This window comes from Vipera berus, assembly GCF_964194415.1.
Source record: "Vipera berus genome assembly, chromosome: 3".
NCBI classification, from domain to species: domain Eukaryota; kingdom Metazoa; phylum Chordata; class Lepidosauria; order Squamata; family Viperidae; genus Vipera; species Vipera berus.
Window position 1 is genome coordinate 111,534,403 of NC_138204.1, and position 144,179 is coordinate 111,678,581.

Genomic DNA, 144,179 nt, shown 5'->3' on the forward strand with positions numbered 1-144,179 from the left:
AAATCATTTTGACAGCTTTCATATGTTCAAGTCATCATACATGAAATGCCAAACCAGTTCCTTTTTTAATCTTTTAGGTATGTAACTACATGTTTTTCTTTGTATTTCATTATTTGCTCAATCACTATGCCCTAAAAGAAAGTCCTGAAATTTAGTTGCCAATAAAATATTGCAATTTTTATTTAAAACAAAATGCAAATTGGCAAAAATCTCTGGAACAGGCAGAGGCAATGCCTCCAAGGGCCTTACTTACATCAAGTTAACACTGTTTGCAGTTCACAGTCAGGAAATAGTGAAAATTTAAATTAGAAAAAAACCAAATATATTACAAATAACAATAAAAAACAAAATAACATTTGACAACACTAGTAGTGTGGGTTTTTCTGTGTGAGTCACACATTTCAGTTTCACCCATTTTAATCCTCAATGAATTCAACTAATGAAGTGCTGGGTTGATTAAAATCCTTAACCATCCATTTCCCCCCCCCCCAACCCTGCCCTCTGGAAATCTACCCCTTACACATCACACAACATTGGCCATTTTTGCCCTAGGCAATTTCAGGGAAATTAGACATTCCTAATAATGCCACCCTTCTGAATTAGAAGCCATTTTCACATCATGAATTATACTTGAACTAATTGTGCTCAGCAATTCTTAATACAGTACTGTGAATGGTAAATAGAAAGTGGAGTCTGATCGTGCTCATTGCTTTAGTCATTTGAGCATTTCCTAAGTCTGTATTTTAAAACAAGCATGCCATCCATGAAGCAGAAAAGAGGGTTAGCTAGTAGCCTATTTGCTTAAAAGAAAAGTTAGGTGTATCCAAGGTAATTTTTTAACATAGGGGTCCATCGTATATCAATAAGAGCCTTAGCATAGAGTAAGAGAGAAGGGTTACTTCTGTTTAATTTTTTGTGGAGAGGGATCATCTGAAACTAAGGCTTACTTCAGTCAATACAAGCCTTTCCTAGATTGCACTGAGATGAGGGGAAAGGAGTTGCCCTTCCATTCAGATCAAAAGTAGAGGCAAAGAAATAAAGCATATCACAAAGGCTAGGTTCACCCATTTTTCCAAAATACAGGTTTTGTAAACTGAAGGCAAATTTTAAACAATACTTATACTCTGAAGTAATACAAAGATTTGACAAACTTTAATATTTAATTTTAAAGCATGTAAGAAATGTATCTTCTTAATTTAGCAATATTTTTTTCACATTAGATAGAAAACAAAAGCTGTTTTCCCTTGTTTTTGGCAAAAAAAAAATTGAACAAGGATTTGAGGGCATTATTTAGCCAGCTTCCAAACAATAACCTGTTTTTAGTGTTTTCCGTGTTTAGTGTTTTGATGATATATACTACGGAAAATAGAAATCTTAAGACTTCACATCTTAGGAAACAGGCCACTAATAAATAAGAGTCATAATATGTTATTAAGCAGAACCACCTCCTTAAGAGAACGAATGCTTTATCTTCAATCTTGCTTCAAGACCAGAGAATCAAGGAAAATGTTGCTAAAAGCCCTAATTCTAAATGCAGAGCCGGTAACCTACAATCCTTTTGGTTATTGACCCCTTAAAAACTGTCATGTGAAATTTCAGCAGCAAACCACTAAAAAAAAGCAATGAGAAAAACAATAAAAATCTGTAGGTTTATATTTTTGTAAGAAAAAAAAACCCTGCATGACACAACTACCATAGTAATTCTACCTCCGACAGCTTACAAATTGTTCCTGCAGCATCATTCCGTTACAGGAGCTCTTAGCTACTCCAAAATTAGAACTATTTGAATTTTTGGGCACCTCATATCCATGCCTTAATGGAAAGATAATTTTTCACTATTTTGCAAATCCATGGGCTCAGAATATTCCTATTTGCCCAAGACCTCCCACGGATTCTATTTTGAGATGAATTTACTGGAGAAGCCTGATAATTTCGTATAACTTTTTTGTACTATATTTTGAACTAGCTGGAGTTTGCCAATCAATTTTCAGTGCTACAAATAATTTTTTTATAAAAGCATGATAATACAGCACACTCTTCTAGAGTTTCTGCCATTAGGAGCGCAGCAATATTATTTATGTATGAATTGTATGTAATACCAAAAAGCTTTTTCACATTATGCAAGAGGACTGATTCATTCCTTACAGTTCCAAGGCAATCTGGGAACATTTTGAATTTAGTAAGGAACCAATCCATGTATAGAACGTAAACTGTTCCAACCAGCTAAAACCAAAGTTTTCTCGTAAGATTCCATTAACTATTAACATCATCCTTTTGTCCCCAGTATACTGTAGAAACTTCTATTAAAGGTGCAAATGAACAGAGAATGCATTCCTGTCATGTTTAGTCTGAAAGAAAACTATAGCAACTATTCTAGACTTACAGTGAATTCGTTTCTGAACAGGCACCAGTTTCAAGAACAGCATACATATAAGAAGACATTTATAAAATAACAAAGGCAAAGTTTAAGCATTATTGTCTGGGAAAAAATTACGGCATTCTTGAACAGAAGATAACATCTTCCTACCATTATCAAGGAAGGTCAAAGTGATAATCTGAAACTCATGCAAAAACACAAAAAACTCTCTGCACTTTTTTATATCTTTGGGGCAATAGCTTTAAAGCTTTGGGGCAATAAGCTTTCAATGCCTAGTAATTGTTATTATTCAGAGTCCACTAATGAACCCCGGGGGAAAAAAATGACTTCCTTTCCAGATATAGTAACTTTCAAATACTATTTTGCTCTATATTGAGAGGTATGTGAATTGTTTCTACATTTAATATGCAAAATGATCCAATAATTAAATTGTCAGGATTTTACTTTTAAACTAGGACGGGAAGCTAAAAACAGCAAAAAGTGACTGGGAAGCATCAGAAAAAGGGGATCAGAAAAAATATTAACAGAAATCTGCCTAGAGAGTTGGAACTCAATTATCTCTAGTTAAATGTTAATATTTAGCAAATATGGACTTAAACTACGTGACAATTAAAATGGAAAAGAAATAAAACTTTCACAATCACAACCATTTCATTGTAATTAGCTTCCTGTTTAAATGAGGTAAATTTCATTCTTGATTTCTTATATTTTTGAATAAAGATGTTACCAAATTTCTTGACTGTAGTGTGCTTATTTTCAATTATTTACTGTTAAACCTTCAGTTAATATACTGCAATACTGGAAATTTTTAGTCCTTCAGATGTTACTGGGATTCTAAATTTCATCAGCACTATGGCCAGGGATTATTGATTTAGGAAGATGACAATTCTAGTTGAGGAGAGCCACAGGTACTGCATGAGATTAGGCCACCCATATGTTAAACTTAGCATTCTATCCAAAGATGAGGAAAGTAGCTAATTTAGTTGTTTGGATTTAGCCAGATACTAAATTCTATTTAACCCATCCAAAGAAACTGCAAAAACTAATCTGAATTAATTTCAACTACAAAATGAGTTTTGCATTTTGAAGCCACACACACCAGACTCTGTGTGCGTAATTTTGGGAGGGAGTGTGACCTACAAAAAGGTAGAATGGGTCATAACAGGGAAATACAACTGCCCACTTTTCTCTTAATTGTCTCACTGCCATTTGCTTATGTTATCAAAAGGCAGCACCCAGCCATCAGAGGAAAGCAATAAAGAACTTGGTTTGAGAATTACATAAAACTAGGGGGGAAAACCTGAATGGGAATTCTGAAAACTATTCAAGGACCAAGCATGTTTATTTGACATGACATGCTAATGACTGTTGAAGGAAACATGAGAATCTAGTGTTTGGAATCTATTAACAAAGAACTCATAATTTTTTATTATTATTACACTTATCTCTGTTTAGGGGATGATTTCTTCTATTTGCTCTCCCAAATGTTGAAAATGTTTGCCATCATAGTAAAAATTCAACAGAGAAGCATGGGCCAAGAAACATGAGTTTTCTGAACTAATGCATATGATCTGTTTCAGCTTTCTTAGCCTTTCTCCCAAGCCACTACCAATAATCTCAAATTTCAGATTTAATTGATAGATTACATTTTTTTCCACACGATGAACTTAATGTGTAGTCTGGCTTATGAAGCAAAAGTGGTTTTTTCCCCCATTTTTCCATTAGCATATATTGTGTACAGATTCAGTGACAATTTCAGGTCAACACAATCATTAAAAGATTTGCCATAAAAATCAATAGGGCATATTAAATGTTTTAAACTTTCAATACTTAAACCTGACCAATCAAAAAAAATTAAAAGGTAGATTAAATTTGGCCCTAAATGAATTTAGATTAATGCTTCTAACTGATGAAAATAAGATATCAACAAAGGTGCAGTGGCTGGTAGAACTAACTGCTGGAAAAGCTAATGAGAAAATGTGCCCAAGGAAACCCTAACAGAACATTAATAAACAATTCCAACAAGGAGAAAAAAAGATAGCAAAAGCAGATGGAACTGCAAAAATAACTTAAGAAAGATCCAATGATAAAGGTGGTTTATCTGGGAGATTTAAAAAAGAGGAAGATCACCAAAGACGACTACCTACAGATTGCCTGGATGAGCCAAAATTAATCCTAACGAAAGGAGCTTCATATATGCCTACAGCAATGAAAATAGCAAAGGCTGCTTGATTCTTATTCAGTCTTGTCCAAGAAAAGGGCACGCATCCTACTGAACAATTATGAAGAGCCAGTTGGATGAACAGTTTAGATTTCATCTAGCTAAGAGTTGTTAAAGCAGCTCACACTCCTAGTTAACAGATGAGATGAAGCAAGGAAAACCTAGACTCAAGTCTATCTTTGGTCACAGCAGCTCATGGGTGGCTTTGGACCAGTTTTTTTTTATTAGCTCCCCTTTTCTCACAGAGCTGTTATGGAGAAAAGCAAAGCAGGGTGCTGTATATATTCTTTCTTGAGCATTTGTGATTTTCCAAATCACGGGACGTAATTGTTCCCATTCAATTCTGAACTGGGTCAGAACCCACTGAAGTATTATAACCAGTCCAGTTCCTGGCATTTTATTTATTTTATATCACATTTCTTAACCAAACATTTCCCTCAGAGCATTACTGTTACAAGAAAAATTTAGATGACTGTAACAAGTAGAAAGAGAAGCAATAGGTGATCAGGGGCTGGAAATCAAGTGCAACAAGAGAGATTAAGGAAACCAGTCTTGAGAAAAGAAGGGTCAGAAGAGAATAAATATCAGGTTACAGAAAAATGGTCTTAATTTTCAGCAAGCCGTATTCCTGCTGAATGTTAGAATAATTTTCAAATAAGAGGAGCGGTTCAACAGTCAAATCAGTTACTGTGAAATAATAGTTTCCCTTCACTGGAAAACTTCTAGCTGGATAGACATTTGTCAGAAATTGGACTCAATGGTCTAAATAAACTATATCAATGATATAATGTACAATTCTATGACAAATAGGCTGATTTTAACAGTCTGGTGCAAAAGGGGTCTGCAGACATGAACTGCAGTATATACGTGAAAGGGGTGTGTTTGTGTGTGTACATGTGCAATATCAGAGAAATAGATTTTTTCCATCCCATATTTTAAGCTACTTGTTATTTACCAGAACAAAGTCAATTTATTTTGAAACAGTAACTTCTTTGACAACAGAATTAGAACTTTGTGCAGGAAACATTTTTATAAACTGTCCCAGGCAAATATGAAGCTGCATGCCCTTGCATTTTTAAGACAGATTTTGTATTAAGAGCAGCATATGGCAAACGTAAACATACTATATAAACCATTGTCCAACATATAAATAATATACGAATAACTCAAACCCAGAATTCTCTCAGGAAAGTAACCGTAACTGGAGACACACTGGGCACCAGAGGCCAATTCCAAAAGCCAGCAAGAAAAAATAAGTCTGCATGATGAGAATGGGCATCCTCTATTCCCTTAAGTCAATATTGTAGGCACACATATAGATACTTGCTCAGAAATGGAAGAAATTGTGCACTGGACACCTGCAGCACATGCTGTTCTCTAAGGCTGTGCAGCAGTTTTAATTCAAAATGGGAAAAATGATTCCAGTTAGGGGGAGCACTACCACTGAACCTATGGAAAAGTACTTAAAACATCTGCATTGCTAGAGTGTTTGTTGCTGCACAATCCCAAGAAAAGGCAAACTGCAAATAAGCATTATGTGAGCAGCTCTGGATGCTCTTTAGCATTCCCCCCCCCCTTTGAATCCAAAGCATTGCAGAGCCTGCTTATTCTCTACCATGTGAAGACCTTATTATACTGAATCAGAAATGGAACCCAAATGTGCTTTCATTCTGTGAGTTTTCCCCATTTAATAATGCTGTGTGTTCATTGTAATTTCTATAAAATTTAATGGCAAGATTCTGGTTAGCATAAATGTGTTTTCAATCTCCTTCTCCAGACAGTATGGCTAAAAAACCCCTTCCATTTATGGTTTAAGGCTGAAATGAGTAACCCACTTGTGACTGAAGCCATACCATAACTAATTATTGATAGCTAACAGCCCCAGAGAACAAAATGGTATCAGGATTCAAGATATTTCAAACAGAGTCTCCATTATTTGTTTCTATTAAGCCTTTCAAACATCAAATATATTAACTTCCTTGTTTTGTTTCTTGACAAAAAAAATTGTAGGTAACCACAGCTCCATTTTTCAATAGTTTGTTGCTGAATTTCAATAAATAGAGTGAGTTCAGGGGTTCTGGGATAAACAACAAAGAGGCCTCATGGAAGCATATAGCCTGATTACTCTATCTTTCAGAAGCAAACATGTTGTGCAAATGCTAGTTTAAAGTCACATTAATCATAGAAAAACCCAATATCATTTACTTAACATCAGTGGATTTTTGAAATTAGTGGTCCCGTAGCAAGCTGACTTTCAAAGATGATGAGTTTTGCAACTGGACTACTTGAAGGGAAATAATAGCACGTTTGTACAGACCAATCACTTACAATGAATCCATGCGCAGGCAGTGTCTGGAAACTACAAATAAAGCAAAAATCTAAACAAAGAATCCATATCAGCAATGCCTGAACTGGTATTCCAAGAGCAAATTTATAGTTCTACTAGAAAATATGAAGGCCTCAGGTCTCTAGTTCCCTCCAAAAGAAATGACATTAAGGTAACCACAATTAAAATAGGAATGTAGAGAACACTAGCAGCATCCTGCAGTGTTTTAATCCAGAAGGGCTCCTCAAGTTATAGCAAAGCCACCACTGTACCAAAGTTCAACGCCAGAGATAAATTAACAAGGTTCTTGGGCATGCTATCCCACAAAGAACTGAAGTGATTGCCATTGGTTAGCTAACCATGCTATGCTACCCACATGGTGATGACTGCAGTTTGAGGGTTAAGGTGTGATTGTATGAAATCCAGTGGCAAGTCTGCTTAAATTGTCATTCAAGATGCTGTGAAAGAGTGAACGTGTGAGTAATATGAGATGGGGACGATAAAGGGGGATGCATTTCATATTTCAGCTCTTTTGTTTTTACTTTTTGCATCTACGATTACAGCAACCAATTGCACTGCAGAAGGTCTACCAGACAGGCTAGTCAGTGCATGCACTCCCTACAGTGCCAATCTGTTGTTGTTGTTGTTGTGTTTTTAAATATAAAAGACTTTCCCTCAAAATGATCCCCTCTTTCTTGGAAAGATCTAGTTGACTTCCAATGGCACCTCTAAGCTTTTCTGATATGACCTCAGAAAGTTAAAACAGAGTAGTGCAGAAAAAGGACCTTATCCCTCTTCCAGTAATTCTAATCAACTGGACAAGCATCAAAGAGAACAAAGCACCTTATCAAATCAAAGGTACCTTCATGGAATTTCCTTCCTCCCAGAAGTGAACACGAGCACAAGCTCTATTTTTGCAAATGCATTTTCTCACCAGGGCAAATTTTCAATATTTTGCCTGTCTCAGCTGCAACTATCTGACCTCTGTGAAACTTTGCTTCCCTCTTATCTGCCCCATGTACTGAGATGAACCTGTAAACACGTGAGCTCAGTGATCTGAGGTACTTCACATAAAACTTACTCAAGTATCAGTCTTTTCTTTCAAAACATTAACATAGGGGGGAAAAATGATTAGAAGAAGTCACTCTGACTCTTCTCTCAATTTTGTGTATTTTTTTCCTCCTAAGCAGGTGGTTTGACAGTAGCTACCTCTGAACAACATCACTGATTTCTTGAACACAAGACAATAAGTTATTAAGGACAGGATTTGCTCCAGGAAGATTAGCAGCCATCGAGGACACCTGCAGTTCCTGCAGGCTAAGTTCCAGTTTGCTTACAGCTTCCCGAAAGGCAAACTTGTTGCGCGTTTGGGGGATGCAATCCACGTAACCTGAACAGTAATCTAATAGTTGGTGCCCCGTATCCACCAGCTGGCTATTTGTGGTAGGCTCTGCAATGGCACTGGAGAGGAGATCTGCACATTCCAGAAGCGCCTCTTTGCTGATCTTGTCTGCTGAGATTCTCTCAGCTGTCTGTTTGGTCTTTCTCAGAGCAACTTTAGCAACTCCTGCTGTGCCATTTGCCATTTTAGCAGGTGACGAAGAAGACAACGGCAAAGGCACTTGAGGTGGAGGTATTACTGGCCTTCCAGCTTTTCCACCAGTAGGTGCCACTGTTACCTTTTTGCTGCCCTCACTATCTTGCCCATGCTGTACCAATGCTCCATTATCCAACTCTTCCACTGTATCTGAGGTACCTGGAGGCTGATGAAGGAGCCTCAGGACTGCTTGTGGGGGCGGGGGCGGTGGAGGTGGAGCACACTTTGGTTTTATCCGTCTGGGTCTATCCCTGTCACTAGAAGCAGTGCTCTGATGCTCAGATAAGAGCTTGAATCGATTCCCCTGAGAGTCTGTGCCAATGAGCTGCACCTCAGCTGGTGTATGCTTTAGAGTAGGTGAGATGAGAACGGGCACTTTGTGATTGTGAGTAGTTGGAAGTATTGCTGCAGCCTTGGCTGGAGAAGGCCAGCCTGGTTTTTCTTCCCCTTCTACCGAACCTTGTCGTATCCCACTGTTTTTTTCTTTGCTTTTCAGGCTTGCTGCTGCTGTTGGCCCTTGACAATCCTTCTCTAAAACAGATGTGTCCACAGAAGGAGTTCTGAGAGGCACGGCAGTAGCACCCCTCGGCAGCAGTTTAGCTTTTGGTCGGCTTCTGGTCAGCGTATGAATATCTTCACACCTTTTAGGGAGAAGATCATTGGACTTGTCTGTGTTCTCCTCGGGCTCGGAGGAAGTGGATACTGTCCTTTCCAGTTGAACTTTGGACCTGTGGCAGTTTCGGGGAAGAGTCATTGCCATTCTCTCCTGGTCGGGAAGACCTGCAGACATGGAAGATGTGGAGTTTGATCGGGGAAAAGGTTTTGAAGGTTCATCACCTCCAGTGGGCCTCCCAGCTCGTAAGCCAAATGTCTTTTTAATCAGGCGAGGTGTAAAGAAGCCTGTGAGGCCTGACCAACCACTACCAATGCTGGTGCCCCCACTGCTGCCGCCACCGCCGCCGCCATCTTCCCCGTAGATGTTCCGCTGTGCAAAGCTCCCAATGTAACACTTGGATAAGCAAAGATTTCCATCTTGCTGGGAGGGAGCAAATGAAAACCCATCAATATGCTGCAATGGACCAACTCCGGAAAAATTACCCGTTAATTCATACTTCTTGTGAGCCTGGTTTTCCATTTCACGGAAGGAACTGCTGCGTTTGGGAGGTGTGGGGGCGTTTTTCTTTTTCATGAACGAGCTAAAGAAACCACCTTTTCTGTCTCTGGTAAAGGTAGTTTCCCTAGTATCTTCTAACAGGCCACTAGGTGACTTGTCTCTCTGTTTACGAGGTAGTGCTGGGGATCCGCTGGTCTGCTGTGTGCTTCTGATAAAACCTAGACAAAAGAAAGAACAAACAAAAAAGTCTGCTGCTCATGGTGATGCAGTAACTTTGTGCCTCCTTCACAGTGAAAGGAGAGGAAACAGCCTTGCTGTTCCTTAAGAGAAATACTGATATTAACTTGTAAAAGAATTGAAGAATGGCATTTTGCCTGCAGAATTATCCCTTTTGCACAGCAAAAGCAGAATTGTTAAGTGGCACTGAAGGCTTAGAAATCTCGAGTCTCTGATCTTTGCTGTGGGGGGAAAGCATATTGAAAAGGCTTCTTTTTCCTCTCAGCAATCAGGTGAAAGGGAGAAGACGTCTGGTCATGGATACACCACTGATACCTGACACAGCCCTTTCTTAGTTTTAATTTCCTAGTCTTCTCTCCTTATCTTGACTACAGTGATACGTATTGATTTCAGATCTCTCTCTCTATAATGTTGCTTAAATTTTTTTCTATTTTATTATGGTCATTACTGCATTCTTAGCAAGAAAAGCAGTTAATCTATAATTGACTGATTGGGGGGGGGTTACTACATAATTACTTTTTATACATTACAGAAATCAGATGCAATTAAGAGCTTGCACATTTGATTAATTTATAATCTAAAACAGCTGACCAGATATTCTGCTTCCTCCACCATCCATAAGTATTCCACTTTTTATGTCTATTCACCAGCAGAACAAATGTAATTATTTATAGATTTTTAAACCTGTTCCAGAAGACTGGCGCATCCTTCACACTAAATTTCAAGGGAAGAATTTAGAGAGGATAAGAAATCATGTGCTGCAATGTTAGATGTAATCCGATTTTTCAGAATCTTTCTTTTGCTTTGAAACATTATTTCCCAGGAGCTGAGTCCCTGAGTCTGGACCACTCAAATAACATACCTGGAGCAGAACTGGATGCAGAGTGCTCTATGATCTCCTGAGCTCCTTCAATATTCTCTTTGTTTTCTGTTTGTTTTTTTAAAGTTCTAGTCTTGGAAGGAAGAATAGGTAATCGAGGCAAATATGGAACTACTGAAGAAGAGGATGAGGTCCTTCCAAGTTCTTCTGCCACTTCTGTAATAAGCATGCATGAAATAATTTGTATTCATTAATTACAGGATGTTTCAGTCAACCAAATCTAAGCAAGAGGAGAATCAACTGAGGTCAGTGCAACAATAAAATACAATGTGTGCAACAAGCCCAACATGGTACATGACTGCAATCAAAAGTTTACAATTAACCATGGAAATGATTAAATGTTCCTTGTGACAGAAATACCTTTTGAAACAGCCAAGGTTTTGGAATGTTATGTTGCCTCAGGGGGCAACCTATGCCAGAGATGTGGCGCTCCTATAAAGAATAATTATTCTGAGGACCATGGTCACCGTACCTTACCACAGTTTGGATCTTTTGCACATGTTCTCCATGCCCTCAGATTTGATGGGCAGATTTATATAGGATAAGTGGTCTTGAAGGTATGCAAGCTACATAGGGCTTTATATATAATGACTGCACACTGAAATGCATTTGAAAACATATTATTAGCCAGTGTATTTCCTACAGCAATGATATTATATGCCAGTATTGGAATTATCCAACTGAAATTTCCAGATGATGTTTTAACAACAGTCCTGAATGAAATTATAATAATCTATAAGGGAGATGGAAAGAACAAGAGCAACTATCTTCAGTTCCTCATCTAGGTAAGGCTACATTCAGTTCAATAACCAAAGGTGCATAAAGGCTTTCCTGTTTATAATGTCCACCTACCATTCTAAGACGACCTATGAATTCAGGAGGCCCATCGAAGTGCAGGTCTGCTCCCAATGGGGAAGGAATTTCACTGAGAGTCAAAAATGATACAATCAATGTATCATAACAGAATTGGTGGATTTCTAAATAAATATCCACTCTCTCTTGCTAGAGTTGAGTCTGAATCAGTTGTCCCACATCCAGGCCCTGACAGCCAGCAGGTGATGGATCAGGGCTTCTACTGCAACCCTCATATGGCCAGACAGGTATGCACAATTAGATTTCACACTGCGTACACGGCACAATTAGGTATAAGACCAAGCCCTGAAGCAGCATGTGATGGAGTGCATAAGAACCAGAACTCTCCACCCATTCTGTAACAACTAACTGGGCTCTCCCAGTCAGGAAAGAACACAACCACCAAAATATAGTTACTTCAACTGCCAATATTTGATTAAGGCAGAATATACATGTAATAAATAAATAAAGTAGGTGGTCCAGTAAGTATCACATAATACCAAATACTGCCAAAAGGTTTAGACAAGCGTAGTTAAGTGATCTAAAGTTGACCAGTAGGGTTTCAATTCTACACCCAGGTCTAAATCCTGATTGCAACAGGTCTAGGCAACAGCTTTTCTTAAGTCCTTTGTCACTGTTACCCTACTGAACCAGAGCAGCAGAGGAAAGGGAAAGAGAGAGCTGGTGCTTCTGAGAGATGACATGGTGAAGTTTCTATTCAGTTGCATCATGAAACAGTTTTAAGGTTTTCAAAATGCCAAAGCGGCAATATATTGGGCAATCTAATATCCTACCGACAGCTAAGCAGCAGCAGAATATTTTTCAGAGTCTAACAGTTCAGAAGCAAGGCTTCTAAAGAATCAAACAATAGAACTATACAGAATGCCTTGAATTCTACTTGAAAGAAATTTTTAGAATGGGCAGAAATAAGAACACGGCATCTAAGTGTGACTCGTTAGAGCAGCTGTTTCTCAGTGGGCTCAGTGGGTTAGGATGCTGAGCGCGTCGATCAGAAGGTCGGCAGTTTGGCGGGTCGAATCCCGAGTGCCGCGTAACAGAGTGAGCGCCTGTTACTCGTCCCAGCTTCTGCCCACCTAGCAGTTCGAAAGCACGTAAAAATGCAAGTAGAAAAATAGGGACCACTACGGTGGGAAGGTAACAGCGTTCCGTGCGCCTTTGGCGTCTAGTCATGCCGGCCACATGACCACGGAGACGTCCTCGGACAAGCGCTGGCTCTTCGGCTTTGAAACGGAGATGAACACCGGCCCCTAGAGTTGGAAAGGACTAGCATGCATGTGCGGGGGAACCTTTACCTTTACCTTCTCTTTCTAGAACCTCATATGGGAATGGGAACAGAGAAGGGCACCTGGTAAGTTACACTGGTTAAAAAATACGGTAGTTAACTTTATTTAAAATAAACCTAGGTTGAACAGGAGATGACTAAAAAGCCTTCTATCCAACTCTATGATTCTACAGATTATCCAAGGAAAACTATTATTCAGTTTGCATTCTGATCCACAATTTAAGGGAAAATGAGTTTGTAGTCCCAACAAATTCCTTCCAGCCAGTTTCAACTTGTCAAAAAAAATGACAAGTAATCTATCTGAAATTAAGTAAGATCATGATTGTAGCAAATCATACTTCATCAAGATATCTGATTCATGGGTAAGTTCATTGGTAAATCATGGTTTAAATGGAAATCTATAGCCTCTCAAGAGTTGTGAAGTACAACCTTGTGTGACTTAGTAAGAATGGCCAAGAGCAAAGAATGCTGCAGTTTTTAATTCAGCAACATTTAGCCATAGTTTCCTCACATTGAACTAGGGGGAAAGAATTTGATAAGACTAACTTAAGCCATTATTCTCGTATTAGTAAGCGGACCAGATCACAACTAGTTGTTTGTAATGAAAATGGATTGGATAATTTTGCGTCACTGTTGATTAAAAAAAATATAAGACACAAACTGCATGCTTTGGGAAGAAACACACACAAAAAGTGCATACTTATTAAAATAAATGAGTACATGCTTTTGGCTTGCATATTCTCCCCCCACAATTCACAGATGAGGAAAGACAATAAAGACAAGATTTAAAATCTCTTCCTTCACACATTAAAAGCAAAGTGAGAATGGGGATAATTCACAGTTTTAGGTTTGTGTGTAAATCTTCTACTTTAGCAGCCCCCAACCTTTTGGGCACCGGGGACCGGTTCTGTGGAGAGAAGTTTTTCCATGGACAGGAAAAAACTAGACCCCTGTTCTAGTTGCTCAACGTTGTAATTCTAACATTTAATATAGGTTTGAACTGGACAATTGTCCGGATTGTTTTATAGTAGAAATCCAGTAGCCTAACAAAACATATTGAAATGATTTTGATTACATTGGGGAAGCAAAAAACCCCGTTATTTCAAAAATATAATAGAAACTTCAGAATAAGTTAGCAAATAGGTCCTTACCTTCAGAAATGCTAGAGTCGTGAAACATGGTTTCAAAAGCTTGGTGAGTTTCAGCAAATGAAGGTCTGTCTAGGGGACTCCATTTCCAGCCTACAATAATAATAATAATAATAATAATAATAATAATAATAATAATAATAATAATAATAATAATAATAATAATAATAATAATAATAATAATAATACAGCAGGGGATTACTATCACCATTAGAATTTGTAATTCCCACTATTCTGGAGTGAGTGTTTTCCACTGTAACTTTGGCAACGTTTTTAAGGTTCTTATTGTGGTTTATTGCGTTCTATTTTCAAATATCTTAAAATTTCTGGCAGCACTTCTGAATGTAAGAAATACCTTGATGTAGCTGTGAAGTCTAGTATTCTCTTTCCAGTACTGATGAGCGAGATATTTTTGGGAGACCCAGATAAAGGGCCTCAAAGTAAAAAATCTTCTTTACCTCCAATGTGTGGTATTCATGATGCTGAAGATTCCATTTACTTAGGATGAATAACAGTTGCCCATTCTCCACATATTTGGCTAAACTCATTTAAAGTCATGTAAGCTAATGGTCAGAACAACACTGAACTGCTACACAACAAACAAATACTTTACTTTGACCCTTCATAGATTTCTTCTAATAGCAGTAAATGGCTAATTGAAATATTTTAGAACTCTCAAGCACCATTTGTAACTTAATTAAGTATAATGTCTTGGTCTTTTCTCTGACCAAAATAGTACAGATGCTTTAACTTTACCTTTTTTTCCATTTGTAGAGCAGGAATTTAACTGCCTGGCTAGTTTATAGCTGTTTTTAGTGCTTTTATTTTAACTAGTTAAGATAGAACAAAATGATATCCTACATCCTTGGGATTATCATTCTCTTCTACCTTAGAAGTTGTACTTATTCCACTTAATATCTTGAATAAATATTTCTGAAAATTTCAACTGGCACAGGTCATTGCCTGAAATACAGGTAGTCCTCGATTTGCGACAATTGAGCCCAATTGAGACATTTGTTAAGTGAGTTTTGTCCCCATTTTACGCTCTTTCTTGCCACAGTTAAGTGAATCACTGCTGTTGATAAGTTAGTAACCTGGTTGTTAAGTGCATCTGGCTTCTCCATTGACTTTGCTTGTCAAAGGTCGCAAAAGGTGATCACATGACCTTGGAACACAACAACTGTCATAAGTGTGAACCAGTTGCCAACCATCTGAATTTTGATCACACAGTCATGGGGACGCTTCAAAGTTTGCAACTGTGTAAAGTGGTCATAAGTCACTTTTTTCAGTGCTGTTGTAACTTTGAATGGTTAGTAAATGAACTATTGTAAGTCGAGGACTACCTGAAGATCTATAAAATTGATAATACTCATTTTTTTAACTCCCAGGTCTATTTCAAAGCATTGATTTTTAACAGTAAATTTCTAAATGGCTTTGCCTATTTAGAATGATATGTCTAAAGTTAGGTATTTCCAGCATCCAGAATTGCTTTAACAGTGAGATGGGTAGCGTATAAATCTAATAAATAAATAAAATGAAACATCTGTACTGTATTTTTCAGACCATAAGACACACTTTTCCCCAAAAAAAGTGAGGGGGAAAACGAGGGTGCGTCTTATGGTCCGAAGGTGATCCGTATGGCCAGCCCCAACCTCCGCAAGTGGAAAGCAAGGGAGATTGCCAGGAGCACAAATTGGCACTTGCTGAGAAATGCCGATCTCATGCTCCTGCAATCTCCCTCGCTTGGTTTCAGCTTCCCTTGCTACAAGAGAAAGCAGGCTGAAACGGAGCGAGGGAGATTGCCGGGAACGCAATCAGAATACGTTATGTTTCAGCCTGCTTTCTGTTGTAGCAAGGGAAAGCCGGGCTGCAGGGCCGCCTCCGTGGGTACTGCTCTAACACAGACAGGGAAGGACAAAGAGGGAGAGAAGGAAGGAAGGGACAATGGGAGAGGGAGGGAGAGAGAAATAGAGAGAGAGAGAGAGAGAGAGAAAGATAGGGAGAGAAGGAAAAAGAAATAGGGAGGGAGAGAAAGAGGGAGAGAGAGAGGAGAAAGAAAGGAGAGAGAAATAGAGGGAGAGAGAGAAAGACAGAAAAAGAGAGGGAGAGAAAGGGAGAGAGGGAGAAATAGAGGGAAAAATAGAGAGGGAGAGAAAGGGAGAGAGAAAGAAGGAGAAAGGGAGGGAAATAGAGGGAGAGAAAGAGGGAGAAAGAGGAAAAGAGAAAAATAGAAAGAAGGAGAGGGAGAGAAAGGGAGAAAGAAAGAGGGAGGGGGAGAGAGGGAGAAAAAGAGAAGGAGAGAGAGAAATTAAATTAGTAACATGATTGTTAAGTGAATCTGGTTTCCCCACTAACTTTGCTTGTCAGAAGGTTGCAAAAGGCGATCACATGACCCTGGAACAATGTGACCATCATAAATATGAATCGATTGCCAAGCATCCGAATGTAAATCACATGACCCTGGGGATGCTGCAACGGTCGTAAGTGTGAAAAATGGTCATAAGTCGCTTTTTTCAGTACCATTGTAACTTTGAATAGTCACTAAGCGAATTGTTGTAAGTCGAGGACTACTTGTACTTTATCATTTTTTTTCCTTTTTTGGGGGGGGTCAGGTTTTTGACACCTTGCTGGGCGACTGGTGGTACTCGGACATTGCCTTGTCCTAAAAGTGGTACAATGGATGAAAAAGTTGAAAAGCCCTGTTTTAGTATACTGATACTATTTGGTTCAGAATATTTTTTTTCTTGTTTTCCTGCTCTAAAAACTGGGTGCGTCTTATGGTCCGGTGCGTCTTATGGTCCGAAAAATACGGTATATTAATTCAGAGTAACCCAGATTCCTGTACCATTTAATGTATGGTTAAAAATTTGGCACCTGGATGCTGTGGAATATTTTCCCAATTCTAGGACCTTTTAAATACCAAATTAAAATCTGCTTTTGGTATAGGCTAAGGCTATTCCTCTGTTCCTGGAGGAAGCGGATTATCTGGACCCGTACCAATCGGGCTTTAGGCCCGGGTACAGCACGGAGACGGCATTAGTCGTGCTGGTAAATGATCTCTGGCGGGCTCGGGACAGGGGTTGTTCCTCTGTCCTAGTCCTATTAGACCTCTCAGTGGCTTTCGATACCATCAACCATGGTATCTTGCTGCGGCGTCTCAGGGGGTTGGGAGTGGGGGGCACTGTTCTCCAGTGGTTCTCCTCCTACCTCTTGGGACGTTCACAGTTGGTGCTGGCAGGAGGGCAGAGGTCGGCCTCGAGGCCTCTCGTTTGTGGAGTTCCTCAGGGGTCGGTCCTCTCGCCTCTCCTGTTCAACATCTATATGAAGCCACTGGGTGAGATCATTCGTGGTTTTGGGGTTGGGTATCATCAGTATGCTGATGATACCCAGCTCTTCATCTCTACCCCAAACCACCCCAGTGATGCCCTCGATGTGATGTCCCGCTGCCTGGAGGCGGTTCAGGTCTGGATGGGAAGGAACAGGCTTCAGCTCAATCCCAACAAGACTGAGTGGTTGTACGTGCCGGCATCTCGGGAAATTCAGGCTATTCCATCTTTAACCATGGGGGGTGAGTTATTACCCCCCGTACATAGGGCTCGCAACTTGGGTGTCCTCCTGGATTCACAGCTAAATTTGGAAGATCATATAGGAGCTGTGACCAGGGGGGGCTTTTGCCCAGGTTTGCCTGGTGCGCCAGTTGCGACCCTATCTGGACTGGGATGCCCTGCGTACAGTCACTCATATGCTTGTGACCTCTCGTATAGACTACTGCAATGCTCTGTACATGGGGCTGCCCTTGAGGACCACTCGGAGGCTTCAACTGGTGCAGAATGCGGCCGTGCGAGTTGTGATGGGGGTCTCCCGATACTCCCATGTAACACCTCTACTCCGCGAGCTGCATTGGCTTCCAGTTGCCCTCTGGGTGAGATTCAAGGTGCTGGAGATTACCTATAAAGCCCTAAATGTCATGGGTCCGGATTACTTACGGGAGCACCTGCTGCCGGCGTCTACTTCTTCGTCCTGTGCGCTCCCACAGAGAGGGCCTCCTCAGGGTGCCGCCGGTCAGAGAGTGCCGCCTGGTGGCCCCCAGGGGGAGAACATTCTCTGTGGGCGTGCCAGCCCTTTGGAATCAATTATCGGTTGAGCTCCGGATGGCTCCTGACCTTTGCTCTTTCCGCCATGATCTGAAAACGTACCTATTTGAACAAGCTGGCCTGGTCTAATGGGTTTGGGGTATTTTATTTAGTATTTTTAATTATTTATTGTAATGGGCTAGCTCTATTTAATCTTATTTTTAACTTTTGTATATTGTATTTTTATTGCCCTGTACACCGCCCTGAGTCCTTCGGGAGAAGGGCGGTATAGAAATAAAATAAAATAAATAAATAAATAAATATTTTCTTACATTTCTATTTTTTAAACTAGGTACAGTTTTAATTTTAATATATTCATGTTTGTTTGTGTTTTGCTATTTGTTTTTTAAATTTTGTAATTACATTTTGATATTCAAATAACACACTCTGTGCAAGTAAATTCAATGTACAGTCATGTAAACGTCACATGTTTAGGACCTGAGCACTTGGCAACCTGTTAGCAGCATCAGAGCAGAGGCAGCCGTAATGAGCCTGGGGTGCCTCAGAAAGGTGGACGATGCAGAGAGACACGTGCAGTGTCTCTCCACTCTGGCACTGAAAATCCTCACTGCAAGCAAGATTTTCAGTGCTAGAGTGGAAAGACATTCCCGAGAGACCTGTGCTGGGCTTCCCAAGGTCTCCACCACCCTGAGGCACCCCACACTCTTTACATGGGATTCCATTCACTTAACCCACAAGGTAAATTAATGATCGCAACTGTAGGAGTGCTGAGATTGCAGTCACTGATAAAAGGAGTCATGTGGGCAATCAAGTGACATCTCGCTTATTGACTGCTTTGCTCAATAACTGTCCCAATTGTGGTTGTAAGTTGAGGACTATCTGTACTTCTACTTCGTAATAAATATACGTGGTATTTGACCTCTGCCATTCTTTCTTAATAACTCCACACGAGTGTTAACCTTCACTATCCATGGAGCTTATATATATACTGATTTCTTCTACAATATCTATGTGTGTGCATATGTTCATATGTGTAAATGCATGCACACACACACATATATCCAACCGGGATCCCTTTTTTTTAACCTCAGAACCTCCTGGAGTGCAATATTTTTTTTACATATTATTTTTACTAAATTTTTGCACAAATTATTTTTACTAAATTTAAGAAGTTTCATATAACTTGGATGTCTATCGGATAATCCACAAGTCTAGATCCAGTGTTAACCTTAGAAACTTATTTTGCTGTTGTTATTGGGTCATTCACTGGTTTACAAATATTAAAAACAACAGTGGCACCTTAAAAGTAGACTTAAACCCATTTGCTCTAGTGAATTCAAATAAAAAATTGGGGGGGGGGGAATCTGCAAACCTGTTCCCAAACATATTCAGAAGGTCAGGGGATTCCAACCAATTTCCAGCAATTCCCCATTTTATTGCAAATACCATACCAGAGCCCATAGTGTTCAGGAGATTTCCTCATCTCTGTTAAACATACCGTATTTTTAAGTGGACATAGCACACTACAATAAGGAGGCAAGGGTAGTAAAATTCTCTTGACAGGCTATTGAATGAGTCCATATCTGTGTTTTACAAGGATCTTAAATGGTTTCCTCTCTATAATCATGAGTCATGAACTGTGATTTTCTATCAATTCTATTCCAGTCATATCCAGTCACATGAAGATTTATTCAACCTACTCAGCAGAAATCAAAGACCATTCAGTTTTACAGAAGCTGTCCACAAGTAACAGTTCTTCTGTTCACAAGAAACTGCCTGATATGTCAACAAACTTATTATCATAAATGCTAAATGAAAGGTACTAAGGCTTCCAGTTGCATGTTTTCAATTTGCATTTGCTTGTAAAATAAAAATGAGAGCATTATACTCACATGCTCTCATGAGTTCATAGACCTTTGGTGGGCAACCTTCAGGTTGTTCCATCCTGTAACCTTTCTCCAACAGATCATAAACTTGAGAAAGGTCAATGCCAGGATAGGGGGACATTCCATAAGTTGCAATCTCCCACAACAATACTCCAAAAGCTGCAAATTAAGCAAGAATGTTTAAAGCTGCATTTTTCAAACAACACTGAATCTTCTTTTCAAGGTATATTGAACTTAACTAAAAAAAACCCCTATCCTGAGAATATAAAAATAACCCAATATAACTTTATAATCCTGATTTACTTACATAAAAGAACTCTGTACTAAAGGACTTTTTCTCTCTTACCCCAAACATCTGATTTGATTGAGAATGTGTTGTAGGCCAGACTTTCTGGTGCTGTCCATTTGATAGGAAACTTTGCTCCAGCATGAGCTGTATACGTATCTCCTGTCATGAGTCTGCTTAATCCAAAGTCAGCTACTTTCACCACGTGATTTTCTCCCACCAAACAATTCCGAGCTGCTAGATCCCTATATAAGCAAAGATGCAAGAAAATTAGCATCTCTATTTTATTCATTTATTTGTATCTCGTCTTTATTATTTTTACAAATAACTCTAGGCGGCGAATGTATCCAACGTAACTTTCCTCTTCCTATATTCCCACAATAACTCTGAGAGTGTATGACTGGTCCAAGGTCACCCAGCCGGCATTCACAGTTAAGGCAGGATTAGAACTCACAGTCTCCCGTTTTCTGGTGTGTTACCTTAATCACTGACTATACCAACTGGCCAGCAAGGTTATCTTAAACTCCCCATCTAAGACAGAGCTGCCTAATCACACTATGTAGTATCAAACTAGGACGCTAGAGTTGGCATACACACATTTTAAGATTGGATTCATGGAGATACTCTGGAAACACACAATGGCTGAATGATGACTTCTGAGAATCCACAACAAATTTCTTTAATAAAACATTCATTTAGGCATTCTAAGCAAGTAACAGTAATAGCAGATATAGTAGTGGAGGGCATAGCCGATGGTTGCAACAGAAAAGTTCAGCTCCCCAAACTCCTCACCAGATCAAGGGGAGATCACCCACACGCAAAGTGGTCCTTACAGAGACTCCCCGCGCGACCATAAAACAGCAGTCTTTGGTAGGTTTCAGAGACCTGGAAGCCTAAAGAAGCTCAGCTTTGCCCAAGCCATAGTTCAGAGCCTTCAAAAAACACTGAGTTCACACTTTTCCCCTTAATCATTGCAGGAAATGCCTTGTTCACTGCTTTTGGGAAACTAAGAAATTTCAGAATGACACATTTCATCACACTTTATGATTTTCCTTCAATCCTTAGTGGAAGAAATTTTATGTAAGTTTAAGAATTTAAAGATTTTTTTTTCCTATTTTGAAATAAACAGCTAAAGAGTAGAACGTTGATTTTGGAGAGTTACAAATAGTTACAGGAAACCAGATTTATTAGTATTAAGACTGAAAAGCTAATTATAAAAATCCTTATGGACTGTTTAAAATCCTATTTAAAATATATCAAAATTTTGACTCTAAATGTAAGAATGCAATAGATAAGCATTGGGCTAGAAACTAGGAGATCATGAGTTCTAATCTTACCTTAGACATAAAACTAGCTAGGTAATCTTGGGCTAGCTAGCCCCTCCCTCTCAAGGGCAAACCACTTCTGAAAGCCTTCCAAGAAAACTGCAAGGACTTGTCCAGGCAATTACCAGGAGTCAACATTGACTCAAAGGCACAAAAACAAATAAACAAATCCTAATCAGCTATCCAGGCAGGAAATTTGAATTTCCAAGCAAAGTTGGAGCTTGTCTGTTAATGCACTTAGGCGTGTCAGCAGGTTCCATACACAATTTACACCAGATCAGAGAACCACAGTACCTAAAACCAGGACAGAACAATTTGGATGATTTTACCTCTGACCAATTTTATGTTCTAGAATCTAGACCACTCTAGGAATGCTTGATATTAGAGGGAACACACCATGCATATCTAGAGATTATAGGGATGGCAGAACAGCTATCGCTTTTGCTCTAAAAATGGGAAAGACTATGTCTATTGTTCCTGCTTCATTTCCCCAGCGTCTTTAGAAAAATGAGTATAGGATCTATTCTCTCCTGCTGCAAATACTCCAGCTTCTGCACATTCAATGAGCCCTTTATAAGCTATCATCATGGAAATGAGATGCTGGCATCTCCAGCCAGTTTTTAATTCATGTAGCTTTTTACTGAAGCACCCTAAATCACCCTTGGCAATTCCTGTAGCTCTTGTCAGGATGTTTTCTACGCACACAAGCAATTCAGTGTTGAGTGGCAATATGGTTCTGCAAAGGAAGAGGCATAAACTCACAAGTATGTATTATGGTATTGTTGACAAGACATTCTTAGCAAAATAATATTCCTCATGTCATAAAGAGTTAAAAGTGAGTAAAGAACATCAAGGAGAGAAGGAATCCCAGAGAGAGTATGAATAAAAATAAGCCAATGAACAATGAAACTGAACCCTGAAAGAATTAGGATAGACAAGAGGATTGTCTCTTTATACAACACATAATTTAGTATTTGAATTCACTATCAAGAGATAGGCTACCAGCTTGACTTGCTTCAAAAAAGAACAGGACCAATTCATGAAAATCGTGGATCAGTCGTTATTAGGCTTGACAGTCGTGTGACTGCCTTTGAAGACCATCTGTGGGGAAACTAGTAGGCTTCACTGTGCAGTCCACTGATCACTATGAGAACAGACTGCTAGACTAGGCGAGCCAGGGATCTGATCCAGCAAGGCACCACTTGTGTACTTAATTCCTTGGATAAATGATAATGTATGTATGTATGTATGTATGTATGTATGTATGTATGTGTATACCTTTTATGGGGTTTTCATGGCAAAGATACTGGAGTGGGTTGCCATTTCCTTCTCCAGTGGATCACGTTTTGTCAGAACTCTCTGCTATGGCCTGTCCAGTATCTTTACCATGAAAACCCCATAAAAGGTAAAGGTAAAGGTTCCCCCGCACATGCGTGCTAGTCATTTCCAACTCTAGGGGCCGGTGCTCATCTCCGTTTCAAAGCCGAAGAGCCAGCGCTTGTCCGAGGACGTCTCTGTGGTCATGTGGCCGGCATGACTAGACGCCAAAGGCACACGGAACGCTGTTACCTTCCCACCGTAGTGGTCCCTATTTTTCTACTTGCATTTTTACGTGCTTTCGAACTGCTAGGTTGGCAGAAGCTGGGACGAGTAACAGGCACTCACTCTGTTACGCAGCACTCAGGATTCAACCCGCCAAACTGCTGACCTTCCGATCGACAAGCTCAGCGTCCTAACGCACTGAGCCACCGCATCCCTATGAAAACCCCATGGACAGTACCAAAAGGCAAAACAATATGATGCTGGAAGATGAGCCCCTCTGGTCGGAAGGCGTCCAATATGCTACTGGGGAAGAGCAGAGGGCTAGTACTAATAGCGCCAGAAAGAATGAAGAGACTGGGCCAAAGCCGAAAGGACGCCCAGCTGTGGATGTATCTGGTGGTGAAAAGAAAGTCCGATGCTGTAAAGATTTTTTCTCCATAGGAACCTGAAATGTAAGATCCATGAATCAAGGCAAGCTGGACGTGGTCAAACAAGAGATGACAAGACTGAACATCGACATCTTAGGAATCAGCGAACTAAAATGGACAGGAATGGGTGAATTTAATTCAGATGACCATCAGGTATATTACTGTGGGCAAGAATCCCTCCGAAGAAATGGAGTAGCCTTCATAGTCAATAAAAGAGTAGGAAAACAATCCCCAAAATGACAGAATGATCTCAGTTTGAATCCAAGGGAAACCATTCAATATTACAGTAGTCCAAGTCTATGCCCCAACCACCAGTGCTGAAGAGGATGAAATTGACCGGTTCTATGAAGCCCTACAGCACCTTATAGAACTAACACCAAAAAATGATGTCCTTATCATCATGGGGGATTGGAATGCTAAAGTAGGAAGCCAAAAGATAACCGGAATAACAGGCAAGTTTGGCCTTGGAGTGCAAAATGAAGCAGGGCACAGGCTGATAGAATTTTGTCAAGAGAATACGATGGTCATAGCAAACACTCTTTTCCAACAACCCAAGAGACGGCTCTACACATGGACATCACCAGACGGTCAACACAGAAATCAGACTGACTATGTGCTCTGCAGCCAAAGATGGAGAAGCTCTATACAATCAGTAAAAACAAGACCAGGAGCTTCTCATTGCAAAGTTTAGGCTTAAACTGAAGAAAGTACGGAAAAACACTAGGCCACTCAGGTAGGAACTAAATCATATCCCTGACGAATATACAGTAGAGGTGAAGAAAACAATAGAATAGGGAGGACCAGAGATCTCTTCAAGAAAATTGGAGAGATGAAGGGAAAGTTTCATGCAAAAATGGGCATGATAAAGGACCAAAGTGGCAGGGACCTAACAGAGGCAGAAGAGATTAAGAAGAGGTGGCAAAATTACACAGAACTATACAAGAATGAGCTTAACATCCCTGATAACCACGATGAGGTGGTCACTGACCTCGAGCCAGACATCCATAAGAAAGCTGGACCATAAGAAAGGCTGAGCACCAAAGAATTGAGGCCTTTGAACTATGGTGCTGGAGAAGACTCCTGCGAGTCCCTTGGACTGCAAGGCGATCAAACCGGTCAGTCCTAGAGGAGATCAACCCTGACTGCTCTTTAGAAGGCCAGATCCTGAAGTTGAAACTCAAATACTTTGGCCACCGAATGAGAAGGAAGGACTCACTGGAGAAGAGCCTAATGCTGGGAAAGATTGAGGGCAATAGAAGAAGGGGACGACAGAGAATGTGGTGGCTGGATGGAGTCACTGAAGCAGTAGGCGTGAGCTTAAATGGACTCCAGAAGATGGTAGAGGACAGGAAAGCCTGGAGGAACGTTGTCCATAGGGTCGCGATGGGTTGGACACGACTTCGCAGCTAACAACAAACTATAAAGGTGTTCCTGTAAATGTCCTGCTTGTCATATATTGGATTGCAATCAGGATAGTGTTTAAATAAGTGTGTGTGTATATGCATCTCGTATACACACACATACGCGCTCCACCTGTAAAAGGGCCAACAGGTGTAGTCATTATTTTAATGAATTGATAGTGAGCTGATTCCAAAACCTGATTCAAACGGTATTGCCGTGAACTTGGTGCTGTTGTTCAAAAACTTGTATTTGTCTGATGGGAATGTAAAAGCTAGCCTATGTTAAGCCAACAGGTCCCCTGGTATAATGATTGCCAGATCGCCATTTGATCAATCTATTGTAACCATGAAAACATCTTTGGACAACTTGGACTCCCTCGGCTAAGAAACAGATATGAGCACTGCCCCCTAGAAACAAATGCACAGGGAAAACCTTCCCTTTATAGTCAAAATGAGACACGTTTGGGGGCAAAACATATACATAGGTTTCTGAGCTTTCCAATGTATAATACATTACGTTAGCAGGCTTTTTTTTTCAAAAAAGAAACTTGCTATTTGTCCTCAAATTAAAATAAATTATAAAACTAGGGCAAGATCCCTGAGATTTCCTTCAGTTCAAATTAGCTTGGAATAAGTCTGATCAATTGAATCCTATTACACCTTCACCCTCAAGATAATGCACTTCAATTCATAGAGGCATTCTTACTTTCTTCTTACATTCCTACTTTACAGAATGTCAAGGTTTTCTGCTGACCTATGAATGAAATTCTTCTTCTCCAGGTACTCCATCGCAGAAGATATTTGGGTGGCCATGTACAGCAAGACAACGGCAGTCACTTCTTCCCGATTGCACTCTCGTAAATAGTCCAGCAGGTTCCCATAGGGCATATATTCGGTTATTATATAAAAAGGGGGCTCTAGGGTGCACACACCTGAAAAAAATAGGAGAGCTGGTAAATCCTTATGTACTTACAATTTTGCAATAAAATCTAGTCAGTAATTGTCAAAACTGGTAGCACTGCATTCAACATTAAAACATAGGAGGAAAGATTTCTTTTTCACAATTAAAGAAATCCATTTTTAATGGTTTTTTAAAAAAAATTCTCTAGCAATACTACAATGATTTCTACACAGATAATTTTGACACAATAGAATTTTCACAAGCTAAGGAAACCGGGGGGGGGGGGGAGAAGAGAGATTATAAGCAGTACCCCAAAAGCCCCAGCACCGCATTGTGAAGCCTCATTGCTGAAATGTAGTGAAAAGTCACAGCACTGTGGCAGAGCAAGAACATAACCATCATGCCAAAAAGGAAGATAGAGATCAGCAATATGTGGTGTTTGGGGGGGAGGGGGTCATAAATGAAGCAGGCCCAAATCTTTATCACATGACTGTGGAGCAATGAAATGGTCATAGCTTTGAGGATCAGTAATAAGTTCCTTTTTAACACCACTGTAACTTTGAACAGTCGCTGGACAAATGGGTGCTAAGTAAAGACTACCTGTAATTACATATGGTCCTCAGTTTAATTTCAAAAAACTACTTAAAGAGTTCATTTTCAGTTTCTCGTGACAGCAATCTCTCCTCCATAACTTACTGCTTAGATATTAGAAACAAAACAAAACAAAACAAAACAAAATTGCAAGACAGGTATTTAGAAAAATCTGTCTGTCACCAAAATCAAGCAACAAACCATACTGCTTTATTTCAATGACAAATTTATTAGCAAAAAGGCGTCCACATCAAAGCCTCTAATGTACATAACAGGTGGCCCAACTCTGATACACATGAAGCAGTGGCAATTGCTGCTTCCCCATTAGCAAGATTATTCTATAATCTGACACCATAATAATATAGCTATTAAGAAAAATGGAAATATATATTGCAATGAAAGAGATCATTTATTGAGATCAGAGACAAAGACTACACTAAATTTTGGGCTGGGAATGAGTTACAATTGGTTGAAGCTTGTAGTTTTGCTTCCTTTAGCCATGGTTCTGAATCTACTTTTAAAAAACCATTTCTTTTAGGCATTTGAGGACTAAGAGATGAATTTGAAAAATAATAATTGACTGCCAATTCCACCTCTGCAACACTTTAAACACAACATTTGCACAAGTCCAAAGACTGGGGAAAACCGACAAACACAGATTCATTCGTTCATTCATTCATTTATTCATTCACATAAAATATAGGAGACAAAAACTGCACAGTTTGCGGTGGGATGCAATTTACTTTAAGCAGATGTAGCCATTTCTAATAGTATATCAAGTGTGTGGAAAGTTGGAGACAAAACTCTCATGCTTAATGAGCAAGATCAGCAAACACAATTTCATAAGAGAAAAGCTTTCCTGCTACTAAAGAAACCAATCTGATGTTGAATTTGATAACAGCAGCACGGTTACTGGTGGGACAATATTGGAAGAAGGATAGTTTGCCCACTATAGAAGAATGGGTACTTAAAGTATCGAATCTTGCAGAAACGTCTAAGATTTCTGCTTATTTGAAGGATCATTCACAAGAAAGATATATTTCAGTTTGGAGAAGATGGATAGATTATATTCAGAATAAATATGGGACTAAAAAGTTCCACTTAGTTTATGAGTAGATTTTAGAGGGATATTGTTATTAATTTTAGTATTAGCGTTGATTATATTTTTGTTTAAGTTATTATTATTATGTTTTTAATAATTTGAATGTATTTATGTTAAAGGGGAGTTAAAGCACATTATGAATTTGGTTAATTTTATAATGGATGATTTTAGTTAGAATATGATTATTATATCTATAACCCTGTATTCAGCTCTGGGAAGTGGGGGGGAAGGGGGGTGGTTTGGGGTGGGTGGGTTTTGGGGATATGTATTGAAATTTTTTTTGTAAAACTCTTTAATAAAAAAATAAAAATAAAGAAAAGCTTTCCATATTTAGAGCTTTGTACAAGCTGGTTCAAAGCAAGTAAAACTTAAATATTATGCCTCAACTGTTTGATGTGTGCAGTTGGAATGCAACAAATATATATTTAATACAAAAAGAATTGTGTGATCAGATTTGTACACTCACCTAATAACTGTACTAGATTTGGATGCTTGATTTCCTTCATAACAGAAGCTTCTTTCAAAAATTCCTCTACCTCCATAGTATCCTCCTGGAAGTTTAAGACACGATTCCTCTTAATAACCGCAATTAACTTACACAAAAATTTGGGAGCAGATGCCTTATTACAAGGAAGGCAAATGACAGACCAAGATACATACCCAATTTCCCAGCTCTTATTTTCCTGGTTCCCAACCCAACCATAATAACAGGAAGGTAGGAGCATACAGCGGAAAGATCACGTTCAGGAGATCAACACTTCTGCAATCATGACTTTCTGAATCTTTCTAAATCCAAAAAGGTCTATCTACTGGTTGCATTATATTTCCAGAAGTGACCAGCCAGCGGTCTCTATATCTGCTCACAAAACAGGTATTCGCAAGTACATCCCTTAATTTACATTAAATATTTTAGGAAATAATATTTTAGTCATGAACATCTGAGCTTTTCCAAATGGATCAATAGTACCTCAAGCAAATGATGGAACACCTTTTCAATTGAAAGTACAGGTTAATCTCTGCAGGAAAGGCTTTTTACACATACTGTATATACTCTGAATAAGCCTGTAAGCTGTAGCAACATAGACACCTGATAAAAAACAAAGCACTGTAGCAAAACTGAGATGCAGGATATATGTTTCTGACAGTATGTTTTGTATACAGTACATGTATATGCACAGTGGTTGCCTTAACCAAGAATTTGAAAGAAGGAAAATGTCAGCCAATTTTTATAGATGCCATCTCCTAAATACACGGAGGAAGAGCATCTCTATTTGTACAGGTAGTCCTCAACTTAAGACCGTAACTGGGTCTGGAACTTCTATCATTAAGCAATGTGGTTGTTAACTGAATTGTGCCCACTTTTATGATGTATTTACCCTGGTTGTTAAGCAAGTCACCACTACTGTTAAGCAAATCTTGCTTCCCCCACTGATTTTGCTTGTCGGAATTGGCTGGGAAGGCTGCAAATGGTGGTCATGTGAGGCCAAGACGCTGTAATCACAAATACATGTTGATTGCCAAGCCCCTGAATCACAACCATGTGACCGCAGGTATGTTGTGATAAGTGCAAGGACTGGTTGCAAGTCACTTTTTTCTGCACTACTATAACTTCAAACAATCCCTTAATGAATGATTTTAAGCTCAGGACTATCTTTAAAAAACTGCCAGTACTAAACAACCCAAGTTCACAAAGTTTGTCTTCTGTAGCCACAAACCTCTGACGTTCAGGACATCAGCAGGCAGACAAGTACTCTAGGCCTAGCAGTGTACACTTCAGATGCATTTCAATAACACTACCAATGCTCTCAAGACTGCGATCATACCTTGAGTGTTTTCACTGCAACTGTAAGGTTATATTTCTTCCACACTCCAACATACACTTCACCATATTGTCCTCCACCGAGTTTGTGCTTCATGGTAATATCTGTTCGTTCCATCTCCCATTTGTCATGGATGGGTGACACTCCATAGACTGTGGGCTTATTGCACTTAGGTGCTGGGTAGTGCAAAGTTGTTACGAGGCCATCAGCTACCGTTGAGTGGTGGTGAACTAGTTCTGCCAATGTGTTAAAGCGACTTTCAGCTGTCACATATACCTGTTAAAGAGGAAATGAAGACCTTATATAAACTGCTCAACATGGGGCATGAAAATCTAAGCGAGAGAAAAAATCCTCTTCTCTCCGAACCATTCTCCTGAATCAAAATAATCAAGTGTTTATGAAAACAAAACATTCTGAGTATTTAGAGATAGTCATTCTTGAAATTACTCTCGCAGCGCAGAAAAGGTCTTCTGGAAAACCAGCCTGCAGGCTTCCGAGAAGGATAGAGAAAACTTCAGCACGGGCAGAGCCTACTTGCAAGCTCTCAACTCACTCTTGGCCCAGCCTTCTTCATACAAAGCCTCACAAATAGCCAGTAGCTTCCAATGTACTGAAGCCTGCTGGCCGGTCCTCAAGGAGTGCTTTTGAGACACACCCTGCATCTCACGTTGGAAGCTGCTGGCCACTGGTGAGATTTGCAGGAGGAAGGCTGGGCTGAGACCGAGCAAAGGGTTTGTGAGCTGAGCTTGCCTCCATCCCTCGCTGAAGACTACAGATTAGTTTTCCAGGAGCATTTTCAAGCTGCAGAGGGTATGCTGTGCCTCTGGGAGTCCTACATCCTTCTGCTTCCTTCAGCTGTACTACCACTGCAAACAGTCCCTTCCTCACGCTCTCCACCTTTGCTCAGGAAACTGATGCCTGCATTCCTGCCTTATCTGGTGACCTACAGCATCATGCCTCACTGTCCTGCTGCTTCCTCTTCAGCCAGGCCTGATTAACTCTCTTTGGCAGAGGAAGCTCTGCTGCCCTGCTGCACTCACCATGCGCCTCCCAGGGCTGCCTATTTTCCCAGAGCCTGGATCCTGGGAAAGCAGGAGGAGGAGGAAGAAGACAGTGAAAGTCAACTGGGGGCAGAGATAGGCAAATGGGGGAGTTGGTCTTAAGGGTGGGCAGGTGGCCAACATCCCAATTTTGATCATGTAACCGTGCAGGTGCTATAATGGCTGAAAGTCATAAGTCCATATTTTTCAGTGCTACTGTAACTTAGAACAGCTTGAATGAATGGTTGTAAGTTGAGGACTACCTGTACTGTCCCCTTAAACTTTGCTTCTTCTGTATTTTCTGCTTGGACAGTTCTGGGGTTTGCTCCAGGTACTTTGGCCTTCCGATGACCAAGTAGTTTGTCCAGAAGGCAACTGGGAAATCATTTTCTGGAATAATATGTGACTACTTGATCTTGCTTCCTTTTGGTTATTTTCAACTTGATTATTAGAGCGATATTAGTCCCTCTTCATAATATGCCTAGCAACTGACCCTGCCTAATGTCTCCAAGAGATTTATCTAAAGAGTTAGGACCAAAACCTTTATTTTTCAAGAAATGAACCTACTACAAATAAGAATTTCCATGCTTTCTATTTTTCACCCAGAATGATCAGGGGATACATAAACTTTTCAATATTTCTAAATAAAAAAAGATTAATAGAACCAACCTGCTTTGCTGTAAACCTGTCACATCAAATTTAACTGAATTACTACAAGAGTAACTTTCTCATAGCTCAGTATCTGAATATATCACAACACATTAGTATAAAGATTTAACTAATAGAGAGTTGGTCTCCCAAAATGAATTTCTACAATTTCTGCAAAATAATGCAGAGGGGAATGAGGCTGCTATGAAGAGAATAGAAAACAGAACCTATTATCTCAACGCTGCCTTGATGTTTGAACAATGGCTAATCAACTTGCTCATGCAGCACAAAACCAGAAGAACATCCCTTGCTAGGAAGGCACTTATTCTTACAAAGATAGATGGAATTACAGAATATATTTAAGATTTCTTTGGCCCAAACGTTATATACATACATATTGTATTTATACACACACAAAAAAAGTTTCTCAGAACAGATTTACCTTGCCATCTGTGGTGGTATTGATCCTGTAGTGGTAAACACGTCCCTCGTACCTGAGCGAGATTGACAGCTGTCCTGGGCTGCTCTCACTTTCTCGAACAAGGAAGCTGCCATTAATAAGGCTGCTCAATAGATATTCAGCTGCACTGCGTGATACTGGTCCATGATACCAGGAATGCTTCTCCAGGCTGTTTACTGGAGTGATGTAGTTACTTGGCACCCATCCTTGTCCATTCTTGGAGCGTACTTCACTCCATTCACCATTTTGATTGTAACCCAATACACGTAGCTTCTCACCTAAGGCAAAGAGAAGACTCCAAATAGATAAAATGGGATTTATTTTAAAGTTGACCTTGTCCTAATCATATAAGAAATAGTCTCATTCACACAAACAAGAATATCTAAAAGTAGTAACACCTAGAAATTAAGCACAGAGATCATTTATTTGTGTCCCATGTCAATGTCCCGAGATGTCTCTCACAAAACAGATAGAACAGACAATTTCTTTGTATTACTCCATTCTCTCATAAATGAGTTTTATAGCTTTTTTCTGTTTATAATTTTCACCATGATGCATCACCATACTGCACAACATGTTTCCTTAATATTCATTATGGGTAATCTTATCAAATAAGCATTGACCTGGTACACTAGTAATACTATTTCCAATTTAATTTAGTACAAAATATGAACCTGCTTACAATGACTTAGTACTGCATGAACTAGGACACTGTGACTTGTTCATCAAAACACAGATTAAAATATTAAAATATTCTTTAACATTAGGTGTGAACTACACTATTATGTACATCTGATATTAGGCTTATAAAAGTGTGAAACATTAAAAAGTACAGGAGTGGAAAAACATCATCATAATAATAAAGTTGGAAGGGACCTTGGAGGTCATCTAGTCCAAACCCCTGCTCAGGCAGGAAACCCTATACCATTTCAGACAAATGGCTGTCCAGTCTCTTCTTAAAAACTTCCAGTGTTGGAGCATTCACAGCTTCTGGAGGAAGGTTGTTCTTACTGATTAATTGTTCTAACTGTCAGGAAGTTTCTCCTTAGTTCTAGGTTGTTTCTCTCTTTGGTTAGTTTCCATCTGTTGCTTCTTGTCCTGCTTTCAGTTGCTTTTGAGACTAGCTTGACTCCCTCTTCTTTGTGGCAACCCCTGAGATATTGGGACACTGCTATCATGTCACCCTCGTCCTTCTCTTCATTAAACTAGACATACCCAATTCCAGCAACCGTTCCTCGTATGTTTTAGCCTTCAGTCCCCTAATCATCTTTGCTGCTCTTCTCTATAGTCTCAGCATCTTTTTTACATCATGGTGACCAAAACTGGATGCAGTATTCCAAGTGTGGCCTTACCAAGGCATTGTAAAGTGGTATTAACACTTCATGTGATCTTGACTCCCTCTGTTAATGCAGCCTAGCACTGTGTTGGCTTTTTTGGCAGCTGCAGCACACTGCTGGCTCATATTTAACTGATTGTCAACTAGGACTCCGAGATCCCTCTCACAGTTACTACTATTAAGCAAGGTACCACCTATACTATACCTGTGCATTTGGTTTTTCTCACCTACATATAGAACCTTACTTTTTTCACTATTGAATTTCATTTTGTTAGATAGCACCCAATGTTCAAGTCTGTCAAGATCCTTCTGTATCTTAAGCCTGACTTCTGAAGTGTTGGCTATTCCTGCCAGCTTGGTGTCGTCTGAAAATTTGATGAGTTCCCCAACTGTCCCATCATCAAAATCATTGATGAAGATGTTGAAGAGTACTGGGGCCTAAACAGAGCTCTGGGGCACCTCACTATGCACTTCCCTCCATGTAGACGCAATTCCATTGAGGACTACACACTGAGTACGGCCGGTCAGCCAGCTACGAATCCATCTGGCGGTGATGCTATCTAACCCACATTTTTCTGTCTTATCATAATTCCTGTTAGGCATATGGTGTTAGCCTACAATGTTGGGTTGAAAATATATTAACCATGATGTTATGTCTTTAAGATGTTAATTGTCCAATGGGTGTGTAAGTGTTCTCATGGCCATAAGAGGGAGCTAGTAACGTAGCTTCTTTCTCTGAATTCACTGCTCTCTACTATTACTGTTTTTGCTCTGTGATAAACCTGAACTGTGTATTGACCTCTGGACCGGTAAGAAGACTTTGTATTTTGGATTGCTACTTGGACTGTTTATTTTTGACTGTGCATTTTTTATTTTTACACCACCTTAAAGTAAACTATTTTTTGCTTTTACAACTCAGTATACTCTTGTGTTTACTGTGTGACTCTTACTGCTCTCAGTACCTTTCCTTGTCTGTGCAACTCTTTGGTAGCACAAGGAGACCTCTGCACAATAAATTCCTTAACAATTCTGACCAATAGAAATTGGACAGTAGAATAGCATATTCAGGAATATGAAAATCATATACTTGAATTACTAAAGGAGACTGAATTCTGTAAATCAGAAGAATTTTTCAGCTCCACTACACACCAGAGGTACTGAGAATCTCAAATTTATTAGGACTCAGCCAGATATTATATATGATCAGATCAAAGTAAAAATCCAAGGTTATAAAAAATTAACTGAATGAAATGATGACAGATGGTTGGGTGCCAAGGTATCGACAATATTGAATTCTACTTCTTTGTAGAAGGCTTTGAGACAACATTCTCTCATGTGCAGTATACAAAAGTGAATGCTTGCAGATCCTTATACAAGAGGACTAAAATAATTTTTGAGGGGACTAGGTGACATTTGGAATTATTTTAGCCTCTAATATGTCCATGTAAAAAATGATTGTCATAGGAGACTTGCCTAATCCCAAAATGAAAACCACAATGAGCATGATCTTCTTGAAACACCCATCTCTTATATCACCAAATCTGTATTCTAATATTTAATAATTTTACATCATCAAAGACTTTAGCAAAAAGCTCTAACAGAATCAATTTTCTTTTTTAAAAAAATCTCCCTCCTAAGAATATTTAAAGATAACCTGGGGCTTAAATACTCTCTTTGATATAGTATCTACAGATCAGGAGTTAAGAGACTGGATAACCATTCTGCAAAGTAAAAAAAAAAATTTTAAAGGAGGGGAGAGGCAAGGCAACAGTGACTGATCATAGTGAAAAGAGCATCAAAACTAAGAATATTTCCCTGGGCAGAATGGGCAGGAAGTACCACAACTGTGATATAGCTTACTGCTAAATCATAGCAGGTCTGTCGTTCAATGCAGTCTAGATGGAGAACTGCTGTTGTGCCTCATTCCTTGAATCAAAAGTTACTGCAGAAAAAGCTACAGTCTGCTCTAGTAGCAAATTAAATAGCATACTGCCACAGAGAAAATAATTCAATTTCTAAGAAAGAACATGTATTAAACTGAACAATTTGCCAACTGGTAGATGCACTGACAATGCAAATATGGAACAATAGTGTATTCTGATGTTATTTTTGTGTCTTGTAGGTTTGAGCAAAAAGTTAATACAGTATAAGCCATGTTTGTTGCCTACGCAATGAGTCTTAAGTTAACTGAAGGCAAACAGGGCTACTCTATCACATACATGCATCACATTCAGGGAGTCCACTTTGAAATTCAGAGTGTTCTACAACCCTGGCACATAATTCTCTTTTCTGACTAGGACAATCAAATTCAAGGCTTTACATACTATTAGTCATTTTGACGTTTTAGTAATACCGTAGTTGCCTATTTTTGGCCAATGTTACAAATCACATTATACAGCACTATTTTAGACAAAGAAAATTTTTTCATAGTTCAATGAAATAGAATTTGAGCTTGGTAAATTTAATTTTTAAATCAAATGTAAATAAATTTTGGGTTGATATCATTTGCTTAAAGAAAAAATATAAAGGAATATATTTTCCTACGTTTAAAGAATATAAGAAAGATTCACACCAAAGGAGACGCTGGACAATGGAGGCGACGGCCCGAGCCACCTCCTCGAGACACCTTGATCGGAGACGGCAACACCAGGGGCATGACACCAGGGACTCCCGTACCTCTGGGAGGCCACGCTCTGGATGGTCCTCAACCAATAGGGGCCATGGAACTGTGGCCGGGAACAACGCCCAGAGGATCAGGGAGGGAACTGTTTGGGGCGGCTGAACCACCGGAGCTGACGCCAATTAATGGATCCCTCCATCCTGCCTTCTGCCCACTCTCACCCATCTTTGCCCATTCTCTCCCCACAGGACATAACGGGCCTGGGTGCTAGCCACAGTGGCAGAGTGGCTGGGCCTTACACCTGCTACCCCATAGAGGTGAGAGCTCTATGGGGTATGCCTCACCCAGAGTACGTTCTGGACCACCTCCGGAAGCAGAGACACAACCCATCGTGAGAGGATGAGGAGTGGCCTGCTTCTGGGGGTTCGCCCAGCCAAGTGGCAGTGGCAGGGCGACGATCCAGATACGCACCTACCCGACTCGACCCTCCTGCAAATGCACCATCCAGGGGACAGCCTTCCCAGAACCACCTGTGACTATGCTTGTTCAATACTCTAGCATAGCACTGCACGCCCTCAGGGGTTCCCCACTCTCGTGGGTGCGACCCGCCTGCATCACACCCAATCTTGATGACGGGCTCAACCACTGGGCCTCTGAGAGATGGCCGGGCAGGGTCAGGGGCCTCCAGCATAAGCCCAACAAGAAGCCCCTGATTAAGTTTTTAGTTAAGTTTTTTGTGGGGTTAGGGAGGGGGGAGGGAGGAGACTATGGTTGCGCGGGAAAGGCACGCCTTCCAGCCACCATAACGCATGCCAGGCCCACGGCCGTCCGCGACGGCGTACAACGAGGACCAGTCGCCGATAACACCCAGTGGCGTCCCATCCCTAGGATGGTGGGGAATGGCAGAAGGTGCACAGACAGAGGGCCGTATCGTCACCGGGAGTGTCATCTCCGCCCTGTACAGGCGGTGAGACGCTCCGACCCTCTGTTCTCCCCCGGAGGACCCGGGAGCAAAGGTGCGCACCCTCCCATGCTAAGGCTGGTCTACCTGAATGCAAGGTCCGCAGCTAACAAAGCTCACCTCATTCGTGACCTAGTGGAGAGTGAGCATGCGGACCTGGCCTGCATCACGGAAACCTGGCTGGGCCCAGAGGGGGGTGTTCCTCTGGTTGACCTCTGCCCGCCAGGTTTCCAGGTACTGCACCAGCCCCGGGCTCATGGGAGGGGCGGGGGAGTGGCAGTTATCATCAGGGAATCCCTTAGCCCGCGAGAGACCACCGTCCCTCAGATGGTCGGGTGTGAGTCTCTCCTACTGAGATTCGGCCCAGGGGCGCAGTTGGGTCTGCTGCTGGCGTACCTACCACCTAATCGTGCAGCGGCGGCCCTACCCGAGCTACTCGATGTCCTCTCAGGGTTGGTGGTTGAATTCCCAAGACTCATGGTCTTGGGCGACTTTAATCTACCGTCCCTGGGAGGATCGTCCGAACTGGCTCGGGAGTTCATGGCTTCCATGACGGCCATGGACCTGTTGCAAATAATTTCTGGGCCGACTCATGAGAGAGGCCACAACCCAGACTTGGTGTTCTTGTCTGGACGGTGGCGCGATGATGTCGGTGGGGGTGCCACAACTATTACGCCCCTGTCATGGACCGATCACCACCTCCTGCGGCTAGACTTCCCCCTTGCCACTCCCCACCGTGGGTGCACGGTGCCAGTCAGATGGTACCGCCCTAGGCGCCTAATGGACCCTGATAAGTTCCAGGCAGCGCTTAGGGACTCGCATGCACCCCCTGCTCACAACTCGGTGGAAGCCTTAGTGGAAGCCTGGGAAAAGGCAGCCACGGAGGCTCTGGACCGAGTTGTACCCTTGCGGCCTCTGACCCGACGCAGATCCCAGCGAGCCCCATGGTTCACCGAGGAGCTCCGGGAGATGAAGCGTCGGAGACGGGGCCTAGAGAGCCGTTGGAGGTCCAGTCGATCCGAATCCGACCGATTGCGACTAAGAACCCTCACCAGGTCTTATCTCGCTGCGATAAGGGTGGCAAAATCCAACTACTTTTCCACCCTCATCGCGTCCGCAGATAATCGCCCGGCTGCCTTGTTCAGGGTGACTCGCTCCCTATTAAACCAAGAGGTGAGGGAGGAACCCTTGCAGGGTCAAGCCGAGGAATTTGGTCAATATCTGCTGGATAAAATCGCTCGGATCCGAACTGGTCTGGACTCCAACTGGGCTGAGATGGAAGAACAAGACTTGGACAGTCTTGTCGATGTCATCTGGGAAGAATTTGATCCTGTAACTCCTAAGGAAGTGGACAGGATTATGAGAAGGTTGAGCTCCTCCACATGCTTACTGGACCCGTGCCCTTCCTGGCTGGCCTATGCAGCTCGAGAGGCGACACGAGGCTGGTTCCTAGCGGTCATCTCTGCTTCTCTGAGTGAGGGTCACTTCCCCACCGCCTTGAAGGAGGCGGTGGTGAGACCTCTCCTCAAGAAGCCCACCTTGGACCCATCCTCTTTGAATAACTTTCGTCCAGTCTCCAATCTTCGCTTCCTTGCGAAGGTTGTTGAGAGCGTGGTGGCGCACCAACTTCCTCAGATCCTGGATGAAGCGGTTTATCTAGACCCGTACCAATCGGGTTTCAGGCCGGGCTACAGCACGGAGACGGCATTGGTCGCTCTGATGAATGATCTCTGGAGAGCCCGGGACAGGGGCCATTCCTCTGTCCTAGTCTTATTAGACCTCTCAGCGGCTTTCGATACCATCGACCATGGTATCTTGCTGCGACGCCTCAGGGGACTGGGAGTGGGAGGCACGGTTCTGCGTTGGTTCTCCTCCTTTCTCCAGGGTCGCTTGCAGTCGGTGCTGACAGGGGGACAGAGGTCGACCCCGAGGCCTCTCGCTTGCGGAGTCCCTCAGGGGTCGGTCCTCTCGCCTCTCCTGTTCAACATCTACATGAAACCGCTGGGTGAGATCATTCGCAGTTTTGGAGTAGGGTACCATCAGTATGCTGATGACACCCAGCTTTTTATCTCAACTCCTAACAATATCAGTGATGCCCTAGACGTGATGTCCCGCTGCCTGAAAGCGGTCCGGGAATGGATGGGGAGAAACAGGCTTCAACTGAACCCGGACAAGACTGAATGGCTGTACGTACCGGCAAGCCAGGAGATTCAGAACGTCCCACTGCTTAACATTGGGGACAAGTTACTTCCCCCTGTTGATAGGGCCCGCAACCTGGGTGTCCTCCTAGACTCGCAGCTCTCCCTGGAAGACCACATTGGAGCTGTGACCAAGGGGGCCTTCTCCCGGGTTCGGCTAGTTCGCCAACTACGGCCTTATCTGGACCTGGATTCCTTACGTACAGTCACCCATGCCCTTGTGACATCTCGCCTAGACTATTGTAACGCTCTCTACATGGGGCTGCCCTTGAGATCCACTCGGAAGCTTCAACTGGTGCAAAGTGCGGCGGCACGGACACTCTTGGGAGCCTCCCGATACTCCCATATCACACCTCTCCTCCGTGCGCTGCACTGGCTTCCGGTTGCCTTCCGTGTGAAGTTCAAGGTGCTAACAATGACATTCAAAGCCCTACATGGCATGGGTCCGGACTACCTACGGGAGCACCTTCTGCCGATGTCAGCACCCCACCGTCCTGTGCGCTCCCACAGAGAGGGCCTCCTCAGGGTGCCACCGCTCAAGGAATGTCGGCTAATGGCCCCCAGGGGGAGAGCATTCTCAGTGGGTGCGCCAGCCCTCTGGAACACCTTACCAACCGAAATCCGGATGGCCCCTGACCTCCGTACCTTCCGTCGCGACTTAAAAACTTTCCTATTCCAGCAGGCTGGCCTGGCATGATAACGTTAATTGGGGTTCCAGTTTGTGTTATTAGTGTTTCTTATTATTTTATTGTTCGGTCTGTATACCTTCCTTCCTCTGTACACCGCCCCGAGTCCCTCGGGAGAAGGGCGGTTTATAAAAACTAATAAATAAATAAATAAATAAATAAGAAAGTGAAGTCCCCTCCCTTCTTGATGAAAAAGCTGTAAGATATATTTAGTTCATCTTACGTTCAATGATTTCCCCACATTTGATAATCCTATCATTTCTGTGCCCTTCAACTTTTCCTGTAATAATTATTGCTGTTGCCTTTTCAATAAATACATTTTATTACTGACACCAACAAACGAACCTTCGCCCTCACCCTCACCCGACCTATGATATTTGCCACCATTGTAAACTTCTGTGCAGATCAAAATTAGGTCTGTTTCTTATTACATTCATGCATTCTCTCATATGTATAAATAGGAGGCAATTATGTTTACCTTTAGTGATGCTGAGTGTGTTGTCACCACTTGCTACAAAATCATAAAGTGCAACAAAAAGATTGGGGTCACTCTCGGTGGCTCCTAGAAGGTTCTCCTTGGAACTCCACCGGATAGCTTCATTCAGTGCCTGTGGTTCAGTGTCACAACCAAAGGGGCGGTGGAGAGCCTCTGAAAAGGAAAGAAAAGCATTTTTAAAAAAGTTTTCTTTGAAATATGGTAATGTAGTGACCGTGGTCCTGAATGGCACATAAAAAATCAAGATTAGACACAATTTCATAATCAAAAGGCTAACAGAAATAATATCCTATAAAAATTAAAGCCTTGTGCTTAAATGAATTAGAACTTTTCATCTCGTGCATGCAGTGCTTGGTCAACAGGAATGTTATTAAGGATATGGTACAATGAAATGGACGAGAGGATCGGGGAGATGGTCTCCCGATCTGCATATAATCAGCAGCATCTAGCATCCGCTTGCTTTGCCAGCTAGTGAAGCTCCATCTACACTACTAACTAATGAAACAAACATTAAAAAGCAAACTGAATGATTTAGAAAATGCCGTTAACATCTGACCATAATTTACTCCATTTTAAATTATGTAGAACCAATATACCGTACTATTTAACAAGTAGTTTGGTTACTAACTGCCACATTCATTTTGTAACGGAATTAGCCTATTATGTTTATAAGCCGTGACAATAGTAAAATGGGCTGATCATATTATGACCATATTATGACCTTTTCTCCAGCAGACATTAAGCACATCGGTGGTTTTCTATCAGCACGGTTTTACCAGAAATCAGAAGTGCTGGTTTTCAGCAAAACTATCATAAAACATGGTCATATGACTGCGGGATGTTGCAAGCACTTGTAAATGAAGCCATGTTGCTGAGCACCTGAAGTTCGGTCATGTAACTTGTGGAGGGTCCCCAACTGTTGGAAATTCGATTCTGGGTCATAGGTCCGATTTTTCAGGTGTCATAATTTGGAATGGTTGTATGTTGAGGAATACCTGTACTGATTATACCTTATCACATGACACTGGATGATCTCTTTTAGTGGCTTTATGGGGAGATTGGATAGCTCCTTAATGGAGAGTGCTGAGATCTACCAACTGAAATCAAAAGTAATAAAACAGACCTCTTTTCCCTCATGCTCCCAGTTCTGAACTCTGGGAAATGATCCAGAATGTAACTGAGAAATCAAGCAGGATCGGAATGATTGTATTCTCTCATCCCAGATTTGCCACAGGTCGTCAATAAAACTGACCAATATAGTTTTAATTTAACCTCCAATTAAAAATTACAGGCGTTGTCTGTAGTAAGAAGCAAAAAGATTATAATAATCTCAAATATCTCAAGTGATTAATCACTTTCTTTAATCTCTTTAAGAGACAGTTCTCTTACAAATATAATGGAGAGAAAAAATGTTAAAAGCTCTTAATAATTACAATTGAAACAAGTGTTTCTTCTAATGTATTACTTTCAACAATGCTCACCAATTTTTAATAAAAAGATGGCAAACTGCCCATCCTACCGTTCTGACTCAGTAAGATCCCTGTACTGTAAATCAAACTTTAACACACTTTTAATCCTTTCAAGAACCTCAAGAGGGAAACATACATTTTTACACAGTGGTAGAATAAGAGCCATGCAAAATATTGTTTCTCAAGCGTACCTTTCAAATCAAGAAAATTGGAAGTGGACACCTCCTCAGAAAAGGAGCGGAGTTGCTCATCACTCTCTCTGTCAAAACTACTTGACTGAAGCACTATCTCCACAATCATGCTGATTCTTACAGAAAGCCAATCCAACCACGATCCCAAATCCAAAAGTCCCCCGGCAACACAGCATGCTATGCACACTAATGAAAAGAACAGGAGCCAACAGGAAAAGCAAGACAGTTGGTGTGGGAGGGGAAGCAATGAGCAAAGCATTCTTTTTAGCAACTGGAAACGGGAGACGTGGAACTTTTCCAACTGCTAGGAAGCAAGGAACCAATTCTATGTTCAAACATTTCTGAAACTGATAGGATATAACAATGAAATTAATTCATAGTTTAGAATTAAGATTGCTGAATAGAAATGATTTCCCCCCCCTTAGCTGACAGTTAACATATATATTGACACGCAATGTTTTTCAGTGTGTATAAAATTAAACCAGGATTTTGGTGTGAACTCTTCATGAGCTACTAATTTATGCCTGTAGCAAAGGACAAATGTCCAACACCAGCTGTCAAATTTGCTCGGCTTTCAACTTGATACAAGATTCATTCAGACAACACAGCAAGCCTAGCTTATGGCTAGACACAAATGCATCTGGATGACTCACACTACAAATGGCAGAACTGTACTTTTTACCCATTATTTTAGGCTGCACATCATGAATATTCAGTGCAGGTAATCTCCATGTTTCGACTATAACAGTGCCTAGAATTATGGTCATGTCATTATGTCATATGATTATTAAGTGGATCACCATGTGCCCAATCTGATTTTATGACTTCTTTTTTTTTTTTGCAGTGGTGGTTAGGCAAACATAGCAGTTGTAAGATGAATAGCATGGTCATTAAGCAAATGCCACAGGTGTTATATGAACCCATTGTTTGGAATGGCATTTTTTTGCCAGAAACCAAAAGTAAACATTGGTTTCTGGAAAAAAACCATAATAAATCATGGTCATAGGACACGGCAAATGGCTGTAAATGAGTGATAATTGTCAAGCACACAAGATGCAATCACGTGATCCTGGAGGAAGGGTGCCAGAACTTCAAAGGCTACTGCTAAGCTTGTAAGCCGCCCTGAGTCTTCGGAGAAGGGCGGGATATAAATGGAATAAAAATAAATAAATAAATAAATAATAAATCTGGGTCAGAAGTACCATTTGGGGGAGTCTGTCATAATTTCAAATGATCATTAAACAATTGGTTGTAAGTTGAGCACTATCTGTAACTGTGCTGTTATCAGTGTCTATATTTTTACGGAAGGTTGTTGAGGGTGTGCTTGGTGCTTAGTTACAGACAGCCCTCACGCTTTTCAGTCTAGGATCAAGCCAAGGTACAGTATTGAGAAGGCATTGGTCACAGGAGCAGATGACTTCTGGAGGGCTCAAGGTGGGGCTTGTGCAACCATCCTGGACCTCCTGAATTTCTCAGCGGCTTTCAATACAATTGACTACAGCATCCTTCTTAGCTGGCTTTGAGACTAGGAGCGGGAGGCACTGTTTTGCAGCAGTACTCCTCCTTTTTCCATCTTTCAGTGTGGATTGATAGGACAAACCCTAGGCCCCTGTCCAATGCAGGGTGCCTCAGCACTCAAATCTTTTCCCTCTCTTTTTTAATATCTAAATGAAAACACTAGGTGAGAATATTCGCTGGCGTCTATAGCATCATCACTGCATTACACTGATGATATTCAGTTACACATCTCCATCCCTGTCCAGGTGATGCTATTGTAATGCTGACCAAGTGACCGGAGGTTATGAGGATCTGTATGATGTCAGCCTTCCTGGGTAGACCAGACAGGAAACATGACTAGATGAGCTCCTGTAAATCCAGCTTATTATGAGGCTACACTAACAGAATCTTGCAAATCTGAAGATACAAACTTCCTGCTGCCACTTTTAACTGTCTGATCAATTAGGGCGGACCCTTCCTATGATCCCTTCTCTGACCATTAAGCCCCTCCGTTTTCCTGACTGTTTCTTAGGCAGTGTGTCCCCTCGAGGCCTTCCACCCATTCCACTACGGTTAGGAAGGAACAATTTCGAGTCAGTACTGAAAAGAAGTCATTCTAACTCAGGCGTGCCAAACTGCCAGCCCGTGGGCCAGATGCATCATGCAGAAACTGCACCCACCCCATTGCTGGCAATGGGGGAAAAGTCCCGATACGTCACGTGACGTCGCGAGTTTGACATGCCTGTTCTAACTCTTTTTCTCCCTAGAGTTTGGCAATATGTCATCTCTGACTCTGAATAAGGTGGCACTCCCGTGGACAGAACTGGTACACAATCTGGGATCCTTCTGAACTCACTGCTCCTGCTTAATTAACAGGTGGCAGGTTAGGAGGTCTTTTGTACAATTTCACCTTGTGAGCCAATCGTATCTTTTTCTAAACACATTTGATATTTTTGCATCAAAAAAGAAATCACAAATCAAGCAGATTTATATTACACATGCCAAAAGAAACAATTTTGACTATTTGTCACCAAATTATTAAAGTCAAAAGAGATGGCAGAGTCTAACCAACTTCACAAATAATCCTCCCATAGTTAAGAAGGATCAGATCTTATTACTGATATAAAAATTTCAATAATAATAATAATAATATCACAATAGAAGTCTAGAATTTAACTAGATAAGCCTATTTCTGTTGGATTTTATATAGCAATATCAGATTAGCAACTAAATTTCAATGCTAGAATGTCAGCAAAGAAACTAACACAAAAACAAAACATGTGTGCTGTAGCCATTCAACATTATCCATCAAAGCCCCAAGTAAGGGGGCATCGTTCCACTTGAGGCTGATGAGCAATTTGGGGGTTTTATGCACACGTCTCCTACTTAAGGACCAGGTGGCAGTTGTGGCCAAGAACACCAATTGTGCCTTTTCCTGGATAGGAGAACTTCTAGTCTGCCACTCGTGGTTTGGGTACCTTGCATGTAGACTAGTGAAACCCATTCAACATGGGGCTGCCTTTGAGGACCACCTGGAAGCGGCAGCTGATCCAAAATGCAATTATGGACATGCCTTGGTATATCCATGATAATATCTCTACTACAGGAATTAGTGTTTTCCAGCAGGCTTCTTTCTAGGTGCAATTCAACCTGCTGGTTATCTAACACACTACTAAACCTCTTGTTCCCATAACCTTTAACTGAGCAGAACAGTGCATCACAGGACAACAATTTTTGAAACAAGGTGCCTCAAATGGGCTAACTTACAGAATACATCAGAAGTCTGGGACCTATTACTTCTGTGGAATTGAAATATGGCAAAAATCTGGGACCCATGACTACTGTGGAATTGTAATGTGCAAATTTTATAAAAGATTTTATAACGTAATAGTTATGATAAAACATTTTATAACATAAATCAAAATCTCATACAAAACATTTCCCGCACTAATGTTTGACAGTACTGTACAGTTGTCCTTGACTTACAATCACAATCGAAGCAATAATTTCTGTTGCTAAGTGACACATTTTGTTAAGTGAGTTTTGCCTCATTTTATGACCATTCTTGCCACAGTTGTTAGGTGAATCACTATAATTGTTAAGTTAGTAACATGGTTGTTAAGTGAATCTGGCTTCCTAACTGACTTTGCTTGTCAGAAGGTTACAAAAGGTGATCACATGACCCTAGAACACTGCAATTGTCATAAATATGAGTCAGTTGCCACATGTCTGAATTTTGATTACATGACTATGGGGACATTGCTATGGTCATAAGTGTGAAAAACAATAATGTCACTTTTTTCAGTGCCATTTTAACCTTGAACAATCATTACATGAACTGTTGTAAGTTGAGGACTATCTGTACTGTTATTTTCAAAACAGTTACATCTCTAAATGTACTTCCAGTGAAGGCAGTACATTAGAAGTTATGTCATACTTGAAGACATTGAGGAATCTGTAAGGAAATATCCCTGAAAGGATGACCCAATTGGTTGTCTAGTTCAGGGCTTTTCAACCAGTGGTACGGGTACCACCTGTGGTACATTGACACCTGGCAGGTGATACGCAACCATCCTAGAAAAGTGGTAGTGGGGGAGGGGAATGAGCTGAACCGGTGGCAGCACCGCACAAGCCTGAGCGAGAAGGCTGGAGCTGTAGGGCTGTCAGGGCTCAGCGGAAGCGCCAGGATCAGCGCCAGGCTGATCCAATCAGCTGGAATGTTGCAGCATCTCCAGGGTCTTGTGATTTACATTCAGATGCTTGGCAACTGATTTGTATTTATGATGGTCACAATGTCCCAGGGTCATGTGAAGTGACCAAAACCTGCTGCAACCACCCAGGAATAAAAACCAAACACCCCCCACCCCACCCCCACTGCCAATCCTCAACAGAAATGCTCACAACTATGGAAACCTCGGACAGGAGGAAGAGCGCTGCCGGGCGGGCAGGCAGGTGTCTTGCTCAGCTGTGGCTTGGGGACACCTTTTTCAGTGCCATTGTAACTTCGAACAGTCACTAAGCGAACTGTTGTAAGTCGAGGACTACCTGTAATTCATCACTTTTTTCCTTTCTTTTTTTTTGGTCATCAAGGTGTTTTTTTTTAATTCCATTTATATCCCGCCCTTCTCCGAAGACTCAGGGCGGCTTACAATCTTAGCAGTAGCCTTTTTGACACCTTGCTAGGCGACTGGTGGTACTCGGATGTTGCTATATCCTAAAAGTGGTACAATGGGTGAAAAGGTTGAAAAGCCCTGGTCTAGTTACCATTAAAACTTTCCTGACATATGGCCTAGCTATCTCCCTTAGGGTCTGCCCATCCTGTTTCATCTGATCACTGGCATGCTCCAGGTACAGTCAATAAAACAATGTCATTTGACTCAGGAATTATGCCTTGTCTATTCCTGCCCTCTGGAACAGTATTTCCCCTGAGAGTTTATGGGCTCTACCCTAACATTTAAAAATGCCCATGAAAGGTCTTAGATTCCAACCATGGGAACCTCAACGTTATTCCTTTCCTATGGGATATGCAAAATCTTTTGTGTTGCTTATATTTTGATATTTGATGTTTTTATCTGTTTCTTACAGTATATAGCATTTGATATTGTTTTGAATTGGGTGGCCATACCCATTTAACTAATACTTCTTTCAATGCAGTCTTAAATACAAATTTATATAAAATATAAAACTTAATACTATTCTAGTGTGCGTACAAACATCTGTATTTCCAAGCCATTATAATTAGCCAGTGGAAAAAGACATATGAATTATATGTGTCAATACACTATTAGATTTGATTCCAATATATTAAGAGTTTAATTTTCATAATAAACTATTAATATACATGACTGTTCAGGAATCACATAAGTCGCAAAATATAAATTGTGACCTAAAATGGACTGGATTTAAAATTAATTCACCCTGATTTCCAATATCTGCTAAATATTCCATATCTGGCTTTACCTCAGGAAAAAGGGCACAAACATGCCCAGCAATTTACAACACAGCAAGTTTTTTAAACATTACCCATTCTAGCCTCTGCAAATCAAATGAAAGAAAACATCCACATTCATCCCAATTAAGGACATATGTCATTGATCGTTATTTTAAGAACCTTCCTCCCACACAAAATGAAAGCTAATTGACTTGCTATTACCTCATTCTATCCTCTGGTGTAAATGGAATGCCATAAAAGACTTGTTTGTCTTGAGAGGCCCCATTCAACATTTGTTTCTACCACACCTGTCTTTGCAATTTACCAGTCTTAAGATTCAGTTGTCTATACACTCCAAGAAGGATATGAAAAAAGAACACCACAAGGGAAACCAATATTAATACAGAGCATAGTCTCTGCTTATTTAGTTGTTATAGACCCCCTCTTAAGAAATCAATTACATCATACTGCTGATGGCTTCTCAGAAATATAAAATCTTTCTGAAAGCAACCTTGGACAACACAGTAAGCAGCATACTAGAGTTATGATTCTAATAGAACGCAAATGCTACAGCCCATATCTTTACTCAAAGTTGTATGTACCAATGTAAATCCTATTTTTCCTACCTAGAAATATAACCCCATGAGTTATTTATAAAAATAATAAAGGCAGAATATAAACAATATAAAACTGTATTCGACAGCAGCAATATATGAAGATACTTGAGGTACAAGGACACTTTAAGAGCTAAAGCATATTTCATATTTTATCTCAAAGGCAATAAGAAAGCAAATGCAAAGATCTCAGCACGGAAGTTAAAGTATTTCAGGCAACCACTAGACAAGAAACAATACTACAGCAATATCTGAAAGTCACTGAAGAATAAAACAGACCAGGAAAATCTAAGAAAAGTTTTCCTGTCCAAGGAAAATCTTCCAAAAATCTCTGAATTCAGATGCAGGTTGCAAACTCCAATTGCTATACTAGAGGACATCAATGGACCAATAGTAACTAATTCAAAGAAGATCACAGAAAAAAGGGAGGAGAAATTTGGTAGTAGCCTCTAGTACTAGAAGATGAGGTTAGATCAGCATTCTGGTCACTACCAAGTAGGAAGGCTACAGTAATTGATGGAATATCTATAGCAATATGCAAGCAACAGAGGAAGAACTAGTAAAGATTCTAAGCATGCCATGCTAGAAAATCTAGAGAACAGCACAGTGGTGAACTAATTGGAATATATCAATCTATGCAGCAATACCAAAGAAGGAGGCAGAACAGAGTATGCAAACCATCGCATAATATCCTTAATTACACATGCTAACAAAATAATGCTTAGGATAATCCAACACAGTTTTAGAGCCCTACATGGAAAGGGAATTGCCAGATGTTCAAACTGGCATTTGGATAAGCCAAGGAACATGAGGAACTGGATAACTGAGAAAGCCAAAGGATAAAAAATAAATACATCAGTATGTACATAATTAATTACAGAGAGGCTTTGATTCTGTTGACTAGGCCAATCTGTGGAATGTCCTTAGCAAAAAGAGAATCCTAGTACATCACAGGATAAACCTATATACAGGACAGAAGACAACCTCTGAATGGATCACTTCAGATTGATGACTTCAGATTGATGAAGGAGACACCCCCTTACTCATTCTGCCTATATAGGCAGAATACTTACTGAGAAAACTGGATTGGAAGAAAATGATCATGGTTTTAAAATTGCAGGAAGACACATCAATAAGCTTTGCTGTAAGGATAGCTGAGAAGCAAATAATCTGCAAGTTCTAGTAATAAAAGAAGCACATTAAAGAAAATGGAACTAACATTATATATTAAGAAGACCAAAGTCATGACAAAGAGGTACAGCAACCAGGCTTAGACTTGTCAGTGAAGAGATGCTACTGGATAATTTCTACATTTTAGGATCAAGTGTCAATGTTAAAGGAGGTTAATAGTCAAGAAATGTGTTGCAGACTAGCACTTGTTAGAATAACAGTGACAAAGATGTTCATATGCTATGGTGTTGTGTTTATGCCTAAAAAGATCAGAACTGGAAGGAAATTACCGTATATACTTGAGTATAAGCCGAATTTTTCAGCCCACTTTTTGGGCTGAAAAATTCCACTTCGGCTTATACTCCAGTCAACAAAAAAACTTACCGAGGACTTGTGCGCGGCCGAGGCTTTGGTGCTTCCGGGATCGCGCGCACCTCTCCCAAGCCACCGCCATCCGGAGACCTGCCGAAGTTTGGGGAGGTTTGGGGAGGTGCGCGCGCACCTCCCCAAACCTCCCCAAACGTCGGCAGGTCTCCGGACCTCCGCGCCTTGCCTGCCTGCTTCTTTCCGCAGCGGAAAGAAGCAGGCAGGCAGGGCGCGGAGGAACGGAGACCTGCCGACGTTTGGGGAGGTTTGGGCGCCTCCCCAAACCTCCCCAAACGTCGGCAGGTCTCCGTTCCTCCACGCAGACCTGCCGACGTTTGGGGAGGTTTGGGCACCTCCCCAAACCTCCCCAAACGTCGGCAGGTCTCCGTTCCTCCTGCCGACGTTTGGGGAGGTTTGGGCGCCTCCCCAAACCTCCCCAAACGTCGGCAGGTCTCCGTTCCTCCGCGCAGACCTGCCGACGTTTGGGGAGGTTTGGGCGCCTCCCCAAACCTCCCCAAACGTCGGCAGGAGGAACGGAGACCTGCCGACGTTTGGGGAGGTTTGGGGAGGCGCCCAAACCTCCCCAAACTTCGGCAGGTCTCCGGACGGCGGTGGCTTGGGAGAGGTGCGCGCGATCCTGGAAGCACCGAAGCCTCGGCCGCGCGCAAGTCCTCGGTACGCTCCGGGCGGTCACTTGCTTCGCGTCTCCTGAGGGAAGGGGGGGCGACTGGAGCGGGCGTGTTTCCTCGCCTGCTGGGCGCCGCGATTTGCCCGGGGAACGCGCGGGCCCCGAATGGCAGCGTGGAGCGAGGAAGCGGACAGCCAGGGCTTCCCCGAGAGCCGCGGCCACACAGGGTATTCCTGTGTATTCAGGCTTGCAAAATGGCGGATCGAGCCTCTGCTGGCGGCAGAGGCTTGCAGAACGGCGGATCGGCTTATACTCGAGTCAATAACTTTTTCCAGTTTTGGGGGGTGAAATTGGGGGTCTCGGCTTATACTCGAGTCGGCTTATACTCAAGTATATACGGTAGTTTTCCTGCTGACACTACATGGAAGTAAAAGCTAGACTCTGAACAAGCTAGACAAAAGAGTATTGGTGTTGGGGCTTCCTAAGAATATAATGGATAGCCAAGAAAACAAATCTATCACCTTTAGAACAAATCAACCTAGAGTTCTCAATTGAAGCACAGGTGATTGGGGTTAATGTATCATACTTCAGACAAGTTATATGAAGCCCTAGCTCTCTGGAAAGATTTAAGACCTCTCAGTTCCCTTCCAGCCCTACGATTCTATGATTCTATAACGCCAGGAAAGGAAGAAAAAGATGGTGGTGACCAACAGCAAGTTGTACAAACTAATTATAGTGATGAATGCACTGTTGCGAGAGGGATCTTTCTGGAGGAAATCTATTATATGGTTGCTAAGAGTTATCACTGACTTTGTGGCACAAAATAAAAAAAAATACTTCTGCAGTGATATATTGGACACTTGTTTTTTCCCTGCCTCAAAAACATATAAACAGGCAAGATCAAAGATTTGGACAGGAGGGAGCAAAAGCCTATAGCATGGATCTAAGAATCTTGTAACTCAGGGAAGTTCTCCACAGATAGAGGAAGCACGCCAGACAAGGTAGCTAATTGATAAAAACAAGCTAAGGAAATAGAGAATCCACTACTCTCCAACCCCATAACTAAGACAAGACAGTATGTGGCCAACTAGTAAAGTTACTAATTTTAATAGATTAATTGCTTTGCTTAATGTAAAGTAGTAGTTGTGTTACAGTAGCTGATACGGTTTTCTACCAGGATAAAAAGAAAGAAAGGTACCATAGTTGTACTAAAATGCAGTGATTAGCAGGGGTCCCCTACCTCCTACCAGCAAAAGTATCTGAATTTCTGATACCACACTGAAGTCATTCTGTCACAGTAGTTATGACAAAGCACAAAATAAGAATTTACCAGATGGTGAATGGATCAGAATGCTATCTATCACCTCTACTCCAATCTTCCAAAATGCCACTTTTCACCATAATGTGCTTATTTTTTTCCTTGCTAAATGAATAGGTAATTTTTTAAATATTTGCACCTGCCCAACATTTCTTTGGAAGTCCTATAAAACCTAGAATGATTCTTAAGATGAACATTAATACTGAAAGCTAGTACCGTGTACCATGCTAATTTCTCTCCTTTTCTAATTTCGACAAAATTGAAATTTCCTAATTACTCAAAGTACTATATATATTGTGAACATTTAGGAAGGTTTCTATAAGTTGACATTCTGTGCATCATTTAAAATCTGGAGCACACCCTAGTGGAAAAATGGAAGTAATTATTTCCCCAAGTGTTATTCTACTTTGCAATTTACTAAAACAATTTTTAATCCCAATTTTAGAACATTATTGTTTATAGGTCTTTTGTATGTATACATTAACAAATAACTTTCTATAACATTAAGCCTAGGTATGAGTGAAAGTTATAGCAACCAGTAAAGTAGAGGAAGTAAGTATATCTGACTAGGAGCCTTGGTGGAGCAGTGGGCTAATGCCTCCTTAAGTAACACCAGCTGCCTGCAATTAGTGAAGGTTCGAGTCCCACCAGGCTCAAGGTTGACTCAGCCTTCCATCCTTCCGAGGTAGGTAAAATGAGGACCCAGATTGTTGGGGGCAATAAGCTGACTTTGTAATAATGCCGCTTGGGGGCCCCCAAAAGCCCTAATAAGCAGGCATATACATAAAGGCTATTGCTAAGCACATTGGTTTGTGCTTAAATTGTCAGCCGCCCTTCGGAGAAGGGCGGGATATCAATGGGATTAAAATAATAAAAAAAATTCTCATCAGTTTAGTCATAGAATTCAAATGAAATCCAATATTAAGCAAGTACATTTCTGCTGACACAGAAATGACATTTCTCATCTCTTCTCCAATCCATGTATTCCAGCCAGTCTGAAATCTGGGAGTTACATGAACCTGAAATATTTTAATAATTTATTCAAACAGTAGAATAATACCAGCGAAAAGATCAATGCTGCCACATGTAAACTTTCCTGTAATATTTCAAACAAAGAATAACTTCAGTTTAGGGAAACCCAGCATAAACAGAAAAGTTTTTTTACTCATGGGAAGAAAGATCCCCGAGATCAAGAAGAGCCAAGATGTGCCATTCTCATCTCAGCTCTATCAGAGCAGGATCCACAAATATGACCCATGCTCTCTCGTACTGTGTCCTGACCTGAAATCTGACTGGAGAGAGATTATCTGCTTCACCCAAAGCTCTTTGAAACTACAACCTGCCTATCTTCTCTTAGTAACCTTGCTAAGAAAGGTAAAGTTGGTGCCTGGACAAAAGTTATTCAACAACAATTGTGGGGTCCAGCAAAGGCATCTTTAGTAAGGTATGTTCATCCATCTCTTTCATAGCAGATGGCACTCACCTTGTCCCATAAGGAAGCATTAACCATCACATATACCCACCACATGCTATCTCCCAGGAAATTTTAATCAACCAAGGAGGTCATGGATTAAGCAAACAGACTTTAGGTCAGTAGAACTCATGATTCTATTCACTTTCTCAAACACTTCTCAAACAACCAAAGTCTCATTTAATTTACGTGGCCTTGCCCAATAGGAGTGCAGTTTTACACAAATCTTAGCAACTTTATCTGATACTTAGAACAGACCCCATAATGACACTGCAGATGTTTCTATAGCTCATGTGGACCTAGCTATGCTGACTCAGGAATTCTGGGAGTTGAAGTCCATGAGTCATAAAAGAGCCAAGGTTGCCTACCCCTGGTCTAGACTGTGCTCTCAGTTCTGAGATTTGATTTTTTTTTCCTGTAAAGAATCCCAAGTCAGGTTTCCACTATTCTATAGTACACCCATCCAATATCCCACAGTAACAAATTAAAACTACAGTACAGAAATAAATGTTACTAAATTTAGATTTTTAAAAAATAAATCCAAGAAAAAATGAATAAACAAGAATGAAGCTCAAAATCAGAAGCTTGAACTGGGTTTGTTCCAGTAACAGAGCTAAATTCTTTAAAATAGGCTCCAAAAGAAATTAAAAGGTCATCTTTCTTAGAGCAACTCATGGAAAAGACCAATCAAAATAATCAGAGAACCAGAGCAGTTTTGCTGCAAGACCTTAGTGACGGAGCTTTTTACTTTAGAAAAAGGCAAACAATAATAGCGGTTTATAAAATCAAAGAGCCCCATTCTTACAATGCTTCATGAGACCTCATTCTTCAAATTGTGTGCACCACTCAATCCTGCACCCCATTTTCATGATCCTTCAGAAAGCTTCTGTACTTCCTCAGGTCTTGCAAGAACAGGGCTCCTTGGCGTTCTCCAACTAGCACACTGGCCTGGAGAACAGCTGAGTTGGGAAACGGTTCAACTTGGGGAGACGTCTGGTGCTGGCTGGGTACCCCTTCTCACCAATGGGAAGAAAAGGACCCAGATTGTTGGGGGCAATAAGCTGACTTTGTAATAATGCCGCTTGGGGGGGGGAAGCCCTAATAAGCAGGCATATACATAGAATGAAGGCTATTGCTAAGCACATTGATTTGTGCTTTAGATTGTAAGTCGCCCTGAGTCTTCGGAGAAGGGCGGGATATAAATAAGATTTTTAAAAAATGGTGGACGACACTTGGCCTCGGCAAAGCCTAGGAAGTGCAGGGTAGAAGGAGCAACTGGGGCTTTCTGCAATAGCGTTGGGGTGACTGGCTGCAGTGTAGGGGCTGAAGGGCATTTCTCAATGTAAATAGCAGTGTTGAGACTGAGGTAGAGGCCAGGAGTCAGTGGCGGCTGGCTGAGACTGCTGAAGGCCCTGGGCCTCTACAGCAGTCCTAGCCTGATTGCTCTCACCAGATGCCACTGTGCAGGGCAGCCAAAAGGGCACAGGTGGAGAGGGGGAGAATAGCCATTATAAGCATTGCTGGGGCAGGTGGGGCAGCTGAGGCTTTCCAAAAGAGGCATTAAGTCTTATTTTAGGGGATGTCTTCCCCCCCCCCACTGTCTTGCCTTGCGGCAGTGCCACCAACAACCCCTGTCCAGCAGCAGCCCGCGTGGCTGTTGCCAGCCCACTTTTGCTGCCGCTCGCGCACCTCACCCCCCAGCCTACATTTCGCCAGCAGAACCTTCAGGAAAGGCTTCTGCAGCCCAGATCAGAGCTCTGGGTTGACAGGTGCATCACAGAGGCCTTTTCCTGAAGGCCTCTGCTGGCAAAATGGAGGCTGGAAGTGACGCACGCAAGCTGCAGCAAGCAGTCGCAGAAGAAGTGGGCTGGTGGTAGTCACATGGGCTCCTACCGAACGGGGCTGTTGTTGCCATCGCCGTGAGAGACCTAGCTGCGGCGGTCCTGAGGTAAGCAGGTGCAGGGCACGTGGGGCAGCTCCACCCCCCACCCCAGCTTGATTTTTATGCGTGCACCTCTCTCCTTTGTGCAACCAAATGGTAGCATAGTGTGTGTGTGGGGGGTCTTATAAAGGTAAAGGTAAAGGTTCCCCCGCACATGCGTGCTAGTCATTTCCGACTCTAGGGGCCGGTGCTCATCTCCGTTTCAAAGCCGAAGAGCCAGCGCTTGTCCGAGGACGTCTCCGTGGTCATGTGGCCGGCATGACTGGACGCCAAAGGCGCACGGAACGCTGTTACCTTCCCACCGTAGTGGTCCCTATTTTTCTACTTGCATTTTTACATGCTTTCGAACTGCTAGGTTGGCAGAAGCTGGGACGAGTAGCAGGCGCTCACTCTGCTACGCGGCACTCGGGATTCGACCCGCCAAACTGCCGACCTTCTGATCGACAAGCTCAGCGTCTTAACCCACTGAGCCACCGCGTCCCTTTGGGGGGTCTTAACTAGGGCTTATTTTGGGGGTAGGGTTTATATTAGATGCACACATAAAAATCAAGTTAGGGGTTTATTGTTGGATTAGGTCTTATTTGGGTGCAAACACAGTAGGTCTCCCAGAGCCTCCCCTACCTCATGCAGTACGCCCCACTTCTCATCCAGAACTCCCTCCTCCCTCCACTTAATGAACTGAAATTCTTGGATAATGACGATTCACCGGAAACGCTGGGGTTGGGGTCCTTAAGATATGCAGTCACCTGACATCTCACATCGTGACCTTCTCACTTAGTGGTGGAAATTCTAGTCCCAATTGTGGTCAAATGAAATCAGATTAAAAAGCTTTATTACAGTTACAAAAAAAAGAATGAAATAAAATGGGAAATAAGCTTAATATAATAATATTCTTATTGCGGAAGGTTGTAAGACAAGGATTACCGATAGCTCATCAAGAGTTCACATATAACTTTTATGCCTTTCTTTCTTACATAGGTCAGAACTGAATTATATAATAAAAAGGGAACATTGGTAACACAGAAAAGTGGGGTCTGGCAGAATAAATAAATAATAATAGTCAAGTTCTGGAAATGTACTTGCTTGGGCAATAAAAAGAGTACATTTTACCTTTCCCTATATTTTCTATTATGATTGCTGCATTTGTCGTTATTGTTGTTATCGGTCCAAATCAATCCAATGCAGGATGAAGGACATTGAGGGTCATGAGTCATAATCTATCATGTTGGTCCAGTGTAGATTAATACAGATTTTGTTTTTTACATGAGCGTTAGTGGCTGGCCTAAAGTCACACAGCTGGTTTCTGTGCAAAAGGAAGGACTAGAACTTGGATCTCCCCAATTCTAGTCTACCGGCAGCACCTTAAATAGCATATTACCTTGGTGCTTGTATTTTCTATGAAGAACAGGATTAAAAATAACTTCTAAGCTGAATAACTATTCACATGATATAAAATGTGTTCTATGGCTGTCAGAGGGAAACCTGTAACCTAATTATTACACTTGCACCATTATCTTTTCCTGAGCTTAATAAATGTAGCATGGACCACATGAGTAAAGCAAAGAGAAAAATATTATAAATATGGCTTATAAATTATACATTTATAAATTATAAACTGCCATCATTATTGTCAAGGAATGAGATACTGTTCCTGAAAGAAAAAAACTGGATTACAATAATATAAAAACCCAATATTAAACTAAAGCCACATACGGTAAATACATTTATTTTCAGAAAAGAAAAAGAAGATAGCATTTTTCATATTTTTGAATTCTCTGGTGTATATTAAAGACAACTCATTACAATAATTCATCATTTAAGATCTTGAATTTCAAAGCAGTTATTTGTGTTGTACATAAAAGTTGCAATGAAATTTCCAAAGGAGATAATGCTAATACAACAATGCTTGTCTTGTGGTTTACAGATCCTGCCAGAAAGAAACTTCAAGGGATTTGTAATGTAGTTAGTTGCCTATTTATTCCCCAGAAATTATCTTCAGAAATCATAAGTGCATTATTTTTTATTAAGGAATGAGCCATTGTATAACATTATATAAAATTTACAGCAGAAGGAAGTTTAAAGTGATGCTGTGAATACTGCAACATTATTTTCACTGGCCAGCCACTGGAGGCCCTCTGATTACATTATGAGAATGAGTGGGATTCAGGCAAACTGTTATTTAGCAAATTTGAAATCTGAAGGGGTTTTAAGGAAGAAATGGTTATAAAACACCCCAAGAGGTTTTGTACTCATGGTTTCTATTTGCTTTATAGTTGAAAAATTTAGTCTGAAACTTAAGCCATTTTGCTACAAAATTTCAGTAGCATAATTTCATGTCATTTTCCAGGGTTGGGACTGATTTATAGTGAAAATTAAAGCAGTTCAATTCCACTTCCACCCCCAAGCCTTCTTCCCCCATTCTCATCTTCATTTCTAAAAAAACAAAAATCCCTCAGATAAAAAAACTAGAAAAAAAATGCTCGAGGGTAGCCCAGGGCTTCTCAACCTTTTCAACCATTGTACCACTTTTAGGATAAGGCAATGTCTGAGTACCACCAGTCACCAGTCAAAAACTTGACCAAAAAGAAAAAGAAAAAACTTTTTGACAAGCAGTCAGTGGCCGGGGGGGGGGCAGCTCATCACTCAGGTTGTAGGTGCCTGTGTGGGGAAAATCCATGGGTCTCTGGTGGAGGGGGGTGGGACTGGGGTGGGTGCCCTCCTTTCTCCCTCTCTCCCATTGTCCCTTCCTTCCTTCTTTTCTTCTTCTTCCTCCTTCCCTCCCTCCCTCCCTTCCATTGTCCCTCCCTCAGGTTGCAGGGTGCCTTGTGTGTGTGTGAGGGGGAATCCATGGTTTACTATTATTTATTTATTTATTTATTTATTTATTTATTTTATTAGATTTATATACCGCCCTTTCCCGAAGGACTCAGGGCGGTTTACAGGGTATTAAAACAAAACCAGTATTATGAGTGGGCAAGAGGGAAACCAAACTTTTCAATAGGCATGTTACTGTTTATACTCTGAAGGGCAAATATCCCTACCTTTCTTCTTTCCTTCCTTCCTTTCTTCCTTCCCTCCCTTTGTCCCTTCCTTCCTTCCCTCCCTCTCTCCCACTGTTCCTTCCTTCCTTCCTTCCTTCCTTCCTTCCTTCCTTCCTTCCTTCCTTCCTTGTTTTTTTTTCTTTTAACTTGATCGTATTTGAAGAAGTTGTTTTTATTCCTCTACCAATCTCGGTTCATTCTTAGCAGTTCAGAATTCTGGGCTTCTTCTTTTGTCATCTTTTTGTTTTTCCAGTTCTTCCCTAAGATTTTTGTGTCCCTTCTTCTCTTCTTTTCTCCTCCAATCTCATAGCTTTCAACGACTCCAACTCCCCCACCCCAGTTCAGTGTTATGATGCTGCTTTCTCATTTCCCCATTATTTCCCCTTGCTACCAGGCACTCTCAGTTTAGGAAAACCGCTTCCTGAAGTCCAAGATAGGGAGGCATCAGACACAGTCACGGTTCCGTTGCAGTTGCCCTTAAAGTCCCGAAACTGGGCTTATTTTGCTTGCATAAAGATCGTTCTTTCCCATCCAGGCTTTGGCTGCCTCAGAAGGCGTGAGGGGCCTTGCTCCTTATTGGAGACGCGCAGAGAGAGGCCAGAAATCCACCCTCAGATGGCAGCGTCGGGGTGAGGGCAGAGCCTGGGGCTGGGCAGGTGGTGCCCAATGGCCTCCTTGGGGATGCGCCCATAGGAAAAGGACGGCGGTGGCCACACAGAAGTCAGGCGCGGTGCTGAGGCGACGGACGGAGCGTGGTCTGGGAGGACGCGGCATCTCTGCAGTCTCACTTTGGAGGGGACTCGCTACCCACCTGCCCGTCTCTGCGGCTCCTTCCCCAGGTGCTTCACATCCAGCTCTACAGCAGGCCTGCAAAGGGCGATGGGAGAGGAGCGGGTGCAGGGCCAATCAGGAGCCCTGCTAGGGGGCAGGCCAGCATGGAGAGAGAGAGAGAGAGAGAGAGAGAGAGAGAAAGAGAAGGGAAGCGCAAGTCTCTCTCTCTCTCTCTCCAAATGGTGGAGCACTGGGAGCCGTAGTTGAAGGGTGAAATGCCTTCAGCTGTAACTGCTCGCACGTGTTTGTGTGTATGTGTGAGCAGGGATCAATGCTGCTTTCCAGGTGATAAATGCTCCTTCGGGGCTGAGCAGACGTGCCGGGATCAGTGCTGCTTTCCAGGTGATTGGTGCTTATTTGGGGCTCAGCAGCTCCAGCTGGAGCCTGGCGCTGATCTTGGTGCTTCCGCTGAGCCCTGACCGCCCCAAAGCACCGAACACCTAGAAAGCGGCGCTGATCCCAGCGCTTGAGCCCTGGCAGCCCCAAAGATGCGCCTATCAGCTGCAAAGCAGCACTGATCCCGACGCTTGAGCCCTGGGAGCCCCAGCGCCGGGCCGCCACCTCTCTCCCAGCCTCCTCACTGGCCGGGGCTGCTGCCGGAAAGCCATCAACCCGCCAGGAGCTCTCTGTGGACTGGAGCCCATCGGCGGAGGTCGGGGCTGGCTGTACGGAGTCGCCAGCTGATTGGCGTGTACGGCCAGCCCCAACCTCTCCCAACGGGCTCTAGTCCATGGAGAGCTCCCAGCGGGTCGATGCAGCAAGGCGCAACACGGGGGGGGGGAGAGGAAGGCAATGCCACATACCACCAGCCCGGTGCTCGCGTACCACCAGTGGTACGTGTACCACCGGTTGAAAAGCCCTGCTGTAGTAATCTTCTTGACTACAGTGGATACCTTCTAGTTTAAACTACAATGAAGTTGTAAGGACTTTGGACACTTCTATATTTGATTAAGTGCTGCTCAGTATTAACTCTAAATCAAATTGTGGTTAATTTTCACCTTTAAACTATTAAAACAATAGCAGCATCATAGTACTGAACTGACTTTATTTTAAAAGGCCATTGTTAACAACTAATCACTACAGATAATCCTTTACTTACAATTGCAACCAGAAATCTGATTATAAATTGTTGCACTTGTAAGCCAAGGCACCTAAATAACTGCACTTGTTTTTTAAACATTTTTCAGAGTCATTAAACAAATGGTGTGGTTGTTAATTGAAACATCTTTCTGACAAAAGCTACCAGAAACGAGCAAAAAAAAAGCAATTTACAGTCATGTATCTACAGGATGCTGCAACTAGTTACAAAAACAAGCAAGTTGAGGACTACCCGTATTCAAGAATTCAGTCAATAATAGAAACAAAAAGTTCAAAAGTCCTTTCCTCTGTCTTACAGAGAATGGAAAATATACAAGCTCAAATACTGAATAGCACACTGGATAACCATCTTCACTTCAGCTTTTCAAGTCAAGAATTAACAGCATTAAAGAACGGAGCAATTAAAATATCCCTTTCTCATTATTATTCTTTAGAGTATAGATAGAAATAAGACTTAGAAGTGTAGAGTCCTAAGATCAACAGACAAGATTTGGCAAACCTTATGATGGATATCAATTTATGAAACTAATTTCCATGCCAGAGCCTGAACAATTCTAATCTGTAACCTACCAAAATGGGAAATCTTGAATCCACACTTAATTTTTTTTTTTATTGAAAAGTTTTAAAATACAGTTTTCCTTTAAAAAACCCCCCTTCCCCCTCCCTCCTCCCCCCACCACTCCCCCCTCCCCCCCTCCCTCCTCCCCCCCTCCCTCCCCCCCTCCCCCCCCCGACTTCCCAGAGCTAAATACAAGGTATATATAAAAAAAAAGCAATCATAAACAACCATATACTAACAACTATAAGTTCTAAAATCCATCACTCTCTAGCTTATATAGGATAAAACAAACCTTAGCATTATTAAATATATATAAAAAACTAAAATAGAAAAAGAAAAAAGAAAACGAAAGAAGACTTATTCGAATGCTACATAAAACTTCTTAACCCTATACTTGTTCTGGATAAACTCAATCCATTTTCTCCATTCCATAATATAACGTTCTTGCGAATGATCTTTCAAATAGGCCGAAATCTTCGCCATCTCTGCCAGGTCGGAAACCTTTAAAGTCCACTCTTCTATGGTCGGCAGTTCCTCTTTCTTCCAGTATTGGCCTATCAAAAGTCTTGCCGCCGTAATTAAGTTCAACATCAGCTTGGTGTCCACAACTGTAGCGTCTGCAATTATTCCCAACAGAAAAAGTTGCGGACAAAACTTTATCCTCTGTTTAAGAATCTTCTGCATATTCCACCAGACTTTTATCCAAAAAGCCTTAACCTTCTTACATGTCCACCATATATGAAAGTATGTTGCATCTTCCTCACCACACCTCCAACATTTAGGCTGATAATTCGGATACATACTTGCAAGCTTTTTAGGATCTAGATGCCATCTATAAAACATTTTGTAAAAATTCTCTCTTAGATTTTGAGCTTGAGTAAATTTTACGTTCCTCACCCAAATCTTTTCCCACGTGTCCATTGAGATAACTTCCTGGATGTTTTGGGCCCATTTTATCATACAATCCTTAACAAGCTCTGTTTCTGAGTCAATCTCTATCAATGCAAGATATATCCGTTTAATATGTGCTGATCCCTGATTTCTAATCTGCTTTATCAAGTTTTCATCAGTCATTGTAAATCCATTTTTCTGATCTTCTTTCCACCTGGCCTGTAGTTGAATATATTGAAACCAAGTTTGAACAACCTTCTCTTCTCGCAAGAGGCTATATGATTTCAAACACCAGACATTCCTTTCAAAACTTAAAATTTCCTTGTACGTAGTCACATCATGTTTGAAACCAGCATGTATATTTTCTATTGCGTGTTTTGGAATTGCCCACAATGGTATCTTGCTGCTTAGCTTATGTCTATACTTCTTCCAAACTCTCAGCAATGCCTGTCTTAAAATATGCATCCTAAACACAGTATCTACCTTCTTATCATACAACAAATATGCATGCCAGCCAAACAAATCCACACTTAATTTTTGATACTAAAAGCAAAGAATGCATATAAAATAAATGAGACAATTTGTCACATCTTGTTGCTTGGATCATCAAAAGATGGAGATGGCATCAAAACGTCTGTGATGGCTGCAAATGTTGGTACATAATAATTGATAAAGACAATTCTTCTATGAACATTGATTTTTGCTAAACTATTTGCAAAAATGAATTACTGTGAGATTTCATTTACAAAAAGAAGTCAAGGGTATATATTGGTGGCTATGCGAATATACAAGAAACATCTGGATAACAGAATATAGGAAGGGGGGAAATCTTTAGATTTGACAGGTACCTTAGATGCAAAAAAGTATATATACATTTGAAAACTCAGATATATGCTGGGAACTATTTTAATATTTTATTTGTTTATGTAAATTTAGATGCTGCTGAAACTCCAGCTGACTCTGGGAGGATCACAATATATTAACATAAAAATCCAAACTAAACCAAAACAAGATGGGATCTGGTCACTGTAAATATGAACAAAAGTAATAAGTACATCCAATAAGAGGTTCTATCTATCGCAACCCAAGGCCTAGTAGTACAACCACTTTTTCAAGATTTTACAGAATGCCAACAGGAATGCCAACGGGTTGGGAGGCACACAGATTCCAGGGCAGGTTCACTTTCCAAATGGTAAGCATCTTTTATCAGGCAGCAAATGATGAAATGTGAGCGCATACTGTATGTTCAGGTGCAGAGAATACACAACAGGAGCCATTCATGCATGGCAAGAAATTTCTGGCTTGTTCTTAGTATAAGAAATTGAGCCTTCTGACTTTACTTGGCTACAGATGTGATACTGAACAATAAACCACTGAAGAATAATTTCAAATACAGTTGAACAAAATACTTATTTTCATTTCTAGTCTTTTCCCTTTGGGTAGGGGAAATGATATCAGAAGGAGAAGCTTAATATTACATTCCTTTAGAGGATTTTTTAATTGTTATTGAAGTGAGCAGCCAATGAAATATTGACTTATAGCATACCAAACCTCAGCAACACAAGGCTATAAAATACATAATATCAAATTATGCTAACATAAAATTAAGTGCATGCTATCTATAAGGAGAATTATAGGTTCATGAGTAACAAGAAAAATAAGGAAGTTTTGAGAACAATTCCAGAAAAGCAAAAGAATAAAGGAAATGGCTAAACTAAGCATAGCAAAAACTAATTTTCCTGCCACAGCTTGTATGCTCAAGATTTGGACTACTGCCTAGCACAATTAAAGCTGTTTAAATGCAAAAATACAGCATGGGTAGTGCTCATTATAACAGGGCTTTCCCAAGTGACAAAAAAATATCTCATCTCTAAAGTATTAATTAGATTCAGCCAAGTTGTAACTACCGGTAAGCTGATAGGTCACTTCTAGAGGGCCAAGGTGTTTTTAAAGTGATGCTGTGGTAATAGTAGCCTTGGTGGAGCAGTGGGCTAATGCCTCCTTAAGTAACACCAGCTGCCTGCAATCAGTGCAGGTTCGCATCCCACCAGGCTCAAGGTTGACTCAGCCTTCCATCCTTCCGAGGTAGGTAAAATGAGGACCCAGATTGTTGGGGGCAATTAAGCTGACTTTGTAATAATGCCGCTTGGGGGGCCCCAAAAGCCCTAATAAGCAGGCATATACATAGAATGGAGGCTACTGCTAAGCTTGTAAGCCGCCCTGAGTCTTCGGAGAAGGGCGGGATATAAATGGGATTAAAATAAAAAAAATAAAAAAAATAAAACAGTAAGCTTCCCTCTATCCACTGCAAATCTGTAATCCTGGTGTGACTTACAGTTACACCATATATACATATATATATGAAGTTTAAGGTAGAATATATTACATTCTGCCATGGAGTTACATTTGTAGATTTGAAAGGATTTAAATTTTTTAAAAAGTGCAAAACAATATCCCAGTGATTTTTTTCTCTATTTTTTCAAACTATTGATAAGCTACATAGTAGAAATAGTTTTATACCCAGCTAAACTTTGTAAGTATGAATTACAACTTCTGACTGCTCTGCATCTTAATATGAACAGGTTGTTCTTTCCCTTCTGTAGATATAACAAGGTATCAAAAGTATAAATGAAAGCATTTTTTCTGAAGACCAACTTTCAGTTCTATTCAATCAGACAGCTTAGACATGTATTTGTGTGTAATTTTTTTGTATAAATTTAAAAATGTGCTCTGTTTTAAATTTACCTCTATTTACTCTTTCTAATCTAAAAATAACAGAAGGTTTCGCAATATTAATAGCAAGGTTTCTTCTTTCTCTGATTCAGTCAGAAAACTAGCAGCAGATCTAACTAGTGATCTTTCAGTAATCTCATCTTGCATCGTGTCAACCTCACCAAGGAAGGTCCTAGAACTGGTTCTCTTCAACATTTTTTCCAGGATTGTGCCATTGAACACTGTAGATTTCTGATTACCTATGAACTAACAAGCATTCACCAGACCAAACACTGCCTATTCTATTTTAGGATCTCTCGTCACCCTTTTTCTGGACTGAAACCAACAATCCATCTTCAACAGCCACTAACTACAGTTGTGTCCATGTGAGCTGTCGGCCAAGACCTCCACTTCCAATCTTCTCCTTCCCAGAGTCCTCCCTCCTTTTTGTCTATCTGTATCTGCTACCCTTCCTTCTCATATGAGAACTGTTATCCATCAGAATTTAAACTAATATTTACTGGTATTCTTAGCTCCTTAAGAGCAAAGTGGATATAGGATGTAAGCAAGCTTTATTCAATGACCAACACACAATAACCCAAGCCACAGTCAAATAGAAAATACAAGGGCCTAACCTAAAACTTCTCAAGCCAAGGATACAAGTAGCATATTAGCATATTATGACAGCAAAATGTATCTCTTAAGATCAGAGTAATTCTCAAGAACTTAAGTTTTTCAACATTAAAACTATAACATGTAAAACTGAAGCACAATGAAACTAAAATCATTACAAGATAACAGTGTAACTATAATCTATAATTACCGGTATATTATGCTATGGAACTGAAAAAGTCAATAAAATTACTAACTTTTGCTTTATTTTGTTTAGTCTAAAATCTACAAAAAAATTCACAAGATGTTTGTCTAATCATTCCACTTGTTTGCATAATACAGATAAAATAAGATTGGTTCAAATAGGACAACATGAATACAAATGTTTTTGTTTAAATATCTGCATGTATCTGTATTGTGGAAAGCCAGCAAAAAGCTGTTATTGAGAACATCTCCATCACATCTTGCCATGCCCCAGAACGATATCTTTTCAGATGGAAAGATATGTATACTGAAGAGATCTGCACTAAATCTTTAAACTGAAAGATTATTTACTAAGTTAAAACATTTTTTATTTTTAAACATTAAAAAGCTATCATATGAATTAATATCAATAGTTTTTCCCATTAACTCTTAACAGTTGGGTTATAAAGCATAAGAGACAAGTACATATTTATATCTATACCTATATCTCCCACCCACCTCTCTATGTATGTGTGTGTGTATGTATATATGTGTGTGTTTGTGTGTGTGTGTATACACATATACACAAACACACACAAACATTCCATATATTTTCTGAAAAATGTTGAAGCACCAATAACACACATATAAACAATATAGACCACATTTATTACAATAATGCTAATTAGCACTAAATAGCAAAGAGTTCTGCTTTGTGCAAGGTAATACTTAGAATTCCACAATTATAAGCAGTCACACTCATAAGCAAAGAGACAATGTGGGTTGGGACAATTGTTTCTAGACCCAGGAAAGCTGACCAAGATTCAAAGGGATTTTTATCACCCATAGAAAATATATTTCCTCAAAAGTGAATGTCTATAAAAATCTGTACCATTAAGATCTTATATCATTTGCAATCCTCTTTGATTTCACCCATAATAACGTACCAATGTTCCTGACTGAACATAAAGCAACAAAGCCAATTCCTCTTTCTAATGAATGGAAACTGATGATCAAAAGGGATATTTTAAGTTCTATTTTTTCCACCTAGGTTATGTCAGTGTTTATAAGAAAGAGGACTCACAGAAGCACATACATATTTTAAAGGTACAAATTACAAAAATGAAGAAAAATCAAATATTAAATATTAAAAATTACTTAGTTAAGACAGGGCTTTTCAACCTTTTCACCCACTGTATCACTTTAGGATATGGCAACATCCAAGTACCACCAGTCGCCGAGCAAGGTGTCAAAAACGTGATGAGCCTGCCTGCCTGGCAGCGCTCTTCCTCCTGTCTGAGGTTTTCATTGTTGTGAGCATTTCTGTTGAGGATTGGCAGCGAGGGTGGGGTGGGGGGGGGTGTTTGGTTTTTATTCCCGTCTGCTGGGTGGTTGCAGCAGGTTTTGGTCACTTCATATGACCCTGGGACACTGTGACCGTCATAAATATGAATCAGTTGCCAAGCATCCAAATGTAAATCACAAGACCCTGGGGATGCTGCAACATTCCAGCTGATCGGCGCTTCTTCTGGGCTCAGCAGAAGTGCCAGGATCAGCGCCGAGCTCCAGCTGGAGCCTGGCGCTGATCCTGGTGCTTCCGCTGAACCCTGACAGCCCTGCAGCCCCAGCCGTCTCTCGCTCAGGCTTGTGTGGTGCTGCCACCGGTTCAGCTCATTCCCTTCCCCCACTACTTTTCTAGGATGGTTGCGTATCACCTGCCAGGTGCCAATGTACCACAGGTGGTACCCGTACCACTGGTTGAAAAGCCCTGAGTTAAGATACTTCTGACATAGGGCAAGAAGTTCCAAAGGCTCAAATCTAACAACTACGACGACTGAGAGAGAGAGAGGAATAAAGGGTATGTCAAAATTGTTCACCATCAGCATCAATCAAGATGTGCTTAGAATGTGAGCCCTGAGCACAAAAATATATGGGCATTGATTGTAATGCTTAGGTAGAGTTAGGCTATGGGTCAAAGAAAACTTTTATAGAACCATAAATGTAAATAAAAATATCCCCATATGAACAAGAAAATGGATATAAATAAAACCACAAAGAACAGAAGGCTGCACACAAGGAAGCGATGTTTAAAAAAAGGAACAGGATATCAACTTGAAAACAGGAGTCAAACACAAAGAAGAATTATAAACTTTCATTAATTTTACCTGCAAAAAACTAAGCAGCAGATTGGGATAGATTTGTTTTCATAAGAACAGAAAGTCAAGACAGCAAATGAGATCATGCTCTTTGTGATCATGCAGGCTCCTAGGGCAAGTGATTTCTAATACTATGAAATACCTTGTCGATCAGAAGATCGGCAGTTTGGCGGGTCGAATCCCGAGTGCCGCGTAACAGAGTGAATGCCTGTTACTCGTCCCAGCTTCTGCCAACCTAGCAGTTCGAAAGCATGTAAAAAATGCAAGTAGAAAAATAGGGACCACTACGGTGGGAAGGTAACAGCGTTCCGTGCGCCTCTGGCATCTAATCATGCCAGCCACATGACCACGGAGATGTCCTCGGATAAGCGCTGGCTCTTCGGCTTTGAAACAGAGATGAGCACCGGCCCCTAGAGTTGGAAACGACTAGCACGCATGTGCGGGGGAACCTTTACCTTTACCTTTAATAGACAGCTTCTAACAATAGTAATAAAACAAGGAGGTACAGAGTGGAATAGGGTAAAAGAATAAGAAACACGAATGTTTCAACTCACAATGTTTATTTCTCACTCCACTGTTGGTAAAACATGTGCTCATTTCATTTATCTTCAAGTAAGGAAATCAATGAAAAAAGAACTATAAAACAGTTCCGTGTGTTTCTGAAAGAACGCCCATTACATCCTTGCTACATGAGTTGCATTCATTACCAATTTGTTTCTGGGTCCAACCAGGGTGGCTGGTGTTGACTTTTAAAGCCCTACATGGCATCAGACTGGATAATTTGAGGGACCTCCTCTTCCCAATTTCATCCGCCTGTCCCACCATATCTAATGGAATGGGTATGTTATAGGTTCCACGTCTAGGGAGTCACATTTGGCAGGCGTTTTCTGTTAGGGCACCTGCATTGTAGAATCTTCTCCCTTTCCCCTCTCAAAGATGAGATCATTCCTGTGTTTTCAAAGTTCCCTCAAGGTCTGGTTATGCCAGCAGGCCCGGGGACCCTAGGAAGACATGAACTCAGGAGGAGGTTCTATTATTATCAATAGCCCTCAATCTATTTTTGTTGTTGTTTAGTTCTCTTTATTTTCTTTAGTTTAATTTTATAGTTTTCAATGTTTTTTAATAATTAATATGTAACTGTTTTAGGTAATAATTGCTTTATATTTACTGTTTTATTGGATTAATGTATACTGCCCAGAGTCACTTTCCATAAGATAGGTAGCTAAATAAATCTGATTAACCTACAAAATATTTGGTTACTAAAATTGAATCATACTTTATATATATATATATATACAAATATACATACATATATATACACACATATACATATATAAAAAGCAAGACAAGAAGCAACAGGTGGAAACTAGTCAAGGAGAGAAGCAACCTAGAACTAAGGAGAAATTTTCTGACAGTTAGAACAATTAACCAGTGGAACAACCTGCCTCCAGAAGTGGTGAATTCTCCAACACTGGAAGTTTTTAAGAAGAGACTGGAAAGCCATTTGCCTGAAATGGTATAGGGTTTCCTGCCAGAGCAGGGGGTTGGACTAGATGACTTCCAAGGTCCCTTCCAACTACTACTACTACTACTAATTATTATTATTATTATTATTATTATTATTATTATTATTATTATTATTATTATTATTATTATCATTATTATTATTATTATTATTATTATCATTATTATTATCATTTTCATTTTCATTTTTCCATTTCTTCCGCAAACAAGTCAACAAATATACCGCAATACATAGATACATACACGTAAGTTTGGGTGCTGCTCGTCCATTTCCCCTTTCTCTGTATCCACCCTCCTTCTCTCTCTTTCCTCTTCTCTACTTTCTTTCTCCCTTTCTCCTTTCTTTCCTACTTCCCTCTTCTTCCTCTCCTCCCCTCTTTCCGTCACCACTCCCCTCCCGTTTCTCCCCACTTCTCCTCTTTTCCTCTAACCTTCCTACTTCCTTCCCCCTCCTCTACTCTCTTTCCTCTCTCCTCTCCTTTCTTCCCTCCCAATCCTCTTCCAATACAGGGGTTACTTATATACTTTTAACAGCTGGTTAAGTATCCCATCTTACCCGTGGGACTATAGTTAGGGTGAGACAAGGAAACCAGAGGTCCAATTCCATATTAGAAAATATTACGTAAAGGCTTATTCCAATTCCAAGCTAGAAAGTCTGGACCAGTAACATAATAACTATTACATGGATAAATTAAGTATCACAAAGCAATAATCTAACATTGGTCTTGATGAAGTTAATTGATGAAAAACAAATTTCACAATCTGAATTTATATAATCTCAAATTTTATATATGATAGAAATTTATATCTCAAAAAACATTTCAAGAACAAGTACAATAGTGATAATACTAAAATTATTATCAAATTCAACTTTCTGTCATAGACAAAAAGAACTCTATTTTAATAAATTCTTATGGAAAAAAATGAAAAGCAATTCCAAGTTAGCAACATTTTCTGGTTGTAGATACTATTGAGTTTGTCATGAGTACCGTTTCCTTGCTCTACTGCAGTAGATAAGAATGTGTTTCCACATCTGTAACTTGATTTCAACAAGCTGTGGAATGAGATTGAGAGAATAAGCAGCAAACTAGAAGCCTCATAGGCTTCAGGTCAGTGATTCCTTTCCTCTTTGCTTGGTATTTTAGACAAGAAGTTTTCAAAATTACTCAAGCTGAGAATCTGTTAGTTTTTTAAAACAATCTGCCAGAACTCCAGAACTAAAGACAAAGCTCTAGTGAGAGAAAATTGGCTGTGTTAAACTTTTTTTTGTTTTGCCCTTAGTCTCTCATGAAACTTCATTGACTTCTCACAGAATCCTAGGATTTCACAAAACACTTTGATGGACAATGAATTCCACAGTACATCAATGGAATGGATGTTGCTTCCGTAGTGAACAGTGAACTAAGGATAGGAGTGAAGAGACTCCTGAAATTCAGTATGACAAAGCTGGCTTTGAGAAAATAGTAAAGAGAAAGGGGTAAAATGGCTAACTGATAAATGAAAAGCACCATATCACTTGCCAGTGAGTCCTACACAAACGTTTCAGGAAGACAAAATCTATAAAGTCTTCAATTGCTAGCTAGCTATAAGGAAATGTTTTGTAGAACTTAACTAAAGTTTAAATCATGAGAACTTCTTGTTCTGTCAGGACTGCTTTAAAAAAACAACAACCACCAAGCAAGGATATTTTCTTTGCTTTCTAATCATAGGCTCAAATGCATTTCCTGATTCCCAGTCCTACAACTTATTCAATGATCAACCAGAGTAAGATATCATAAGTGCGTGTCTGTGTCTTCTCTCATTTATCAAGGCTTGCTTCTGGTTAGCAATCTATATGGGAGAGTATTTTCCCTCCTCAACTAAGTATCATATCTCTCCTCTGAGAAATAGGACTGTTTCTCTCTCTCTCTCTCTCTGAATGCCTCCTGCCAAAAAACTATGCCTCCATAGCTCAGTTCTCGGCTACAGAGGCCTTCCAGTGAAATGCAGGTTGGGGGGCACTGTGCGGGTCAATCCAGAGCTTGGTTCTCAGCTGAAGAGGCCTTTCCTGAAGCCCTCTCAAGGTGAAATCGAGGCTGGAGGCGATATGTGTGAGCAGCGGTGAGTGGCCATAGAAGAAGTGGGCCAGCTGGGCAGGGCTGTTGGTGCCAGCGAGGTGAGACCGTGGAAAAGACATCCCTTAAAAATAAGACCTGATACCTCTTTTGGAAGCAAAAAAAAAAGTAAGACTGGATCTTATTTTCATGGAAACATGGTATTTATTAAGTGACTAGAATTTCAACAGTACTAAAAAAAGTGACGTCTGACTAGTCCTCAACTTACAACTGTTACAGCCTCTCCACAATCATATGATCATGATTTGGGTGCTTGGCAATCATCATGCATATTATGATGGTCGTAGCATGATTACAAAGATTCCAGATAAATTTGAAATAGGATTTTGAAATTATGGTATGCTTGTGGGAAAATATTTTTGTTTTGCATTCTAACAAAAAAAAAACCCATGCCTAAAAACCAAGCTAGGATGGGGGGTGGCGGGGGTGGAGCTGCCCTATGGGCCCCACATCCACTTACCATTGCAGCCAGGCCTCCCATGAATCGACACCTGCCTCACCGGCCCACTTCTGCAGCATCCCCCGGCCTGCATTTCGCCATCAAGGCGTTCAGGAAATGCCTCTGCAGCTGAAAATGGAATTCCAGATTCCTCCCAGCCTGCATTTCACCATCGGTGCGACCACAAGGTGAGACCGTGGAAAAGACACCCCCAGAATATAAGACCTAGTACCTCCTTTGTAGGCAAAAATAATAATAAGTCTTATTTTCAGGGAAACACAGTAACATGGGAAGGAATTAAAGAGAATACTATGTTAGCACTTGTATGGGTTGTGATGCAAGAAGATGCATTATGAGCATGTCCACACTGTTGCAAGTGGTTCCTCCATATATGAAGAGCTCAATATCATTTCTTATTAATATAGCTATAAGGTTTTACCAATATTTCCATAAATTTTCTCCCAGTGACTGTATATATGGGTTTTACTTTTTGTTTTAATGTTTTTGTAATGTTTGTATAATTATTCTTTTTTTTTGCATTGTTTTAATTGTAAGCTGCCCAGAATCATGAATGGGAGATAGCAGTTATATAAACTGAATATACAAATAAATATATTTACATTTAGTGCCCTTCCGGGTTTCTCAATAGTGTGCTTTATCATTCTACACTAAGTAGAGGACATAGAAGCTATATTGATAGCATATCACTCCTAGCAATATGGAATGTAGATACCATAAAAGAACAAGAGTGCAGAAGCAATCATTTTTCTTCTCTTGATGCACCAATAAGATTAAATACCATTGGACACGCCACCTAATTATCTATGTACATTATGTATTCTCAGGGGAATGACCTATGTAATTGGCTTTCACATCACACATAAAGACTTCTTCAGAACAACTTATACAATTGAGGTTCCACAGCTCAAGGAGTCTAGGAAAATGAGGTTTCTGAAGCTTAAAAGCCATTGCTGTAAATTTGAAAATTTCTCTATCTGCCTGCAGCAAATATATAAGCTCTTATTTCATTTTGTCTTCAAGCTGAATGAAGGTATCACTTGTAGAAACTCACATTTCAAGAAAGACAGTAACATACATAACAGGTATACAATAACTACTTCAAATTATCAAATGCCATACAAGATTGCAAATCACCCAGTGATGTTTAGCTGAATAAATACTAGTTTGCTACTTCCAGATCAGATACAAGATACAACATAAGCAATACGATGGTAATGAGTGCCTATTTGGGCTTTCTATAAATGTCACATGGACTTCCAACAACAGTAAAGTTGTAGATCACCCTAGATAGTATTGTATAATACAAATGATATTATACTGTGTCTATCACATCACCGTAAGAGAAAAAGTGTAATGGAAGAAACCTTCTTCCCTTGCTATACCAATGAGGTCCAATAGCATTGAATCTCCCATCTTCCTAACTGCACAGCCTCCCAGTTAGAGATGCTAGCTTTTCCCCAAAAGAGCACAAACTCTAATTTGTTTTCTGTTCTCAGTAATATCAATAAAAACCATAATGAAACAGGTGGTTAACCTGAGAAGAGTAGATACATCACTGCAATTCATCCAAAGAATACAAAAAGGAATCATGATAAAATGACTATCACAAAACTAGAAAAAAATAAATAAAAGAACATCTGGGCTATATGATAGGAAAACTTTATTATTGCACTTTGTGGCATGCATCTTGCCAACATTATTAATATACTAGAAGCATTTTAAATGGGACCATATGACAGAAAATGCTGTTAGGATATTAATGAGGAGGAGATGGGCAAACAAAAATACCACTTCAATTTTATTGTGACTATAGAAAGTAACAAACAGGGAAAGCAATATTGTACTCATAAAACCAGGATCACAGCTAAACTACATTCAGACTGCAAACAAAGCATCCTGTTAGAAAGGTCCCAAACATCCCATGAGTACAACCATTAACAAACATCACCCAAAGGGTTATAATAAGCCTGTACAGTACCACATGCGACTAACATAAAAACAATTACTGCATCGGTATACACACTTCGAAAGAAAGTAAGCCAAAGCAAATTATACTTCTGAGAAATACTACACACATTGCCTAAGCTGAAGGGGTAGCCAGGTTGCATATCTTCTGACACTTAGGAACATCAACTCATTTATGGGGAAAATGCACTTTTGGTAAACTGGAAACCTCTTTATGAAACGCATAAAGCTGTTTCTTAAATATTAATCAGTGAAATGGGGGGGGGGAGAAATTATAGCGATTTGAAAAGACACGACACGCTTCACTGAAAGCGATTTCTATTGTCACCTATACCAGGGGTAGGCAACCTCGGCTCTTTTATGACTCGTGGACTTCAACTCCCAGAATTCCTGAGCCAGCAGGGCTGGCTCAGGAATTCTGGGAGTTGAAGTCCACGAGTCATAAAAGAGCCGAGGTTGCCTACCCCTGACCTATACGCTTAAACTGGAGTCCCCCATCTATTAATATCAGACCCTGAGCCCCGACAAGGGGGCTACCTACTTGGGCGCTTCCCAACGGGTTCTGGCCGGCCACTCTTTTAAGAGGCGGCAGCACACCAGACGAAGCCAACCTTTGTCTACCGTCGACAAATAGTTGGCACTTTTTTTTTTTAAAGGCGAGGGGAAGAAACACCACCAGCCCCGCTTCGTGACACTCTCCCCCCCCCTCCATTTCCAGCCTCGGCTTTTGTGCCACACCCACCCGCCTCCAACATCTGCCGCAACCCACTCCCTCCTTTTCCCCTCGCTCGCTCGCTCCGCAGCCCCTCTTCCCCGCCTTACCGTGCTGGGTGAAGATATTGAAGCCGCTGTCGGCCGCTCGCGGAGCGGCCGCTTCTCGCCTCCGGCTGGCAGGCCTACTCCCGCTGCTGTTACTCCCACGAAGCCCTCTGGCTTGAGACTGGGGCTGGGAAAGAGGCAGCTGCTGCTGCTGCTGCTGTTGCGGCGGCGGCAGCGGCGGCGGCGGCTGATGATGTTGGAGCGCGGAGGCACCCGGCTCGCCGACGCGGCCCACCTGCTGGCCCATCCCCGCTCTCCTCCCGTTCTGGGCCCCCGCCAGAGCCCTCCGTCTCCTCCTCCTCCTGCTCACATGCCGGCCCCTACCCCGCTTGAGGAGCCGCACCCGGCGCTTCCCAGAGCCGCTCTGCCTCCTTTCCCCCTCCCCGCCGCCGTTCTCCGGACAGGCCGTCACGGACTCGCCCCCTCAACCCCCGCAGCCGCCATCTTAACCACCGAGCTTGGGGGGGGAAAGGACAGAACGACTCCCTTTCGCCCACTCTTCCCACCTCCGGTCCTCCAGGGACGTCGGTAGCTCCTCCTGGCCCCGCCTCGCCTACGCCTGCAAGCCCCGCCCCGAATCGCGGGTTGGCGAGGCTGATCTCGCCCGTTCCTTTGCGCGCCTCGGATTTTATTTTTATTTATTTATTTTAATTCCATTTATATCCAGCCCTTCTCCGAAGACTCAGGGCGGCTTACAAGCTTAGCAGTAGCCTTCATTCTATGCACATGCCTGCCCATCAGGGCCTTCACACACACCCCCCCCCCAAGCGGCATTATTACAAAGTCAGCTTAATTGCCCCCAACAATCTGGGTCCTCATTTTACCTACCTCGGAAGGATGGAAGGCTGAGTCAACTTTGAGCCTGGCGGGACTCGAACCTGCAATAATTGCAGCCAGCTGGTGTTGCTTAAGGAGGGGAAAGCCGAGAAGCGGCGTTTCAACAAATACATCAGAAGGTTCAGATCAGGGGTAGGCAACCTCGGCTCTTTAATGACTCATGGACTTCAACTCCCAGAATTCCTGAGCCAGGCTGGCTCAGGAATTCTGGGAGTTGAAGTCCATGAGTCATAAAAGAGCCGAGGTTGCCTAACCCTGGTTCAGATGAAACAGATAAATGCACCCAGGTTGTTATTCTCAGTCCGCAATATCCCACGGTAAATCTAATATTAACATCGTTTTTATTGTGTCCTCTCAAATGTAGGAGGGCGAAGGACATTTCAATTAATTGCTACGTTTGCACAGTCAAGTGCAGTAATGAATTATTGACTGACGGGAATCTGTCCAGAGCACAGAAAGGTTGCGGTTAAGAGGAAATGCCTTAATTTCATTTCAGTCGAAAGATTTAATCAGAACTGGTATAGATAGTAGTTTTTAAGGAAAGAATGGACATATGAAATGGAAATGCATAGAGGTGGAATGAAATGAAAAAGATTTTTTTTTTCTCTTTTTGTTCTATTAAATACAGGTAGTCTCGCTTATCAACCACAATTGGGACTAGCACTACAATCACCAAGTGGAAAGCTGACTGATGGGCTTAAAATCTTACTCCCCATTCCATCATTAAGCAAAACATCATAGGGGAGGGAAAAGGGAATGGAAAAGTGTAGAAAAGAAGGGAAAGAGAAAGAAAAGGCCTATTATTTGCTATTGTATTTTATATTATAAACTAATAAAAAAGATCAAAAAGGGAAAAACAAGATATTATGTGGCCACAACTTTTGATTTTACTTCCACCTTCTCCATTAATTCTGCTTGTCCAAAATTGGTCCCAAAGCCCCTGAATGGAAATCTCATGATCATGGGATGCTGTGATGGTTGTAAATGTGAAAATTGGTTGCAAAGCTTTTTTTAAAACAGTCAGAGTACGAGCAGTTGTTAAACGAGGCAGTCAATAAGCAAGGCCTATCTATAAAATTTAAACAATATATAAGAAAAAAAATGGTAAAACTAGAAAATATTTTTAATTCTAGGGTTCCATAAAGAACCCACACTTAAGTACTGATGATTATTTTAGTTTTGGTGTTTTGAGAATATGAAATCTGGTCACTTACTAAAAGATAAATTGATGATGATGACAAAATACCACTGATTCATGTCTTATGATGGTTTACAATAAAAATATTACAAAAAGTATTACAATGATGAGAATTAAACAATCATTGAAATCACAGTTGTTTTAAATGTCTGATACTAACAAGAGGGCCAATTTTCTTGGCTTTGGAATGCATTTCAGAGAACGCTGATTCTTAAGAAGGTTCAGCTTTGAGTCACTGGTCTTTAGTTGAAACACATTAACATGGTGATAAAAGCTATCTGCCCTCACATGGAGGAAAAAACTGCCAAAAATGGATATAGGATGACATCACTGGCCTGACAAGAAAAAAATGCAGTTAAACTTGCAATGGTGAAAGAGCTGACAAAACTGATTCACAAAAAGCTGAAAAGTGTAAAGGAGCTATTTTAGGATCAGTGGAAGCATCAGAAAGGTGTGATGGTTAATGAACACTCTATTCAACCTTGGAAGCAGTTTCAGGGAAGCACAGCTGCCCCACCCCAACCATCACTATTGCGATAAGTTGAGTTTCTGAAACAACAACCAAAGCGGTGCAATATTGGACAAACTGTTTTGATTTATTTTCAAATTGTTATTCACCAGCAATGTTAGATCAGGAACTAGATAATCCAAAACCAACTCCTAATATTGTGCTGTATGTGAAGCTAAGCCAAGCAAAACAGATGTTTCTTCAGCAATAACAAAGCTGCAAGATAGACCAAGTCATTCTGGGGTTGCTGAAGCCTGGGGGAGAGGATGGCTAAAATAGTTAATTATATTCATAGGTTATTCTCAGTGATATGGAAAGCATAATTGATATTTGCTACTATCCCATGTTTAAAAAGAGTGACACTAAGACAGCATGAAAACTATTGCAGAATTAGCCCGTCTGTACAACAGTTAGAAATGTCCCTGTGCAGGTCATCAAGCACATCTAGAGCCAGTGATAGAATTCTCCATCCAGGAAGGCCAATGTGGCTTTAGACTGGGTCATAGTGATGTGAATCAGATTTTCACTATAAGGCAAATAATTGACTGTCATGATTAAGGAAAGCAAATTACTGCTGTCTTGATTGATGTCAAGAGTGCCTCTGACAGTGTTCACCAGAGATCAATATAGAAAGTTCTTTGTGCTCAGCAACCCTAACCCAACAAAATCATACAAGTTCATTGTTGCCTTTTATGATGGTAGGGTTAAAGTACATGATGACAAAATCAGTCCCTTCACAGCCAAAGCACAACTGAGATGTTGTGTGAAGAAGTTCACAGTTGCAACATAGGGTGATGACACTGTTTTCATAAAGAAATCAGAACTAAGAGCAAAACAGGAAATTTGATTATGGACAAATGTAGAAGTCTTCAAGGCCATGTTGACTGATGGTACATGAATTAAACTTGCCTTTAGCGGTGAGCTAGCTGAGCAGATTGATGAGTTCAAGTTCTTAGGTTCTTTGATTTCTGCATCAATAGTTGTAACATCTACTAATAGTGATTCAAGAGGTAGTAGTATTCGAGCAATTTTCAGCAGTATATGGTGGTACCTCTGGAGTCTGGAAGAAGAAAAACATTAGCCTGAAAATGAAGATTTGAATATTTAATGTAGCCATCATGCCAGTCTTTCTCTAAGCAGTGGAAGCATGGATATTGTTCAGGGGCTTGTGGGAGCTGGAGGTGTTTCAGATGTACACTAGTACGGTAAGTTGACAAGTACAAATTCACACACATTTCTCTTCCTCCTTCAGAAACAATGGAAAAAGACAGAAACCCAGTTTAGGCATTCATAAAGAGTTGATTTACCAAGTAAACAGCTTTTGCAAGTTAACAGTTAACCTTCAGAGGGATCCAGGCTCTGCATCTGTAGCACTCTTATTCATTCTTTTATTTTCAGCAATTTCTGTTCTTATCAGCAAATGTAAAATGAGGGCCTTATCCCCCAATAGGTAATTATTTAGTGGGGAGAAAAATCCCGTAAGGTGTACACAGTATGCTCAATTATTTAACTTGATTTCTATGTTAAATTAACCAATTTCTAAGTCCTTTATCTGATGAAAGGGAGCTGCAGCTTGTACCTGATTTTTGTTCTGATTTTAAGTATCTCAGCAGCGTATAATAAAAAGTAGAAAAATAATATTTTTTTTCTACAGTCAGACCGGTCTGGTTGATGCATCTTTGGTTTTGAACTGCTGTATTTCAGTTCTATTATTATGATCACTTTTGCCTTGCAGCTCCAACCTAGGAGCGTTAAGCAGTGCTCAAGTCGCTACTGCGATACATTATAAATTTGAATTTCTGGAGGTTAATACAACTGTCTAGTATGCAGGCTGCCTAGGTTCGAATCCCACAAAGGGTATGGCTAGCTGATGAGAGCAAAGAAGCTCAAAATAGCTATTCTAGTCTCCCATTTAATTCTTTAACTCTTTGTCAGCAAAAAAGAAATTCAAATTTATAATGTATCACAGTAATATATGTATATATATACACCATGACCTGGATGATTGAAAATCTCCAGACAATTAAATAGCAAGGAAAACAAACAGGAAGAGAGCAAGTAGTATTAATCATTTACAACTATATTCAGCAGTTATAACCCTCTTCTTTTTAAGAGGTGTGTTTTAAGAAATTTTGTTTAAAAAACTAGGTTACTGAAGTAGCATATTCCATTCCTATGAGTGTAATGATGGATGGCTAATGTCACACAGCCAGATAAGTTCATGGCAATTTTATGATTTTATCAGTGTGAAAGCTCAAATAGATGCATTCATTATTTGAAAGTACCTCATTAAAATCTAAATATGCTTGTAATCTGTTTAGATTTTTATCACTATTATTTTGTACCTTCGAGGCAGTCTTCAGTCATGCAACTGGGACAGGTCCAGGCAGTTTTCTTGACAATTTTTTTCAGAAGCACTTTGTCATCTTCCTAGAGCTGATGAGAAGTGACTTGCCCTGTCACCCAGCTGGTTTTTGTGCCTAAAGCAAGACTAGAATCCATGATCTGTAGTTTCTAGAGTCTAGAACATTGGCTTTAATCAATAGACTGACTCTCTAGTTAAGACTTTAGCAGTAATAAAATATTTTCACACTAGAGATTGCAGAGTTGCCATGGAAATGGTTAATTTCGAGGCAAATATATCACTGTTCCTGCATGAAATAGTGGGAAAAAGTGAGCTGTTTTACAGACTCACAATCAAGTGTAAAAGCAATTCAAACTACATTTAGTCCTCGACCTATGACCAAATTGGGACTAGAATTTCCATTGCAAGGCAGTTGTTAAATTTTGTGGCCAATTTTACATTTATTTTTTTTGCCACAGTTGTTAAATAAATCACTGCAGCTATTAAGTGAATCAGTCATCAAGCAAATATGGCTTCCCCCATTGGCTTTGTTGAAAGCTGGCTGGGAAGTTCGCATATGGTGATCACATGACTCCTTCATAAAAACTCGCCTGTTGCCAAGCACCCAAATTTTGATCACGGCTATTGGGATGCTGCAACTGTCATAAGTGTGAGGTCTAGTCATAAATCACTTTTTTTCAGTGCAAATATTTTAAATGTTTCATTATCAATACTTTTTAATAAGAAAAGTTTATAGGTTCAAAGAAAGACAAGACTTTGTCTATAATGTCTTTAATAGACATCAGTGGTTGAAAATCTTATTCTTGGGAGACAGTGCACAAAATTCTTTATTGCTGCTTGTTACACATCAGCATCAGATGCATCCAAACTCATGCTATTGTCTCTTACAAAAATACTGAACATTATTTTTCTGATGTCTATTACTACCATGGATCTGAGGTATACAGAGTTAAAAATCATGTTTTGCATTATGGCTTACGCCAGACATGTTAAACACAAGGCCCGGGGGCCGGATCCGGCCCGCGAAGTGGTTTCATGTGGCCCGCGAAGCCATCCTGGAAACAGTGAGGGAACTGCCCCCACTGCCTTGGCCCTGGCCCAGAGACCCTCCTTCTGCCAGAGACCCTCAGATCTGTCCCACTCCTGCCCAGGCCCCCATAGGCACCCTTGATGCGAACAATGTAGAGCTGGCCATTCCCACCCAGTAGGCCACGCCCACCCTGGCCATACCCACCCGGCCCCCTGAGGGCAACCACAATGCTGATGCGGCCCTCAATGAAATTGAGTTTGACACCCCTGGCTTACGCTAAAAAAGGATTAAACATTTCTGAAAGTGAGAAAGTTCCCCCTCCTTCAATAGTAGGAACAAAAAAGGAGATAAATTTTCAAAATTATTCCTTATTATTAAAGGAATAGGGAAGGGAAGAAATAGTGAATTGACAACTGTAGCAGAATGAAGAGCCAGCAAGTAGACCGGGTCTTTGCATTCTGTCTCTGGATAAGGAGAGGATCTGAGATTGCACACAACTACGCCATTCAGTTGCTCCTCATGAGGAGACAATGAGGTGGTCTCCAGTGAGCTTAGAGCTTGGGAGAAGCGGGAATAGCTAGCTTGCTCAATCTATGGTAGGATCTTTAAAGAAACTCGGTTCATGCGCTTCCTTTTCAGAAATTAGCTGTTTTTCAGCTGTTAGAAACCTTTGGATTGACAAATTTTACAGAATTGGGTACCCTAACACTTGCTTCTCAAAAGAAGTTTTAAACACAAGTTTAATTTTTTTGGGAATACATAGGCAGGCCTCAACATGACTGTTTGTTTAGTGACTGAAGTTTCAACAGTACTGAAAAAAGTGACTTTTGACTGGTCCTCAACTCACAACTGTCACAGCCTCTCCACAATCATGTGGTCTTGATTTGGGTGTTCACAATCGTCATGCATTTATGATGGTCGTAGCATCATTACAAAGATTCCAGATAAATTTGAAATAGGATTTTGAAATTATAATATGCTTGTGGGAAAATATTTTTGTTTTGCATTCTAACAAAAAAAACATGATAGGATGGGCCTTTGAAAGTTGAACATCACAGGGAACTAGAAGGAACTAAAGATTACAAGCAACGAACAGCATTTAAATTTGATTAATATAGAATGAAGCAAAATATTTTAATGTTCAGCATACTGAACAATATTTTTGAACACTGGACCCAGAATTTAATTTTAAGAGTGTTTCTATTAATAGACTGTGTTTAAAAAAGTGTTCTGGAATAACAAGTTTTACTAGACAAGATTAAAACTGACCTAAAAGTGGATTTAAAAATTACAGACTACAAGAATGACATGGAAAAAGATATTATTACTGGATATATATAAAAGAAACTGACTAATGTCTTAATAATTGAGACAGATACATAAATACCAAACTAAGACAGTGATCTGGATAATCTTCCTATATTGGATTTACAAGAGCAGGGGTGTCAAACTCAATTTCATTGAGGGCCGCATCAGCATTGTGGTTGCCCTCAAGGGGCCAGGTGGGTATGGCCAGGGTGGGCGTGGCCTACTGGGTGGCCGTGGCTAGAGTGCGTATGGCCTACTGGGTGGGAATGGCCAGCTCTACATCGTTCGCATCAAGGGTGCCTATGGGGGCCTGGGCAGGAGTGGGACAGATCTGAGGGTCTCTGGCAGAAGGAGGGTCTCTGGGCCAGGGCCAAGGCAGTGGAGGCCGTTCCCTCACTGTTTCCAGGATGGCTTCGCGGGCCACATGAAACCACTTTGCGGGCCGGATCCGGCCCCCGGGCCTTGTGTTTGACATGTCTGTACAAGAGGTTTGTTAAAGCTTTGAAGAATTTTGTGAGAAGGGACAAAGGAAGTTTAGTTTGCATTTCGTTTTTCATTGTTGTAGTAGTAATTTTTTAAATAAAATTACTATAAAAATAAAAAGTGTTTTTGTTTATAATGTATCACAGTAGTATATGTTGTTATTGCAACTCCCATTTGGAATTCAGGGCATCTATAGCTAGCTGTGCAAAAACTCCATCTGTCCCACAGGCTCTTGACCTGTCTTTCAGAAAAAATATCCTCATTTTAGGCCATTATATCACCTATTCTCTCCCTTATACAGCTGTCAGGTGCACAGAGGGCCTATTTATTGATGATCCTTGAAAAGCAGCATCTTCAAAGGCAGATGGGCCCAGTTCATATATAAAACAAAGAAACAACTCTGACAAGAAGCCCTCCCTACTTAACAAGAGGCAGACTACTGAATTAGGGGTTCCCAGCAGGAGTTGCGTAATGAGATCAGCATCCTGAAATTCAGGAATGACTTTCATCTTCTGGTTTGGAATTTCAGGAGTGAATGAAGACAAGGGGCAACTCATTTGTGGTAAGTGAAAGGAAAATAATTCTTCTGAACTGTACAGCTGCCTGTCTGGCATGTTTCCTTTGAGACTTGTTTTAAAAACAAATAAATAAAGCAGAACCAATGTAACAGTAGAAGGTAGGATGAAAACATGGCTGAGGAAACAATATCTTACTAAGGAAGGTGATGCAACAGGATGTTGATTGCTAGGTACTGAATGGAACATATCTATATTTTCCACAAACTGAGCTATTTCATACACTCCAGGTTTATGAAATTTTGAAATCCAGAAGACTCCTACACCAACGTCAAAACTAACCCAGCTACCTCAGGAAGTGAGAACAATGGGCAATGACATATGATCAGTGAAGTCTCAGTTCTGTCTTGGGTACCCATCTTCCTGAGCATCCATTCAGAACTAAGAGATATCAGTTGACTAAAGGTTGTACAGCTGGGTCATGATTATTGTGAGTTCAAATAATGAAATATTTGATTTAGTTTAGTGGGAATTATAAACTGATACCAGGTAGCATTTAATGCTACCCAAAATTTAGTTTACAAACCTAGCACATACAGTTGGAGTTTTAGATACCATTAATCTTTGACTATGTAAAACAGAGAAAAGGAAGATTCCATAAGAGAAAACAGTAGAGGTGGTTCTCATTTATCAACTACCTTGTTTAGCAACAATGAAAAAAACAATCATGTATGGCCTGTGCAGCATTCCTCAGCATATGATTGCCATGACAGTCAATATGTGTTGTCCTATATATGGCATGTTGTTTTTCTCCCCTGCTACTTTGCAAAGCAGAGATATCGGAGAGAAAGTGATTACAAGAGAGTAGACAGGCACAAACTGGGGAATACACATTGAAAACAATGCCCTAATTCTGGCCACTGCAAGTGCACTATGCAGATAGCCTAGTATATCCCCCCATTTGGGGTCCTGGTGCTTTCTGAGCATGCTTTTCATCTTGTGGACATTTAATTTCATCCAAGGTAACATAAAATTTGCAAAAAATAAAAGCAATCTCAAAGAACACCAGTCTCCCATTTTATTCAGATTAGCAAAAATTCTGTTGACACAACTCTGCCACCAATCCATGTGGCCCTCAGCCTTCAAAGAAAGCTATTTTAAAAATGTAGAATATTCCACCAAGCTATGTCTGATGAAAAATTGCATCCTAAAATATTCTGAAGGCTCAGAATATAAAACAAATATGGAGAATCATCAATTAATCAGCTTAATTGAAAAAAATCTTTTAAGTTCAGGCACTAGGTAAGGCAGTAGAATTCTATTGAACTTCAAACTTGTTGACATTTGATCTTGTATTATCCACAATTATAGTTTCAGTCCAAGCTGCTGCAGATAATTCAGTTTCTATTGAAATCTACTGTTTAATCACCTATCAGTAAATTGTTCATTAACAGGAAGTCTCTTCCAAGAAGCATGAAATGAACCGGAATGTGAGTCCTTACTTTGATGTTGGATGATACTGTTCTGTACCAGCCTGCTACCAGCCCTGCAGAAAAGGCAGGGACAACCCCTTTTACAAGAAGGCAAGAGGCTGGAACTAAGCCTGCCAAATTTATGGATACAAAAGCAAACAGAACAAGACACGAACCATGAAACAGAAGCTATTCAAGCGGTTGCCTTCAGCAAACCAGCCCTCCCACGCATTCCCCTTTTATACAGTTCAGGGCGTGGCTTCTCTCTGCCTCCTTCCGAGGTGCCCCATTGCCTTCCTCTGTTTACTCCTGATTGACTGCCTCCTGCGTCGGGCGGCCTTGAACAGGGCCAGCTGTGGGTCATCTTCATCCACGCTGTCAGGCTCACACAGCTGGGTCTGCGTCGTGACCAGGTGGGAGGGGCCTGGCTGAGGGCTCTCATCAGCAAGCTCTCCAACCGCCTCAGCAACCTCTCCAACACCCCCCTCCTCCTCCTCTGAGTCGTCCGACCCAACTGCCGAACCCACAGGCTGACCCTGAATCACAACAGATACTAAAAATCTGCCAAAGCAGTTTACAGAGCAATAAAAGAATCAAAAACCCTCCTCCCTCTGGTTTACAATCTAAAATTTCTGGCAAAAAGGTAAAGGCTACATTTCTTAAAGCAGAGTTCTTATAAGAAGCTATTGGTTTGGAAATTGCGCTGAGAGAACACTAGAAAGAACAAGAGCAAGCAGAATTGATGGAACTGATGTGCTTCTGTTCTGTGTTACAGTTCTAGTTATGTGTTACATGCCCTTTGCTGACAAATGAGGCCAGAGGACATAAAGGCCATCCATGTCATGGACTCGAGTGCATTCATTGATTTCAAGTTTAAATCCCAGTGTCTTATTATTCACCAATAACAGCATTCCTTTCAGAAACTGAAGCAATGTGTGTGACTTTATAGACTACTGACATGAAGTCAGAGTATATTAATCATGCACTCTATGCAATTCTAACCCAAGAAAGCTAAGTTCTGTTCATTGTAAATAAAGTGTCATCATAAATGGATCCACTTATGTGATTAGGAATTGTCACTGCCACCTCTTCAGATGGCTGAGATTTAAGTCTCTTGCGATGGTTACTTTCTGCAAGATGTTTAATTCAAAACATATTGTAGAAACTGTAAGAGGGGTGACCGTCTATGGCAGGGGTGTCCAAACTTTTTTCAAAGAGGGCCAGATTGGATGAAGTGAACATGCTGGAGGGCCGAACATTTTTCCGAACATTATAACAACCTCAAAATTCAGAGCTGTTTTCAAACAGGTACAAAATTATTGCATGAAAATACCCTTGGGCATGTGTGTGTGTGTGTGTGTGTGTGTGTGTGTGTCGCTCCCAGGAGGCCCCCTAAGCACGGCCGTCTGGAGATGCGTCCTCCCTCCCCTCCAGAGGGCTTCGGAGCCGGGGCAGCTCTGGTGGCGAAGAAGGCGTGCCCTGATTCTCCCGGGCCAGGCCTGCCCCGCCGCTGCCTCACCTTCCTCCCTGCCGAGGAAAGAACCAGCGCCGCACGCCCCAACCCGCTAGCCACACCCCGGTAGCCTCCGCCGCCCGCACCAGGCTCAGCGCCTCGCTGGGAAGGAGGGGCGCTCCTGCCCCGCCCAGCGGAGCCGCGGCTTACCTGGGCCGCGACTGGAAGGCATTCTGCATGTGCCCAGAGGCGCCACGCCCCTCCGCCAATGCGGGCGGCCCCTCTTGAAACCAAAAAGCAGCTCTCCCCAATTTCTGTAAGCCCCCCTCCCCCCGCCGCCTTTCCCCTAAAGAACGCCACAGCCAGCTTTCCGTGCAGGAGGCTTGCGCCCCCCGCGCGCCGGCTCCCTCGCCCGGTCAGCCCCTCCAGTCTTTCGCAGAAGAAATGGGCTGATAGATGTTGGTGGAAAGGACCCCCCACCCCTTGCCCCGCCTTGAGGCTGCTGAAGAGCCTCCAGCAATGACCCGACCTACTTCCCTCGCTTGCCTTCTCCAACTCCAAACTCGCTTGTCCTACGCTCGTCTTCCAAGTTTGGGCGGTGACGTCAGGATCGGGCTTCCGATGCGGCCCTCTCACCGCCCTCCCTCCTGTGGCAGACAGTCTTCTGCTTGCCGCCCTCAATCAGAAGGGAGGGCCATGGGAGGGCAGCATTTACACAGAGCAGGGAGGGCTGTTAGAGGGCCGTATTAAACCGCCCCCCGGGCCGCAAATGGCCCCCGGGCCGGACTTTGGACATGCCTGGTCTATGGTGACCTTAACACTTTCAAGAAAAGTTATCTTGAGGCAAGATGGGTGGCATATAAATTTTATAACTTAATGAATAAGCTGCACTTTGCCTTCTACACCGATATATGGTAGTGCTTTCAAAAGACAAGTTGTGAATTAAACTCATTTTGCCAATTTCACCCATTTTTTGTGAATCTACCTTCCTAAGTCTACAATTTTAGTTGTTTTGTCTTAGTGGTGCTTGTGTAAATGTGTGTCATCTATTAAACACTTTAAAAGTAGCTGTAATCAAAGCAACTTAGAAGATAGGGGAAAATTGTTACTAAGAATATGTTTACCAGAAAGAGATATAGAGATTAATCCTAATTCGGAGGACTTTTTTTAACAACTTGGAAAAGACTAAATTAATGAGGCCAGATGAAGAGAAAGGAGAGTGAAATTGTGTTATGCAAGCTGGGGCAAAGTGACGTAATTCTTTTTGCAGTCCATGTTGAATTGCTTAGAGAATCTTAAGAGGCCCTGCAAGGGCCCAGGTTTTTTGAAGCCCTAGTTAGAATGTCCTCTAGGCCAGGGGTAGGCAACCTTGGCTCTTTTCTGACTCGTGGACTTCAACTCCCAGAATTCCTGAGCCAGCAGGAGTCATAAAAGAGCCAAGGTTGCCTACCCCTGCTCTAGGCTATCCCTGGCCAAAGTTATGCCCTCTAGATAGGACCAACAGCAACAGAAGGATGAGGTAGAGTTGATGAATAATATAGCAACTCCATGTGGTTGGGAGATTCTGTGCAGCCCCAGCTTTGTTAACTTGTCTCTTTGTTAACTTGTGGTTAAAATACAAATTTAGTTCTTCACAAACCTTATCAGATGATATTGTGGAGGTGAACTCCCATTAGAAATGTGATTAATAATTATGTCGAAAGTTATCTCTTATTAAAAATGTTCTTTCAGAGAATAATAAGCTCATGTTATTAAAATCTTTATTCACATAATACTTGCCTATGCATAGCCTGATCCTTGGGAAATGCAAAACGGAGACTTGTTTTCTTTTCCCAACAGCTTCTACTCATAACCACTCCAAAAGGCAAGTCTTTAGCAGCTTCAAGGTGAACAATTTTTCAGCTGCCACAGGAATAAGTTACTTAATAAATTATTTTCTTTTCTTTTTTTAGCAACAGTTCCAGTTCTTCAAATGCAATAGCCTATTTATCTCTTCAAGCGCAGGATGTCTTTTCCACTTTCTTATCCTTAAAGTAGCATATAAAGGAAACATGAAGTTATTCGGAAAGTCTTGATCAACCAGCAAGGTATTTTCTTCCCCAACAGCATCTGCCAGGTGTAGATTCAATGTGATTGCACACTTACCATGCATCTACAAAAAGCTCATCTTAGCCGCTGACATGATTGGCTAGTATTTGATAAAAAGTCTGAAGCTGATGACCCTCATAATTATTAACCATTATCAAGTTACTGTTACTGTAATTTGAGACAGTTAGCTGAACCAACCTGACAAAAATCAACTTATTTTGAAAGTTCTTTTTGTTAAAGGAGGCATAACATTATCAATAGAATTTGGCATTAAGCCAACCAATAGTTTAGGCAACCATTTGAAGATTATTACTGGCATAGGCTGAAACATGACCCTTAAAAATGCTGTAGGGTAAGGAAAGTTACTGAAACAGATGCAGACACATCCCTTTTGCATCTGTGGGGCACTCGGGTCTGTTTCCAAAAGAGGAAGCATGTCCAAATTAATTTTAAAAATTATTAGAACTAACTGATAAACATCTGGACCCTGTATTTAAATTTCTGTTAACTGACATCCAGGATACAGCTATCGGAAACATCTATCATAGAAAATCTTAGATGTTTTCAATACAGTTGGTGAATAATAGTTCAGGGAATTAAACCTTGGAGTTAACATACAGAATTGTTTTCCACACATTTCCCTCCAATATCTTTGGCAGGACTATCAGGTGCATGAATTAAAACCAAGATACATACATTTTCTGACACTAGAAACACAAATTACAATTCCTGATAATGGTCACAAAGCCATGGAATTAGCATGGATTAAAAAAAAGATATGCATCTAAAAACATCTTTAGTTCAGCTCAGACCTTGAAAATGACAGACTATCCTGAATGCCTGACAGCGCAGCACCTGCAGCTGCCTTACAGTAGTGATAAAACATTTTTCCCTTCTGCAGGCACTCATCACGTCTTCTTAGATTTTCAGCTTAGATCAGAAGTTTAGCAACAAATCCTGTTTTTTGAAATCTACAGCACTGACAGGACATAAAGTACTGGCTCAAGCCCCACTTTTTAGCAGAAATAGTAGGTTCAAGGCAGCAAGAACCCCAACATTTGAGAACATAATGATTTGCACAAAAATCTCTGGTTAGGACTTTGCAGCATTGTGCAGGCCTGAGTAATTTCAGCCTTGTACATGGACAACAGATTTCAAAAGTAATCAAGAACAGTCTTTCTCCTTCAGCAGTTTTGGATTTAACAGACCAAACCAAACACAATTATACATTCCCTTACGAAGTCCTTTAGAAAATTTCAGCAAAAGATGCATGTATGTATATCTCAGGAGAGACAGTAAAATCTTTTCAATATCAAATTTGCCCTACCCCTCCATCACTTTTTTTTTAACATGGCCAGTATGGATGCCTAGATAGCCTATTCTTTAAAACTTTGAATTAGACTAAAATACTAAGATTGTACTTGGAGTCAATTAGGAGAATAAGATCTTTTCTGGAACAAGCCTGTATTAGTGTCCCAATACCCATCTCCTTCACAGGAAATCCCAGGAGGGCTCTCAGTGCATCATCCACTGCCAGCAATGGAATCCAAAAAGAAAAGAAAAAAAGATACAGGGCTACCCGCGGGGAACTTTCTTGTCTTCAGCAATTGTTTCTTCTTCTGATGCAGAAATTCTGTTATTTAATCCCAGTTTATCCTGCCCATAGCCATGCAGAACCAGTTGTGCTGTTTTCTATTATTACTTTAAAAAATAAACCCTATCAGTTTCTGTTAAAGCTACAAATGGGAAAGTGTCATTCTGTCTTCCACCAGTACAATGTCTGGTCCAAATTGATCTGTACATTGCTTTATTGTAGCTAAGATGTTCAGAAGTCGTTGGTCCAGGGCGTCCATATGGGGGGCAGACAACACAGGTGCAATAGGGTCATGAAACATAGCAGTTTTTAAGGCAGACTTCAGGACTCCGTTCTTCAAATAGTTCAACCTGTTCCACGTGGAGACTCTGATACTGCAAAAGAAAAACCTGGAATGTAACAAACCTGAGTTTATATCAAAAGTCCAAACCTTTAGATAGATGTCTTCCCAACATATTTTCAATACTTTAAGCTTTTTAAATAATAGAACGTTATTTCTTAATCATATTATATAAACATTACTTCATTGAAATCTACATTGAAATAAACACAGTACATCATAATTTACAATATTACAATTTAAAAAGTCTTCCCAAAAAAAGCTTGTTGCAGGATTTACTTACTCAGAGCTAAGAACTACAGTGACATTGCTGAAATAGTTTTTAAATTAAAATTCATAAGCCTATATTTAATCAAAAGTAACATCCTCACATTACTCCCAGGGAAGTGGGAATAGATGATAATCAAAGTGCTAAGTTGCATACAAAACCAATTAGCTGCCCTGGGTATGAACAATAAGCCTAGTATTTGGTAAAGCTGTTGCAAAATTATGAATATAAAGAATGATACTGTGGATACTTAGATGTATGTCACAATTAACAGAATTTTTATTTTTTTTCCATAAAGGAAACCTCTGTCATCCTCAGAGGTTCTTTACATGGACCCTAGAACTTAGTGATTGTTACATGCATTATGTGAAAGGTAGCTACAAGTCAGCAAAATCCTATGCCTGAAAATGTACACACTCCCTCAAGAAAAAAGCTGCAAAGTTACAGGGAATGTCTTTCTCCAGCATTAATCTTTAATGCTAGCCCTCTCCTTTCTTTAAACAGCTAGTTGTTCCAAAAGTTTAGAGAATGACACCTTAACACATAGGCTATCATTTAGATTCCAAAAACACTGTACTTTTGAGTTTTTATGTTTGATGGTTAGTCCAAAGCAACTAACCATCAAACATAAGAACTCAAAAGTACATTAAATAATATCAATATTGCTTTGAAGATAATATTCAAATAAGTCAATAACTTTTTATTCTTTACTCACATGCAGCACTGATAAAGAGGTGCAAGAATGCTTCTCTCATCCAGGGAAGGATTTCCAAAACTGAAAAACATACAAAATGGAAAAAAAAATCTTTCCCTCTGGAAAAGTCTGTACAACATCTATCAGCCAAATGGATACCCATGTAACTTTTATCAAAAAGTGCCAGAAGTGGAAGAAAATTAGCAGTGTGCATCCATGAATAAACACCAAGTCAGAAGACATGAGGAAAACTGCTTAATCTCACAACTCATAGACAAAGTTTCAACTGAGAAATTGTAAGCTTCCTAGATCAATCTGAAGCCAAAAACACTAGGGCAGGGGTCAGCAACCTGAAAAAGCAAAAGAGCCACTAGGAACTGGTTCCATCACACATAAAAAAAGTGGGAGCCGCGTGCGTCCACGAACGTGCATGCGCAAAAAACAAAAATGTTTTTTTGTTTTTTGCGCATGCGTGTACGTGGACGCACGTGCGCGTTTCCACTTTTTTTTATGTGGACGCGGTGGTGGTGACGGGTCTCCCTGGTGATAGGCACTGGGTTGCGGCGCTGCCTTCAACCCTGGTGCCGCCGGAGCCACCCCTGGGACCTCCAAACTGCCGCCCATTCGGAGAGGTGCGCGCGCAGCTCTCCAAAACTTTGGAGAGGTGCGCACACACCTCCGCCTGAATGGGCGGCGGCGGTACCCGTTTGCAGACCTGCTGCTGCCGGTTTGGAAAGCTGCTGCGGCCCGTTTGCAGAGCTACCGCCTTCCTCTAAAGGCGGCAGCTCTGCAAAGGGGCCACAGCAGCTTTCCAAAAGGGCGGCGCCACCGCCCGTTCCGAGGTGCACGCGCAGCTCTCCAAACCTTTGGAGAGCTGCGCACGCACCTCTCTGAACGGGCAGTGGCACCACCCGTTTGGAAAGCTGCCGCGGCCCGTTTGTAGAGCTGCCACCTTCCTCTAAAGGCGGCAGCTCTGGAAACGGGCCACGGCAGCTTTCCAAAGCGCCGCCCTTTTGGAAGGAATGGGCAGTGGCGCCGCCCTTTTGGAAAGCTGCCGCGGCTCGTTTGCAGGCTGCCGTCTTCCTCCGAAGGCGGTAGCTTTGCAAACGGGCCGTGGCAGCTTTCCAAACGGGCGGCACCACTGCCTGTTCGGAGAGGTGTGCGCGCACCTCCGCCCGTTCAGAGCGGTGCGCACGCACCTCCGCCTGTTCGGAGAGATGCGTGCGCACCTCTCCAAATGGGCGGCGCCACTCCGTTTGGAGTGGTGCGCGCGCATCACTGCCCGTTCGGAGAGGTGCGCGCGCACCGGGCGACTGGGAGCCGCAGGAGACAGCTTAAGGAGCCGCATGCGGCTCTGGAGCCGCGGGTTGCCGACCTGTGCACTAGGGAATTCCTGGAAGATTGGCATTCAGACAAAATAAAAGAAAGAAACCATATTTACACACCATTCAAGAGAGAATAAAAAAGCTAAAAATAAAAAGACCAGAACACATCCTTGTCAAAACTGCCAACACCCAGATAAGCAAGGATTAATATCAGGCAAACAAGCAAGCAGAAAATAATACCCCAATTAAGGAACTACCAAAGAGAAAAGCCAAACTGGCAGAGCAAGCTACAGCATATAAACCAGGAGCAAGCCCCACGCTCATTTTGGTGCTGTTACCTAATTGTGTCATGATATGTCTGGAAGCGAACAACCAATCTCAGAGAGCATCAAGGACTCTAAAGTCATACTTTCCCATAAATAGAATTTGAAATGGGTAAGGAATTCCTGATATTTCAGTTAGCTTTCAAACCAGGTCAAAATTCTGGAGAACCTTAACACTGTAGCAATTATGATAAACCAACCGTAAACTGGTGGCAATTATTTTACCGAAGGAATTTGCATGTAAAATTAATACTTTTCCTACCTTTTGGCATTGTCAAGTAGAATAAGCATGCTGGCCCCTTCATCATCCTGAAAACTTTCATAATGATGTCGGTCAGCATTCCCAATCAGATAATCAAAGATGGCTGTATCAATGATGTCAAGAAGCCGTGGACCTGAATCATAAGGGGAGGTCTTCTTTACAGCATCACAGTAACTCTCATCGTATTCCCATCTGAAAGCAGAGACAGAAACTCAACCCAGCCCTGTTGATCTTTTAGGATTTATAGTACAATGATGTGACTTCAAAGGGTTGAAAGAGAAGATTGCATAATTGGAAAAAAAGAACTGCTGTTAAATTTAAAATAAAATTATCTCAAAATCTGCTTGGTAAAAGACCATAGCAAAAGATGGCAAAATTCTCTCTGCTGCTTCATTTTCAACTTAATTTTCTCTTTTAACATAAAGGTTTCTTCATTTAATCTGGCCTCTACATTCAGTCATAAATGATGATTGGCAACATGGATATTCAGGAAAATGATGCAAAATAAGAAAGGATGATAAAATTAGAAGACTGATTTTTGATATAAACAGACTTAAAATGATCCAGACAATACACAGATTGGAATTTCATTAACTACTGCATGTCACACTTTAACTCATGGACTAATGCAGAAGAAAACTGACACAAAATTGAAACAAACTCATCCTTTCCTAACACAGAATAGTGTTGTACTTTTATAAAGGTAGCTAGGTCTACTGGCAGAAAATAGAACTACTGCTGTTGAAAACTCTTTTTGAAAATGGATTTAGGGATTTTCAAGCAGATAAAATACATCTCAAAATCCAGGTCCTATGCTATGTACCCAGACAGTCTTATACAATGCCATCCCAATAAATATAAAAAAATGATTTTGCTTTAGAAAAGGCAAAGGTTAATGAAAGAAAAAACAAACAAAAAAGGGAGGGGGGAATCTTCATTTCTCATTCATCTTTGAAATATTTTGCCTCCTATCGTGTTCTCGAAAATAACGCCCGGTCTTATATTATTTTGTCTCCAAAAGAGGCACTAGGTTTTATTTTCAGGGAATGTCTTACCCACTTATCTGAGGACCGCCGCAACCAGGCCTCCCAAGCCGACACCTGTCGCTCCTCTGCCCGATGTCTGCTGCCATGAGCAGCAACCAGCGGCCATGCGGGCTCCTGCTGGATGGGGCTGCTGTTGCCGCCCCGGCGAGGCAAGACAGGTATCAAGGCATGGGGGGCCTGAGGTTAAGTGGGTACGGGGCACATGGGGCAGCTCCATCCCCACCCCAGCTTTTTATGCGTGTGCCTCACCTCACCTCGTACAACCAGATGTTGGCACAGAGTGGGCGGGGTCTTAACTAGGGCTTATTTTGGGGGTAGGGCTTACATTAGGCGGACACATAAAAATCAAGCTAGAGCTTATTTTCAGGATAAGTCTTATTTTCGAGGAAACACGGTAGCTTCTCAGTGTTACTTCGTTCTTTCCCAAAAAAGGAACTGATTTTTAACAATCAGGTACAACATTTATTTATTTTATTTATTTTAATTCCATTTATATCCCGCCCTTCTCCGAAGACTCAGGGCGGCTTACAAGCTTAGCAGTAGCCTTCATTCTATGTATATGCCTGCTTATTAGGGCTTTCACACACACCCCAAGCGGCATTATTACAAAGTCAGCTTATTGCCCCCAACAATCTGGGTTCTCATTTTACCTACCTCGGAAGGATGATCAGTTCAGCAACTTAAGGCCAATACCTCTTTTGCCTCTACAATTTGTAGTCCATTCTCTGGACTGACCAACTAAAACAGCAAGGAGGTCACTGCTGTGAACTTCATACCTGGCTAACTTGCCCTCCCGGTACGTCCTGCCCCATGGATGCCGATGTTTCTGAAGAGGCCATGCATCTGGCAGCCAAAGAGTGAGTGATCCTTCCATGGAATCTCCTTCAGCACAGGCTGGTTCTGTTTCCCGGCAGTAGTAGCACTTCCCATAGAAACAAGTATTATTACCTGGAAAGCAAACAAAAATTAGAAAAAAGCAGCTAACTTAGACCTAAATTAAACCATGATACTAATTATTTAGCACTTCTAATTTCTAAGAACTTGGACTAGTTAAGAAGCTTTCTGGGAAAGAAACCATCAGTTCTAAAAAGGTTGATTTAATGGTCATTATCTGTTGCTGCTGTAGCTCACTTCTCTGAGAGTAAGGCTTAATCAATTTAGGGGGTTAATTATTTCTAAACAGAGTTAGATTGAAAAGTATTGCACGATCCCCACCTCCCAGTTCTTCCACTAGTTGGGAAACAGGCTTCAAGTAAACAAGTAAACACCTTTCTATGCTGATAAATAAAAACCTGGGCAAATTCAAAAGCAGATATTTAACAGAAATATACATATTTCAGAGAAATTATCTGCTGTGGCCTTTGGCCAGATTCCCAAAAATGGCATGTTTTCATATTCAAAACCAGCAATCTCAAAATTTAAACAAAGTCTTCTCTTACTACTGAAATAATTGAGTAAAGGCTAATTGCAAGTAGGATTCAATTTATGACAAAAGAGGCTGGAAAAATTGTCATTAAGTGAGGCATGATGTGACTGCACACTTATTTTATAACCTATTTTGCTGTAGTCATTAAACAAATCACTGTGGTCATTAAGCGAGACATGAGTACAACCTGCGACTTCCCCTGCCAGTTTCCCCATGAACTTTGCTTGTTGGAAGCTGGCTGGGTGGGAAGGTCACAAACGGCAATCACTTGACCCCAGTATGCTGCAAACGCCAAAATGTGAGCCAGTTTCCAAGCACCTGACTCATCATGTGACCACGAGAACCCTGCAATGCTCCTGTGTGCAAGGACCATTGCACTTGGTTGTATGTCACTTTTTCGGTTGCTAAACAAATGGACATAAGTCAAGGACTACTTGTATGATATACTCTGCTACAAATATCAGAGAAATTATTAACATGTCAAGTACCAGACCTTAATGCAGGTATGTCACTCTGCCAGCCTGCAGGCCAGATGCATCACGACAAAACCGCGCCCTCCCCATTGCCGGCAATGGGGAAAAAGTCGCGATACATTGCGAGTTTGACATGCCTACCTTAATGGAAATTTTATTCAGGAATCAAAGTAATCCATGTGCCCTGACTTACTTCTGATTTTCCAGGCTTGAGATGAGACATGTATTACCACATTGTCCTTGCTAGGACTAAGAGTGTTCTGCCAAAACTGATGTTAGTCTCAAACTGGAATTTATAATCTAAATGTTTGAATTGTATATTATTACTAGCTCTAATATTGGTACAGATCTGCATTAATACTGAAAAAAAGATAATTTGTATATATGACGGAGGGAGCTGTTGAGTTAAGAGTATGATCTCTAGCAAGCATTCTTCAAATTGTATTTTCCCCAAGGATCCAGGAATGTTATAAGAGACTGAACCTGCAGAATTTGTTTGTATTTTTGACCTACCTAAAGTCATGAAAGTACTAAGCAACTGTTCTGTGGCAACAGGTTTGATCTCTGTCCGGAGGTTCACAAACCTACCAATCACGAGTGGGGCCCGTCGGAAACCTAAGATTCTGTTTGAACAAGAATAAAGTGAAACAAGATATGAATTCATACAACACAATAGAAAGTATAGGCTGGACCTAGCTATGAAATCTGTAGGAATCGCTTAAAGGTTTTCCTGAGTTCTTAAAAGTAATTTTAAATATAACTTTAGCTATTAACATCTATGTTTTATTTTATTTTGAACTGCAACTGACAGTTTTTATTTCTGTCTTTTGGATTCTATAAATTTACTGAATTAGAAATTGAAGTTAATACAACTTTTTGCTTATTTGGAGCGTGATCTTATTCACGCGCCAGACTTCTGGGTATACTTGGCTCATGAAAAAGGAAAGCCCTTGAAAAAAGGTCTGCCAGAAGTACAACTTTTTAGGCTTAGATTGTGTTTAGGCTGAATGTTTATTAACTAATCATCAAATTGGTGGCAGCTCACCTGCTTCTTAAATATATGGAAAATGTCTTGCAGCAACCTAGAAGGACCAATAGTTCTTGAACTGAAGCACCAGCGGTTTTTCCAACACTGACCAGAATTAAGATTGTACTTGATTTAAGTTTAAATTTAAATTCATTGGTGAAGAATATGTCAGACTGCTAATCTGTGCCCTTTACTGAGCACTTGTACTGAAAGATCCTCAGAGATTACTTTTGTGGAGCACAAGTTAAGAATTTAAGGGATTACCTTGAAATAAACTTGCTGAATAGTGTCCCACTAAAGATGCTCTCACTACTGAGATGGCCCTGAACTCAAAGGAGCGGGCCTTCTCCCATGCAATTCACTCTCTTGAAATTACATTCTACCCCCTATTCCAGCAGAGGAACCACCTTTTCTTTTTAACTTTTAATTGGTTTATAATTTATATTAACTGATTTTATCAGATTTTATATAAAGGTAAAGTATAAACTGAACGACTAAACAATGTATATTGTATCAAAGTATCAAAATTTTACCTGTCTAGATGGAAGGCTGCCACCTCTGCATTATGCCTGTCATAGCCAGCATATGGCTCTCCTTCTATTACATAGTCTCTGGGATATCTAAAAATTATGAAAAAATAAGTGATTAAATGACTAATAGATTTTATTTCAGATTAAAGAAGATAGTAATGAGAAAATAACTCTGAAGAACTTTTCTCAGTCTTCTAGCAATTAGTTGTACTGCCCCAAATAAAAGGAAATATTTCACAAACACTTCCATCCCAAAGACACAGGCCTGTTTCTTACTTAGAAGCAATGGTAGGGCCTTTCAGCAAACATCTACTCATTGTCTTGCTCTTAGCTGCATACTACTTCTATTAGGGAATAATGATCAGGCACTCCTGTTTGGGAAAACCTAATGCAAATTACGTGCTAAGGCATGCTATAATTTGTTACTACATTGTGTAAATCTGCAATTCTTGTTTTATGACATGATGCAAAGTATGAGTGCAAACTTTATGACTTATGCACAAACTACAACTTTGTTCAAATTCAGCCATTAAACTGTTATCAGCCATTAAGCAGATAAGAAAAAGAGTACATATGATATTATCTCTCACTGAAGAAACATTTTACCTCTTAGGTTTGAAGACTACTTTCTGTCCACCTTCCAGCACAAGCAGTGCTTTCAACTGGGTGCCCTTATAGCCCACATCTGCTTTGATTATCTTCTTGGTAGCCATAGCATGCATCACTGCGCCCAGTTCTGGCGTTTCGTCTGGGTACACTTCACGTGGCACCACCCACTGGGCTGCAATCTCCCAAGGAGACTGCAGGGTGTGATCAAGTCGTGGGTCTAATTCGATCCGTAGGCTCGTCATCATGCGATGGAAGGCGCGCTGGTCCTCACGGTTGGCTGCTGATGTGTCCAAGTTGTCTATGAGGAAAACCTTTGTGAAAATAAAGATGACGAGTAGAATTGCCAGAAGTACCACACGCTGCTTCAACTTCATGATGATTAGTAGTCCTTTTCGGCTGACTTATCAAAGGCTACAGGAAATCTCTCACAAAACAAGATGATAAGCACAGCAGTTCCTGATTAATTTTATTCGTTATCTTCAATCCAAATGATCCATTGTTGCAACTACATCTTCTGGTACTCCTGTAATTAAAATCACAATTGAGTTTTGTACTATTAGCAAATTCAGGAGGTTTCTCTTGAACAGAGGTTGCTGATTTGTAGTGTTACAAGTTACTGTCTATTTCAATGGGGTTACCCATAACATACTCTGGCTCTAAGACAGATACTTTTCAAATCAGGACTTACTTAAAAATAGCCTCCACAGCCACATTTTTAAAAAACTAGTTGTTAGAGTCACTATATATGTCTACCACTAAATATATAGAACTGATTGACTTTAATCCAACTTTTATAAAGATACCATTTCTTTCCAATTTTCTCATCTGTTATAGCTTCAAATGACCTTTGATATTTACTTTGAAGTAGAACTATTAGAAATATACCCCACCCCCATCCCAAATTAATACACACATAGCCATAGTTGTGAAAACCTTTATTTCTTAGATTTATATTATCCACATGCTAATGTCAAATGAAGAACATACAGTTCATCTGAATGTACAGGTGCATGAAAAATATGGCTGATGGATAAATGTATCAAGAGTTAGGCTATGAACCTCCATGATCAATAATAGTCTAGAAGCAACAAAACCCCTCTAGAATTTGCCCTTTAAACTATAACATTCTATGACAAATTTAATGAAAATCACCTAGTCAGAATCTTGTTGGTGACTAAGTTCCTACAAGGAAGGAAAAGAATTATCTATTTTTTTCTTTCCCAGATTTAATATAAAACCAACAGATCTTTAAATTCTGCCAACTCCATATAACAGAATGTCTGTCATTCAACTATAAAAGTAAAGCAGTTATTTTCTAGGAACATAAGAAGGCTATTATTTTGTTTCCAACTTAAACAGAGAGCTGTATAAAGCATATCTAACCAGTCTTGTGCTATACTATGATGTGGATCAAGCCCCTTATTTTGGAGATATTCATAGCAGTATAAAACACTTGAATTAAGTACTACATTAAGATAGATTGGAATGGATTATTTATACTTTTTGAAGGTTCAAGTGCCTCAGCATGAGTTTTTCATGCTCCAAGGTTAGCACTGTCAGGCTCAAGTTCTAATTACAAACAGAATTTGTATTTTTTTTCTATAGAAACAAATCATGGTTACTCAAACCGAGATTTAATGCAATCTGTGAACTCAATGAAAATCTTTTTTAAGAAGTGTGATAATCATATACAAGATAGTTTGTGCAAGTGTATTATTTCTATTATCTGGAATTGCTCCACTCATATTTTTTTGTGTTTTACATTTCAACATTTTCAAATCTGTTTTGATTCATAGTAAATTAATTTATATATATTCTCATCTTTCTATCATCCCTATATCCTTCATTCTTCCCAATAGTCATTACAATTTTAAATTGTATGTCCCATATAGCATCTTTTATTTATTGAATTCCATTTGTGCCTTCTCTAATAAGCTCAGGACAGTTTTTAATGGCTCTCAGGCAATTTTTAGAAATAGAACTGATCAGGTATTTTGTAAAATACCCCGGACATTAAAAACATTGCATTTATAATAATTAGATTTTATACATAATAGCTGAAGACAAATGGCAAATAAACACTCCCTGCAGCAACAGTAAAGTACAGCAACAGGAGACGATCGAAATCACATTTAAACTTGCAAAATAGTTATAAGAGTATTTGTTTTTAATGGAGTAACATACTATTCTCCATGAGCTCCTGAGGATATTTTATAATGCATTTCAGCTAGAATACTAATTTAACAGTATTTCTCCTACTAGAATCTCATCACAGTAAAGCAAGTTTAATTCTGCACACCTTATTAGATATTTTATCGCTTGCCAGAATTATCACGCAAGAGATGTGCATTCCACAGCTAAAGGAGCAATGTAACCAGATCTTTCCCAGACTGGAGGAAAAAAAAACTGTGCTAGTACTGTACAAACACCCAAGTTTGAAAAAGAAGCAATTTCTTCTTCCAAGTCAATAAAATATAATGCACAATTTTAAAAATTGTAAAGCATTCACCTCAGTTTGCAAGGTTATTTAATTTCCTGACAAATTATTGGCAGGTAAATGCTGGCAGATTCTAATAACACTAAGTTTTGTGACCTGAAATCTACATATAAATTCCAAAAACAAAATCCCTGTTCCTTCCAATCCAAAGTAAACTTTCAGTTTATAAGAATGTACTGAAAATTACAAGCAAAATAGTCTGCTGTTGTAGTAATGGGTAGACTAACACAGTAGAACTAATGTAATTAAAATGGTCTTGGGAAGAAGAGAAATGACGAAAAAACCCTGTGAAACATGCGGTGTCTGACAGACTGTGAAGACCACAGAAGTGGAAAATGACAGACAGATGGTATCTATCTTGTATGCTTGCTACTTCCTCCCTTAGATGTTAACGGCTTAAGACATGCATTTATTCTCACATCATTGTGTTCATCTTAAACTACAGCAACACAATAATGTGTTTTAAATTCAGTTTTCCCAAGATGTTAACTAGTGCTGCTGAAATCTCTTAATGCTGATTATCACTTAACCATCAACCATAACTGTTTATTCTCTAATGTGACTATTATGAATAAAGCAGGAATGGGTCTAGGTATGTGTCTCTGTGTGTACACATTTATACGTCTGTGTGCGTGTATATATACTATAGAGTGAAAAACTGTATAAGATTTATTTCTGATTAAGCCAGTAGTATGGTATGTGTAGGGACGCGGTGGCTCAGTGGGTTAGGACGCTGAGCTTGTCGATCGGAAGGTCGGCAGTTTGGCGGGTCGAATCCCGAGTACTGCGTAACAGAGTGAGCGCCTGTTACTCGTCCCAGCTTCTGCCAACCTAGCAGTTCGAAAGCACGTAAAAATGCAAGTAGAAAAATAGGGACCACTCTGGTGGGAAGGTAACAGCGTTCCGTGCGCCTTTGGCGTCTAGTCATGCCGGCCACATGACCACGGAGATGTCCTCGGACAAGCGCTGGCTCTTCGGCTTTGAAACGGAGATGAGCACCGGCCCCTAGAGTCGGAAACGACTAGCACGCATGTGCGGGGGAAACTTTACCTTTACCTTATGGTATGTGTGATATTTGATTGTTGAGAAATGCTATGAATTGTTGAGAAAGAAATATAGGCATGTGTACAAGATATAATGATCAGGAAAAAAAAGTATTGTATGAAGCTGAACTTATGATTTAGGAAACTCACAAGCAGTATATAAATTCCAAAGTTTTAATTAAAAAATTAAATTTTTTACCTCCAAAAATGTTCCAGCCTCTGTTTTCATAGAGGTAAAAAAAAGTCTGTCTTGTCTTACTTGATCAGCAATACAGACTATATGGCCTTTATTTCACCACTGATTAGTGTACAAATCATGCAGCCATTTTTTTCTTTACATACCCATATAAAATCTGTTCAAACTTTTCTTAACCTAACCAGTAACAACTCCACTTTGAAAGGAAACACTGATGCAGTTTGTCGTTCTTTATAGTGCCTCAGCATCTGTACTAATTCATTTCTCTACCATAGGCACTCAAAGCAATTTATTTCTGTACTTTCATAATGAGAGAAAATAACGGCCCACTCGGTAAAACCATACACTTATATTTTAAATCACTAAAAAACTATTATTCTACACTTGATATTGGTCAGTTGATGTCTGAATGGACCCTGCTGAAAAGTATTGGGACTGTAATCAATTGTTGTTGCAATCATCTCATGCTGCAGATATCAAGGGATAAACAGATATAGAGAATAAGGACAAACTAAAAAACAGAGAAAAAAGGAATGAAAATTGAGAAATAGTTATGGCTACAAATCCATATAGTGGTTTCATAATTTCTTCCAAATATATTCATTTTAGAATGAAAGATTAATTTTCCAAATAAAAAGTACATACTGGCAACTACATCAGATCAGAAATTATTATGTATTTATCAATGGAGCCAAAAGTAGTGGCCACCATTTAAATTATTTAAAAATAAATTTATTAAATTTAATAAATGTATTTATTATTAAATTTATTTAATTGTAGTGACATCAGCTCACATTGCAGAATTTAATGACAAAAAATCTTACTCAAACAAAAACAAATTGTTTCAAGGAATAATTGGTTGTTTTTGCAATGTATTAATCATCATTCCCTACGCCAAGCATATTGGGCTAGAATGCATGGATACCACTGCTTATTACAGTCAAATTATTACATGATACATCCTGGTACCCTATGAATTTATAGCAATAATTTTACAAAATCAGAATTTATTTAGCATGTCCACTCAAAACTTCTGCACCTTATTTTCCCCCCAAGGAATTCTATTGAAGATTATAATTATAATAGCACTTCTTCTATATCATATATACAAGTGTTAGAATCTGGCTTAAAGATCTTCTTCAGGGGCCTCTCCACCTGAGATCAGGTGTTCGGACTTCCTGGGCTGTAGTGTTGCTCTTCTGCGGTGCTCCCTCCCTGAAGCTCAGCAGCCTTTCACTCTGCTACCCTTTAAGCACCAAGGGAAGATAATAATAATAATATAAAGTTGGAAGGGACCTTGGAGGTCATGTAGTCCAATCCCCTGCTCAGGCAGAAAACCCTATACCATTTCAGACAAATGGCTGTCCAGTCTCTTCTTAAAAACATCCAGTGTTGGAGCATTCACAGCTTCTGGAGGCAGGTTGTTCCACTGGTTAATTGTTCTGTCAGGAAGTTTCTCCTTAGTTCTAGGTTGCTTCTCTCCTTTATTAGTTTCCATCTGTTGCTTCTTGTCCTGCCTTTGGGTGCTTTGGAGAATAGCTTGAGTCCCTCCTCTTTCTGGCAGCCCGAGATATTGGAACACTGCTATCATGTCCCCCCTCATCCTTCTCTTCATTAAACTAGATTTAATGAAACTAGATTTATAGATAGGTACCAATCTAGGTATAGATCTATCCAGGACAGTGCTTTTTTTGTAAAAGAAAAAGGTGCCGGAACTCACACGTCATAATTACTTACAGAAGCACCTGCTGCCAGTGTCATCTTCCCTTCGTCCTGTGCACTCCCACAGAGAGGGCCTCCTCAGGGTGCCGTAGGTCAGAGAGTGTCGGCTTGCGGCCCCCAGGGGGAGAGCATTCTCTGTGGGCGCGCCAGCCCTTTGGAATCAATTACCGGTTGAGCTCCGGATGGCTCCCGACCTTCGCTCTTTCCGCCATGATCTGAAAACCTATTTATTTGAACAGGCCGGCCTGGTTTAAGGGTTTGGGGTATTTTTAATTATTTATTGTTAGGGCTTAATTAATTTAATCTTACTTTTAACTTTTGTATGTAATGCTTTTATTGCCCTGTACACCGCCCTGAGTCCTTCGGGAGAAGGGCGGTATAGAAATTCAATTAAATAAATAAATACAACCCGCCTTGCCTACCCTACAAGGTTCCATCCAAAAAAGGTGCCCGCTACTCGGTTCTGAGCGTTCTATGAGAAAAAAAAGCCCTGATCCAGGATATGCAAGGGATGCCTTGAATGTGCTTCCTCTCCTCTACTCCTTCACAATATTCAATTTTGAAAACGAAAAGAAAAAAAACCCCACAGAGGTAAAGACGCAAATGCCACCTTCGGTTTCCCACTTAATAGCAGCAACTTGTGGAGACCTCCCTGCATGAACACACTCAAGTGTGGTAAAGATGGGTCCTCTACCTATAGGTGGTACTTCATCGTTTCCTTTAGATATGAGACCTGGCCAAAAGACTGTTCAGTTCTGTTCTCCCCACCCCTCCATCCCCCGCATGCACACACAGGCTTGCATGCTCCCATAAAAACTCTCTCTCTCTCTCTCTCTCTCTCTCTCTCTCTCTCTCTCTCACACACACACACACACACACACACACATCAGCGCTCCGCCCCTGGAATCCCCGCTCTCAAAGGGATCACCCAAGAGAGGAAACACCCCCGCCCCGTTCCCCACTCCCGACAGTTCCCTCTTCTCTCCCATACCTCCTTTGCTTTTGTCCCACTGCCCGGGCTGCGGATCCCGCCCAGGGAGGAAGCGCCATGGAAAGTCGGGCCCGAGTCATCCCACCCCCCGCTTGCGTATTTGCGCGCTTTTCCTCCCCAAACCCCTCCCCACCCCCGTCGGCGCCGTTCTCCTTACCCAGCCAACAGGCGCCAACGCGCCATCTCCGTTCCCAAGGCCGCCCAACAGGTCGCCCGTGTTCCGCCGCCGCCGCCGCCGCGATCCTTTGCGAGCCTCTTGCCCCACGGGCACTCTCACGGCTCTCCCCGCCCCGTCCTCCCGCCAGCCAATGGGCGCGCTGGGACACACCACGCCCACTGCCCAGTCGCCCACTCCGAGGCAAGCCAAGCGCGTGTTTATTCTCGCGCTAAGACTCGAAACACCGTCCCCCAAGAGTGCCCGACGAGCCACCGGCTGCTCCATGCCACCCAATAGAAGATCGCCGATACTGGATCGCGTTGCTTTCTTCCTTGTTCGCTAGCCAATAGCAAAGCACGCTAGCTAAGACTCCGGGCCCTTCCACGTATGCCTGGTGGGCGGGATCTGGCCAACTTGTCTTTTAACTCTCGTGTGCCTGTGAAGGAATAGCCGCGGGGGGCGGGGGGGGGCAGTTGTCTATGAAACGGGTTGTTTCCACGATAGGTAAGACGGTATAGGAACTGTCTTGTAGGAATTTTATATTTTTAATGCTGGCACATAATCAATTTGGAGCAGTGCGATTAAAATCAAGAAAATCCGGTATTCCGTATTTCCTATGCGGCGGAGAAAAGCAAAGGCGGAACAGAGGCGGCGATCCCGCTCCTCTATTATTTGACCCCCCACTATCTATTCGATTCCCTTAAGAAAAAGCTAGGAGCGAAATTGGCTTTTGAAGCCTCATCAGCGCTTATCGCTCTATCTATCCCCTGCCAACAATACATTCATCAGGACCTATGAAGTGAATCCCCATTGGAAACGCCGCTGTTACCTGATAGTTCCGCTGGCTGTAATTTTTGATTGTCAGCTGGGAGGCTGGAAAGACGAATGCAAACAAGGTAGTGGATTTGCCTTTAATGTAACGCTGCTACTGATTCTGATTCACTGCCCAGAGCAATAGTACAGCACTCCGCCTTGAACAAATATTAAGCAATATACGGTGGTGTCTTGCCCTGTAAAAAAACCCAGGTTGACAACATTTTAGATTCTAAAAGTTTACCTGATCTGGATCCATATGCACGCACGTATGCAAGCTGTGTTTTGAAGTCATGTTGTCCACGGTTAACCCTGGTGCCCTCAACGTAGTTTTCTGGATTATCACAGTCTGTTAAACCTCTAAGGCAGGGGTCTTCAAACTTGGCCCTTTTATGACTTGTGGACTTCAGCTCCCAGAATTCCTCAGCTGGCGTGGCTGGCTGAGGAATTCTGGGAGTTGAAGTCCACAAGTCATAAAAGGGCCAAGTTTGAAGACCCCTGCTCTAAGGCTTATTAGACTAAAATATGGCTGGCAGGTTGTGGTTAAATATGTTTGTCTTGCGGTCAAGGTCTCGTCCCTCTCTTTCCCAGTGTCCTGCAGATCATTGCTCCCCTTCCTTAAAATTCCTGCTTTTCAGGGTACTAATATGGGCATAGACATCTTCACAAAGAGAAGAAGCTCTCCTCTGAAGCGGTTCCTTAGTACAGTACAAGGTGACAAAAAACCTGTATGGAAATGAGGTTAGTGCATCATTGTGGTTCTCAGGTGCAGAGCCTTACAAGCAAGGGCAATAGCTGAATGGGCCTACACTGGCTGCTGGCTACACTGGCTTCAAGAAGGTTGTCACAAAACTGGCAGATAATTCTTTTTTTAATATATACATACACACACTTTCCACTGAAAAATTTTAAAGTGCTAAACTAATACAAACTAAAATCAGAAATAATGAGAACAGAAAAGAAGAAATAGGAAGTGCAAAGGAAAAGGAAAATAAAGAGAAACTAACCGGGGAAAAAGAAATTATAGAAGCAACTTCCAATCTTCCTTGTAACAAGTGCAGACAAATTCTTTCCCGCCTCCATGCAGTTAAATACATAATTTACTTTTTCTCAAGCCCGCCATTTCTCCAGTTACAAATCTGCAGGATATAACAATTTTATAATCCACAGTTTTTTTCATTTTTCAATATTTCTCCCTCACTTGAGATTTCCCCTTCCACATCATTAACATTTTTAACTTCTTTAAAATTTTCAAGAAATACATTGTCAAGGGTAGAAATTATTGCTGAGAACTTAGTTATAAGTTTCTCTCCCAATTCCTCCAAGAGCATTTGAAATGTCTTAAGCATAATTCCTTTATCTGTCATCCTGCATGTTTTGCTGTAGTTTTATTTATTTATTTTATTTATTTATTTTTATATTCCAACATTTTTTTCTTATAGATTAAATTATTCAGATAACATTCATGAAAATGTTTTATTTTAGTCATTTTTTAAAGCTCTTAACAAAAGTCCTTTATGATAGTACAGGTCATCACCAATGATTTCAGTCAGAAAGTTATTGAGAGCTGTGTTATAGCCAGTATTTCCTGGCCTCACTTAAGAAGCAACCTGAAGCTCCCAAGAAGGAAGGGGGGGAGGGGGAGGGGCAGATGGGAGGGAGGGAGGGAAGGAAGGAAGGAAGGGACAAAGAAGGAGGTAAGAAAGGAAGGAAAGAAGGAAGGAACAATGGGAGAGAGGGAGGGAAGGAGGGCACCCCCCCAGTCCCACCCACCCCCCACCAGAGACCCATGGATTCCCCCCACACAGGCACCCTGCAACTTGAGTGATGAGCTTCCCCCCTGGCCATTGACTTTGCTTGTCAAAAAGTTGCAAAAGGTGATCACATGACCCTGGGACACTGTGACCATCATAAGTATGAATCAGTTGTCAAGCATCAGAATGTAAATCACATGACCCTGGAGATGCAACAGTCATAAGTGTGAAAAATGGTCATAAGTCACTTTTTTCAGTGCCGTTGTAACTTCGAACAGTCACTAAGCGAATTGTTGTAAGTCGAGTACTACCTGTACTTTATCATTTTTTCCTTTTGTTTTTTTGCTCACGTTTTTGACACCTTGCTGGGCGACTGGTGGTACTTGGATATTGCCTTATCCTAAAAGTGGTACAATGGGTGAAAAGGTTGAAAAAACCTGCACTTGGAGACATCCAATTCTCCATTTGTCTCACCGAGAAATCCCAAAATTGTGAAAGATAATTATATCAGTAAATAATAGATGTGCAAATTGAAAATAGAATCTTCCATGTTCAGAGATAGTACCAGTTGTTAACAGGCAGACCAAATCCATGGGAGGATGCTATGATCTTATTTGTGGGCTTTTTGGAAGAATTTAGCTAGATGAGAGAATGTCCCAGTAAAAGCACCAACTTGCTTCACTCTGATAGTACCTTATTGTTGAGGGGATCTCTTACTTGTGGCTGTCTGACTGCAGGGTTTTTTTTCATACTGTCAGAAACCCCGATTAAAGCAGTATTTCATAGGTGTAAGGAGGCTTCAGTTGTATGCAATTAGGAAGGTTAGGTACTTAGTGGGCAGTGACTGTCAAGCTTGCATAAATGCAGACAGTTGATTTCTATTTGGTAAAAGTGATGACCTTAGCTGATCTTAATGGAGCCAAGTAGGATTGAACATGATTAGTACTTCTGTAGAAAATGACATACCAAGGCAATAGATTAGACCAGCAGCTCCCATATTTTGGCCATCAGGGACTGATTCTGGGGGGGGGATTCCCAATAGGCCACGGACCAGCACCAGTCTGTGGCCCGGGTTGGAGAGCCTTGGATTAGACCAGTGATGGCAAACCTTTTAAGAGACCGAGTGCCCAAACTGCAACCCCAAACCCACTTATGTATCATCGGGTGCTGGGTGGGTGTGGCCCTTTGGGTGGGTGTGGCCAATTGGGTGGGCATGGTTGTAGTGGTAACGGCAGACTGGGTGGGACTAAAAAGTTCAAACGATCAATTCCAACTTTGTGAATCTTTTTTTCCCAAGAGAAGTTGAAATTGATTGATTGATTGAACCTTTTTTTTGCACACGGCGGCAGAGGCCTAAAGCGAAAAGGTTTTATAAAACCCAGCTGAAGGCCCAGGACTGGGGCGACGGCACGCGTGCCCACAGAGAGGGCTCTGCGTGCCACCTGTGGCACCCGTGCCATAGGTTCGCCACCACGGGATTTGACTGAGAAAAATATGTTCTGTACAATAAGGAATTTTTGAGTGGAGCAGCTGTTGATCAGGGATGATCTGAGAATTCTTGCCTTGGAATATGGGTGAAGATCTAGCGTAACAAGGGTAGGACACTTTTTCAAGCAAAAAGTGACAGAATTATTACAACGCTATTGTTATTCAGAGCGGCAGTTGACTACAAGAAGGAGTCGGGCTGTGTCAGAACAAGAGAGAACGCTGCACCATTAAGTCCTAGCAGTAACATCTGTTTCACTCAGCAGGTGGCTCTGTAGGAATATATTTTTCTTCCACAATTTTCATTTTAGGTAGAGTAGAATTCTTTCATGGCTTTCTTTCAATTCAGATTAAGTCTCATTATATCAGCTCCAAGCAACAGTGCACAGGATTGTCACCCTGATCTTGTATTTTGATCAGGATTATTTTTTTAAAAAAAATCCTAGATTTGCTTTTAATTTCAGTGCTTATTTTTTAAAATAAAGTTTAGGATTTTTTTAAAAAAATAATCCCAGTCAAAATACAAGATTTTGAGAAAACCTTGTAAAAACTCCAGCCAAGAAACTCCATGAATAACTGCAATTTGATTAATTGCCTATGTGTCTGTACGGCAAATATTTTCTTATGGCTATAATATAAATAAAAATTAAATGCAATAATATTCCATCAAAAGAATTAAATATATGCAATTCAGCCATATTGCTATGAGGTGTATGGGGTTGTTGAGCTAGCCTGACCAATAATGTGGAATGCTGGGAGTCGGCAGTTTAGCTATGTGTCTGCGTTTAGAAGCAGATAATGTCCACTAGATGGACCTGTAGCTTTTTTTTGGTATAAATCAGCTTATTTTCTAAACATTTTGGATGGCATTAGAATTACCCTGGGTTGATGAAGAATACTGAAACAATAATAATAAATATCAAACATCTCTCTATCCCAGATACTTGGGGAGAACTCAATAGATGGATAAAAATGCCAAATCCAGTTATTTTAAAAACCTTGTGAACCGCCCTGATTCCTACGGGAGAAGGGCGGTATATAAGTCTAATAAAGATAAATATCTGGCTGACCCTCCATAATTGTAAAAATAATAACTGAATAACTGAATTGACATAAACTTCTATGGAAAAACAAATCTGTTCTTATACAAATTGTGATTGCAAGAAGAAAAAAATAATAGTAATCAAAGGAAATGCAACGTGTATAAAAGGACTCTCTAAATATCTGGAAATACTGAATTTATAAAATTTGAAGATCCTAATTTTACAAACACCCAGCCTGATTAGAACTGCCTATATTCCTCGATGCTACTAAATAATTCTTAGGTCCTTGGTCAATTCTTGAATTATTAAGCTTCTATCAGTCTTAGATTGTGAATCTAACTGTAGATTAGCCGTGAATAATAATAATGGTAATTATAGTAATTACTGTGTGTAATAATTCAATTATAGTAATATTATTTTAATGATTTAATTATAATAATACTGTTATTGTGTGTAATAATACTGTCAATTATGTTGACTATTACAATATAATAATTATTAACATCTGTAAAAATTTATCATTTTCCAGTAATGAAAAATGAATGGGAACATATAGCTTAAAAAGTAATTGAAAACGAGCAGGTTAAAATGTTGTGGAATTTTTGAGTACAAAATGATAAAATCTTGGTGCATAACATACCCGGTGTAATTGTGGTTAAAGAAAGTGTGGGTAATTGATGTAGCAATACTAGGAGGTAGTAGAATAGAAGACAAAGAATTGGAGAAGATAAAAAGTATCAAGATAATGGCATAAATTGGCAGTGGTGGACTCAATGGTTATCGGCTCACTGAGTGCCATGACGGCGCTTAGAAAATGTGGCATTGACAAAATTTCCATCTGTCAGTTACAAAAATCCATAGTGCTTGGATCCACACATATACTACATTGACATTATGATATCCTTGGTTCTTGGGAAGAATTCAATGCAAATGAAGGCCAACACCACAACTGGTAGCTCTGATTTGTGTTGTGGGGTATGTAACGATAATATTTGCCTATCCCAAGTCCTGAGGAAGGGCTCAATAAGTGAATAAAAATGCCAAATCCAGTCTAAATACCTGGCTAACTGTATGACCAATCGTAATAATAAGCAATTATGTGGAGGGAACTTCCTTTTGAGAATTCTGTTTTGTTTTGTTTTTAATTATCTCTGATGTACAGAATGATGTAGCTCTTGGAACTCCTTCCATGCTCAACATTAAGAGGCCATGCCAACCTGGGTAGTCTAAAACCACGTGTTCCTAGGCTTTTGTCTTTTTTTTTAAATACAATTTGTACCTACTCTGCAGTTAATAAGTTAGAATATTTTTGAAAGGGCAAAGAATTAGAAAAAAAACATTCCTCTGCATTAGAACCCAGCATAAATTACCCTTAAAATAGAATCCCAATGGAAGTTCATATAACTGTGAGCAAATGCATCTTGTGAATATAGTCATAGTGTGGTTAGGTAGAGGCTTCCTCTTTCCAGACAAAGACTGGACTGTTCAAGGGCTCTTAAGCAGAATTTGCAATTTTCAGAGAGCTGAAATTTTGGCTGGGGGCTTATTTTCTGACTCAGAAGGTGGTAGGAGCAAAGCTCTGTTCTCTGCCTGTGACATGCCTGAATAAGGGCATTGACTGCTCTTCTCTCCAAAAAAAAGGGCAATCTGAACAACATTCTCACTGGCATCTTCAGCTGCTTGCTGAAAATTTTAACTGCTGAAATCATGAAATGGTAACGTTTTAATTCAATAGTTTGTCAAAGCCTATTTAGTCCTCTACTCTTATTTATCCAGTTAAAAATATTACAGGCCAACTTTAATGGGAATCTCTCTCTTAATTAGCCAGCCAGACTTTTTTTAGCAGAAAGCAATAAAGGACAAATTAGTTTGGGAAACATTTTTAATGGCCTTCAGTGATCCTTTACATCCTTAATGTAAAGTATTTCACAGAAGTAGGGCTATTGATGGGAAAGCATGGTTTTTTATGAACTAGTTCTCTGCATAAGTGGGAACATATGTGGAACTTCTGATACAAATTTCAGAGTGATTGATACAGTTACATCAGTGAAGATAGTCTTTTAGTACCAGATACAAGAACATTTGTGGTCCTACAGAGAAAATGCAATCCTATTATGAGTATTCAACCAGAGGTTTACCTATTCTATTCAAGACCCACTGGTTACCGTATATACTTGAGTATAAGCCGACTCGAGTATAAGCCGAGACCCCCAATTTCACCCCCAAAAACTGGGAAAAGTTGTTGACTCGAGTATAAGCCGATCCGCCGTTCTGCATGCCTCGGAGGCTGGATCCGCGCTCTGCAAGCCTCTGGGATCCTGGGAGGCCTAATGCAAGCACCAGCCCGCCTGCCTCAGGTCTCCCCCACCCCCAGATACTGGGCTTCAGCACAGCTGGCTGTCTTGCCAAAGAGAAACATCTGGGAAGGAAAACCCTGTCTTACCTCTTTCCCAATTCTGCCTCTGCCCTTCCTCCTACCAAGGTGTTCTGGGACTAGTTCCCTAGCCTTTTGGAGCTTTTGGTGTTCGCCCATCAGCTGTCTACGGGGAGGCAACAAAGCTGCCTCTCTAGGCTTTGAGAAAAGGCCCCTTGCACAAAAGGCAGCTTCAGGACGAGCTTCCAAAAACCCTTTCCTTCCTTAACGCCCTCCCCACCTTCCCCCAGAAAGCCATATTTCTTTTTTTTTTATTGAAAATTTTTATTGAAGTTACAATATTATCCCCTCCCCAACCCACCCCAGAACCCCTCCCCCTCCCCCATATTTCTTCAATAACAAAAACATAAAAAGCTGGTTGGGATGTACTCGCTGATTCCCCCCCCCCTTTTTTTAGATGCTAAAACTAAACTCTCCCTCTGCCTTCCAACCAATATCCCTTTTTAAAATCTTACCTTGGCTCCAGATGGAAGAGTAGAGGAACTAAGCTAGTAAGGAGAGAATTTTTTTCTGCAACTTTTTACTCCTGAAGTAGTAGTAGTAGTAATAGTAGTAGTAGGAATAATAATAATAAATCCCTAAAAGTTGTGCCAGAAAATGGAGGACGCTGGGTCTTTGCAAGTTTTAGCTGTCTGTCAGACTGCCTGAAAAGGGCGGCCTTCAGGCAGCCAGGCGGACAGCTAAAGCTTGCAAAGACCCAGCGTCCTCCATTTTCTGGCATAACCTTCGGAGATTACTTTAAAAAAAAAAAAACCTTCAGAGGAAAAACAGCTGCAGAAACATTTTGTCTCCTTGCTGGCTTGGTTCATCTACTCTTCAGCCAGGAGGGAGTCCAAGGCCTAGAGAAGGAGAGCTTTGCAGCATCCCTATGGACAGCTGATGGGCAGACAGCTGAAAGAAGCAGGCAGGCAGGGCGCGGAGGAACGGAGACCTGCAGGTCTCGGACGGCGGTGGCTTGGGAGAGGTGCGCGCGATCCCGGAAGCACCAAAGCCTCGGCCGCGCATAAGTCCTCGGTAAGTTTTTTTGTTGACTGGAGTATAAGCCGAAGTGGAATTTTTCAGCCCAAAAAGTGGGCTGAAAAATTCGGCTTATACTCAAGTATATACGGTATGCAAATGTGTAAGGAAGTAATACATAACTGTTTACTGTAAGGAAGTAATAAGTTTACTTATTGCAGGTTGTAATAACAGTGTACTAAAGAAACAAAAAAAAGGGACGCGGTGGCTCAGTGGGTTAGGACGCTGAGCTTGTCGATCAGATGGTCGGCAGTTTGGTGGGTCGAATCCCGAGTGCCGCGTAGCAGAGTGAGCGCCTGTTACTCGTCCCAGCTTCTGCCAACCTAGCAGTTCAAAAGCAGGTAAAAATGCAAGTAGAAAAATGGGGACCACTACGGTGGGAAGGTAACAGTGTTCCATGCACCTTTGGCATCTAGTCATGCCGGCCACATGACCACGGAGACGTCCTCGGACAAGCGCTGGCTCTTCGGCTTTGAAACGGAGATGAACACCGGCCCCTAGAGTTGGAAACGACTAGCACGCATGTGCGGGGGAACCTTTACCTTTACCTTAAACAAAAAAAGAAAAGAAAAATAATAGTAATCAAAGGAAATGCAACATGTATAAAATCAAGTGTACCACACAAAGAAACTAAGTTGAATTAAACCAGTGGTGCTATTTGGAGCTTAAAAAGTTGTTTCTGGGTTTTAAACAAAACTTAACAAAAATAGTGACTTGATAGATAATAAAAAAAACTTTGTAGGAGGAGAGCTGTGTTAGTCTACGGCGATAAAAGAAATCTGGTAGTATGTTTTCCAACTAACACATTAAAAAATATCAGTTTTTATGAGTTGCAACTCAGTTCATTAGATGCACAGAATGGTTTTCTGATGAAGTGTGTTGCAGTGTTAAACACTTATGCCTTTTAATAAAACTACTTAGCTGGAAAAGATGCTACCCAATTCTTAATTATCTGCAAGATGATAATTAAGTAGTTCTGCATGAAGCCCCTTAAGTTTGTCTATCACCAATGTTTTCCCCCCAGTCTCACCAGTATGACAATGGGATACTGAATGACATCCTCTACTGGTCAGCACCATAGTGACAAAGGTGGTATTCCACTGAGCATTTACAAAATAGCCCTTCAGGTTATGCTGAATGCAAGTCTGTAAGATGAGGGAAGTGAAAAAGATCCTGATACATTTCTATGTTTCTTATAATGGTGGCACCAGATTGAGAATGATGGTGACTGTCCCACAGTGGTGTCTCTACTGGCATCCCATTTGAAGAATATAACCTAATCTTTTCTCTGCTCCACATAGGGATATGTGACAAAAGTTGTTGGATATAAGAACAAAAAACGTGGTCCATGGATTCCCACCATAATGCACACAACCGAACTTAATAAATTGAGGTTCTTGAATGCTTTCCAATCCAGTATAGCATTCATCAATGCAAGATGGCCTCAGAGATTGAGTGTACCCAACTATATTTAGAAAGGCAGAACAACTGAATGATTAACTCAATTTTCCTTTTGGAGATGCAGTTCCAGAAGCATCAACTTCTTGCACCCATTTATCTGATTTCTAAAAACATTAAGATTAGCTATACAAAGCAAGAGACTTTCTTTGTATTCCTCTCATTAGCTTTGCTCTCTCCTGCTTTCTCCTAATTGAATGACTTTCTCCTTCAGCTTGATTCCTATTGAAAAGCTGTTTCCTCTCATTTTCCCTCCCCTCATAAAAAAAACAAACCAACCCAGAGATGCATTTTCTACCAGAGCACATCAGTTCCTCAATACATTTTCCTTGTCTTTTTGGACCACAAGCGTTCTTACTGAGGCATACATTCTGCTAACCCTTTGCGGTCATATGGCTTTCTGCAGTTCAGATATAGTAGTTCTATTCCATCCATAAGTTTTCAGCGTCTTAGATTTTTGCATTAATTCAGTTTGTGTCTCTTCTGCCATTATTTAAGGATCGTTATGAAAAGAAGATAGTTCCAAGATAGATTCAGCGTAGCCAAACTTTTAAATGTTGATGGGGAAATGGAAACAATCAGCATTTTGCTGAAATGAATCCCTCATGTGAATTTCCTTTATTAAGTTAAATGTGTAAAAACCTATTTTAGGGATCATAACTAAATAAGTTCTATTTTGCAACAGACAGACATCCCAAACATAATGCTGACAAATTCCATATCTACTTTTTCTATCTGATTACTTTATATAAGAATAAAAAAAAGAAACATCAACTTTCATATGGCTGAACAAGCAAATCTGTTTCTTTCCAAATTAAAATTAGACGAAAAACCCAGTTATTCATGCTTTGGAAATTTCCCAATGTAAATAATTTTAACCCAATCTAAAGAGTTCTCCAGAATTACTTATTAAGTATACATTCCACTTTTCTGTCTGCCTATACTCAAAGCAGCAGTAATTAACAATATGGATAATAAAACATTAATAATAAACTCAATCCAATTAAAACAAGAAAAAAGTAGTTCTGTTGAAAACAAAATCACCCACTAACAAAAGTCTGGAGAAAAAGATAAGTTTTCATCATTTCCCCAAATACAAGGTGTGTGTGTGTGTGTGTGTGTGTGTGAAATCAAATGTTTATTACAAGCATAGATTGCTATCCTAATAGACGATAGAGTGTTCCATAGTCTGGAGTCACAGTGGAAAAGGCCCCTTTCCAGGTGCTTGACAGTTAAGCTTCTGGCAGTGGAAACATCTTCAGTCATCAAAGTTTTCAATAATCATTTTCATTGTCCTTCTAATTTCTGAAGCATTGAGAAAGTCACATATACTATCTGGCACTACAGTTGGGGGAAAAAAAATCTAATCCTTGTTTGTTGAAAATGGTCCACAAATTGCAATTGTCCTTCCACTTCAGTTAGGATCCCCTCCAACAGATGTTTTAGCTAATCATTCAGAATGTAGAGTAGCCAACTGACCCGAGCACAAACTTGACATTTTCTTTTCCAGAGAAGAAAATGAATTCTGTTTTTCACATTAAGAGGTAAAGGGATAAACCACAAAAACTCCAATGCCTAATTAATTATATGCAGAAAGCTTGGTGATGGTTTGCAATAAAAACCCAGATGTGTTAAATTCAGGTTGATTCCCCACAGAGAGAACAGCTCTGAAATGTATCAGTAAGGCCATTTATAACAAAATGAGAGGAGAGGAGAGGAGAAGAGCAGAAAAAAGAGATTCATTAAAAATATTGGAATTTAAGACAGCCAAAAGCTAAATGAGAGAGAACAACTCCAGGTGCACTTAGTACATTGTTTGACTTCATGGATCCCATGCAGATTTCCAGAAAAAAAAATCATATGTAATTTGTCATCAAAATCAGTTACATCGGACGAAACTTTAAAGCTGCACATATGCAAATTGCAGTTTCTGAAATTTCTATAACATTATCTGTAAAATATGCATGGCATATTTCTGAAATTCGTCTCTCATTATATTCTTTATAATTATATATCTTATAATTTGGTTTAGCACAATCCATTAATGAGAATGAACCTGGGAGGCACATAGGTCCAGACAAAGTGAATATTTTATTTAAAAACATGTCCCCTTAAGCAGAAGAAAAATATCAGCATATGCTAGATGGATTGAAAGCATCTGGGGGTGACCTATGAATGGTTGTACCCTTCACAGAAGCTATTTGTCCATTTTCTCCCACAATAGTCATTTGGTGAGAGTGGTCACGATATCTTGTCATAATTTCAAATGTATCAGATGATGTATAAAGATTGCTCACAGCGCTAAAGGAAAGAAAAAAATGCCTTGTGGTCATTCCCATTAAAGCCACCAGGTGGTGCCATTCCTTAAGGCTTATATTTGGATCTTCATGAGAGTTTAATTGGACTTTTCACATGTAGTCATCCACAGACAAGATACATGGATAACCAGGGTTGTCACTTTCCGGCGCATTGGCATGCATATTGTCACTTTAAAAAGCCACTGTCTCTATTATTTAAATTTTCTTTTTTATCTTTTATCTTTTCTATTAAGATAGCGAACTAGCATGCTTAGTGCATAAATTTAAATAGTAGCATTTCATTTAAGCTGCAGATGATATGATCAAATAAGGAGCAGCAGCTTTGGAACAGCATACACAGCGGCATACACAGTGTGCTGAGAGATATATTCTTGGGGATCATAAATTCAGGAGTGTTTTGGAGAGGTAGCCTAGTGGAATGTACATTTCAAAATAAAAGTGAAGGATCCTGATGCTCCAGAGAGGAAAAAGATGTAACAGTACCACGAAAGACATCTAAATGGGGTGGGAAGTCTGTTGTGTTCAACCAAACAGGCTCAAGCTTAGGAAAATCTGTTCTACATATTTGTCACACTGGAGGAAGAGAACCCAGTTAGTCTGTTGCAGTTAAAAATCAGGAGGTCTGACAGTATCTTTTGGCACTCACACATTTTACTATAAGATGCAAGCTCACCTTATGCGTTTAAATAACATGTGTTGGCCTACTTTTTTGTTATAAAGTATTATCCACATAAAAGATCTAGAGAGCAGGTTTCTACTTGAAGACAAAGTCAAGCATAAATGGTGTGTACAGTTGAATAACAGGAGCAGGAACAATAGTCACAAAAGAAAAGGCGACACTTAAAACAGTTCCTTCCTCACCCACATGCGGAGCCCAGAAAGAAGGATTGATACGTGATCCATCAGCCCTTGAGTTGGCACAAGGCATGTTGACATAAGTTAACAGTAATTAAATTGCTGGATCCCATTCAGGAAACAAATGCAGAAAATGATGCTGACCTTGCAATTTTAATATGAGCTAAATTAAGGAAAGTGATTGCTAAATTCCCCTTGTTTTTCTTTCATTTCCTCCTGAGGGTTGCCTGCCAGCAGAAAAAGCAGCTGCCAGTTGCCTTTCTAATAGGAAGTGATGTGGGATTCTGCAAATGTAGGTGGATTCTTGAGATGGAAGGTTTAGCAACTTTGTTAGGTTACCTGAGTGATGGGTCACTGTCAGTTGGACTAGTTCTAAATTTTGTTTGTGATCTCTGTTGAAAAAGTGCTAAACCCACATCTAAACATAGGCCAAATTTCAGGTGATAAACATGAAGAAAGAGTGTAGGCAATATTGCTCTTCCTTTGCAGCACCAGTTAAGGATGGAGCTCACTTTTTGCTCTTTTGCTCCAATACATACAGAACATTCCTGATTCAAATCTTGATTGACTCCCCAACCCAACCCAACTCATCACATTTCATCTCAATTACTATTTTTCTTTCTCTGAGCAATCAACTTTTCTCATGGGCTTTTTCCTTCTTCTTCTAGCAAATAAGTCCAGTGAAGGACTATTTTCCTCAAGTGACTGGAAAAAATAAAGAAATGGTGTACTGCTAGGCATTAAAAACAGCAACCCTATAGAAAAGTAGATAGCTCAAGGAAAGAAAAATCATAATTAAAAGAAATGCTACATACAAGGCAAGTATTCAAAACACAGTGCTGGTAGGCAAGACTGCTTTAACAAAATATTATTCAGGAAAGGCAGGGTGAAGAAAACAAAAGTGAAGAGGCCGGCACAGAAGGAAGTAAAAGTCATTCCCCACCATCCAGTCAGAGCTGAAGAAGCTTCTTTGATGAGAAGCAAAATGTCTCCAAGAAAAATAAGAAAGTTGCCTTGTGAAAAATGCACCTTTGGGACAAGGAAGTAAAAGGGAAACCAGTTAGCAGCATTTGAGTGACAGAAATAGGAAAATGCTCCTTTGAAAGTGGAGCAGAAAAATGTGCCTGGAGGGCATATTCACAGAGGACAAAGAATGAATACAGGGAATGTTAGCCATTTCTGTCTTCCAGAAATAGTTGTTGTTCTCTGATGATGATGTAGCAATCTGGCTGTGCAGGTGAGCCCAAGGAGGGAATACTGGAAAAACATGAAACTCCTGACTACCCCCTGTCTCAGTAAAAAGTCCCCACTTTCCTGTTTGAAGGAATCACTGATCTTGCTCCTGCTGTAGGAGAAAAGCAGGCAGAGCTGGTGGTGGAGTTAAGCATGTCATCAGCCTAGAGTTGTTACATTCCCACAAAGTGTTTAAGTCTAACCCCTCTTGAATTCTGTTGAAAAGAATTCTGTTGAATTCTTTTCTGGCACCAGTTTAGCACTAAACTTTAGTTGACAAGATTCTTGTGTATAGGCCTGAGCAATAAATCTTCTGAGCTGCAGCTTAATATATGGTCCTAATTCTTTGCACCTGATATCTGACATATATTTGAAGGTTTCATATTGGAGTGAATCTTAGTTTTCACATTTACCTGGAGCTTAACAGTTCCTGAGGAATTGGCTTTGATTTCCACCTGAAGCCCTTTTGCCAGTGACTGATTTTATTTTCACCATCATCCCTCTCCTGTACCCCAATACCAGATGTGGCTTTCAGAAGGAACAAATTACAGATGGAAATGGGGGAAGGGATGAGAGAGAAAGAAGGAAATCAACAAAGAGGTATGGAAACTACAAAAGTTCTCAGGTTGCTTTTTTATTCTACTGTATAAAGCTGAAAATGGATGAAATAATCTGGAATTCTGGTCATTCAGAAATCCACTGCTGATACAAGTTAAGAAAGGGGGCAAAGCATGAAGGTTGATTTAACGTATGTATGGGATATTTAATGCCCTGCCTTGGAACAAAATCTGAATCTCTCAAGAGAGATGCTTCAGAATCCTTATACAAGAAGATAGACAGTTACATTTTGTTCAGTTTATAGGTTCAACTTAATTATGGAAAAGATTTTCCTGGTCTGCATTATGTTAAACAGCCAGTGAAGGCTGCGTATTTGAGTACTCGACCATGGGGCCAAGAAACCAAATAAAACTCCCCTTTGTGCTTACAAAACCAGTGGCTTAGTTCATTTTGGCTTTTGGAGTTTCTCATTCACGGTTTATGGTTGGCATACAGTGTGAATCTATTTGTGACTTATTCAGCATATCATCACAGTTTAGTAAGACCCAGCCTGACTATCAACAAAAGCAGTCTGTCTCTATGACATGTTGGTTTCCAACATATGAAGAGATTTTCTTTTCCACTCTTTCCAATTAGGAAACCTTCAATCACTCCAGAGAATGCTCTTTGTAGTTGCATATAGCAGCTCTGGCACTAAGGATAAACTGCTCTCTCAAAGTCCTTGTGCTGAAATCTCCAAAGACTTCAAATATGCAGGTAGATATATACACATTTAGCTTCTCTGCGTTATCACAGTCACATTTATTTGTGAAATGTGTTTAAAAATAATTTATTGCAATATGGTTGCTCCTTAATTGAACAGCACTGTCAAATAAGTGTGAAATTATAAAAGGGTTAATTAATCAACCAAGCTGGATGCAAAGGACTGTGGGTCACTTTCAGTTTGTTTTGATTAAGTTTTACCAGTTCCCATTTAATTTACAGAAGCCTCTGCCATGGTCTGGTGTCTGGAAAACATGAAAAAAAAATCTCCAGCAATCTTTGTTTCTGTTTTTAATTAGAGCAATGCTATCATTCAAGACTCTTCCTACTTGCCAGAATTCCAATCTACAGAAAATGTTTTCAAGGATAAAAGGACAGGAAACCACCTTTTGTTCAGAGGATGGTTACATTTATTTTATTTATTTCTATCCTGCCTTTATTATTTTTACAAATAACTCAAGGCAGCGAGTTACAAATAACTCAAGTATCCAAAAACACTTTCCTCCTCCTATTTTCTTCACAATGACTCTGCGAGGTGGGTTGGGCTGAGAGAGAGACTGATTGACCCAAAGTCACCCAGTTGCTTTCATGGCTAAGGCGGAACTAGAACTCACAGTCTCCCACTTCAGAAATTGTGGGTGCTCCATCACTGGAGGCTTTCACAAAGACACTGGACAATCATTTATCTGAAATAGTATAGGGTCTTCTGCCTGAGCAGGGGGTTGGACTAGAACAGAGGTACCCAACCTATGGGCCATGGCCCACTACCAGGCTGTGGCCTCTTGGCCACTGGACCACATAAATGGCTGGCCAGTGCGTGCACATGTGTGCATATGCTCACCCCCTCTTGCGCTGGTGCTAGCCTCAGCGTAACCCTTGGCGTGCCTCTCACGCGGCGCTAGCCTCAGCGCTAGCCTCAGCACGACCCTCATGCCTGTGTTAGCCTTGGCACTATCCTGGTGCCTGTGCTAGCCTCGGCACTAGCCTCAATGTGACCCTCTTGCCGGTGCTAGAATTGCCGTGACTCTTGCTGTGACTCTCGCACCAGAGCTAGCCTCGGCATGACCCTTGTGCCTGCGCTAGCCTCGGTGTGACCCTTGGTATGATTCTTGCATCAGCACTAGTCTTGGTGTGATCCTCACGCTGGCGTTAGCCTTGGCACTAGCCTTGGCATGACCTTTGCACCTGCGCTAGCCTCGGCATGACCCTTGCGCCAGCGCTAGCAGCCCCATTTATGGAGTGTGCATGCTTGCGGGCCCGTTCATGCGTATGGACACGCAGCTACATTTGGGTGTGTGCGCATGAGTGCGTAAAGGTGTCTGCCCCTCCCTTTCCCTCTGGGCCACCAACCCAGAAAGGTTGGTGACCCCTGGACTAGAAGACGTCCAAGGTCCCTTCCAACTCTGTTATTCTATGTTCTATGCTTTGTAGCCTGTGCCATTTCATTTTATAGACTCAAGATGTATCAATGAGGAAATCTGAGTTGACTAACATTGCCATCCACAACACAGTGGAATCCAAATGGAATTAAGAACCACTCTAGAGAGGTGGAATCTACCAGCCTGACTGCTCTGGGAATTGTAAAAAAACAGGTGTGTGATCTGGTCCATGATAGGGGCTTAAGCCTTTTGCTTCCTTCCCCTTTCTGCTGTTCTGATCCAGCGTGACATTCCTGTTATTTTCATGGAGGAAAACTGTTACTTTTAAAAAGTAAAAACAAACAGTACAGTTGTCCAAAAGGTGCTTTTTCCTAAAGGCAACTGGATTTTTTGGGTGGGTGGGTGGGGTGGGTGGTGTTCTTTGAAAACGTTTTGCTTCTCATCCAAGAAGCTTCTTCAGTTCTAACTGACTGGTGTGGAAAGTTCTTTCTTTCTTTCTTTCTTTCTTTCTTTCTTTCTTTCTTTCTTTCTTTCTTTCTTTCTTTCTTTCTTTCTTTCTTTCTTTCTTTCTTTCTCCCTCTCTTTTCTTAGTTCTGAGTTCTCCTGTATTTTCCCTATTCCTGAAAATCTTCATTATTATCTCTGCATTCTTCTATCAGATAGTCCAGGTTAAAGCTTAATTGAAGTTACCAAATGATCTTCAAAGCTACGCAGCTACAGTATAACATACTGTAGTAATCTATGCAGGTTACTGAGCATATTTGTGCCTGGATGTGTTTGTGTGTGTGTATGTGTGTGTGTGTGTGTGTGTGTGTGTGTGTGTGTGTGTGTGTGTGAGAGAGAGAGAGAGAGATAGAGAGAGAGAGAGAGATAGAGAGAGAGAGAGAGAGAGAGAGAGAGAGAGAGAGAGATTCCAAACTATCCTTGCTTTGTCTAAGTTAATTATTTTCTTGCAAAAAATACTGTATAGATGGAGTGGTCTGACACCAAAACCTCTTCTAGTTTCTCTAAGTAAAAGCATGTGCTTGTGATTTATCACAGATTAATTCAATTTAATGGCTTTGAGAATGCACATTTGCATTAGACATTTAAACACATATCAATAGTACAATATACATTCTATCTAAATAAGGAAAAGCAGCAGACTGTTTGAGGCTGAAACGGGCCCTTTCCTGCGGAATGTCAAGCCCAACCATCAGATGTTCAGCAGATTTAATTTTGCAGCTTCAGGTAAGAAGAGTGGCAGCATTGAGCCTCGCAGGCATGCTGTGATTGGAGAACGCCTTTTATTTTGTGATTCCATTTCCCATATTGCCTTGTTGTGGTTACACAGTGACCACAATTAAAACCAGGACAGGAGCAGAACACACAGGAAGGATTTCTACTGAGATCCATTGGAATCTGAACCAATAACAGATTGTCTTCTCTTCTCCAGAAAAACAGTATTGGGGAAAACACAGTTTGCATTAAGCCTACAGAATACCACAGAGTTATATATATTTTTCATGTGCTGTAGTCCCAATTGTGACATTAACGCAATATCCATATGTTTGCAATACAGCCATTCAGCCACATGCTGTCATATAGGCCAGTGTTTTCCAGAGTTTGGCAATTTTAAGATGTGTGGATTACAACTGCCAGAATTCCCCAGTCAGCATGTATCATCCTTGCCAGGTAGGGAAGGCAGGCTAGACCAGAAACTCAATGAGCTAATTCTACTTTGTGAGCACCGTAGACCAAACCAAGTCCAAACACACTGTCTAGAAATGGAATTTCTACAAGTCGGGCACTCTAACAAATTAGCCACCAATAGGCACATAGATATAAAAACAATATCTATATATTATGCAAAAGAGACAATCAACCAGCCCAAAAGGGAATCAAAAAACCAAAACACTTCCCTACTAGCAATTAGCACTCAGATTAGCATAGATTAACTCCAAGGTTAACATCAGACCAACAATCAAATAAATAACATATAGGGAACGGTTGCTGGAATTGGGTATGTGTAGTTTAATGAAGAGAAGGGTGAGGGGTGACATGATAGCAGTGTTCCAATATCTCAGGGGCTGCCCCAAAGAAGAGGGAGTCAAGCTATTCTCCAAAGCACCTGAAAGCAGGACAAGAAGCAACGGATGGAAACTAGTCAAGGAGAGAAGCAACCTAGAACTAAGGAGAAACTTCCTGACAGTTAGAACAGTTAACCAGTGGAACAACCTGCCTCCAGAAGCTGTGAATGCTCCAACACTGGAAGTTTTTAAGAAGAGACTGGACAGCCATTTGTCTGAAATGGTATAGGGTTTTGAGCAGGGGGTTGGACTAGATGACCTCCAAGGTCCCTTCCAACTACTACTACTACTACTACTACTACTACTTCTTCTTCTTCTTCTTCTTCTTCTTCTTCTTCTTCTTCTTCTTCTTATTATTATTATTATTATTATTATTATTATTATTATTATTATTATTATTATTATTATTATTATTACATCCCAATGAAGGAACTGCCAAACAAGCCAACAGTAAACAGCCCAACCAAAGTATTAGTCTTACAGGACTACCATCCCCACCAACCCTGAGAGGGCAAGCCACTAGAATATAAACTGAGGGCAAGCCACACTCCTTATAGCGCTGATGATGTTACCTAGTTTGGCTAATGAAACGTCTGCAGGAAAACAACCAAGCTCAGAGAGCACCAAGGACCCCACGGTTCATTCTTCAGCTACAAATATTTTCCTTTATTGGTAACTCTACCTTATTGTAAGATTACATTCATCTTTCAAGTCTGATACTACAAATTTCTTGCCATCTCTTTTACAGCCTTAGAAGTTAGGGAGGCTCCTTTCTGAATCTTCTTTCTATGGCTATTATGCAAGTTGTGGGCTTCTTCTATCTGATCATTCCTCTTTCTCCCATCCCCCAAGGTCTTTCCCACTAACCGTTTCCAGCATGCTGTCTAGGGAAAGCTACACTCCTTACAGTTGCTAAGATGAAGAAACACTGTACTAGACCATGGGCTCTCAGTTCATTTCCAGGCCCAATTTAAGGTTTGGGTGATGATGTTTAACTCCTTGGACACCTTAAGGTTAGGAGTATCTTAAAAAATACCCCAACCTTTATGGTATACCTTTGAAAAATACCAATGTAGGACGAAGCACATGAAGGCAGGACAAGAAGCAACGGATGGAAACTAATCAAGGAGAGAAGCAACCTAGAACTAAGGAGAAACCTCCTGACAGACAAAACAATTAACCAGTGGAACAACCTGCCTCCAGAGGTTGTGAATGCTCCAACACTGGAAGTTTTTAAGAAGAGATTGGACAACCATTTGTTTGAAATGGTATAGGGTTTCCTGCCTGAGCAGGGGGTTGGACTACTAGATTCTAGAAGATCTAGAAGATCTCCAAGGTCTCTTCCAACTCTGTTATTTTCTTACATTCTGTTTATTTTCTCATCTTGGGGGCTTGGGTCTATGGACAAGTTTGTTATACTTCATACTATTTTGGAAGTCCTCATGCTTGGAGATGGGTGGTAGATACATATGAATACATATCAATGGGGTTGCTTCTCTAGAATTAACTGCAAGTATCTTTTCTCCATAACTGATCCTCTGTATTGTTCCATATCACCATTGAATCTAGATGTCCCGTGCTCTTCTTGTACAGTTGCTGACTCTGATCATCCTTCTGGTTCTTAAATTTAAATCACACTTAGGATCCAGGATGCAATTCTGGCACTGGATTATAGTTGTAGAAATGGCACATGAAGGTTGATTTTGTATGTGACTCACCAACTTTGTTGAAATGAAGCCAGGATTTCTAGCAGTCAACAGATAATTAATTGTGCCAGGCTATAATTAATGGCGAGGGACGCGGTGGCTCAGTGGGTTAGGACGCTGAGCTTGTTGATCAGAAGGTCGGCAGTTTGGCGGGTCGAATCCCGAGTGCCGTGTAGCAGAGTGAGCGCCTGTTACTCGTCCCAGCTTCTGCCAACCTAGCAGTTCGAAAGCATGTAAAAATGCAAGTAGAAAAATAGGGACCACTACGGTGGGAAGGTAACAGCGTTCCGTGCGCCTTTGGCGTCTAGTCATGCCGGCCACGGAGAGGTCCTCGGACAAGCGCTGGCTCTTCGGCTTTGAAACGGAGATGAGCACCGGCCCCTAGAGTCGGAAACGACTAGCACGCGTGTGCGGGGGAACCTTTACCTTTACCTTTATAATTAATGGCATTGCTATACAGTGTAACAGAGGTGAAAATAAGTTCCTCCTTTGCTATAGCTTCCTTTGAATTCTCTGCTTCTTCATTGATTCATGGAAGTGGGGATTGATTATAAAGTATATTTTGGTAAGCTGTAGAAACACTTTCCCATTGAATTGGGTGCATTATATGATATCATTTTAGTACAGCCTCATCTGTTATGCTTTGTAAGCAAGTAAAGGCAATCAATTTTGTAAGATCTGCCATGTTCAAAATATCTGAATACGTGGAAAAATAATCTATAAGAATTAAGTAATTATGATTTGGAAATAAAGTATTCCATTTCCTCCTCCTCCTCCTCCTCCCATGGTCACAGGGTCTAAATACTCTACCTGGGTTCACAGCATTTCTGAAATGAAGAACATCTGCTTCCAATCAGACAATCCCACTGCCTATTAAAACCAAAACCTTATGTGGAAGAAAATAAAACGCTTTATTAAACCTCAAAACTGCAGGATTTTAGACATCAAATGGGAATTCCATTTATATTCATGAATCCCAAGCCAGCAAACAATAGTAATTTTATTTTTTGCCTTTAATTAAGTACATCACAAGTATGCAAGTTATTATGTATCATATGCAAACCAAAATACACTATATAATGAAAATAAAATTGTATCTCAATGTAACAACCCAACAAACAACATATGTGCATGAGCTAAGGACTAGCTGGAACAATAAATTAACTAGATACCATACATTCACTTTTTTTAAGGCAAGCAGCAAGAGTATGGATATTTCTGTGTATTTAAAAACCCAATCCTTTAAAAGTTTAAAACTTTAAAAGTTTCTAACCTGGCGGAAATGGCAAAGATCTTGGCGTATTTGAAAGACCACTCGCAACAACGTTATATTACGGAGTGGAAAAAATGGATTGATTATATCCAGAATAAATATGGGACTAAAAAGTTTCACTTAGCATTTGAATAAGTATTGATGTGATATTTGTATTGCTTGTAGTCACTTTATAAGAGCTAAAGTGCGATAGACTTAATAGTTCATTGATGTTAGCATATGGTTGTTTATGATTGTTTTTACTTTTATACCTTGTATTTAGCTCTGGGAAGTCGGGGAAGGGGAGGGGGAAGGGGAGGGGGGGAGGGTTGGGTGGGGCTGGGAAGGGGGTGGGTGGGGAGTGGTTGTTAAAGATAAAATGTATTGAAAAACTTTTCAATAAAAAAAACCCAATCCAAATTGTCCCATTTTTACTAGCTTCATGAAGGAATAAAACATGACCCAATTATATTGATAAATTACAGCAAAAGAGCTATTGGGTGTCCTCTAGAGTAGAACATCAAAAAATACAATTTCCCCTTTAAAAATGTTATTAATTCAATTTCTAATTAATATTTATGGCTTGTATAAAACTGCTGCTGCTACTACTATTGCTGCTGATATTATTACTAACAAAATAGTCCAAAGCAGCCACCTTTATAAAACTGATGCCGGATGCATGCAAATCTGAAAACAAGTTATTGCAGCAAACAGAAGTAACAATGAGCCCTAGAACATATTGTCACCAAGGCATGAGAAGTAAATGTAGCAAGAAGATATGCTGGAGTATGTGACTGAAAGACTAGAATGTCAAATGAAAGAGTCTAACCAGTAACATAGCTAAAAGAAGCCAATATATCTGTCAAGTTTCCAACGTATGGGCTTTTCAAGTGACTCTGAGGCATTGTTTACCTTAAAAGTCCTTTATTAGCCTAATACACCGGCAAATGCTTGCTCGAAGGAAGCTGGAATCTGAAATCTCCGCCCCTTGCACAATATATTAAAACACAATTCTCCACCTTTCTAATTTTGTCATTAATCATATTCTCCAATTAATTTAAAGAATCAGCTTCCCTTTCGTTAGAAGAACCGCCAAAGTCTTATCTTCTTTAGAGAGACAAATGGCCTACAAAGTGCATTCCTACTCTTCCCTCCCATCAATTTTAAACTAAAACAATACACAAGTCTTAAAGCAATACACAAGTCTTAAAGCAATACACAAGTTTGACATATGAAATAGCTACTTCTTCATCTCATGTCAAGCAATAACATTCGATGTTAGCAGCGTTGACAATATCAAGATAGAAGCTTGAGAAAACTGGCAAGTTACAAAAGAAACCTCAGAGTCTCAGAGTGTTGTTTTGGACCCGAATGAGAGGAAAAAAGGACAATGAGGAGGCCCAATCAACAAATTGCTGTAGTAATCTAGCCATGTAATATCAGGGCATGAAGTCCTTCCTTGATTTTTCAGGGCTCAAGAACCTGCGGATCTGGGTCAGTGTTTTAAGTTGGATTTTACGAGGCAGGTGTGCACATGGATACATGCTTTTTTGGTGCCTTTCTGAAAGGCAGCATGGTGATTGGTCGATGGACATACCACAAATGGGGATTTACCATCCCCCAAATCCCACCACTGCCAAAGTGGATCCCGGGCTGCAATGTGTGCTGCAATGGAGAGGCAGGAAGTGGAGCAGCCGGTGCAAGGGAAGGAGGAGCGGGGAGAAGAAAGAGGAAAAACAGCTGAGTGAGAAATGGGGTTTTCCCAGCCGGCCAGGCACCAAAGCGCCACTGAAAACAGTGGAGTCTGTATGTGCACCTGCTACACGCTTGCCCCATGTCAGCCGTGCTCTCCACGCCTCGGATCAGCTGCAGCACACCGTGGAGAGCATGGCTAATGCAGGGCGAGCATGTGGCAGGCAGGCAAATGGACCCCCGCTGTTTTTGGTGCCTCTTCTCACTCGGCCACTTTTCCTTCCCTCACGGGCCCATCTGAAATGGGCCTGTCACTCTCTAGTAGCTGCCCAGGCCCGCCAGAGGGAAGGCCGGCATCTACCAGCACCAGCACTTATGGTAAATACGGTGGCATTCCGGCTCTGGCAGGGAAGGGGCAATGGGCATGGTCGCTGCAGACAGGACACCGGCTTGCTTCAGCACCCTCCCCAACCATCCAGTGCTCTGCCGGCACTTTGGCCTTGGGCTGCCGCTGCATGCGCAGTCCATGCCCTGCCCCCACGCACTCACCACCTGCTGTAAAGTAAGATATCCCTCCGAAAATAAGATCTAATTGGTCTTTTGGTCAAACAAAAAAAAATAACACCCAGTCTTATTTTTGAGGAAACACGATAACATAATCTAATTTTGTGTACCTCTTTTGTTGTTCTTATTTAAGTGTTAAATACATGAAATAATAAATTACCTTTCGGTATATCGATTTTTTTATACTTAAAACGGTCATTAGGGCAGAGAACCAGTTGTTAAACTATTTGAACCCCATCACTGTTAAGGTGGTATGATGATATCCAGAAGGAAATGCATATTACATTAACAAACATTTCTGCAACATGCATCTAAAGCAAGTGCAGGGCTGTATTCCTAGCTACCATAATTTTGATACTAAAACTAAAAAAATATTAAGAATCCCAGGGAGAAATATAAAGGTTGAACAAAAAGGGGAGGGTAGAACTTACCCCAAGGAATACCAGGGGTAACAGAGTAGAACAAGAAGTATAACAGTTCTAATCAGCGGAAAATGTGTGACCTCAAAATATAGTGGAAATCAGAAAAGTGCTGTGTAAGGAAACTAAGGTGGGATAGAAAAATTTGTTGGGCCAAGGTCTCAAGGGCTGCCAAAAGATAGTACACTCTCAGCTGACAGGTGGTTGGCCTTGACCACTCGCATATTTAAAATATGACTCATTGCAATTTAAAATTTCATTTGAAATCCTGTGGAAGGGGTTCTGTCTTCTTATTGTCAGGAAACGAGGCTGAGGTTGAGAGACAGCAATCCTCTCAAGGTTTGGAAAGAAAAAAATGGAAGCAGGAAAGCTGGAAAAATGTGTAGCACAAGGGGAGAGTCTGCTGAACTGTCTGTTGACAACTTATCAGCCAAGTGAAAAAGGATAAGAAAAATGGGGTGGGGGGGGAGAGAAGGAAAGTGACAGAAAGCAAATGAAACTGACAGTAAGGCAAGGCCAAGTGACTTTGCCTCAATTCCAGCACTTCTTAAATCTTCACAATCTTAGAAGTAAAAAAATTGCCAAAATTATCTATGGCTTGAAAAGGAAAAGTCTCACTGCCATTTAGGGAAGATGGTGATTTGATCTTCTGACACCAAGTTTGTTCCTCAAAAACTGGCATCAGAATTTCAAATAAGGAGCATTAATTGACTGAGGCTGACAACATTTACACTGGATATGGTTCTTAGTTTGCATTTGCTAGTAGAAAGGGAACATTCGGTTCCTACTTCTTTTTTGTCACGCACTTCTTCAACTTTTCTTATTAATTGATTTTAGTTATTTATTGAAAGCATTTATATGGCCACCCAACTTAATCAATATGACTCTGGGCAGCCACAAACAAAAATGCACCTCAAACAAGAAAAACAAACAAAACAAAACTAACTGTTATGTACTGGAATGTAGTGATGCAAGCCATTGACCCTCGCCTATTGTGGAGAAGCTAAGTAGGCATTTCCTGCCAAGCCGAGGCTAGCCCTCAGGGGCTACCTTAATGGTCAGTCCCAACAGTTTTGGCGGGAACATTTGTATTTTGGGGTGGGAGAATTCAGGCAGGTAATTGGAGGAACACCTGAGGCTTATGTGTATAAGTACCGGCCATTACCTGTATGTGAGCAGTTGTTTTCTGGAGACAATAAAGAGATGCTTTGATGCTGTGTCGCTCCTTGCCTATTGACTTAACCCACTACATAATAGTGGTGATGAGGATGGGATGCTGCAGGAAAGGAGGCTGATGCTGATCAACGGACCGGTGAGAAACCAGGCTACGAGCCCTGGTGGGACCTGCTCCCCACCTGCCTGCCAGTAAAACACACTGGAGGCACCACAGACCTGAGGATCCATCCCCAGGACCCCTAGGATCAGCAAAGCTCCAACCACAGTGGCACAGGGAAGACCCCACACACACCACCTCCCAAGAATGGCCAAACTGGGAAGAATCCAGGAGTTTGACATAACCCACTCTGAACAGTGGAGCGCATACATCTCCCAGGTGGACAATTATCTCCGCGCAAACCAGATCACGGACGATGGGTTGAAGGCGGCAACGTTGCTATGTCTCTGTGGGCAAGACACATTTGATATTGCAAGAAACTTAATAGCTCCGGCTGGCAACAATCAACTATGCTGACCTAAAAAAAAGACTCATGGAACACTTCAAGCCCAAGTTATCAGTCATCGCTTGGCGTCACACATTTGAGCAATGGGATCAGAGGACAGGGGAGTCAGCAGGGGAGTTTGTGGCATCCCTTTGACAAGCTTCCCACAACTGTGAGTTCCCTGACCTGGAAAACCATCTCCGAGACAGGCTTGTTTGTGGGTTGCGGAACAGAGAACTGCAACAATGCCTATTCACCATCAAAAATTTGAATTTCCAAGATGTGCTGAAGGAAGTCATGGTGGACGAGGATGACAGAGGAGCAATGAAGAGTCTCCAGCCCCCTCAAACACACACCAGCCCTGCAGCAGTCAACCACGAGACTGCTGAAGGCTCTGCGGAATCCAGCAAGAACGAAGAGGTCGACCGGCTGTGACAAGAGCCACCCTGATGGCCACAATCTTCAGAACAAGCAGCTCCAGCATGGAACTGTGTGAGCTGCGGGGGTCCGCATAAACGAGTGGAGTGCATATTCCGCACAGCTGTATAACCATGCCTGCGGAAAGCAGAGCCACATCGCCAAGGTCTGCCGAAGCCAGTAGTGGGACATGAAAACCCCAACACAACAGCCAAGAGGAAAATGGTCTCCAGGGCAGACCCGAATCGAACAGTGTTCAGGAAGACTGCGGATCCAAAGCACAGGAGCTAAACACACTCTCAAGCAAAAGATTAGGGTACAGCTAAGGCTGCAAGGCATCCCATGCCCCATGGAGCTAGATACTGGATCAACACTGTCCATTATCTCCTCCAAAACTTTTGACCACATCTGCAAGCAAAGCAGATGGCGAGTTCCACTTAAACCATCCAGTTTGGTGTTAATGGACTTTCAGCACTGTAGAGTCCCCATAAGGGGGAAGGCCATCGACAACGTGAATTTCAAGGAATTCGAGGGTCCCCTCAGTGTAGTAGTGGTGGAAAGACAACACACCAGCCTCTTCGGTCTGGACTGGTTCGAAGCCCTGGGCATCAGCATTACCGGCATCCATCGAACCCAAATAGATGAGTTAGCCAGAGTATGCCAGCAATATGCCGACGTGTTCAGTTCGGAGCTGGGGCATTACAAGGGGGCACCCATTTCCCTCAACCTTGATCAAACGGTAATGTCCATCTGACTAAAACCATGCAGAGTTCCCTTTGCACTGAAGCCAAAGATAGACGCGGAATTGGACAAGTGCAGAAAGGAGTATTCCAGCCCATGGACAGTAGCCTGTGGGAGACTCCAATAGTGACTCCAGTCAAGCTCAATGGGGACGTGCGCATATGTGAGGATTATAAATGTACCATAAATAAGGCACTGTAACAGCACACTTCCCTGATTCCAGTGGTAAGCCACATATTTGCCTCGCTGCAAGAAGGTCCAGTCTTTGAGGGGGTGGCCAGAAACCAGGCCAGTCCCCGAGTTCCAGCACTATGCATGCAGGAAAGATGAACTGTCAGTCCACAAGGGTTGCCTGATGTGGGGGAGCAAGGTCGTTGTCCCACCCAGCCTGTGCTCCAAGGTGCTGGATTCCTTACATGAAGGACACCCCGGAATTGTGAGGATGAAGACGTTAGCCAGGAGCTACTTGTGGTGGCCAGACATGGACAAGAACATTGAGGATCATGTTAGGAGTTGCCAGGTGTGCCAAGAAACCTGGCCGGAGAAGCCACATGCACCAGTGCATCACTGGGAGACCACACACACCCTAGTCTCGTGTGCACATTGACTTCATGGGGCTGTTTCAAGGGCAAGTATTCCTCATCGTAGTGGACAGCTACTCAAAGTGGCTGGAAGTGTTACTGGTCTCATCAATGACAATGACCAGAGTTATTCATGAGTTGCGCCGACTGTTTGCCACACATGGTCTGCCAGATATAATTGTGTCCAACAATGGGGCACAATTCACAGCATGAGAGTTTCAGGCTTTCCTAAGTGCCAACATGATCCGGCATGCAACATCCACTCTGTTCCACCCCACTTCCAATGGCTAGGCAGAACAGATGGTCAGGACGACTAAGAAGTCGTTCAAGTGGATAACCACGGGGAACTGGAATTGGTGCCTGGCAAACTTCCTCCTGTGTCAACACACAACTCCCTGCACCGCGACAGGACACAGTCCAGCGGAGCTGAGGTGCGGTTGATGGCTCACAATGAAGCTCGACTGACTTCACTCAGATTGAGCAGCAGCCGAGACAGCTCAACCAAAGGCGCCCAGGAACTTGCAGCTGGCTGACTTGGTATGGGCCAGGAACTATGGAAGCGGGGCACTTTGGGTGGCGACCAGGTCTTATTGGGGGATGAGTGCGTGGTTAGACACCACATCGACCAGTTACGGCGTCAGCAAATGGAGACCTCATGGCAGATGCTGAGGTCAACGTTCCCCCGAGTCTGCCCTGATCTACCGCAGCCGCCTTTGGAGAGACGGAAACACGCAGGCCGGGAAGTCTGCCCTGGTCTACTGCAGCCACCTCTGGTGAAATGGAGATGTGAGAGCCGGGAGAGGTGTTGGTGGCTGCGGGCGACATGAACGGGCAGTGTGAGTCTGGTAAAGTGGAGCAGGATCATACATCCCCCAAGATGGGTGACTCTCAGGCATTGCACCGGTCCACTAGGATGTGTGGTCCCCCAGCCTACCTTAAGGACTATGAGTACTGAATAGACTGAGGATGACAGCCATCTAAGAGGGAAGGGGTGTTATGTATTGGAATGTAATGATGCAAGCCATTGACCCTCGCCTATTGTGGAGAAGCTAAGTAGGCATTTCCTGCCAAGCTGAGGCTAGCCCTCAGGGGCTACCTTAATGGTCAGTCCCAACAGTTTTGGCGGGAACATTTGTATTTTGGGGTGGGAGAATTCAGGCAGGTAATTGGAGGATCACCTGACGCTTATGTGTATAAGTACTAGCCATTACCTGTAGCTGAGCAGTTGTTTACTGGAGACAATAAAGAGATGCTTTGACGCTGTGTCGCTCCTTGCCTATTGACTTAACCCACTACATAATACTAACAATCATAAGTTAGATCACCCTGATGTGTAAAATGATAAACTGAGTCAAATAGATAAAAACTTTGGTCAAAAATCTATAGATGGACCTTAGCTGTATAGTGTTCTTTGTTATTATACAGAATAATGTTCTGGATAAGGACATTAGAAAACAGCCTCCTGTGTCTCTGCTGGACTATCAGCTGGCCCCTGGCTGTCTTAGACAAAGGTGGGTGTGTGCTGCTTTGCAGAGAGCAGCCCCCATTGAAAAGGTCCTGTTTGCAGTGGTGTGCTGCAGGCAGCTTGCACCAGCTCACGAGACCCAATTGTTAAAATTTCAGGAGTTTTGTGAGCCTCTTGAGAGTAGAATCGAGCCCTGATGCCCAACACTCTGATCAGCTGTTTGGTGGCTCAGTGTGGCATGGTGGCAGCAGTGGAGCAGGCACAGCCAATGTTTGTACCACTGTTGGTTTGGGATGCTGCTCCATAAAGATAAAAGTCCATAAAGAGGGAGAGAGAAAGTTACTCAACTCTACTTAGGACTGAGCTAGCTGACTGAGCAGGCACCTGCACTGCCTGGCTAGAAGCCCTCCCTATCATGGTATATTTTTACTGCATTTTAGTTATAGTGTTTACAAAAATCGCCATCTTCCAACACAATTAGCCTATGGAGATCTGTGCTCTGTGTTTTCTTTGACTTCTTCCTTTGATGAAGCATAAACACCCATTTGGTAAGCCATTCTTTCATAGCACAGGCCATTCCGAGATCCCCTTTAACTGAGGGTACAAGAACAAGCTGTTCAGACCAGATCTTGCCCATCACCACAACTATTGAGGTGAGGGGCTTGTTTACAATAGCTGCCAGTTCCCAATGGCTCTTTTGGGAAACCCAATGCAAAATGAGAATGTTGCTTTGCTTTCCAGATTCAGGTCAACCATTGTGAATAGTTAGTTCCAAGTAGGGATAAAGTTAGAACTACCTGGAAGGAGTTGGCTGGGTTTTCAGGATACTCTTACTCATTATGTTCTTAACCACTGTTTTCTTAATTTACCTAATTTCCTGGATTCACACAACATACTAGAATACAGTCTAACCAGTTGGGCCAGATTAGCATGATCAGCAAAAATGTGGTCAGCTAGTTTGTGGGTCAATGTATCATGTAAATCCTGGAAGGCATTAGGGCCCTTGCTTGTAGGAACTAGAGCCAATATTTATTAAGAAATATACATACAGGAGCTCTTTACCTTTGCTGGAGTAGACAAGGAACAGGAGCCCATTAAAGTGTGTGTGTAGCATTTATATAGAGGCACATTGCTTCTAAGGAGAGAGATTTTTTAAGTTAGTTCCTTCCTTTCTTTCTTTCTTTCTTTCTTTCTTTCTTTCTTTCTTTCTTTCTTTCTTTCTTTCTTTCTTTCTTTCTTTCTTTCTTTCTTTCTTCCTTCCTTCCTTCCTTCCTTCCTTCCTTCCTTCCTTCCTTCCTTCCTTTCTTGATGTTATGAAGAAAATTAATCCTAATGGCATAGCTGAAACTTAAGCAGTGTGATTAATAGTTGTAAAATGGAGTTACTTGAGCTTTTAGAAGTGCAAGATTGTTGCTTGTTCTTAGGAAGTCAGCCATAACCGCAAGCAGAGGAAATACAAAAATAAAGATAGAGCTTATGATAGCAAAAAGTAGGTCATGGTTAACACAACAGGTATAGATATAAGGGGCCTTTTCCTGGGAGGAGAAAAAGAAAGGTATTTTGTTTAGGTGCTTCGGATTAGCTGATCGGGATGAACGGGGGCTGTTGAGTGCGATAGGAATGGGGAGAACCAGCTTCGTGAGATTTTATAAATATATACTTTTAAAAATTGTGTGTATGGCTTTTTCTCCTGCATGAGTTAAGTCCACCAGCTTTTGCAAAAGCTTTATCCAAATAAAACTTTGTTCTTGGAATTCCAAGTAAGTTTGTTTGTTTGCTTGCAAGAGTGGTGGAAGCTTGATTTCCATCTTCAGATCCGGGATGCACAGAAATGCTGCAATTGCTAAGGCCCTGTGCAAGCAAGCAAAATGGCTGCTTCCTTAGCAGTCATGTGCAGAACTGAATCAAAGCCATTTTTAGAACTCAAGTCTAGCTGGCTTCAGCCCTGGAAATGGACACCTGATCAGAGAATATGGGCCAGAGCTGCAAAATTCACCCAACATAAGACAATGTTGCTGCTGTTGGATTGTGAAGCCAAAAAAGCTTCCCAAAGAAGGAATTGGCTTGCATACTTTGAAGAAAAGCACAGGCTGGAAAAGAGAGCTGGATTTTCTCCCAGGTGAAGTGAAGATGGGGGGCAGGAGTGTAGGAGAAAGTGGGTTTTGCCCTTGAAATCACTGTCATAGCACTTCTCAGTCTTAAAAGGAGGAAACACAAAGTGCCAAAACATCCAACTGATATGTGAGTTGACTTCTTCCTTTTCTTCTTAGTGTAGCCATTTGCAAGATTTAGGCTTTGTGGGGAGGGGAGCAGAGGACCACAGATGAGCCGCATCCCTATTGGATTGTTGCATTCCTTTTTTTCTTCCTCTTTGTGTATTTGTGTATGTATGTAGGTAAAATCTGTCCAAATAGTCAATGCACTTCAGACCAAGTAATCTCTATTACCAAGTTTTCAAAATGTTTTACTATAGTTGGTGTTATGGAATTTATTGTGCAGAGGTCTCCTTGTGCTACCAAAGAGTTGCACAGACAAGGAAGGGCACTGAGAGCAGTAAAAAAGTCACACACAGGAGTACACTGAGTTCTAAAAGCAAAAAGTATTTTACTTTGAGGTGGTGTAAGAACAAAAATGCACAGTCAAAAATAAACAGTCCAGGTCATAAACAATAGCAACAGTCCAAGTAGCAATCCAAACTACAAAGTCTTCTTACCGGTCCAGAGGTCAATACACAGTTCAAGTTTACAACAGTAGTAAACCAACAGCAGAGCAAAAACAGTAACAGTAGAGATCAGTGAATTCAGAGAGAGAGAGAAGCTACGTTCCTAGCTTCCTCTTATGGCCATGAGAACACTTACACACCCATTGGCCAATTAACAACTTAAAGACATAGCATTATGGTTAATATATTTTCAACCCAACATTGTAGGCTAGCACCATATGCCTAACATTCTCCCCTTTGGGTAGAATAATATATAACTCTTACAATCTTATGCACATTCTTTCACAATTAGCATTGTGTTTCACAGCACTTTGTACCTTCGTAAAATGGTTTGCAATATTTACATCAGATGAACAATACTGTACTCTAGCTGTATTAATTTATCTTTGATACATTGTCTGACATTCAAATAACGAAGATCAGTATGTTTAGATCTTGTTCTTACTGCAGCATTATTAGCCATCTTTATTGCAGCTTGATTGTCCTCATACACAATGAATGGATCATTTACATTTAAACTCATATCTAACAATAATTGTTTGTACACTAGCAGTTCTGTACATAACACTGATAGACATGAAAATTCAGCCTCCATTGTAGATAAGCTTATGTGTTTTTGTCTAATAGACTTCCATCCAATCAAAGAATCACCCAACATTATAGCCAACCCTGAGGTAGATTTACGAGTGTTTGAATCAGAGGCAAAACTCGCATCTGCATATGCAGTAAGGATTAACTCACGATTTGGCTCTAGATATAACGAGTAGTGAATAGTTTGCTTCAAATACCTTAATACTCGTTTAGCTGATTGCCAGTGTCTAACAGTTGGATTATTGTTGTACCTAGCTAATTGGTTTACACAGTAAGAAATATCAGGTCTAGTCCAATTACTCAGATACATAAGACTTCCTATCAAAGATTGGTACATAGTCTTATCAAATACAGGACTCTCCACATTAGTGTCCTTAAAATCCATAGCCATCGGAGTTTTAGCTGGTTTACACATTTCCATATTGTATCTCTTTAATAACTGAGATATCTTACTGGCTTGCGACACCTTAAAACCCCTATTCGTTTTCACAATATCTAACCCCAAATAGTGGCTAATTTCTCCAAGATTTCTAATTGTGAATTTATTTTGCAATCTTGAAATGATAGTTTGTGCTTCTAACTCATTTTTTGTTATTATTGCAATATCATCTGTGAATAATAAAAGAAAAGATAATGCTCCGTTGTGTTCTCTTCTAAACAAACAAGGATCAGCATTACTGGCTACAAAACCTAATGCACTTAACTCATTAACTATACATTTGTTCCACTCATAGCCTGATTGTTTCAATCCATAGAGGCTTTTCTTTAATTCCCAACAATCATGGTCTCTATCACTGGTCAATCCTGGTGGTATTCTTAAATAAATAGTATGTTGCAATGGAGCATGTAGATATGCAGTTTCAACATCTACATGATTAACCATATATTGGTTTTTAGCCGCCCATACTAAAGCTGCTCTTAAAGTAGTCGCCCTTAGACTGGGTGCAAACACTTCGTCATAATCCTCAGTAGTTTGGGCAAAACCTTGTGCAACCAAACGTGCCTTATGGGTTACAGTCCCGTCTACACCTTTCTTTAACTTATATATCCATTTACAACCTATAGCTTGCTCACCAGGTGGCAGTTTTGCTTTCTCATAAACATTAAGATCCTGCAAAGACTTCAACTCCCTGTTCATTGCAGCTTTCCATGATGCCTGTTCCTTTTCAGGATACATCCTGATCTCATCATAGTTAAAAGGCTCTACACTAACTTGACATATACTAGCTTCATAGCGATCAGGTGGATGTCTGATGCGCGTTGAACGCCAAGGAATTACAGGGCTTTGAATTTCTGTCTCCTTTCCTTCCTCTGATTCATCTATTATCTCCCCTATCTCCTCTTCATCTTTTATATTTACAGGAGATGTATTATCATTACTAGTTACGTTATCAGAGGAGTCCTCAAACACTAGAGGATCAGTATTAACAGCTTCTTGCTCTAACCTATCCCAACCAACGTGCTCAAGGAATTTTGCACTAGCACTGTTATATACATTAGTTGTGCCTCGTTCCCAGAAACGATAGGATCTATGGTTAGCTTCGTAACCTACGAAGTATAATTGCCTAGCCCTATGTTGGCCTTTACTCCTGAGTTGTGCAGGAATGTGGACCCAAGCTGGGGTGCCAAACGTGTGCAGGTAATCAAGGTTTGGTCTTCTACCATGCCATATTGTATATGGTATTTTACCAGTAGAAGTATTAACAACTATATTCAGAACATGGTTTGCACATTTTGCTGCCTCCCCCCACAGTCTATCTGTTAAGCCTGAATCTTTTAACATGGTTCTAATCATGGCTTGTAATGTTTGCCCACGTCTCTCAACAAAAGCATTATGTTGAGGCCTATAAGGGGCTGAATGTTTATGCTCAATGCCAGCTGATTGTAGCATATCAACAAAGCGCTTGTTTGTAAATTCAGTACCATTATCAGTAATTATGCACTGAACCTTTCTCTTTGTTTTTCTCTCCACGAACTTCAGCCAGTTTGCAAATTGTTGGAAAGTATCTGCCTTTGACTTAAGCAGATAACAAAAACCATATCTAGAGTAGTGGTCCAATATACTTAAAATATAACATGACCCTCCTAAACTTGGTTTCATGGGTCCAATTAAATCAGCAAACACAACTTCCAAAGGTACAGTTGTTTTGAAGCCGTTTATCCTGTTTGCAGGAGTTGCCTTGCTCTTTTCCTGATTACAGGCATTGCAATTCAAATACTTACTACATGGCTTCAGTTTAACTCCTTCTACTAATTCCACTGTTTTACGTAGTGAGTTAAAGTTTACATGCCCTAACCGCCTATGCAATAAATGTATACATTCATCATGTGGCTTCTTGTTCTCACATATTGAGTTAGCTTTAACTGTACTAACCTGGTTACTTGTGAGAACGAATAAACCATTTTTCAAATTAGCAGTTACACAGGTTCCATTCCTCTCAATAGTGCATTGCTCCCCTCTGAATGTTACCACAAACCCAACCTTAACCAATTCCCTTACAGATAACAGGTTGAATCTTAGTTTAGGTATATATAACATAGGTAACTGTTCATTAATGCATGGACAATAGGAATTACCTTCACCAGAGGCCTTCATCCTCCAACCGTTTGCTAGTGAAACATATTGGTTGCTGTTTTTCATATTAACAAACCTCTTTTTCACTTTAGTAATGCATTGTGAAGCCCCACTATCAACAACCCACAATTCATTATTGCTGGATGTTGGTTCACCAGAAACAGCCAAACCAATGCCCTTCTTAGCCTTCCCACTGCTATTCACATTCTGTTTTTTACCCTTTCTACAGAATTTGGCTATATGCCCTCTAGCCCCACAAGAATAACATTTCTTGACATTGTAAGCAGTGGTGAATTGCTGCTCCTCTTGTGGCTGTGTCTCTCTCAGCTGGTCTCTGTCACGCCTCCTTCTGGACTCTTCCAGCAGTCTCCCAGTAATGTTAGTCAATGTCAGTTCCTCTCTGGTCAGGACATCCAAAGAAGAAACATACCCATCATAACTCTCATCCAAAGATGACAGAATAATGTAGACCTGATGCAACTCTGAAAAAATCAGCTCCTTTTCATGAAGCTCTTGAAAAGTTGCCTTCATGTAATTTAAATGGGTCAGCATATCTCCATTCTTCTGCAGACGAGCCCTAAACAGCTTACGCGTAAGGTGTATATGTGCACCCACACTGTCACGAACATAAAGCCTTCGCAAAACGCCCCAACACCTAGCAGCAGACTCCTCACCACGAATATGGACAAGCTGCTGGTCATTCAGTGTTAGTCCAATAATGCAAAGAGCTTTCTCGTTGCTTCGTTTAAAGTTGTCTAACTTCTTTGCATCCTCTTCATCATCTGGATCCCAAGCAGTAGTATCTGGTGGGTTATTTACAACAGTCCATAGTCCTTCCTTGCGCAAAAGCAAGCAGCATTTCGTGGACCAGGAAACATAGTTTGTCCCATCCAACCGGGTTATCCAGGAGATGCCTGACAACAGTTCCTGTGCCATTTTACACCAAATACAAACTCAGCTAGGAATACTGTGTGTACTTACTCTCAGTACAGGCCTGGGCCCATAACCAGTGTTATGGAATTTGTTGTGCAGAGGTCTCCTTGTGCTACCAAAGAGTTGCACAGACAAGGAAGGGCACTGAGAGCAGTAAAAAAGTCACACACAGGAGTACACTGAGTTCTAAAAGCAAAAAGTATTTTACTTTGAGGTGGTGTAAGAACAAAAATGCACAGTCAAAAATAAACAGTCCAGGTCATAAACAATAGCAACAGTCCAAGTAGCAATCCAAACTACAAAGTCTTCTTACCGGTCCAGAGGTCAATACACAGTTCAAGTTTACAACAGTAGTAAACCAACAGCAGAGCAAAAACAGTAACAGTAGAGATCAGTGAATTCAGAGAGAGAGAGAAGCTACGTTCCTAGCTTCCTCTTATGGCCATGAGAACACTTACACACCCATTGGCCAATTAACAACTTAAAGACATAGCATTATGGTTAATATATTTTCAACCCAACATTGTAGGCTAGCACCATATGCCTAACAGTTGGGCATTTTGATCTTTTAATTTTTAGGTAATAGCCCTAAGCCCTTAAAAAACACTGCTTGTGAAGAGGATTCATTTAAACCCTTGGCTTCATGCAGGCATAGAGGGATTGATATTACCCACCTCTGTATCTCACTTTTTTCCTTAAACAAAATATTCTTACAGTTAGAGATAACCAGCTGGATGTGGTTACGAATATACATGTCATCATTTTTAACTTTAAAAATACCTAATCCTCTGCTACAGACTTTCTCAACCTTGGCAACTTTTAAGTCCTGTGGACTTCAAGCCCCAGAATTCCCCAGCCAGCATTGCTGTCTGGGGAATTTTGGAAGTTGAAGTCCACAGGTGTTAAAGTTGCCAAGGTGGGGAAACCCTGCTCTACTATAATGCAATGGTGATTCAGCTTGAAGACTAGCAAAATACACTTCTTTTTATCCATGCGGTCCTGCAGTTACTATGGGAAATTATGCATACTTAAAAGTTTTTTGTTTTTTTTAAAAAAAATCAGGGTTAGCAGCACAGGTGGCATTTTCCTGATCTAACATATCAGGAATGTGGAATCATTGTTAAAGCATCGTGTGGGAGAACAGAAATGTTAGCTGTGTCTTCAGAGCTGAATTTGTGCATGAGGCCATTAAGAGTCCTTCCCTTGTAACAGCATGAAATTCAGTGCATACAATTTTCTGCACCAGTGGGCTTCATGTCTCTTCAGGGGCTTCCAATCTGTTGTGTAGCTCCTGTTTCCTTCAGGGGGGGCTGGCCTAATTAAAAAGGCTGCCATCCCAGAGTCACCGTATCAGTGAGCAGCATAGAAATTTAATAAATAAATAAGCTGTTCTTTGGGACTGATCATTTAGCTTTCAGGTTTTGTGATTCCCGTACACATTCCAAATTTCCTCAGGTTTGAAAAAATCTCTGCAAAGGAGAAAGAGGCCACAAAACCCCTGGTGAATACACTTGCATTGTGGAATTTCCCCCTCTCCTCCAAATCAGTCTTTATCGGCCAGGTGCTGTCCAGATGTGTCTGAGAAAATTTATGAGCTATAAGTCAACACATCTGGACATACCATGTTAGGAAGACTGCTCGGCTCATGTCCTTTGCCTCACTGTTATGTATTTATCTGCTGCCTCTTGCTAGTCAGTGATGTGGAACAGAGATTTGGCAAAATACATGCCATTATAATGACCAGGCCTGAGTAAATTGCTTTGCTTTGCATGTTATGGAAAGAGCAGAGGAAATTAAATGCACACTTACCAGTTTTAATGGCAATGACATTTTTCACATAACACATAATTCCATCCTTATAAATGTTTTTTTCCCCCTTAATGATTTGCACAGAATGAGTAGCAGTTGGATATTTCCCGTCATTTCTCTTGCTACTAATGCAACTTTCTACAGCATGGCTCTCTTCAAGGATGATGGGACAGTCACTTCCCTGCTAACCTGGTTTAGTGTAATGCTAGCAGAATGCCTCCAAGTTGCAGCTCAATGACATTCAAGAGGCCATTTGCTTTCTTCCCTGTTGGCAGGTTTTAGTCTGTGTGTGCGTGTGCGTGCATGTGTGTGGTTGTGTGTGTGTGTACACACACACGCACATATACACTCTCACACAAACACAGGCATTATAAACAGTTGGCAGCTCTTTTTTAGCCTTTGACATATTACCCCTCTCTTATGGATATTGTCTACTTCTTTCTCTTCTACTTTATTTCAACTCTTTTGTTCAACTTTAGAGGCTTGGCTGGAAGCTCTTAGCTTGAGGAATGATGAATCAGCTCACCATATTTCCTACTTTACCCTAAAACATTTAATATACTAATTAATATTGTATCAGTTACAGGAGTAAGTATGCCTGGAATAAGAATAAGAATCCCATACGTATACGGGAAACCCCCAAATCCCTGTTTTCTGAAATATGTTTTCAGAACAACAACAACAAAGGCACCAGGAGACAACTTGAAATGATGGTCTGACTATTTATCAGAACAGATTCAAGGAACTGGGCAAATCCTTAAAATCAGTTGCAGGTATGTGTGCCCAGTCCTGCTTTAGATTTTAAGCAAAGAAGTAATCTATTGAAGTATGTCTGTATAAAATAATGAAACAAGCCAAGCATGTAAATAATTGAGAAAAAGGGATTTAAAAAATCCTTCCTTGGGTAACTGCTTAAGACATAACATCAGATTAGAAAAATGCATGTTGAGAATTACATACCGTATATACTTGAGTATAAGCCGACTCGAGTATAAGCTGAGACCCCTAATTTTACCCCCCAAAACAAGGAAAAGTTCTTGACTCAAGTATAAGCCGAGGCTGGGATCCGCCGTTCTGCAAGCCTCCGCCGCCGGCGGAGGCTGGATCCGCACTCTGCAAGCCTCTGCTGCCAGCAGAGGCTCGATCCGCCATTTTGCAAGCCTGAATACACAGGAATACCCTGTGTGGCCGCGGCTCTCGGGGAAGCCCTGGCTGTCCTCTTCCTCGCTCCACGCTGCCATTCGGGGCCCGCGCGTTCCCCGGGCAAATCGCAGCGCCCAGCAGGCGAGGAAACACGCCCGCTCCAGTCGCCCCCCCTTCCCTCAGGAGACGCGAAGCAAGTGACCGCCCGGAGCTTACCGAGGACTTGCGCGTGGCCGAGGCTTCGGTGCTTCCAGGATCGCACGCACCTCTCCCAAGCCGCCGCCGTCCGGAGACCTGCCGAAGTTTGGGGAGGTTTGGGGAGGTGCGCGCGCACCTCCCCAAACCTCCCCAAACGTCGGCAGGTCTCCGGACCTCCGCGCCCTGCCTGCCTGCTTCTTTCCGCTGCCTGGCTGCCCTACGATGTAACCCGCTTCATGATCGAGTGCGACGCCTGCAAGGACTGGTTTCACGGCAGGAAGGGGATCTCTGCCCTAGAGCGGGAGGGGGGAGGGAAAGGGGGGGAGGAAAGGCCCGATCGCTTTGTGTTACCTGCCGTGAAACCAGTCCTTGCAGGCGTCGCACTCGATCATGAAGCGGGTTACATCGTAGGGCAGCCAGGCAGCGGAAAGAAGCAGGCAGGCAGGGCGCGGAGGTCCGGAGACCTGCCGACGTTTGGGGAGGTTTGGGGAGGTGCGCGCGCACCTCCCGAAACCTCCCCAAACTTCGGCAGGTCTCCGGACGGCGGTGGCTTGGGAGAGGTGCGCGCGATCCCGGAAGCACCAAAGCCTCGGCCGCGCGCAAGTCCTCTGTAAGTTTTTTTGTTCACTGGAGTATAAGCCGAAGTGGAATTTTTCAGCCCAAAAAGTGGGCTGAAAAATTCGGCTTATACTCAAGTATATACGGTATTTATAAACATTTAGTTGCAGAGGAGGAATCCAATCCTTCAAATTGAGTGGGGAAAAAACCAGTTCTTAGAATGGTTCCAATTAAGATTAGCACTGTGCTGCCTCATTCACTGAATTTGATTGATGGGAAATCACTTAATTCTTACATCCCCACCTCATATTTTTCTTACCATGGAAAATCTATTAAGGATGGAATGACTACACAATAGCAATAGCAATAGCAGTTAGACTTATGTAAAGCTCCATAGTGCTTTACAACAGCTTTTAAGCAGTTTGCAAGGTCAGCATATTACCCCCAACAATCTGGATCCTCATTTTACCTGCCTTGGAAAGATGGAAGGTTGAGTCAACCTTGAGCCCTGGTAGTGGGCAAAGCTAGCCTGCAATACTGCATTCTAACCACTGCGCCATCATGACTCTTTTGACTTTTGACTCTATCCCATATTCACTACCTTTGTTACACAACATGATTAATTATGGGATTGGACATACCATATCAACTCCCAGATAGGGCCAGTCAACCAAGCCAAATGATCTGAAGAGATCTGTTTCCAAACTCAATTTTTTTAGTGATGGATTACAACGTATGATTTAAAGATAAAGATGAGCGT

At 41.2% G+C, this 144,179-nt stretch overlaps 2 protein-coding genes across 3 annotated transcripts; both read right to left on the reverse strand.

Moving 5' to 3' along the window:
- Window positions 1–5,267: 5,267 nt before the first annotated feature.
- Window positions 5,268–73,749, reverse strand: ABL2 (ABL proto-oncogene 2, non-receptor tyrosine kinase). 2 transcript variants are annotated; one of them, XM_081324374.1, is made up of 12 exons: window positions 73,441–73,749; window positions 39,858–40,028; window positions 31,561–31,856; window positions 29,434–29,706; window positions 28,077–28,161; window positions 25,771–25,948; window positions 20,382–20,566; window positions 20,042–20,194; window positions 14,059–14,148; window positions 10,735–10,908; window positions 9,620–9,853; window positions 5,268–9,301 (listed from the first exon to the last, which is right to left on the reverse strand). In XM_081324374.1, the coding sequence occupies exons 1-12, from the start codon at window positions 73,682–73,684 to the stop codon at window positions 8,130–8,132; spliced, it is 3,255 nt and encodes a 1,084-aa protein (XP_081180500.1). In that variant the 5' UTR covers window positions 73,685–73,749; the 3' UTR covers window positions 5,268–8,129. The 2 variants fall into 2 exon arrangements, with proteins under 2 accessions (XP_081180500.1, XP_081180499.1); XM_081324373.1 differs by having other exon boundaries at window positions 5,268–9,853.
- A 12,610-nt stretch (window positions 73,750–86,359) lies between these two features.
- FAM20B (FAM20B glycosaminoglycan xylosylkinase) lies at window positions 86,360–103,331 on the reverse strand. The gene is made up of 8 exons (XM_081324376.1): window positions 103,218–103,331; window positions 96,609–97,134; window positions 96,006–96,092; window positions 94,959–95,068; window positions 93,323–93,494; window positions 91,501–91,692; window positions 89,612–89,671; window positions 86,360–88,662 (listed from the first exon to the last, which is right to left on the reverse strand). The coding sequence occupies exons 2-8, from the start codon at window positions 96,983–96,985 to the stop codon at window positions 88,431–88,433; spliced, it is 1,230 nt and encodes a 409-aa protein (XP_081180502.1). The 5' UTR covers window positions 96,986–97,134; window positions 103,218–103,331; the 3' UTR covers window positions 86,360–88,430.
- Between the last annotated feature and the right edge of the window lie 40,848 nt (window positions 103,332–144,179).

Coding starts and splice junctions, on each gene's coding strand:
- ABL2 (XM_081324373.1), bottom strand. CDS start 73,684: ATGGGCCAGCAGGTGGGCCGCGTCGGCGAGCCGGGTGCCTCCGCGCTC. Junction 31,857..39,857: donor CACACTCAGCATCACTAAAG/GTAAACATAATT, acceptor TCTTTGCCTTAG/GTGAGAAGCTACGTGTATTG. Junction 9,854..10,734: donor TGCATCCAGTTCTGCTCCAG/GTATGTTATTTG, acceptor TCTTTTGTCTAG/GTTTTATCAGAAGCACACAG.
- FAM20B (XM_081324376.1), bottom strand. CDS start 96,985: ATGAAGTTGAAGCAGCGTGTGGTACTTCTGGCAATTCTACTCGTCATC. Junction 96,093..96,608: donor GTAGTCTTCAAACCTAAGAG/GTAAAATGTTTC, acceptor CATAATTTTTAG/ATATCCCAGAGACTATGTAA. Junction 89,672..91,500: donor CTACTTGACAATGCCAAAAG/GTAGGAAAAGTA, acceptor TATGTTTTTCAG/TTTTGGAAATCCTTCCCTGG.